Consider the following 144,179-nt stretch of genomic DNA (forward strand, 5'->3'; position numbering starts at 1 on the left):
AGATAACTTGATGCAGCTCTGGTTATCACAATAAATAGTAGTAGGTGGAAGTGGATTTCCAAATAATCCAAATAGAAGCTTTCTCAACCATACAACTTCTCTTGCTCCCATCAATGCAACTATGTACTCAGCTTCTCTGGAACTCTGTGCTATTGAAGACTTGACTAAACCAAGATATCATCACTAAACCCAAGGTAAAACAACATCCTAAAGTGGTCTTATGATTCTTTGAATTCCTTGTCGAGTCAGAATTTGTATATCAACTTAAATTTAGTTTAGTTTTTGTGTATTTGAGACCATATCTAATTGTATCAGTAAGATACCTGAGAATGTGTTTTGTTGCTACTAGATGAGTTTGTTTAAGTTCACACATTAACTAACTAAGAATATTTATAGCATAATAAATGTTAGGTCATGTGTTTACCAAATACATTAATGAACCAATTATCTATCAATATAGATTAGAATCAACATTTTCAAAATCTTCTATTGCTTCTTTTACTTTCTTGAGGATTATTTCCATAGGAGTCTTCATTGCCTTGCTATCCAACATGCCAAATATTTTTAGTAGATCTAGATTATACTTCCCTTGATTTAAAAAGATTCCAATTGAATGTTGCCATATTTCTAGTCCCAAGAAATAGTGCAATATTCCTAAGTCCTTCATTTTGAATTTGGATGTAAGACCTTGTTTTTTATAAGATAAATAGGTTTTGCAAGGACCCTGAAACCCAAAAGTAATTACATAAACATGGATGAAAATAAGCAAGAGAAGCCCAACCAGAATAAAACAAGTCTAATGGCTAATAATAAGCACGAGGGCCAGCCAACAATAGAGGCCAACAAAAAGGCTAGAAAAACTAACTATCTTTAATAGAACTTAGTAAAAGCTAGAACCAAAGTCAAAAATGAAACAACAAAAATATAGAAAGATAGAAGAAGAGGGCTACTCTTCATTCTTCTTCTCAAGATCCTACATGGTCTGGGAAACCTCATAGATCTTCTAGTGCTCCTCGGCCATCTACTCCTGGACTTTCTCTATTTCATGGTCCAAGCTGGCAAACCTAGATGTACGACCTTGTTTACATTTGTCAATAAGATGATCTTCTACTATAATCAAAAGGTCATCAACATATAAAACCATAATCAACATATCCCCCTGTGTTACCTTGTAATATAAATTAGGATCTGCAATGTTTTTAGAGAAGCCAAGTTTAGTTAGATGAAGATCTATCCATTCATACCAAGCTTGAGGATCTTGTTTTAATCTGTATAAAGCCTTTTTTAATTTGCATACATGAGTTTATTCATTGTTACTTCAAATCCTTCAGGTTGTTCAAGATAAACTTCCTCTTCTATAACACCATTTAAAAATGTAGTATTTACATGCATTTGGTGAATTGTCCATCCCTTGGATGTAGCAATGGCTGAAATAGTTCAGATAGAGGTATATCTAGCTACTAGAGAAGAAGTTTCCTCAAGGTCTATTCCTTCTTTTTTTTTAAATTCTCTTGCTACAAACCTTGCTTTGTATTTATCAATACTTCCATATGCAACATGTTTAATTTTAAATAACCATTTAGAGGAGACAACCGATTCACTTTTGGGTCTAGGAACAATATCCCAAACATCATTTTTAAGTATGGAATTATATTCTTTTGTCATGGCATCTTTCTAATTTTGATGTTTTATTGCTTCTTTTACATTAGATTGGTTCAAATTTGGAGATTTCATTCATTAATGCAATGTAACTAGAGTATATGTTAGGAAATTTTCTTTCCCTAATGAAATCTAAGGGAATGGAATTGTTCTCTTCAATTATCTTTCTGGCCCATAGTGGTCTTTTCTTTTCTTCAAAAATGTCAGTAATGTCCATAGGTTCAATTGAGTTATCTTCCTCCAGTAGAAACTCCCTCTCATTGTTAGAGTTTTGTTCTTCTAGAGTTTCTTCTGAATTTGACTCATTTTCATCTTTAGATCTTTTAAAAGTCAAATCATCATCAAAAATTACATCTCTACTTAGTTCAATATTTCGTTGTCCAAGAATATAGATATGATAAGCTTTGGAAGTTTGATTGTATCCTACAAAGATTTCCTTCTTTCCTGAGGGCTCTAGTTTTGTTCTCTTCTCCTTAGGGATGTGCAAATAGATAGGGCAACAAAAAATTCTTAGATATTTAAGATCAAGTTTCTTCCCACAAGATGCCTATTTAGGGGTCTTGTATTCAAGATTAGAGTATAGACATCTATTTTGAAGGAAAAAAATAGTATTTGAGGCTTCTCCCCAAAGAAAAGTTTCAAGATTTTGATCATGAAGCATTGCTTTAGCAGCTTCAACTATAGTTCTATTCTTTCTCTCAGCTATTCTATTTTGTTGAGGATTATAGGGAATCGAACACCCCCTCTTGATCCCAATAGTTTTAATAATTTATAAAGATGTTATAAATCTATTCTTTACCATTGTTTGTTCTAAAAAAATTTATTTTCTTTCCAGATTGATTTTCTACAAGGGCTTCAAACTCTTTTAATTTTGTTAGAATTTCTTCAGACTCTTTACTGCGAAGAAAATAGATCCAAATCCCCCTAGATAAATCATCCACAAATATGATATAGTATGGAAACATCCTAGTGAAGGAACTAACGTAGGAGCACACAAATATGAGTGAATAACTTTTGGAATTTCTCTAGATTTGCTTTGACTCTTTTGAGATGTAGTTTTAATATTCTTCCCCGGAGCACAAACTTTATAGTTTCCTACATGGTACATATGAAGATTAGGTAGACCCATTACCATTTTACCTAGAGAAGGTAATCCTTGGAAATGAAGATGACCTAATCTACTGTACTATATTTCATTTTCTTTGAAAGAATCATGAAGTAGAGCTGAATGATTTTGAGAGTTAATTTTTGATAAAGACATCAATGGCTAGAGCCAATCTTGTATGCATTTTTTATGATAGAATTCTTAGGCCAAGCTAAGAGCTTTCCTTCCATAAATGTAATTCAGAATCCTTCATTTGCAAGAGTAGAGATGGAAAGCAAGTTTCTTTCTATACCTGGTACATATAGTACCTTAGTAAGTTCAATTGTTTTCCTTGATTTTAGATGAATAGTACAAGTTCCTATTTACATTATGGGATAGCTTGTATCATTTCCAATGGTTACTTCATCAACATAGTCTTCCTTAATAGAGTCCAACTATTCTTTAGAACTTGTAATATGTCAAGAGGCTCCACTATCAATTACCCAAGTACTTGATTTGGTTGATGCTTCATTGGAGAGAGTTGAATAGAAAGCATTATGTTCAAAATTTCCATTTTAGTTTTGAGTGGTTGTAAATGAAGCTTGTCGCTTAATTCTATCAGGACATCTAGACGTCAGATGTCCAATTTTATCATATTTGAAACATTGGATTTCAAAGAAATTAGGTTTCTTTCTCTTTCCTTTGAATTTTTTTTTCTTCTTATTTACTTGAGTAGAGAGAACTTGTAAAACTCCTTTAGAGGAGGAGACATTTTGGCCCTGGGCTATTTGCATACACTCATCTTGTATACAATCAGCTTTAAGTCTTTCAAACTTGAGAAGTTTAGAATGAGAGCATACCCCCTGTCTGAAGGTATCCCATGATGATGGAAGACTTTTTAGAGCCATTATTGTTAACTCCTTTCCATCATAGATGTGTCCTATTGAAGATAGTTGATTTTGAAGTTCAGTTATTCTCATAAAGTATGAGGAAATTTTATCTCCCTTATTCATCTTAATATTTGACATTCTATCTTTTAATTTGATAATCTGAACAACATTATTTCTCTAAAATATATTTTCAAGAGCATTGTACATCTCATGAGCAGTGTCTTGTTATGAGATTACAGGGAGTAGATGGGTTTTAACACCATCCAAAATAAGCTTCATGGCTTTATTGTTGTCATTCTCCCATTTTTCTAGCACATCATTGCCTTTGGGTGGTGTGTCAAAATTTTCAATGAACTTGTTTAGGTCATGTTCTTTCAGTATGATTTTTAGTCTAGTTTCTAGCCTACAAAATCTAAATCACCTTCTAATCTATGTTCTAGCCTCATTCCGTTCACCATTTTAGAATAATATATGACTAGAGTCTAATATTTGTTCGCTCCTTCAAAACTACTTTGATACCTTGTTAGTGTATCAGAATGAATGAGTAATATCATTCTGATTATTTTTCAAGATAAGAAGTAATATAAGACTATGAGACGATCACAAAAAACTGAATAACAATATGTTATATGTGCTGATTTATATATGCTTGAAGACTGTATCAAATATGTGTTCTATACATAATATAATCAGCAAGGACAATGAATTTATATGTGGGTGGTTTGTCCATGGTTCACGACCGAGCCTACTTGAGTCATGTCTATCGAGCGTGACTCATTAGACAAACTACAAACATATTAACCTTTTCAAGGCCGATGAGAGTAATAAGATTAGTAAGACAAGTTATAAGTCAATTAGTTTATTCATATATGTATTTTAGTATATATATATATATATATATATATATATATATATATATATATATATATATATATATATATATATATATATATATATATATATATATATATATATATATATATAGATATATATATGAGTATATTTAAATATCTTAACCATATTAAATAACATAAAAATATTAATAATAGAATTATTCAACTAATCTATACAATAACAATAATAAATATGTTGACTGTTCATCCTATGGAATATTTTTTACATGAGAGAGGCAATCTTTTGCATCATTTAGACCCTCTTTTCTTTGTATAAGAATCATAATCTCATTGAATTCAGAATAACAACAAAGAAAGGGCTTTCACCATTTGCATATGTTGCATTTGGATAGACTTCTAAGTATGATCTATATATCAATCTCAATAACATAGTTTATCATAATTAAAACAAAAAAGTTCATAGCAAAGCTTCAAAAAATTTGTTTCTGGAATAGATCGAGTATGTTCTTAATATCTGCATTTTGAATCTGAAGGATTAGGAAGTGTGTAACATTTATGTTTGTCTCATTTTGATAATGGATCAAAGAATATGAAAGAATGTGAAATGTTGATGTTAAAAAAACATACAAAATAAGGCTCATAAATAAAGACATGTTTATTTTTCAAATGAAATGTAGAAAGCATTTAATTTTTCAACCTTTTAACCAGGCTATTGTAACTTTGAATTTTTGAATTGGTAATAAAATTTTGATTACAGAATTGAATTGATGAATTGGATTCATAACTTCATGCTAATTAAAAATTCAAACAACAAAATATTAATTTCTTCTTATTTTCTCCACAAATTCATGGAAACAACCAAGATATGGCTAATACATGCTTTAAATGAACTATAACATGCAATATGTGGGTTTGTTAATCAAGCACTTGATATTTTAAAACTTCTTAATTACTAATGTTTGTTGGTAGATACCACAATGGCTAACTTAAGACTTCCCTCCTCATCTGAAACAAAACCTCAGTCGGTTGTTAAAAAGTGTGTTGGAAATTAACGTCAACGTCTTTGGCTTGTCCTCGAGCCCCATGCCCATCTACCTTGTCAGGTCACCGCAGGCATTCATGGACGGTAGGCATTCATTTTGGTAGGTGAGAATTTGAAATTTGAATGTTAAGAGGGAAAGGAAGAATATGATAAAAGGATTTTTTTAACATTCATTCTATTAAGAGCAGATCAAGCAGATCAGATTAGAAGTTGCAGAGAACAGTAGTGAAGAAAAAGGAAAGAAGTTTGTGCCTGCTACTACACATGATTCTTCCTCTGTTCATACTGTAAGTTCATGGTTATTGGATTCGTCCTATTGATGCAGTGATTGCTCCAAGCATTATTGTATGCAGCCATTAGAGCTACAAGTTTAAAGTTTTAAAGTTATTAAAGTTGTTCTAGTTTTAGGGTAAATTTAGGGTTTTCTGGTTGAAGCCGAATGCTCCCAGATTTGTAATTTTTTTAATCTCAGTTGAATACAAGAAATCAGGCATACTCAAATCCATTCTTCTTCCTCTTCTATTCATTGCATTTGAATAATTTATTTGAAAGGTTAAAGCTATGGCTCTTTGGTTTTAATGGTGAAAGCATTCATGTTAAAATTGCATTAAGTTTTTTATTTTTTATGTTGGAGCCGAGCTTACTCAGCATCTATTGTTGCCAAGCAAGTGCCGAGAAAATTGGCACTCGGCACCATCAAGTGCCGAGAAATCTGTCACTCGGCACCATCAAGTGCTGAGTAAAACTAGCACTCGGTACCTTCACGTGTCGAGCAATTTTAGGGTGCCGAGTGAAATATTTCAAATATTTAAATTTAAATTTTAATATTTCTCACATGGTATGAGAGCTTTGAGGCCCCACATCCATAGTGAGTTAGGGCTTTTTGTTTTCTTCGGATATTTGACATGACAGGAGATGCAGGAAAGATATGGCAGCAGTCACCATTATTCAATGGACAGAATTATGATATATTTGCGAAGAAGATGAAGACTATAATGGTTGCAAATGATTTGTGGGAGTTTGTGGTTAATGGATTCAATGATGTGACTGATCCAACTCAGTATGCTGCCGTCACAAATGCACAAAAGACTCATTTGAAAGAGTCAAGGAGGAAGGATGCTAAGACATTGAGTTTGATTGAGGCAGCAATGACAAAGACAGTTTTCCCAAAGATTGCAGCAGAAAATTATGCAAAAGAAGCATGGGATATCCTTGAGATGAACTTCAAGGGGACTGATAAAGTTCAAACTGTAAAGCTATAGAATATAAGGAGGGAGTTTGAGAACCTTCAGATGAAGGAAAATGAATCAATTGTAGACTTCAATTCAAGGACCTCCAATGTGATTAACCAGCTGAAGTCAAATGGAGAAGACTATCAAGAGCAAAGGATAGTTGAAAAGATATTGAGGAGTTTACCTCATAAATATGACAACTTGGTCATGACCATAGAAGAGGCAAAAGACCTCACTATTTTGACAATGGATGAGTTGATGGGTACACTTCAAACCCATGAGCACATGATCAATAGATCTACTTCTTCATCTTCCCAAGAGCAAGCATTCAAGGCTCAGTCAAATCCAAGAGGAAGGGGGAGAGGAAGAAAAGGCTCAGGTAGGAACTCCAGAGGCAGAGGTCGAGGTAATGGAGGACAAAGAAATGTTGCAGCAGAAGGCTCGGATGGAGCAGATGGAGCAAGTAGCTCACAAAATACTTCAAGAGGAGGTAAGAAAAACTACAACTCAAATAAGAGTAATGTAGAATGCTACTACTATCATAAATATGGGCATTATGAAAATGAATGTTGGAAGAAGCAGAAAGACCAGTCAGGACAAGCAAATGTGTCTGATGTGAATATGGGAAGTGAAAACAATGCCTTCATCATGTGTAATGTTGGTGAAGAAGGAAGCCTTGAGGTTTGGTACCTCGAAAGTGGATGTAGCAACCACATGAGTGGTAATGAAACCTTATTTTCATTCATTGACAAGAGTTTCAAATCAGAAATTAAGATGGGTAACAATGGATCCCTACCAGTTGTGGGCAAAGGATCTATTAAGGTCCGCACCAAGAAAGGTTGAGAAAAGGAAAATACAAAATGTGTATTTTGCCCCTGGTATGAAGCACAATTTGATGAGCATTGGTTAACTCATTCAAAATGGATACAAAGTGCTGATGGAGAATGACATGTGTGTCATTCAAGAAAAGGATGGGAGCAAAAAATTACTTGCAGCAGTTCAAATGACAAAGAATAGAATGTTTCCCTTGAGGATAAAGACATGTTTCTCATCTCAAGTTTGTATTGCACCTCCCACACAATCAGCTCTAAGGAGTGTGATTGAAGACCCCTCACAGCTATGGCACCTCAGGTATGGTCATCTTGGCTATGCTGGTTTAAATTTATTGTCAAATAAAAGAATGGTAGAAGGTTTGCCACATGTAGTAAATTCTTGTGACAAGTGTGAGGCTTGTATTTTGGGTAAGAAACATAGGCTTCCCTTTAATTCTTGAAATTCTAGGAGGGCTAGATATCCATTAGAGTTAGTGCATACTGACCTAGTCGGTCCTATGCAAGTTACTTCCATTGGGGGGGACCACTTATTTCATGACATTCATTGATGATTTCAGTCATAGGACATGGGTGTATTTCTTAAAGAACAAATCTGAAGCATTTGATAAATTTGTAGAATTTAAAGCCCAAGCTGAAAGAGAATGTGGACACTATATCAAGGTCCTAAGATCAGATAGAGGAGGGGAGTATACCTCCAATTCTTTTGTAAACTTTTGCAGGAAACATGGCATTAAGAAAGAGCTCATAACCAGCTATACACCACAGCAGAATGGAGTGGCTAAAAGAAAGAACAGGACCATTGTTGAAATGGCAAGGAGCATGATGAAAGAGAAAGGTCTCCGAACTAAATTTTAGGGAGAGGCTATGGCAACACCAGTTTACCTAACTAATAGGTGTCCTACAAAGGTAGTCTATGACAGAATTCCAATGGAAGCTTGGTCACGAATAAGATGGATAGTTGAACACCTAAGGGTGTTTGGATGTGTTGCATATGCACATGTGCCTAAAGAGAAAAGGCATAAATTTGATGACAAAGGTGTGAAATGCATTTTCATAGGGCACAGCCCAGAATCAAAGGCATACAAATTGTATGACCCATTCAACAACAAGATGATGCTTTCAAGAGATGTGGAATTTCTTGAAAATAAATCTTGGTATGGACAAATTGATGAGTCACCAAGCACTTCAAGCAAAGTGCCATTTATGAATGAAGAGGATGCTGATGAACAGCAAGAAGGAGAAAATAGAAGAAAAGGCAAGCAGATTTAGACATTGTCGAGCTCCTCTAGGCATGACCGAGTGTTAGTGCCGAGTACTAGTGAAGACCGAGCTAGTCGGCAAAACAACAGTAGTGAAGATTCTAATCCCACACTCTCCTCCCTATTACGAAGAAAGACCAAGAGTCTTAGGGAGATATACCAAGATGAAAGGTATGAAGATTATGATGAGAGTGTTAATTTTGCATTATTTTCTCATAGTGATCCAATATATTTTGAGGAAGCTATCAAGGAGAAGAAATGGTGTAATGCCATGGATGAGGAAATAGATGCTATAGAAAGGAATGAGACATGGGAGCTAACAGATTTTCCTCCCAAGAAGCAAGTGATTGGATTGAAATGGGTCTATAAGACCAAATGCAATGCTGAAGGCAAGATTGATAGGGGTAAAAGCACAAACTTGTGTCACCTTTTTTGATATCTTGTACCGTTTCGGCCGGAACACTTTCGGCCGTAACGGTTTCGGTCGTAACGGATCCGGTCGTACACACATGCTAGTTTTTTGCACCTACGTGGCATGTACCGTTTTGGCCAAAACAGGTTCGGCCGAAAGGGTTACGGCCGAAACCCCGACACAGAATAAAACTCGGCACAAACCTCTAGTAGCTATCATTGTTACTGTTGCAGTTTCTGAATGTTTGGAGAGCGGGTTAAGGGTTTTGGCCGTAACTGGTTGGTGGTTTTTCCCTTCCTATTTTTTAATAGTTTTTAAACGTATTTTTTGATTAGTAGATGTTAATTGTACTTAAAATAGTTGTTTTTTACGTATTTTGTGAGTGGAATGCTTTAAATTATTTATTTTTTAATATGTTTAAATTATTTAAATTATTTTAGATTATTTAAGAATTGTATTTAAATTAATTTGTTAGCAAAAATGTAGTTAAACATGAGATAAAAACGTAGAAAAATATTAATTAAAAGTGTAGAAAAATATTAGGAAAAAGATTAGGGTAAAATATAGAAAAACATTAGTTAAAAGTGTAGAAAAACATTAGGTTAAAATATAAAAAAACATTAGGTTAAAATATACAAAAACATTAGGTTAAAATATACAAAACTATACCTTCTAACATAACCTTATATTAACTACAATCATAACCCATAGCACATTCTAACCATAACATAGGCCCTCTACTAACCGAATGAACCACACTTAGATATTGATGATGTTCATTTTAACAACTAGTTATTGTTAGGTAATAATGATTCTTACATTACCAAATGACACATAATGACCTCATGATACATTTCTAGGTATTTTTATCCATATATATGTTAAGGGGACCTAGGGACTCCTACTAGGTCGTTACGTCTGTTATAGGTTGTAATAGGTATTCATATGTTTACTAGCACATAATAGGTATTGTTAGGTAATAATGAGTCTTACATTACCAAACAACACATTACTTGATCACTTATGTCAACTGTGTTTTTCAATACGTTATCCATACATGTGCGTCTTAAGGGGACATAGGAGTCATAATAGGTCATACTATTTTTTATATGTTAGATAATAAATCTTAATATGTATTATTAGGATATAATAGGTCTTATTAGGTAATGATATTCTTACATTACCATATGACACATAACGACCTCATGATACATTTTTAGGTATTTTTATCCATATATATGTTAAGGGGACCTAGGGACTCCTACTAGGTCATTACGTCTGTTATAGGTTGTAATAGGTACATTCATATGTTTACTAGCACATAATAGGTATTGCCAGGTAATAATAAGTCTTACATTACCAAACAACACATTACTTGATCACTTATGTCAACTGGGCTTTTCAATACCTTATCCATACATGTGTGTCTTAAGGGGACATAGGAGTCATAATAGGTCATACTATTTTTTATAGGTTCTAACAAATCTTAATATGTATTATTAGGATATAATAGGTCTTATTAGGTAATGATGATTCTTACATTACCAAATGACACATAACGACCTCATGATACATTTTTAGGTATTTTTATCCATATATATGTTAAGGGGACCTAGGGACTCCTACTAGGTCATTACATCTGTTATAGGTTGTAATAGGTATTCATATTTTTACTAGCACAAAATAGGTATTGTCAAGTAATAATGACTCTTACATTACCAAACAACACATTACTTGATCACTTATGTCAACTGTGTTTTTCAATATGTTATCCATACATGTGTGTCTTAAGGGGACATAGGAGTCGTAATAGATCATACTATTTTTTATAGGTTCTAATAAATCTTAATATGTATTATTAGGATATAATAGGTCTTATTAGGTAATGATGATTCTTAGATTACCATATGACACATAATGACCTCATGATACATTTCTAGGTATTTTTATCCATATATATGTTAAGGGGACCTAGGGACTCCTACTAGGTCATTACATCTGTTATAGGTTGTAATAGGTATTCATATGTTTACTAGCACATAATAGGTATTGTCAGGTAATAATGAGTGTTACATTACCAAACAACACATTACTTGATCACTTATGTCAACTGCATTTTTCAATACGTTATCCATACATGTGTGTCTTAAGGGGACATAGGAGTCGTAATAGGTCATACTATTTTTTATAGGTTAGATAATAAATCTTAATATGTATTATTAGGATATAATAGGTCTTATTAGGTAATGATGATTCTTACATTACCATATGACACATAACGACCTCATGATACATTTTTATGTATTTTTATCCATATATGTTAAGGGGACCTAGGGACTCCTACTAGGTCATTACGTCTATTATAGGTTGTAATAGGTATTCATATGTTTACTAGCACATAATAGGTATTGTCAGGTAATAATGAGTCTTACATTACCAAACAACACATCACTTGATCACTTATGTCAACTACGTTTTTCAATATGTTATCCATACATGTGTGTCTTAAGGGGACATAGGAGTCGTAATAGGACCTCATGATACATTTCTAGGTATTTTTATCCATATATATGTTAAGGGGACCTAGGGACTCCTACTAGGTCATTACGTCTATTATAGGTTGTAATAGGTATTCATATGTTTAAACTAGCACATAATAGACTGACCTTACTATCAACCTTAATAAAACTATATCCCATTTACTTTATTAACATTCTTAACTCTAATTCAAACTAGTAAATTAAGTCATGAGTTCTAAATTGTAAATTAAAATTTGCTAACTAAACTCATTTACTTATCTAGTAACAAACTTTTCTATCCCTATGTCCTAACTCTCATCTACACTCCCCATAAGCATCAAAGATTTTACATCAAAATTTAGATTTTAGTCAAGAATTATATTTTTTTATTGCATGTATGTACATGTGTGGACTTAGTTATCATTTAATCAAGATATTTTATTTTATTTTTATTGTATATACATGTACATGTACGAATATTTATTTTTCACATTTGCATGAGCACGTTACAATGTACATTAGATATGGTCTCTAAGATAATTTGTTTTAGAATACATATGTATGTTACATGATTGTTCATTTAGCACCATACATTTAATGTTGTGTATTTATATGTACATGTGTTTCAAATTAAATTTAACTTTTAATTATTTTAATTTAAATAGACTTGTATGTTTATATTTGTATATATATGCATGTACAGATCTCTAGATATTTATCACTCAGATTGTAGCTTCACATTCATATTCTCATATTTATTTTCATATATACACTATAACATCTAGTTCTTGGGATCGTGCTCCTGCATCCTCAGCGGATGCCAGTGTTCGTGGTGGGGGTCAGAGTGTTGAGTCTGGTACAGCACGTAGAGCGACCTCCACCCATGATAGACAACAATTATTTAGAGATACAGTGGCGAGATTATCTCGTGCTATGCAGGTTTTGGATAGCTCGCTTTCCTCTTCTACCACCCTCCCTAATAGGGAGAAGGTTATAGCGATGCGAGAGGAGTTATTTCGTATGATTCAGACACTTGAATCATACAACCCATTTGATGATATGATCATTGAGACATTTTATTCTTCTTTATCTCACAGTGTCACTGGCACTGTGAAGTACACACAGATTGATACTGAGGTTTTCGCCAGCATGGTGAAAACCATGTTTCCATCTTATGCACATCATCACAGAGTCAGAGGCTACTCTGCGACGAAGTGTACTGATCCACTCGTTGCACCATTGATGTATCCTCGTTGGTTGGCTACTCATCATAGATGGCCACAGAAGGATGAGTTCCCCCTATATTTCTGCAAACAATTGTTTGCAGAATTTCATTTACACTATGATGTTGACTATACAGATTATCCACAGCATGTTGGGCAGGGTCAGGGGAGACTTTCTGATAGATTTAGACCCACAGACACTCCTGCACCCATTAACAAATGGGCAATGGTGGGTCTAAACCTTTTGGTTATGCCGAGAGGTCCACAAATGGCTACTGCAGGTGAGAGTGTTCCTGATGACACAATTAGGACACATATTTTTTCGAGCATCGCCACCATCGCCACACAATTACACGAGATTTCTTCTGATTGATGTAGTCGATATATGCTACGGTCTTGAGGTACCGCTCCCACAGCTGCATCATCTAGCACACTTGTTGATGATGATTATGGAGTTGTAGACATACCTTCTCCTGTAGACATTTCTGCAGTCTTAGAGGTGGATGCATTGCATCGTTTGGCATCATATTTAGCATCTAATCTTTTAGATGCATATCGAGCATTATCTACACTCTCAGGGATTCCACTTCATGACATGAGCTCTCAGATTAGACATATTTTGTCACGTACAGTAGTCCCAGAGGATTCACAGAGGCAGGAGGACATTCCTGCACCTTCTACTACTCCTACTGCTACACAGGCCCAGGCTACAGCATCAGCCCCAACTACTTAGGACCCTACAACACCCCCCCCTACTCAAGATCTCAGTGGCACCATACAGCCTGGTCTATTTACTTCCATGCTTTCAGATCAGGGCCACACTATTGACTTGGATGCTGATACTATTTTTTCATTACATGATTCAGATATTAGTCAGATTGGCAGAGCATTACATAATGCTATCGTAAATATCTCTATATGTTTGGATTTATTTTTATTATAGTAAATAATATGTCTATATGTTTAAATTAATGTATATCTATGTGTTTGTGTATGTGTTATAGGGTTTGACTGATAGTATGTTACATTTTGCTAATCTGCAGACAGTGCCGACAGATCCTACACATCGTGAGTCCCAGGTATGTTACAATATATATATATATATATATATATATATATATATATTTGATTTATATACATGTGGATCTTGATATAATTTGTCTCTACACATAATTAAATGGCTCACTTGTTATCATTTGACACAGGGTTCAGATGTAGCCGATAGACCCTTTTGGGGACAAGGCCCAGGATCAAGAGGGGGGATGTAGCTGATTAGATCATATGTGGCCTTTTATTTTACTATACACATGTTATGTCTAGATACATATTTATATGGACAGTTTGATGTTTTATATGTTATTTCCATATGCATACATTTTATATCCAGACACTTTGATGTCTTATATGTTATTTTAAGATACATGGTTTATATGGACACTTTGATGTTTTATATGTTATTTCTAGATACGTGTTTATATCATGGACACTAAATGATGTTTTATATGTTATTTCGAGATCCATGCTTATATGGAGATTTTGATGTTTTATATATGTTGTTTCGAGACATTTGATCTACATGATCTATTTTTATACATTTAATATGGGTACATTATATTCTCCAGATATATGCACATGTATGTTATTGATCTTTTAATGTAGACGTCTATTTTATTGATCTTTTGATGTCTTCATCTTTTATGTAACTTATGTATGTGTTATGCACATGTTTCTATATGTTATTCATATTTTCAATATTCAAGTTTACATTTATACATATGTATAGTTATTCATCTTAATGCCTTAATCTAAGTGTAATTAACTGTATAATTGTTGGTAAAAAGATTTGTCACAGAAGAATTTTCCCAATGGAGTGTATGTGGAAAATCGTTCACAACAGTTGGATAAGCCCTTGATATCCAGCCTTCCTCTGCGTTTGGAGGGGCAACTCCCTCGTAAGATATAATTTTTAAAAGGTTTTTCAAATAAAGAATCTAAAACTTCAAAATTCAAGAGAAAGTTGTGGAAGGTGAATGCACCACACGCCCTCACAACCTTCGGTGATTAACAAGATCGATAACAGAGGTACCCAAGAACTACGCTTGAAAGCAACCTGTATTATTAAGCACATTCATTATCATCCGTAAACATTTGCATAGCACCATGAGAATGTCCACTACAATGTATAACAATTTGGATTTTAAAATAAGAAACCCAAAGTAGATCTCATTTCATTTCCTTGCACCAAGAAAAACAATAGAGATTTTTCAATTCAGAGACAAAAAGTGTACATACTTTCCAAAATTTATCCCTAGATCAAAATTTCAGCATGGTGTTCCCTTATTTTTCCAACCAAAAAGTCCCCCCCATGACATCTATGATTGCCTGAACTGCCGTGAACTATAGCACTCTCACGTACGGCAGAAACCTAGTGTACTGAGCAATGCTGCTTCCGCCAATTAGAGGATGTAAATAACCTCATAAAACTGATCACAACTCTGACAGGATATCTCCATTCTTTATGTTTGACGGATGCTCATACCCTGTTCTATAGCTCTATTTGGCACAGGCAGTGAGGATGCCAATGTAATCTTTACCAACTGGTACATGGATTATAGAAAATACCAGTAATGTCTTTTGAAAACTGCAGACATCCTTTAGTAACTTAATTTTCTTTGCACACGGCTTCATTCTTCGAAATTTCACCTGGTACGACACCTTTCTCATTTTGCAAATCTCGTCCTCTGCAACTCCTTGCGTGTAAAGAAGCTTTTCTTCATCTTCTATCTAGCTACTGCATTATTAACCAATGTTGCATGTATCACCTTACCAGGTTAATAACTACCTTATAGAGGTTAATGAAAACGTATTCTTGGTAGCTCTCATTAACCTTTTGAGGGGTTAGGTTAGGAAAAATGTGTTTTCGAATGCTATCATTAACCTATAGGAGAGGTTAAGAAAAATGTAATTTTTTGGTGGCTAACATTAACCTTTTATTTGGAGGTTAAGAAAAACACGTTTTTGATGGTTAACATTAACCTTTTAAGAAGTTAAAGGTTAAGAAATACGTGTTTTTGGCGCCAATCATTAACCTTTTATATCTGGAGGCTCAGAAGTTGGATTTTAAAAATTTCAAATGCTGCACGGAGCTGGGAACGAGCCGGAGATGTGGAGGCTTAAAGACTCACAAATTTCACAGATAGAATGATCCATTTAAGGCTTAAAACCAGGCAAGTTTTAAATACGAACCATGGCTCGTAGAATTCGAACAAATTCTATAGTCGGGCAACAACTGGCTCTAACTGGGAACAAGGACTGACAAGGGACGAAGCTCGAATCCAGAATGAATAAAATAGTGCCTTATCCATTGGGCTATAGAGTCATCTAAGGGACCAATTTGCAAATGGGAGGAAACTAGCGCCAAAAACCAGACAACTGAAAGAAAACTAGGCACAACAAAACTCCTAATTAGACTATATACAAGGTAGGTTTCCCTACCTACAGTGACTCAAGGTATAATCATACAAATCCATTCATTGGCTGGGGAAAATAAATACCATGGTGTACCACCATATGACAATTCTTAAGCTTCCATGGGCTCAGATATAAGTCCGCTCCTTGAATTCTAATTATGAGATTCTTAGCCTGCTCAACATCTCTAGATAAAGGGACGCATCCAAATAACCAGGCTTCATCAAAAATCTTGGGCTTCAAAATCAACTTTGCTTCTTGTTTTATGTCACTAATGACTTCATTTTCAAAGAGTTGAAGTATAAGATTCTCAAGTTCCTGAATGCATATTTGATCTTCTCCTCTACTTGGCAAGCCCTCAACCTGAAATTGTAATGATTGGTCATCATAAAGTCCTGAACTCATTTCTGACAATAGACACTCTTTCTTTTCTATTGGCATGATCATGGTTGAATCTTCTATAAAATTATTCCAACTGGGATGCACATCGATGTTATATTGAATCTCCTCATGATCCATTTCTTCTTCCTTCTCTTCCAAAAGATCATCTTGAATTTTTAGTAACTTCTGAGTTACATGGGTACCATCTTCAACATTGTGGACCATAACTTCAATTTCCATCCCATTAATATCAACATTTTCCATCTGAAGGGCATTCTGATGGTTAAGATGAGAAGATATCAAACCTCGTATTGGATTGCCTTCATACAATCTGTGGAGTGAAGTAACCTGCGGGGTTATAATAACCATTAAACCTTGTCTTTGAATACCAACTCGAGAATCATCAGTAGAAATGTCTTCGTCTACAAACAAAGGATTAAAGTAAACACTTTCTCCATAGAGGAAATTATCATCCAAAGATTTTGAGCACAAACTCGGGATAAAAACATCATTAGAGTTTCCTTCCTCAGATTCCTCCATGAGATCACCTGCTGACTAATTACTTATTTTATCATGGTTATTCTCCTCATAGAATCCTTTTGACATAAGATCTCCTATTTGATGAGAAGGCTCAAAAAGAGGATTTCTTTGACCTTCGAATAATCCATAGGATTTGAAATCTACTTCCATTTGATCATAGGAACCTGTTGCCATATAGCTTTCATTTTCAATATGTTCTATGATATCTATCCCCTTTTGAATCATCATTTTTTCACCAAGACATTCTTCATGAAATGTGAAAGGTGGCATGCATGATAGAGAATGAAGGCTAAATAGTTTATCTTCTTCTCTCTGAAGCTTATTTTTAACGTTTCCATCAACCGATCGTTTAATCACAAGTTCATCAATATCATCAAATGTAAAGGTCTCCATTTCCTCAGGGAAACCAGATATTTGTAGAAGTTCATGGCTGCTTTTATCTCCATCAATGGTAGTGGTTTTTGATTCTTCCATGACATCTAAAGTATTGATATCATCAATAGATTCATCATCATGAATGGTCATTGAAGGATGATTTGGAAGATTTTCTCCACATAGGAAGTCATCATCTGAAGCATCCAGGCACCATGTTGGAATAAAAGCAATGTGAAATTCACTTTGATCCACATTTTCGTCATCTTCAATCATTTTTTGTCTAGTTTCTTGAGGTTTTGATATTTCTCTTTCCTTCTCATTAGGATTGAGATGATTGAATAAAAACTCCTGGATTTGGAAATCTTCACATTCATGCCTTGATACATTAATAGACCCTTTTTCTTCTATAGATTCTATTACTTGATCATCTCCTAGATTAGACATAGAACCTTTTTCTTCTTCCATGCATGAAGATTTAGATGAATCCTTTCTAACATTTGGATCAGAAGATGTTCTAATATCAAGAAAGTAATTCTTGCATGGGTCTTCTTTCTCAAGTTCTCGTAGTGTTTGAAGTAAAGAAGGATGTACGTTGTTAGGATCCAGGCGTGCATTTCCATAGAAGGTTTTTAAAAATTCAACCTGATTAGGATCAATGGAAGTATGACTTCTATGAGCAATAGGTGCAAGCATGGGAATACCTTTTTGACCACCACTATCCATCTTCACTTGACAAGAATCACTTTTATTATCAAGTTCTTCCTTATGCTCACATGTGGAACTTCCTTCTAAAAATGATTTGGGTCTGTGAGAGAAAAACTGATTATCTTTACCATCTTCTTCATTTATCTTTTGCAAAGTTCGGAGCAAAGATGGATGAATCCCTCCTGGGTCTAGTTTCCGTCCACCATAGAAACTTTTCAAGAAGCTTGCCTGCTTAGGATCAATCTGATTTTGTTGAGATATATGTGCATGAGAGACATTTTTAGTATTCTTCATTGTTGATTTAGATGAGGCACATTTTTCAGCAAAGCCTTCTTTATCTCTATGCACTGAATCATTTTCCGAAAAGGATTTTTGATCATGAAAAAGAAAACCATAATTATTTCCATCCTCTTCTTCAATCTTTTGAAAAACTTGAAGTAAGTGGGGATGAACCATTTTAGGGTCCAACCTCCTGCCACCATAGAAATTCTTCAAGAATTCAACTTGCAGAGGCTCATCAGGAATCTATTTCTTAGGATATGAAAAATATTCATCATCACTGTCATTATCACTATCGCTTTCAACTTTTCCCTTGTACCAAACCATGTTTTGAATTCAACCTCAGATAGAGTCGCCAAACTTCATTTCAGGTAATGTACCTTTATCAACCATGTTACTGGTTATTGTTCACTTGGTTTTGGATATGACCAAGATTTTTCCTATTTCTTCTTGGGATAACTACTACTCTTTCAACAATGTTGTGACCAATACGAGCTCTTCACAAGATTTTCCCAAATTTTTCTTCTTCTTCGAGAACTTGATTCACCAGATGGTATTGTTGACCACTTCATCTACACCTCTAGGCTATAGTGTTCAAGTCTGAGATGATATCCTCCTGGTTGTCTTGGAAGCCGAGGTTTGGTTGGAGAACTGGAAAAAATATTCTCACATCGTAGCACCATTGTGCTTCATTACAGGCAACTGTCAATCTTTCTCATTCAGTCTCCCCAGTAGAGTCACCAAAAATCTGTCAGTAAACAGATTTGTCATAGAAGAATTTTCCCAATGGAGTGTATGTGGAAAATCATTCACAACAGTTGGATAGGCCCTTGATATCCGGCCTTCCTCTGCGTTTGGAGGGGCAGCTCCCTCGTAAGATATAATTTTTAAAAGGTTTTTCAAATAAAGAATCTAAAACTTCAAAATTCAAGAGAAAGTTGTGGAAGGTGAATGCACCACACGCCCTCACAACCTTTAGTGATTAACAAGATCGATAATAGAGGTACCCAAGAACTACGCTTGAAAGCAACCTGTATTATTAAGCACATTCATTATCATCCTTAAACATTCGCATAGCACCATGAGAATGTCCACTACAATGTATAACAATTTGGATTTTAAAATAAGAAACCCAAAGTAGATCTCATTTCATTTCCTTGAACCAAGAAAAACAATAGAGATTTTTCAATTCAGAGACAAAAGGTGTACATACTTTCCAAAATTTATCCCTAGATCAAAATTTCAGCATGGTGTTCCCTTATTTTTCCAACCAAAATGTCCCCCCCATGACATCTATGATTGCCTGAACTGCCGTGAACTATAGCACTACGTACGGCAGAAACCTAGTGTAGTGAGCAACGTTGCTTCCGCCAATTAGAGGATGTAAATAACCTCATAAAATTGATCACAACTCTGACAGGATATCTCCATTCTTTATGTTTGACGGATGCTCATACCCTGTTCTATAGCTCTAATTGGGACAGGCAGTGAGGATGCCAATGTAATCTTTACCAACCGGTACATGGATTATAGAAAATACCGGTAATGTCTTTTGAAAACCGCAGACATCCTTTAGTAACTTAATTTTCTTTGCACATGGCTTCATTCTTCGAAATTTCACCTGGTACGACACCTTTCTCATTTTGCAAATCTCGTCCTCTGCAACTCCTTGGGTGTAAAGAAGCTTTTCTTCATCTTCTATCCAGCTACTACATTATTAACCAATGTTGCATGTATCACCTTACTAGGTTAATAACTACCTTATAGAGGTTAATGAAAACGTATTCTTGGTAGCTCTCATTAACCTTTTGAGGGGTTAGGTTAGGAAAAACGTGTTTTTGAATGCTATCATTAACCTATAGGAGAGGTTAAGAAAAATGTATTTTTTGGTGGCTAACATTAACCTTTTATTTGGAGGTTAAGAAAAACACATTTTTGATGGTTAACATTAACCTTTTAAGAAGTTAAAGGTTAAGAAATACGTGTTTTTGGTGGCAATCATTAACCTTTTATATCTGGAGGCTCAGAAGTTGGATTTTAAAAATTTCAAATGTTGTGCGGAGCTGGGAACGAGCCGGAGATGTGGAGGCTTAAAGACTCACAAATTTCACAGATAGAATGATCCATTTAAGGCTTAAAACCAGGCAAGTTTTAAATACGAACCATGGCTCATAGAATTGGAACAAATTCTATAGTCGGGCAACAATAATTAACTATATATTTAGTCTAATTATATTTAATGTAGATCATGTATTAACTATATTTAATGACATGCCTTAATTAACTATAATTGACTATATTAAATCTAATTATATTTAATGTCTTAATAATTAAGTCTATTTAATGACTTAATTAACTCTATTTAATGACATGCCTTAATTAACTATAATTAACTATATTTAACCTAATTAACTATAACTAACTATATTTAATCCTATTAACTATATTTAATCTAATTATATTTAATATCTTACTAATTAACTCTATTTAATGACTTAATTAGTTACTCTACTTAATGACATGTCTTAATTAACTATAATTAACTATATTTAACCTAATTAACTATAACTAACTATATTTAATCTAACTATATTTAATGTCTTAATAATTAACTATATTTAACGTTTAAATTAACTATATTTAATCTATTTATATTTAATGTCTTAATAATTAACTCTATTTAATAACTTAATTAACTATATTTAATGACATACATTCTTAATTAACTATAATTAACAGCATTTAATTAATAAAATATAATGTACATGTAATTATATGTAACATAGTTCATATAACATATGCATGTAATCTTAACATAACAATTATATACAAACATAAAGAATGTATCATATAAGAACATATAAAGATTATATGTACATACAAATACATACAAATACTAAAAAGGTTGTCTTAAGGGGAGGTCCTAAGAGACTTGGTCTTAAATGAGATATCCATGTCTAATTTAAATAAAAATAACAATACATGTCTAATTTTGCATATGCAAGATAAATGATCCAATGTACAAAAATTTATATAAAACAAATATCCTATCAATATTAAATATGAAAGTATAAGAGCTATACAGACATAACTCAACTAGAGCTCCACAATAAGTACATAGGTAAACTAGAGCTCCACAAACAATGTATTGTTAGGATCCTCTCTACTTTTTATTATCTCTAGAAGTTTTTCATGTTCTTCAATAGGAAATTTCCACTTTTGATTTCCACAACGTCCTTTTCTTTGTACTGCTTCAAATTGTAATTTGGTTGCTATAACATGGTTGCTATAGTGTAAAATCTTTTCTCCAAGCTTGTATTCAATAAATTCAATACCACTACCAATTACCCTTTTTTGTTGATAATATGTTCCTTCAATAACAACTGATCCAATTGGATATGATTGTTCATCAGCATCTATAGTTCCTTCTAGCAACTTGTGTTTTGCTTTTGTGCATCTTAAAAGATAATAGTCCACATTTTCTGCATTATCTGGTAAGGCTTGAACTACAAAAATACCTCCTGCATGTATATAAAAAGAGAAATATAAATTAATTTTAAAAAAAATATACATGTATATTAATTTATATATATGTATATATGCACACAAACCTGCCACAACTAAATCAGAAATGCGCTCATAATCAGCTGAATATACAGGATCATGAATGTCAATGTCAATGTCAACATCTTCAAAAGGAGGCTTTCTAACTATCTCCTTCAAATCCCAATGTGAAACATATCCATTCTCAATATTTTCACATGCACTCACTACATTGTCCTTAATGCAATCATCACAAAAACATGTTTTCTCTCTTACTTTAAGTACTGGAGGTTTATGGTTTCCTGTAGTCATCACTTGATGTAAACTTCTAATTCCAGGAATCATTTGACAATTGTAAGGATTAGATCGATCTATATTTTTTACAAATACAAAAACTAATTGTCATATTTCAAAATAAATATTTAATTAAAAACTCAACTTGATTTGAAAAAGACATTAAAAATAAATATAACTTAGTTCACCTTTCACCTCCCAAAAGTAACGCTTATTGTATTCAGTATCTCGAGTGGCAAAATGAACTTTGCACCATTCAACAATTTGATTTGGGCTCTCTATCCTATTCCCTGTATGTCCATAAAATATGCATGTATATATAAAATTTAAAATATATGCTATTAGAGTATTAAACATGTACATTTAAAAAATGCATATATTTACCTGCAAGTTCATGTTGTCGAAGTGCACGTTTTATACATGCTCCTTCTCCATCATGCTCCCCTTTTCCATGTCCACTTTCAAAGAAATTCCATAAAAACTTAACATTGGTTCTAGCATGTTGCATTGCTAACGAATTAAATGCTTTTGCAGATTTGAATTGTCCTGTGAATGTGAAACATGATAAGTATCTACAATTATCCAAGTACATATATTAAATAGAAATAGACATGTCCAAATAAATACAAGTTAAAATAAAGTTAAATAAATGTGTAATTATTTTGTGTATAGTAACCTGCACATCCATCAGACCAAATCTAGTGCTTTGAAACATTTATTCCACGATTTCTGAGATCTTCAGAGAACATTGCAAAACAATGAGCCACATAACTCCTGTCATGAACTTTATTATCGCTAATATAGAAATGAACCTCTTTGATGATGATGTGTTCATTTTCATCCAATCTTTCTATCTGATCCACCTCAAATTGTGCATGTCTATAGGTCACTTGCACAAATATTGCAACTTGTTCAGAATGATAATATTGGCTTTGGAGCTCTGTATGAGGTGCAAATGTATAATTCTCAAAAAAATTTACAATTGGAAGTATACAACCAAGTGAAAAATAATTTTTGGAATCACGAAACTGTTTAGCTTGCCATCGTGCACCATGACAATGTTGGATATGTGGATATATCAATGAACGGAACTTGGCCATGAACTCATCATAATGCAATTCGCTCTCTTTCAATACAATTTTTATGGATTCATCCCCTCTATTATTTTGGTATATCTCATATTCATATCTCATCCATGAAACTGGTGTGGATTCATTAATATTCTCAACTTGCATAATTTGAGAAAATTTGTGTAAATCTGCACAAAATTCACACTAATTTTTGATGCATTGTACTTTGAATTCATCTGAATCTTCTAATTTATCACATAATATGGACCTCACAAATTGTGTTGTACTGTTAGGGATGACCAAATTAGGATCAAGTATTGCCATGACTTTTTTAAATGATTGCAAGTGTAGACCAAATTCAACATGATTTCTACAACAACAAGTTTCTCGCATCTTATTTATGCGTACAAAAGAAGGACATAAACTCTCAAACATTCTTTGACATATTTTGACATTTGAAAATTCTTGTTTGAATGCTTCAAAAAGTTCACTTTGTGTTATATCTATGAAATGTTTTGGATATTCAATTTTGGCCCCTATTTCTTGATCTTTAATTTGTATAGTATCACGCCTGTTGGAAGAAACACGAGAATGTGTGGTCCAAAATTCAATAACTTGTCTTTTTACTTCTTCAAAAATCCTGTCTTTTTGAAGAACTCTACAAATAGTCACCCAGTTATTCTCAATGTTATCATCTAGCATATTTCTCCTCTTGATGTATCTCTGGACAGTTCTTCTAGATATATGTAGTACATCAGAAATTGCACATACATGTTTTCTATGTGTCAATTTTCTACTAGATATAGTAGTCATCAATGCTCTACGTGCATTACTCAAATCACCTCCTCGAGTTGTGTTGTCAATTTTGTTATAAGCATTTTGCAAATTTTCAACTATTGTTTTATTAATATTATGAGCATGGCTTTTCCTGTTATCAACACCCAACAACTCTAAGACAGGTCTCATATCTCTTCTCCTAAATAACTTGACAAATAATTGTGCTTGTCCAAATATACTTTTATCTTTGAAATATTCATCCCACATGTTCTGACAATGCATTTTGATAGTGTTATCATTTATCATATCTTTAGATGGAATTTGGTTAAAAAGTAGTTCTTCATCCAAATCCATCAATTTTTTTATGCTTTCTAATTTGTCTCTATCAATAGAACTGCCAATTTCTTCCTCTTCATTATTTTCATTTTCTTCATGAATCTCATCATGTTCAGGAATTTCAATAGGTTGGTTTTGAGCATGTTTTGTATGGCCTTTCATTTTGTCATCTCTTTTTCTATCATTTTTCCTTGATCTTTTCCTTTTACTACCCATTGAATAATTCAACCTATAGAAAAAAATAAATAAAATTATATTTCACAAAATATCAGCTAATGGTTCAATATATAATACATAAAAATAAAAATAATTAGAAGACAAAAAAAGCACCTTCAAATTATTCGATCCTTTGCAATATTGATTAAATCCGCAAAACAATTGTTGAAAATTGCTTCAAAATTAATTGTTTTTTGCAAATCTTCTTTCAATTTTGGCTATCCTTGTATATTTAATTATTTAAAAAATAGAAAACAATATTTTTTTATATCAAAAAGTCACACTAACCGCTAGCGATTTCTCAAGCCGACTAGGGGTTTTGGCTGTAACTGTCTATGTGGCAGCGTATGTGGCAGCCAAACAAGCAAAAATTAGAAATTCTGTAAACATCTCACTTTGAAGGCCAATTTGACCTACTAAATTGAAGTATTTTTTAAAACTAAAAATATACTTTAGTAGTTCTCAGAGTCATGATTATGATTGTATAATTTTTTTAAAGTTTTGATTATGAATAATATGTTATAATTTAAAAATATTACAAGTAGGTATCTTAAGATTCAGGAAGATGTCTATTCAAAAATAAGAAAAAAATAGTAAATCATGTTAATTTTTTTTTTTTAATGGTGCACTAGAGGAGAGAGTCTTCTTCAAGAATATGTAATTTTAAAAAAAATATATGTAGATTTGATGGAAAATGTTTGACGGGAGAAAAAAACTGTCTATTTCTGATAACTTTGACTTTGACCATTTATAACTTCAAAAATATTAGCCAAATTTCAATTTTTCTTTTTCGGTGCACCAGGTATACATGTTAACTCTAACATATTCCAAAATCAAACCAAAATATGAAGATTTGCATTTATTTGTTTGACGGGAAAAAAACTCTATATTTTTAGTATTTTAAAAAAATTAAAAAATACAATTTAAAAATTCAAAAATAAATAAAATTTTCACTCAATTTTTTTTAAAAAAATTATAGACATAAACTTCATCCAATTTTACACATTTCATTAGTTTACATCATCTTCAAATTCTAAGCACAAATGCCACTTTTATTTCGTTAAAGTTGAAGACTTTAAATTCTGATATCACTTCTCCTTTATAAAAGGTGACATAGGTTTGTGCTTTTACCCATAGGCATAAGGCAAGGCTAGTTGTCAAGGGCTACAAATAGTGGTATGGAAGAGATTATGATGAGACTTATGCCCCAGTTGCAAGAATGGAAACTGTGCGTGCTGTCATAGCAATTGCAGCTCAGCATAAGTGAAAGGTATTTCAAATGGATGTGAAGTCCGCCTTCCTAAATGGTGTATTGAAGGAAGAAGTGTATGTGGAGCAGCCACCTAGTTATGAAGTTGCAGGAGAAGAAAATAAAGTATATAGATTGAAGAGGGCTCTCTATGGGCTCAAGCAAGCTCCAAGAGCATGGTACAGTAGGATTGACTCATATTTGATGAGCAATGGCTTTAGCAAAAGTAATGGTGAGCCCACTCTTTACATCAAGGCAGAAAATTGTAATGTATTGATTGTTGTCTTGTATGTAGATGATTTGATTTTTGCTGAAAATGATAGGGCTCTAATTGGTGAGTTCAAAGAGGTCATGAAAAGTGAATTTGAAATGACAGACCTAGGTCTCTTGAAATACTTTCTAGGCATAGAAGTAAAACAAATGCATGATGGCATCTTCATCTTTCAAGAAAAGTATGCAGGGCAGATCTTGGAGAGATTTAAAATGCAGAATAGTAAGGCAGCCCCCACACTAACAGCAATAGGTCTAAAGTTGAGCAAGGAAGACTCTAGCAAGAGAGTGGATCCAACGCTATACAAGAGCACTTCCGGATACATGTTTCATATGAGATTGGGTGCAATTTCATGGGCATCCAAGAAAAAACCTATTGTTTCTCAATCTACAGTAGAGGCTGAATACATAGCAGCAAATGCAGTAGCATGTCAAGCAATTTGGCTAAGGAGGATCTTGACAGATTTGAATGAAAGGCAAGGAGATGGAACCAAAATTTATTGTGACAACATCTCATCTATTGCATTATACAAGAATCCAGTCTTCCATGGGAGAAGGAAACACATTGAAATCAGATATCACTTCATCAGAGAGTTGGTGGAGAATGGGGATATCAAAATAAATTTTTGCAAGTCAGAGCAGCAGCTAGTAGACATTTTTACCAAGCCATTAGGCATTGGAACTTTTGTGCACCTAAGATAGAGTCTTGGTGTAGTTGATTTGGATTAGTAGTGATCCTTGTTTGTGGGTCTCAGGACAAAGGGGGAGTGTTGGAAATTAATGTCAATGTTTGTGGCTTGTCCTCGAGCCCAATGCCCATCTACCCTGTCAGGTCACCGCAGGCATTCATGGACGGTAGGCATTCATTTTGGTTGGTGAGAATTTGAAATTTGAACGTTGAGAGGGAAAGGAAGAATATGATAAGAGGAATGTTTTAACATTCATTCTATTAAGAGCAGATCAAGCAGATCAGATTAGAAGTTGCAGAGAAGAGCAGTGAAGAAGAAGGAAAGAAGTTTGTGCCTACTGCTGCATGTGATTCTTCCTCTGTTCATATTGTAAGTTTGTGGTTATTGGATTCGTCCTATTGATGCAGTGATTTCTCGGGGCATTATTGTATGCAACCATTAGAGTTGCAAGTTTAAAGTTTTAAAGTTATTAAAGTTGTTCCAGTTTTAGGGTAAATTTAGGGTTTTCTGGTTGAAGCCGAATCCTCCCAGATTTGTAATGTTTTTAATCTCAGTTGAATACAAGAAATCAGGCATACTTGAATCCATTCTTCTTCCTCTTCTATTCATTGCATTTGAATAATTTATTTGAAAGTTTAAAGCTATGGCTCTTTGATTTTAATGGTGAAAGCATTCACGTTAAAATTGCATTAAGTTTTTTATTTTTTCTGTTGGAGCCGAGATTACTCGGCATCTATTGTTGCCGAGCAAGTGTCGAGCAAATTGGCACTCGGCACCATCAAGTGCTGAGCAATCTGTCACTCGGCACCATCAAGTGCCGAGTAAAATTGGCACTCGACACCTTCACGTGCCGAGCAATTTTAGGGTGCCGAGTGAAACATTTCAAAGGTTTAAATTTTAATTTTAATATTTCTCACAAAGTGAAGGGAAAGTTCAAGCACAGAAATGGTGAGATTTTAAAGCCAACGCACTTTAGCTTTTGAAATTATGACTCGAATCAATTCAAGCATGTCAATTAGTGTTAACCTTAAATTTGATGTCATCTATTCCCTCCACAAATGAATTCGTAATACAGAAGAAGCAAACTGTAGAAGGACTTTGCAATTTGTTAAAAAGAATACAGTTAAAGATGCCTCTAGTAAAACACTACTGACTGGATTTGCCATCGATGCAATCCAAAGCAAGGTATCCCATTAAACGCATGACAAGGTCCTGAATCTCGAATCCTGCTCACATAAGCGCACCAGGTATAGAAACATGTATTTCAGTAATGCCAAAGAATTTACCTTTGTTTACAAAGAGCACTTTGCTAACACAAAGTCCAATCTACAATCACTCACTCTCATTGTCAGGTGTTATCTCCTTTCAATGATAAGGCTTAGCTGTTACCCTTACTTTTTCTACAAACTAAGAGAAGATTAAATGAAGCCCTTCCTTTTCTGTAGACTGTTAGAAAATTAATGAAACCCTAACTCTAGACTGTTAGAAAATTAAATGAAGCCCTTCCAGAGTAGCCAAAAGCTATTCCATTAAGCTTCAATAGGCTATGTCCTAAACTATGCCAGAGTTATGAATGGATTTTCAGATTTGGGTCTGAAAACTAATTTGATATTTCAGTTGTGTTAGATTGTGGTGACTGATCAGGAAAGTACTGTACATACTTCATAAATAGTGGAAATTTTTTTTTTGGAAGTAGCCAACATCGACATGGTAGCCGACATATTATGGCCGACATGTTATAACCCTAAAGCGGTTTAATACTTGTATAAAAAGGGCTTAGGGTTGGGTATTTTTGAGATGTGGTGATACGAAATTGGTTCTTGTGGCGGTATTGAGCTATAAGGGATTACGGATTGTAATCAGGTTGTAATCACTGGATTGTAATAAGATCGGACTTGCTGTTTGGTGGACGTAGCCCAGGGATTGGGTGAACCACGTTAAATCTTGGTGCCTTGTGTTCATTTCTGTGTGTTCTATTATTTTCTGTTATTGGTTATATTTGCATGTAGTTTTTTATTTCTGTCCGTGGTTTATCCTAACAAGTGGTATCAGAGCCTAGTTGTTTCTCAGTTATCCTCTGCAGGAAAGTCTCACGGTTGAGTGGGAGCAATGGTAGATGATGGTAAGCTGAGGGTTGATAGGTTTAATGGGCAGAACTTCCAGTTATGGAAGATGCAAATGGAAGACTATTTATATCAGAAGGATTTGTGGAAGCCGTTGGAAGGAAAAGCCAAGAATCAGGGAACTATGTCAGAGGCTGAATGGGATCTTTTGGACAGAAAGGCACTTGGAAGCATTCGGTTATGCTTGGCACCATCTGTGGCATTTAATATTACAAAAGCAAAGACGACAGAAGATTTGATGAAAACCCTAGCGACACTGTATGAAAAGCCCTTCGCTTCAAATAAGGTATTTCTCATGAAGCGTTTATTTAATATGAAAATGGCAGAAGGTGGATCTGTTGCAGATCATTTAAATGAGTTTAATACTATTACTAGTCAATTATCTTCTGTGGGTATCAATTTTGATGAAGAAATTAGGGCTCTCTTGATTTTGTGTTCTTTGCCTGAAAGCTGGAATGGCTTGGTAATGGCGGTGAGTAATTCTGTTCCTGGATCTAGTACCCTAAAATATGATGATGTGATCGGTGTTATTTTAAGTGAGGAAACTCGTAGAAAATCCTCAGGTGGATCTACATTAGGAAGTGCTTTAAATGCACAAAGCAGGGGCAGAACGACTGAAAGAGGAAGTAACTCTGGAAATCGTGGGAAATCAAGAGGAAAGTCAAAGGGGAGAAGGTCTCAATCGAGAGGACCAAATGATTGCTGTTACTGTGGGAAACCAGGGCACAAAAAGAAAGATTGCTGGACTCGAAAGAAAAATGAAGGAGATAAATCAGATGGAGACAAAGAGGCAAATGTGGTAAGTAACAAATCCGAAGAGGATGCTTTGCTTCTGTCTTTAGAGAGTGTTGATGATTCATGGGTTTTAGATTCTGGTGCTTCTTTTCATGCTACACCTCATAGAGGTTATTTCATTGATTATGTCCAAGGGGATTTTGGGCTTGTTTATTTGGGGGATAATGAACCCTGTCAGATTGTTGGAAAGGGAAAAATTAAGATTAAGTTGCAGAATGGGAATCATTGGCTACTACATGAGGTAAGACATGTTCCAAAACTAAGTAGAAATTTAATTTCAGTAGGGCAACTCGGTGATGAGGGTTGTGTAGTTACTTTTAATGATAAAAATTGGAAGGTTTCAAAAGGTTCCCTTGTAGTAGCAAAAGGTGTGAAAGTAGGCACCTTATATCTTTGTACAGGTCATATTGTTCCTTCTACTTTGATTGTTTCAGAGAAAAATGAATATTCAGGAACAATTACTGCAGATGAGCAGGGAGAACAAATAGCTGCTGTGGATTCTGATACAGCGCTGTGGCACAATAGACTTGGGCACATGAGTGAGAAAGGTATGAAAGTACTTCATTCAAGGAAAGTTTTACCAGGTCTAAAATGTGTGAATATGGATTTCTGTGAAAGTTGTGTGTATGGAAAACAAAAGAGAGTGAGTTTTGTAAAGACAGGGAAGGAAAACAAAAAGGAGAAATTAGAACTTGTGCATACAGATGTATGGGGACCGGCTCAGGTATCTTCCCTTGGTGGCTCTCATTATTATGTTACATTTATTGATGACGCAACTAGAAAAGTATGGGTTTATTTCCTTAAACAGAAATCTGATGTATTTCAAACTTTTAAGAAATGGAAATGCTTGGTTGAAAATGAGACTGGTAAGAAATTAAAATGTCTCAGATCTGATAATGGTGGTGAGTATTGCAGTCATGAATTTGAAGATTATTGCTCCACTAATGGTATTCGTAGACAAAAAACTGTTCCAAGGACTCCACAGGAAAATGGAGTGGCTGAACGCATGAACAGGACTATAATGGAGCGCGCAAGGAGCATGAGGTTGCATGCTGGGTTGCCCTTACACATGTGGGCGGAGGCTGTCAATACTGCAGTATATTTGATTAATAGAGGTCCCTCTACTCCTTTGGGCTGTGGTATTCCAGAGGAAGCATGGACTAGTAAGAAGGTGAGTTATTTTTTTCTCAAGACCTTCGGTTGTGAAGCTTTTGCTCATATAGACTCTGAAAATAGAACCAAGCTAGAAGCTAAATCAAAGAAATGTGTCTTTGTTGGATATGGCATTAATGAATTTGGTTATAGGCTTTGGGATTTTGAAAATCATAAAATTATAAGAAGCCGGGATGTCATATTCAATGAAAAAGTGGTGTACAAAGATCTGTTGCAGCAACATGAGAAGAAAGACGATGATTATGTAGTGCTGGATGATACTCCAAAAGCTGATGTTCCAGCCATTCCTCATGATGTGCAACAACCGCAACAACAAATACCACATACACCAGTGAATGTTAGACGGTCAACAAGGCCAATTAGACCTCCACAAAGGTTTTCTCCCTCTTTGTATTCTATTTTACTTACTGATGCTGGTGAACCTGAAAGTTATGATGAAGCTGTGCAGGTCGATACTAAGATTCAGTGGGAGTCTGCAATGAAAGATGAAATGGACTCTTTGCTGAAAAATAAGACATGGGATTTGTGCAAGTTGCCTGCAGGTAAAAAGGTTTTACAGAATAAATGGGTTTACAGGTTGAAAGAAGAGGAAGGAGGTAAGAAAAGATTTAAGGCCAGGTTAGTTGTAAAGGGATTTGCACAGAAAAAAGGAATTGATTTTGATGAAATATTTTCTCCTGTTGTTAAAATGACTTCTATTCGTACTGTTTTAAGTCTTGTGGCTACTGAAGATTTGCATTTAGAGCAGATGGATGTTAAAACAGCCTTTCTTCATGGTGATTTGGATGAAGAAATATATATGGCTCAGCCACAGGGTTTTGAGGTCAAAGGTAAGGAGAACTTAGTGTGCAAATTGAAGAAAAGTTTATATGGCCTGAAGCAAGCACCTCGGCAATGGTATCTGAAATTTGACAGTTTTATGCATGAGCATGGATATAATAGGTGTCATTCAGATTACTGTGTTTATTTTAAGAGGTTGGATGATGATAGCTACATTATTTTATGTTTATATGTTGATGATATGCTTATAGCTGGGTCTAACATGGATCATATTAAGGGGCTGAAACGCCAATTAGCACATGCATTTGCTATGAAGGATTTGGGGGCAGCAAAACAAATCCTTGGTATGAAGATTTGCAGAGATAGGAAGAACAGAACATTGATGCTATCTCAAGCTGATTATGTTGAGAAGGTGTTGCAACGTTTCTCTATGGAGAATGCTAAAGCTGTCAGCACACCTTTACCTGGTCATTTGAAATTGACTAAGGAGATGTGTCCCAAGACACAGGAAGAGGAGGATAAGATGTCCAAGGTACCCTATGCTTCAGCTGTAGGAAGTTTGATGTATGCTATGGTATGCACTAGGCCAGATATTGCACATGCAGTGGGAGTCGTTAGCAGGTATATGAGTCATCCAGGTTTTGAGCATTGGAATGCTATCAAGTGGATTCTCAGATATTTGAGAGGAACATCCAATAAGTGTTTACACTTTGGGGGCTCTACTACTGATTTGGAGGGCTATGTTGACTCAGATTTGGTTGGGGATATTGATACCAGGCGGAGTACTACAGGTTATGTCTTTACTGTTGGTGGGGCAGCCGTGAGCTGGGTTTCTAGGCTACAGAAGATTAATGCTCTCTCCACTACAGAGGCAGAGTATGTTGCTGCTACAGAGGCCGCCAAAGAGATGATATGGCTTCAGTTCTTCTTGGAAGAATTGGGACATCCTCAGAAGGATAATTTTTTGTTCACAGATAGTCAGAGTGCCATTCATCTTGCTAAGAATTCAGCTCTGCATTCTAAGACCAAACACATACAGTTGCGGTACCATTTCATTCGGTCAGTTTTGGAGGATGGACAGTTAAAGCTGGAGAAGATACATACCAATGAAAATCCAGCAGATATGTTGACAAAGGTTGTCACAAGGGAGAAGCTGAACTCCTCTTCAGCTTCAGTTGGTCTTTTAGACTAAATGTGAATAAAAGAACAGCAGAGTCCAGGGTGGTTTGATCCAGTGGGAGCCCCATGCGGTAGTTGTATTGCTACAGGATCAGTCTCCAAGTGGGAGATTGTTGTTTAGTGTGGAGCCTGATCAGTCCCCAAGTGGGAGATTGTTAGATTGTGGTGACTGATCAGGAAAGTACTGTACATACTTCATAAATAGTGGAAAATTTTTTTTTGGAAGTAGCCGACATCGACATGGTAGCCGACATATTATGGCCGACATGTTATAACCCTAAAGCGGTTTAATACTTGTATAAAAAGGGCTTAGGGTTGGGTATTTTTGAGATGTGGTGATACGAAATTGGTTCTTGCGGCAGTATTGAGCTATAAGGGATTACGGATTGTAATCAGGTTGTAATCACTGGATTGTAATAAGATCGGACTTGCTGTTTGGTGGATGTAGCCCAGGGATTGGGTGAACCACGTTAAATCTTGGTGCCTTGTGTTCATTTCAGTGTGTTCTATTATTTTCTATTATTGGTTATATTTGCATGTAGTTTTTTATTTGCCTGGTTTTGGCCTGGTCATGGGTTCAAATCTCCCCGGTGCCTTCCCGACCCGCGTAAGCACTTGGTATGCGCGTCGAGGGGGAGATTGTTGGGTGATGCGACACGCTCCCCTACCCACAGGTGGTTAATTATGTGGTGTTCCATGTTCATTAATAGTCATGGCTTTTGGTGCAACGGTAAATGGCCCTACAAGTTGTTCATAATTAAATTGCTTTTGGACAATTTCCATTGGTGGAAAACATTTGGGATTGAGCCTAGCCCAAAATGCTCTTGCGGACGCTAGAGAAAGAACCCATTTTAGATACCATTCGCTGTATTTCACTTGACCCTAAAAGTCTTGAGAACCATAATAAAGGAGCGGACTGTTATTTCAAGGTTGAAGAGAACAAAGTTTATAATTACTAAATAAATTTCAAATTTTTAAAAGTCAATCCTTATACCTAGTATAGTATTAACTTGTAAAATGGGAAACTGAAAACAAAGCTTGCAGCAGACAAGTATAGAGGCAAATGGATTTCACTTGGCCCTAAAAGTCTTGAGAACCATAATAAAGGAGCAGACTGTTATTTCAAGGTTGAAGAGAACAAATTTTATAATTACTAAATAAATTTCAAATTTAAAAAATACAATCCTCATATCTAGTATAGTATTAACTTGTAAAATGGGAAACTGAAAATAAAGCTTGCAGCCGACAAGTATAGATTGAGTCGACCATACATGAGATAGTTTTTAAGGCTTCCAATCAACTCATGCCAAGAAAATAGGGTGAGCCACTTACTCGCATTTCAGAGAATGTGGGAACTGGCTCAACATTAATGCCCAGGCAAGTATGGCTTCAAATATTGGTATATTTTCTTATTAAAATCACTAGCAATACTAAAATAACCAATAAAAAATAAGTATCAAATAATAGAAAGTTCAATTTGAATAATAGACATAAAAGAGGTGGAAACATATGTCTAAGAATACACTAACTTATATATATATATATATATATATATATATATATATATATATATATATATATATATAGAGTTTCTTTCAGATCTTTCAGAAAACTTTTAGAAAGTTGTGTTTCTGGTAACTATGCTCACACCTGCATTTGAAGACAAGCATCTCACTGCCGCCATTAAAGCAGCCAGCTTATCATGTGAGAGCTTGGAGTTCCAAAAAGGTTTTCTTCTTCTAGAAGCCACCCACAACTTCAGCCATGGCAACATCATATGGAGTGATAGAACGGGAGTGTTTTACAAGGTTGAGCGTGAATAAGCTGAGGACATGCGGGCAGAGTGAAAAATAGTTCAAGTGGGAGATGCAGACATTGGGGCATCTCACGCTTTTACTTTGCAAAAACTATATTAAATGTTATAGTTTTGTTCATAACTATACTTCCTACATTAACTTATTAAAACATATTACAAAACATCTACATATAATAAACTTTTAAACTCCCATTATATTTAATGTTTAAACTAACTTACAATACATTACGCATAATGTAAAGGTCTCTTATGCCCTCTGTGGGGCTAATACCAATTACTCTGTACCAACCAAGGTCAATATAAAAACGGGATTTATTTCATTGATTTTAATAGAAGTGTCATTACATTAGCATCAGACGTATGCTTCCTCGCATCTCAATCAGATTGAACTGCACTGAAATTGTCAAGGGTTCAAGCTTCTCTTTGGACACTCCCTTTGCACAACAGGGCCACACAAATCTGGATTGCCTTCGAAACTGTGTTAACATGCACAAATGAAAAATCGAAGGTTATTGAGCACATACAAAAGGCCAGGCGATTCAGTCAACATAAATACCAACGATCAGAACTTCGATTACCTCGGATATCCAAATGAAGACAGCGATCCGTCTGTTGGAATACGACCTTCCAGTTTGTTGAATTGAAGATGTCTGAAGAAAGGAGAGGAAAGAACCCCATTATTTGAATTAGTGATAATAATAGTTTGAATTACTCTTCCTGCAAATCAGTGATAAGAATAGTTTGATGAAGTGACACTTACAGAAGGCTGAGAGATTTGATTTGACCGAGCGATGCGGGTATATGCCCACTAAATTCGTTGTGTGATAGGTCAAGCGCGCGCAGTCTTTTTGGGTTCCCCAGAGTTTTTGGTAAATACATAAAAAATGAATTGCGAGACAAAGGCCTGCGTTATACATCAATGTTAAATGTAAATGCAGCGAGAGTAAGAAGAAGCTAATTACAATGTGTCTAAGCTCTGAAGATCCGCGATCTTAGGAGAGAGAGCCCCATAAAGCTCCAGGCGTGCCAAGTCCCTGTAAAGATTTTTTCACAGCAGGCAAATGAAACGAGGAAGACAAATTGGAATTGGAATTATCTCAAATAAGGAAGAGAAAGAGGGTTGCTTACAGAGTGTGAACATGGTCCTCTGCATCGCAGGTGACATGAATCCAGTTGCATGGATTGCTTGAGAAGGGATCCCAGGATTGCAGAGTGTTTGAAGGGTCTCGCAGAATCATCTTCTTCACATCAATGAGCGCATCAACTTCAGGATTCGCATTGCATGGAGTGGAGAACAACAGGAAGCTGGTGAGAACATGAACAAGTGCGCATAACATGAATGGTGCAGTTGCTGATAGAAGAGCCATGATGATGATGATATCTTCTTCTCAAAGTCTTAATTTCCTTTACAACACTGCTCCCAGCATGCTCAATTTATAGGGGAACTTTTGATAAATAAAAATATGATTGGCACTGCATTAAATAAATAGATTTCACATTATCAATGTTTCATGCCTCGTCATTAATTAAGTGGATCCATATACATCGTATACTTTTAAATTTCTTCTTTGTAAAAATCAATTTAATAATTATAGATTCAACTCTAGGTTATTAAATGGTAGGCAAGGATAAAATTTAATTACTTTTTAAACAAATGCAAACTTGGAAACTTTTTAGATAGGCTAGTTCGCATTTCCCATTACTAATGTGGTGTACCTCATCATTAATTAAATGAATCTATGTATACTTACAAATATTTATTTTATTTATTTTTAAGAAAATATTTAATATTTTTAATTTTAAAAATGTATATTCAATTTCATTTAGTCTATTAGTTTAAGTTTCGTACAACTTCAGTTTAACTTAAGTTTCTTTGAAATTTTCTATTAAACTAAAATTTGATATTTTAATTTCTGTCTTTTGATAGGTTGGGCCCACTTTTGCCAATGATATTTTTATTTTTCACATTGAAATATTAATAAAAATCATTAACATGAAATGTGTAAAGTTATTTATATATTATTTTTCAAATAGATGATAGCTCTTATAGAATATAAGACCATTACCTGAGAACATCCAAACATGTGACCAAGCTCTGATACCAGTTGTTAGTTGTCATGTTTGCCATTACACTAAATGACTGACCTATTAAGATCTGATACAACCACATGACTTATTGAACACATAAGGCTAAGCATGTTACGAATCCTAAAGGGAAATGTTAAGCACATCCAAAACTTCTTTATGCATAACTTTTGCATAAAATCAGATACAAGAGAAATGCAAAAATATATACTATCTATTTTTCTCAACAAGTTTACCCTTGTAGATGATTTGGTCCCATTAAGAAAATTTCCAAAGAAAAATGCATAAAAGATTCGCCATCTAGTGGCATCTCACTTCTATGAACTTTTCTCTATATTTGTTGCTAAGCACTGACATTATCAAGGCAAATAATTTTACCTCTAGAAATTTTATTCTCCTCTTAATGCAGTGATAGACACAAATACCAACAAACAATCTTCCATTCTATTATGTGATCTTTTACTAGACATTATTTATTCTCCTTTAGGAAGCAACTTAACAAACACAACAATGCATTTCACCAATCATTTTGGCTTTTCAAACATCAAAAGATTTTTTTTGATGTTGCTCAATCATATTATAACCTACATCAAGATTATAACCGAGAGGAAGAAATAAAAAATTCACACCAAAAATACATATCACAACCCAAGAATTAGAGTATTCTTTGATACTGTAATGCTCTGCCAAGGGATCAAAAAGAATTAACGTAAAGTTTTACTAAGTTTTCCAAACATTTAAAAAAAAAAGAATAACATATGCATCAATCATAAAGTGGTGGAAGCAATAACATCCAATCATATATAAGAAAACATAATAGATTGCATTCCTTAAATATCCCAAGACATTGAGTCACATTTATATTTAAATAATACTAATTCTAATAAATAACACATCCACATGAAAGTACAACTACAAGTTCATTCCACTTAAATAATATACATTTGATCCGAATGCCACTTGGCAATAAAATTTGGAATGCTCAATCATCCACTATACATGTCACAGGGTATAAAAGGCTAAAAGAATATACATTTATAAAAATATATTACATCATCCCTTTTGCATCCATGAAACAAAGTACAATACATTAAGTGAAAACATCCAAAGATATAACCATCTGTCATAATACTCAAAGATAGAATGAAAGGAAATGCAGACAAGGAACTCCAACTATGGCATTAATGAATGGATCTCAAATGTAAGAGTAAAAAGCACTGCCACCGACTGCGTGGTAACCCAAAGAGGTCCACTCCCACTGTGCTACGGAGATAGTCTCAAGTCCCAAATAAGATATCAATCCCAAAATCAAAAGTAATATCTATGTCAAGGATACCCTAAAAGTAATCTAATTCAAAGGTTTCAAGATAAATTGACTTCTAGACCCAGAGGTAAACAGAGACATATAGGGAATCTACTATTCAGGCGGGCAAGTGTCATCACACAAATCAACTCTAGAGTTACCCTAGTAGTCTAACTTGACCTTAACTCCCTATCGACTCTGTGCGACACTAGTATCCTTTCGTACTAACAAGGCATACTAATGATGCATGGTCACAACCAATAATTCTCTCTACTCCCATCCTAGCACTCGAGGCATGGGTGAGAATATACAAAAGATCTTATTAGGTTCATTTTACTCTCATTTAGTATAGTGTTTTCATTTATTAAACAACTTACAATGCATTACATTAGCAGCCACTTTGGGCCTTGACCTCCATTGCAAGCCACTTCTCGACATTATATATAGATAACGTACCTTAAGGTCATAAAAAATATAAATAAATAAATCACAAATTTCACCTAAGTCCTATACAAGTGATTGGAAAGCATCAAAATATAATTCACAAAAACCCATCAGTTCTTTAAAAGAAACTTGAAAGCATCCCAACAATAATTGATAGATGACTTACAACGGTTAAGTCAAATATGTCATACCATTCACCTCAGATTCAGACAAGAACAATGGAAAACCATATCAAAAAATTAATCAAATCTCATCATAGAGCATACTAGACATGTTACCATGGTTGAGTTTTAAATGATTAAAATCAAGTCATTATAATATCACAAACAAAGAACTCCCATGCCTTTGGTAAAACAACCTAAATGGTCAAAACTCTAGTCCACCCAAAACCCAACATAGAATAATCATACAATAGATAGTGTAGTTTTGTAGTTCTATTAGATTTTGAAAACACATAGTTTGATTTAATAGTAATGTTTAAGTTTCGAATCCATTGTACATTTTTAGTCAGATAACGTTTACTATATTTCTCGATAAGCTTATCCCATTTTTTTAACATTTAAGTATGAACGCATCTTTACCATAAACTCACAAAACCAAGATCTTCATAAAGTTTATTGATTTAAAATAATAGTTAATAAATAATTAACTAGTAACTAATTAACATTTTCAAGAGATAAAAATCAATCTCCTAAATAAATGATTTTCTTCTATCCTCCTATTGACAAATTATTTAATTAATAACTAAATTAATTAACTTAAAATTCTTATTAACATATTACATATTTTATTTTTATTTTTTATTTTTTAAAAATATTTAAAAAATATTAAAAAACTAATTATAAAAATATATTATTATTAAAATAAATTTAAATTAAATTAAATTTTAAATATCTTAAATTTTTTAATAACATAAAATAAAAATTTTATAAAACTTTTTCATAAAAAAAATTCAATATAAAATCCATATTTTTAAAGGCTGCTAGCCTGTAAAAGCCGTGTAGCCTTAATGGTTGCCAACAACAATACCAAGCATTACTAGTACTATCATAGTCTATATTGTGGTTAGGTCAACACTAATAAGTGCCACCGAGAGGTAAGAAGAAGGGGGGAGGTGGGGTAAAATGTACCTCTCCTCCTTTGTTATTAAATATTTTTTTCTTTTTTTATATAAAAATCACTTTATATTAAATGAAACAAATCCCTTCCCCAAATCATATATATATGTATGTAGGTATGTATGTATGTATATTTTTACAAGATTTCTATCAAACACTCTGATAGGAAAATTATGACAATCTAATCAAATTTTCAATAAAAATTTTCAATTTCTTTCAAAACCCCTTCTTGATTTAATTTTCAAAATTTTAAATCTACTGTACAAGGATTCTAATGATATTTTAATCTTCCCATATATAGATGAAATCTACCTGCATACAAGTAATATTAGAATGAAATATGAAAGATTCATCACAATGAAATTTAGATAAGCAATTCACAGTCACAAAGAATATAGGACTATTAAATAACATAATTATCTGGGTGATCAAAACACAAGAATCTACTTGGTTTTGATACTAAATTCACAAACACCCAAAAGATTTTTAGAGAAATCTTTTCTCTAAAAACCTTCTCTCTGAAAATTCCTTCTCCAAAAGTCTTAGTCATTTTTTTGTGAAAGTGAACCCTCTGTTGCTGATAAGGAGTTCTCTCCTAAATTTGGGGCACTAATAGTGCGATCACCAGAGGGAACTCCTTGATCACAACCCTTTAACTCTTTATTATCTGTTCTTTTATGTTTTCATTCAAGCTTTTTGCAATATAAAATATCTTTATTAAATTTATTTGTTTTCTCTTTGTAATTAATTTATTATATTTAATCTCATGCATAAACTTTATGCAATTTAATTAAAATAAACTTTATTAAATAATTTCTTACTCTTTCTTATTAATTTTTGAAACATTTTTAATATAATATCTATTAACTCAAATAATAATATTTAGCATTTATTTAAAAATGATCATTTTAATAATAGTATTTTTGAAACATTTATTTAATGTAATATTTAGAAGACTCAAACTTCTGACCAAGTTCTGATACCAGTTGTTAGCTGTCATGTTTGCTATTACACTAAATGACTGACCTATTAACATCTAATACAACCACATGACTTATTGAACACATGAGGCTAGGCATGTTATGAATCCTAAAGGGAAATGTTAAGCACATCCAAAAATTCTTTATCCATAAGTTTTGCATAAAATCAAATATAAGAGAAATGTAAAATTATAGACTATCTATTTTTTTCACCAAGTTTACCCTTGTAGATGATTTGGTCCCATTAAGAAAATTTCCAAAGAAAAATACATAAAAGATTCGCCATCTAGTGGCATTGCACTTCTATGAACTTTTCTCTATATTTGTTGCTAAGCACTGACATTATCAAGGCAAATAATTTTACCTTTAGAAATTTTATTCTCCTCTTAATGCAGTGATAGACACACATACCAACAACCAATCTTCCATTCTATTATGTGATCTTTTACTAGACATTATTTATTCTCCTTTAGGAAGCAACTTAACAAACACAACAATGCATTCCACCAACCATTTTGGCTTTTCAAACATCCAAAGATTTTTTTTGATGTTCCTCAATCATATTATAACCTACATCAAGATTATAACCGAGAGGAAGAAATAAAAAATTCACACCAAAAATACATATCACAACCCAAGAATTAGAGTATTCTTTGATACTATAATTCTCTGCCAAGGGATCCAAAAGAATTAACCTAAAGTTTTACTAAGTTTGCCAAACATTTAAAAAATAAATATAACATATGCATCAATCATAAAGTGGCGGAAGCAATAACATTCAATCATACATAAGCAAACATAATAGATTGCATTCCTTAAATATCCCAAGACATTGAGTCACATATTTATATTTAAATAATACTAAGTCTAATAAATAACACATCCACATGAAAGTACAACTACAAGTTCATTCCTCTTAAATAATATACATTTGATCCGAATGCCACTTGGCAATAAAATTTGGAATGCTCAATTATCCACTGTACATGTCACAGGGTATAAAAGTCTAAAAGAATATACATTTATAAAAATATATTACATCATCCCTTTCGAATCCATGAAACAAAGTACAATACAATAAGTGAAAACATCTATCATAAAGATATAACCATTTGTCATAATATTCAAAGATAGAATGAAAAGAAATGCGGACAAGGAACTCTAGCCATGGCATTAACTAATGGATCTCAAAGGTAAGAGTAAAAAGCACTACCACTGACTACGTGGTAACCCAAAAAGGTCCACTCCCACTATGCTAAGGAGATAGTCTCAAGTCCCAAATAGGATATCAATCCCAAAATCAAAAGTAATATCTATGTCAAGAATACCCTAAAAGTAATCTAACTCAAAGGTTTCAAGACCAACCAGAAAAGTGCCAACTAAAACTAGTCTATACTCTATGGACCCCTGTTTGGTGATGTTGAAGACTCATGGGCATGTATCACATTTCACATTTTTGCTTTTGTTAAAAAAATTGTACCTTCCTCTAGTGATGATGTGAAGATCATTGATTTGTCTTGATCCAACAATTTCTATATTTGAGTAGAGCTTTGAAAATCTTGGACACGTGTCAACTTGTCACTTTGGTTTTTTTGATAAAATTCTTGCATCTTAACATATCAACAAAGTGATGACCATTGATCTCTCTTAATCTGACGGTTAGGGTGTGCACATATTTCAACATGTTTTCATATTAGACATGGCTCCACTAGGACACATATCAGTTAGTTGCTTTCTTGCATCCGTTAAAGCTCTTGCATGTTCATTATGTGAACAAGAAACTATCATAGACCTTGCAAGATCTAACGGTCAGAAATGAAGTGGCCTTTACCCTGTATTAGGCCCACCACAGATACAAGTTATTTCATCGCTTTCTCTCTTTTGATAAAAACTTCACATTTTGTGATGCGAACAAGTGGTAGCCATCGATTTTATGTGATGCATTGTTGTTTGTACAGCTATGATTGGCCACCAATAGGACATGTGGCATTATGTCACATTATCCCATTTGCTAAAGTCTGCGCACCTCTTCATTGAAAAAAATGCAATCACCGTAGATTTTCCTTGATCCAACGATCACCAAGAAAAAGGTCAAAAATGGGCACTTTGAGACATGTGGCACACTATCTCATTTTTGCTTTTATTAACAAGCACGCACCTTCAGTATGTGATAAAGCAATATCTGTTGACCACTGTACATCTAATGGCTACGAAGTCAGGTGTATATGTAGTCACTTTATGCTTTGGCTGGCTCACTAGACACACATTGATCCGTCACTTTTTTTCTAAAGGTAGAAACCTCACATATTCATTATGCGAATAAGAGAGTGTCGTATATATTGTGAGATCAGGTGAGCATTTTATCTCCTTCTATTCCATTAAGCATGTCTTCAGGCAATAGGAACACAGCGCACAGCTATGAGTCAATGCATTGAAAGAAAACTTCGTTGGGCCCACACTTTTTATCATATTTCTAGAGAAAATCCCACAAATGCAACTTTGTTAAAGAAATTTAATTAAGAGGAGATGCCAGCTTGGATAAAAAATAAAGGACTTCAAAGAGGTTTAAATTTTACCTAGGGTTTCCTGCTGAAAAATTTGGAAGACATTACAAGGGCTAACTATAAACACCAATTTTATCTGAGGATAATGATGAAATCTCAAACAAAACTTAGTCCTAAAAATATGGCTAATAGATAGGATAACAACATTTGAATTGATTAACTTTGAAAATAGGAAACCTACTAATGAAATTGTATTTCGAGCTATAGCTACTATTGGATCATATAGGAAAGGAATCAGTATTATTTATGATTATGATGAACTCAAAAGACTTGCAACCGAGGAGAAATAATTGAAGGAACTTGAAGCATTAATTTTGAAGAGACTTTCAAACATTAGGAACATACAAAGGGAAGATAAATATTTGGTCTCGTGTGAATTGTAATAGTGATTGGATTACTAATATCAACCATACAAACCATATGATTGGGGACAATGATAAATTCATAACTATGGATCACTATGATGAAGGTCCAGTTAAATTTGAAAATATTTCTCCTTGCACAATTAGAGGTAAAGATATAATTGCTTTAACTGATGATATTACCTATGAAATATTTATAGGGCTGATGGATTAAAGTATAAGTTGCCAAGAGTATCTCCATTGAGTAATAAAGGATTCAAATTTGAGTCTAGTAACAAAAAATACAAAATATATAGAAAGACTAGTAAATTGATTGTTTCTAATGAATAAACAAAAAATAAAAATAAAAAAAATTTCAAGCTAAATACTATAATTGGTCATTGTTTGATTGAAAAAGTACAAGAAATATGGTTATGGAATAGGAACCACTGTTAAGTGAAATTTTATAATCTGGTAAAAGTTAGTAAAAAGAAAAGTGTTAAACTGCTTTCTAGCCAACTCACTTTGTCAAGAGTGACTTATACCTTATTATAAGTATCTCAAGTTCTATTATAGAAAACCTTAAATAAGAGGATTTTAATCATACTTATGAAGTGTCCACATTGTTAAGTGATATACAATGAAGTCTTACTATAAACTACTTGATAGAGGGATTTTAAATCTTGTTGAAACTATTATGAATACAAGAAGAGAAAATAGACCTATAGTATGTACTCCTCAATGCTAATCGAAACCTTGATACTCAATAATTGACTTGAATTAAATCATGCAACCTCTCTACAAATAGCTCTATTATAGCAGCTCAACTACGTCAAAATTTTTTTCACAACTGCTACTACAACTCTCCTCTTACACTCCTTCTCATAGTAATTGTCTTCTCTCCTTATAAGATATCTTTACCTTTGAGATGAGAACCTAATTAGGGTATCTATTTCCCCTCCAATTAAATTTTCAATCTTAACTAATTTGTATAAAATGGAACTCCTTACCATGTTAGCCAAATTAAAATGAAAGTTGACATTTCCAATGTGAAATATTTTTTCAATTTATATTTCCCAAAATATTTCTTGAATCCATACATAGATCTATACCTATATGATTTGAATGAATGGAAGAAGGAGCTTTATTAACATCCACAAAACCAATGATCTAAAAGACCAAGAAAAATAAAATTATTCTTCCATATAAAATCTTTTCTATGTTCTAGGTAAGAAAGTTATTATTATTATTATTATTATGTAATAATGCCTCTTTATTCAGATGTCTTTAAATTATCTTCAAACATCCTTCTACCAATTTCATATTTGTTTGAAAGCTAGTCCTCCTTAACAATTAGAAAAATTAGAAATTTCAGCCAAATTAGATGTAACTTTTTTCTATATTTTATTTTAAATTAAAATTTTTCTAAACTCACAAAAAATATTTTAATTTGGGTCTTATAAGAAGGGTGCTAAAAATATCAAACAAAAATGCACATGTATAGAAATTATTTAATTTGGGTTTGATATTTTAATGAGGGTCTAGCCTAGAAATAGAGCTCAGTAGGGCCACCAAAAAATATTTCATGTACACATATCTTGACAACATCATAGGCCTATAGGTAACATAACCTATCTATATGTGGCTTTGCAATACTAAAAAAAATTATACACATTTTCTTACTTTTCCACTTTTTCTCTTCTTCTCCAGAGAGAAGGACTAAAGTTCTATAGAGCTCTTGTCTACCTTGTTAGAACCCTCCAAATTAGTTCACTTTTACTAGGGAATAAAACTCTCAATATAGAAAGAGGTTTTTTTAATGCTGAAACATATATTCTTCAATCACATGGGTATTTGTGTCCACTAAATCCCTTGATTTGTCTCTAATATTGGTTATGTATATTCATAGGCATAAGAACATTGGAATTTAGTTACAAAAAGCATGATTTCTCACATTAGCAAGACTCTTTATACTTATCACATATATGCTCTTATGTCTCAAAGTTTTTTCTTCAAATTATTAAGCTCGATAGCACACATTTTTCTACCATTTTACAAAGAGGATCCCAACACACAATGAGATAATAATAATTCAAATATTGACCTTGTTGACGGAGAAAAGATGGGGAACAATTATTGAACATCAGCAGCATCATATAAATGACAAGAAAATAGAATTTGTTGAATGGGCTGCACTTTTCTAGCATTTCGCAAAAGGGATCCAAAATACAATGAAATAATAATAATTTAAATATTGAACTTGTGCGAGTTGAGGGAGAGATGCAGGGGAACAATTATTTTAAACATGATCATCATTAGATAAATGATAGGAAGAAAATAGAATTTGTTCAATGGGTTGGTTATGGTGAGAAAAAATAAAAGCTAACTATTACAAGAATGAACCTGATAGTTTAAGTTAAAGGCTATGAAACAATGGTAAATTATGAGCATCTCAGCTTCCATGTCTTGGATTTGGTCATAAAACATAATAATTAATCTCAACAAGCAGTAATAATGATTAAATATTCTAATCTTAGACTCATTACCTATCAAAAAATACAGAATGGATCTGAGAGTTAGGTTCTATGCTTATTCAATGGTTATTTATAGCACAAATCATATTTTATTGGATCAGTTATATCCTTTTTGGAAAATTTAAAGTTTTATTTGATAAATTTCTAAAGAAATATAAATTCAATTTGTCAAATTATTATAATTAATTATTTTAATTAGCCAAGAGGCTATTTTAGTCTCATAAGAGACACCTTGAAATCATGCAACACTCTAATATCTGTGTACTTTATTATTTTTGCAAATTACTTTCTTCTTTAATATTATTTTAAAGTAAAAATTTCCATAACAAGCCATTCTTAATATTTGGGTGCAGTTTCATAAGTGACCTTAATTTGAAATGATTTTCCTATTTCGTATCCTATAGTCATCCCCTATAATTTGAAATAGTTTTCCTATTTTTCATCCTAGAACCATCCTCTATTCATTAAAAATTAGATGTTATGCTTTCTATTAGTGAATGGGTTTTCCTCCCCATTACTTATGCTTTATTTGCAAGAAAAATACAAATTCACAACAATTGAGTCTTTATAATTGCAAAGACTCTTTGTATTTCAAAGGTACAACTTCCTTCTAAAATGATTTGCAATATAACTCTTTATAAAAATGAATCATTATTGTCATTCTTTTAACCAAAAAGAACTTAAGGAAATATGTAAATATCCTTTCATAACCATAAAAGAACTTTGCAGATATGAAAACTGTAATCAAACATTTTCCACATGACACACTATTTGGAATCTCAAATTTGATCAAGCTCACTAGAATGAATCGAAGGGAAAAATGAAAACAAAAAAATCAATGAAATAACATCTATATGGCATAACCTCATACAAACTCCATAAACCAATAATATAACCACATGATTATCAAATAGACACCACAGAAATAACCAAACAATTAGTATCTAAATCATTAACTTTCTATTTATAAAACATAAAAGTATCTAACTATATTTACTTAACCAAGAACTTTATCTAAAAATCTAGAGAGCTAACCCTTAAGATAGATTAAAATATTACATATATAGCCACTTCAGGCTTTCTGAATTCTGACCAAAAATAACTCCATACAAAGTGTTCAAACATTTCTTGCAGAACACTAGTAGAGTTTATATTGTATTAACTAAAAATAAAAGAAAGAGATCTTTGATCTTTTGGTCTTTCTTGAGCTCCAGTTGTGCCAGTAATGACTTGTGATGTATGGTCATCAGAACCACTATTGTCGATTGCTTTCCATGCTCTATGGGCAATGAGGAAATTGGAAAGTTCTTGCTACTGTGGAATGCCTAACTATTCTAGCTTGAGTTTCCACATCTTCATGATTTGGCCAATGTGATCCAACTTTTTGTTTTGAATCTCTAGGTGGTCAATTCAAATGATCATCATAGAATCTGTCATGGCAACTATGGTTTGATCATGAACTGATACCTCACTTGTTTCTTTCAATAGCTTGATTCTTGTGAAGAAGGTCACCTTCGGTTCTTTAGAAATTTTTTCAATGTTATCTTCATTCCCCATGATTTTGACATCAATGCATTTTAATTCAGCCACTAAGATTTCTTTCAGGCAGCCCACTTCTTTTAGTAGCTCAGAACATCCATCCAATGCTTGCTGCATTACTATCTTTCTCCATTCCAAGTTAGCATGGGAAATGAATGAGAATTCAACATCCACGTTAGCCTCTAGATTCTCCTTCATGAACTTATTGATGTCAAACTCTTGAACTTCCATGATATTAATGATATACTCATCCCATTTGATCTTCTCAGACTCCCAAGCATTCGTTTCTAAATCTAAGGTTGTGGTTAACCTATCTACCCTCTCGCTAATATTAGTGAAATGAGAAAAGTAATGGGTTTCTTGAGTGTGTAAAATACTTAGCCATTCTCTATATGCTTGGGAAATTGAACTATCTCTCTTGACTTGTTCAAGGAAGCTTTTGTTCAAAGGAGACTCTACATCAATGACTATAATAGCATTAGAAAATTCTTCAGCATGAGAGTCTTGCAGTTCATGTATGTAATTAGCCATTTTCTGTTGGGATTGTTTTAATTCTTTATTTTCCTTCTCATCTTTCCATGTTCTATGAGAGATCCAAGTGTCCCCTACACTCAAAATTTTCATATCAGTAGCCCTTGCAGTAGGACCAAGGATGGTCTGTTTTACTACATAGTCTTTGGGCTATATTTCCTATATGCTTTTCCTAGTTGTAGGCTTCATGACCTCTACTACCCACTTCCCTATTTCATCATCAATGTTTAGTATAGTTTCTATCTTGGTCCTCTTGGTTTTAGGGGTCTTCCCTAAACATTTTCTAACCAAGTCTTCAACTGGGAGGGTTACCAGTTCTAAACTTCTCTTCTTGATTACAGACAACTCAAACCAATTAGATACTAGATGATTATTCTTAGAAGGAGGAGTCTACAACATGAGTGTATGACTCAAAGACATAGCACCTGATGTGATAGTACCCACTATGATTTGTTGATAGCCTTGTTCCACTACACCGATGAGAGATTCCCCTATTTCCTCTTGCTCTTCTACTACATCTATCTCTATAGCTGTAGGTTTGTCATGGGACACATTCAATTTCTTTGAGTATTCTTGCTTCTTTTGGCTACGAGAATGCATCCAATTGATAGACATGGGGAGATGAACTAAACCTTGAACAAGATGTTTAGGTTCAACGTTAAGCTTTGACTTACCTACAGTAGGTGAAGTAACAATTTTATTAGAACTAGAAAAAATCAAAGGTGAACCTAAAGAAGCTTGAATGTTTTGAACATTACTAGCTCCTATTCTCGAATGCCTTTTGTTGGTGAGCCAACTTGTAAAAATTGGAACTCCTTACCATGTTGGCCAAATTACAATGAAAGTTGACATTTTCAATGTCAATTTTTTTTTCATTTATATTTTCTTGAATTCATAAATAGATCTATACCCATATTTCCTTTAATTCCTTGAATCATTAACCTACATGACTAATATAGCTAATTATTAAAATCTAATTAATAACCTTTGGCTTTTTCCTGCTTATTGTGATGGACTATTAAATGTGTGTTCATCTTTTCTTGTATTGGTAGTCTTTCCTCTCATAGATAACAAAACATTTTTTCTTTTACAAATCAAATATTAACCTATCATTTTGTTCACTAATTTCATTATTCACTTACCTTCTCTTTACTGATTGGTTATGAAAACAAAGGCTACACAATAAGGCCACCACTCCATTGTTCTCACGAGCTACACAGAAGCATGAAAAACATCAACCTCTCAGCCCGACAAAATTGTGAAGTCGTCCTCTAGAAAATAAGATAAAACATCAACTTGAACAAAAACAAAACTTATTGGTCCAATTCAATTTATAAATCCAATAGATTTAAAATAAAATCCACAGTAAATGTTATCCCATCCAATCTCCCATACATCTAAGGTATCCAACACTACAAAACTCATGCCAACAACACAACCAACCCATAAAATGTGGCCTCAAGCTCTATGTGCAAACTAGTCAATGAAAGAAAACACATACAAGAACTCCCACTACATGGGTAATGTCAAATCTAAAAAAAAGAGGCATACTAAGTCTCTCGATAACACCACAAAGAAAGTGTAACCATGTAGTACTAAGGATCATCCACAAAGATATGTAAACCTATAGTAAAAATACTACATGACACACCTTTCTCATCTAGTCTCCACAAATATCACATGTTCTCCACTTCCAAAAAAGAAAAGAGATAAAGGAACCATCTTGTCATCACAAGAAAAAATGAAGTACAAGTAATAAAAATGACTGCAATAAATTGACCACCTTAGGTCCAATAAATCTAAAAAAACTATTATGTGAATCCAAACATCCAAGAAGATAACAAAGACCAAAGAAAGGACCTACAAATCATAAGCATGTAACATGTCCTCCTACAAAGACTTCTAAATTTTAGATGTGTAAAATATGATATCCTTCACAAACCCAAGAGAAAATCAACAATAACATCCAAAAATGGTCAACCTCAACAGATCAAATTAACATGATATCATGAATCTATATAGATGTAACCCTCTCAAAGAAGTTCAAACAACTCCATTTACCATTTCAATAAATCAGCTCACTACCATCTCCTATTGTCATCACAAATGGAAAGACACTTTGAGGAGATAATCATGCTGCCCATCTCTCATAATGAATCCTCTAGAACCATCTAACTACAACTCAAGATCCATGAATATGAAAGAAAACAAAAAGCATCTAAAATTAACATTGGGCAATACCTCTCAAGAGATAAAATTCTGAGTAGACCAAGAGTGGGGAATGAGAATTCTCCTCCAAGATATGGAAGTCACCCTATGACTTATCCAAGAACAATGTCCTCATAGGTCTCTATTGAAATCACATCCAATAAAGGTGTAGGATCCTTAGACTTTCTATTGAAACATCATCAGGACTACACATCTCAACAGCATGTCTCTCATATAAAGAGAACTCTACTCTCACTTAAATCTCCAAGTGTTCACAAGCACCTATAATCAATTGATCCATGCAAATCTCTACTGTAACATAACAAAGTCATGAAGTATCAAGAAAATAAACCAAGATCAATTTCAAAGCTCCAAACATGGAATTGAGAACATAAACATGAAATCATGATCTAAATCATCTCCTCCAAAGAGATAATAGGCTCCAAGTGATGATATTGAATAATTGTATCATTTCACAACTCTAAACTATTAATCAAAGAGAAAACCATTACATAAAATCCACCATGATAGCATATCAAATAACAGCATAAAGAACATCTCTACCAAGGACCCCTTGAATCCTAAAGATGTTAACATCTCCAATCACATGAAGTTGCCATCTCTAGATCTAATGAACCAACAAATGTCAAAGACCATTCTACAACAATAGGATCTAAGGCATCCTCCAATGTTTGCAACACTAAAGAAGATCATCCAGCACTATGTGATGAAAAAATGTAGCTAGTGCTAAAGCTCCCATTGAAACATGATACTAAGCTATCTAATCATATGAAACACCATCCACAAAATCTGAAATTCAGCCAAGCCTACACATCGCACTGAGTGAAACCAAGATCTCCACACTAAGGAAATTCACCATGCTATAGGACTCCATAACTGACTATCCAAGTACTCAAATATTAGACATCCTCTCATCTCAAAGAAACCACACAAATGCACAAATGACACAAACAAGGCCAGCTAACAAGGATGCACCAACACTAAATCAAATCTAATGGATATAGATAATCCACACCCAAGTTATCCCACTACAATTAAATGGGTGTTCTACCCACCTTACAACTTAACTTTTAGATCCAATCATTGCAACATGTAAACCCACTATCACATTAGTGTTAAGTAAAAATAAGATCAAAGAGAATAATCATGTAGACAACATGACTCAAACACCATATCAAACATAAATTTGATTTGCCAATTATGTCCACATCAAGCACCATAGTTTGGGAATCCAACGATACATTATTATTGGAATCCTCTCACCATGCAAAAAGCATGCAACATGTATGTAGAACTAAAACTATCTCATCCAACAACACCTTGAAGGAACTAAAGTCTAGAAAATAGCTCTTCAATAGATCCACAAAAAACCACAAGTTTTTGCTTTAACATGCAAAACCTACAAAAAATAGTGTGTTTAAGAACACCCATGCACATCCATGCCCACTTGCCATTTGTAAGACTCAAAAGTCTATAAAAAAAAACCAAATAGTTAAATCCAAATTAATGGATTTTCACAGATGAGTGTCATCATAGATTTTTAAGAAAAACCTTCAAACCCCTCAAATCCAACAAACAAGAATCCAAGCCATGCATGTATAAGAATCCAAGATGAAAACATAGTGCAGGAGCTCCATACCCACTTGTAGACCAATTCCACAACCACTATTATACATGCATCTAAGAGGGATATGTTATCGAGAATCTTCTAGATCATCCAAAGATCAACTCTATAGCCTAATACACATTCCAGGTAACAAAAGAGACATATTTGAGTACCAATGCATCAGGAATTATTCAATTGTCAACTAAGAGCTCTAGGTCAATGTCAGTTCAACATGACCAACTTTATTTTCTCTATCTTCACCATCCTTCAAAAAATGTCAGCTGTCTCTTGAAAAACTAAATAAACTATAAGAATTTTTACTCAACAATGGATTAATTATCAATCAATTTCTTCGAAAAAAACTTCTTTAAGCTCTTCAAGCTAAGAAATCTTTATATAAGAAATACGTAGAACTAGAAGCTATGTGAATCCTTATATGTAAGCAACATGCAATTAAAAAATTGAGCTCTGCTATGAGTTGAAGGGAAATGAGAGCACTGAGATCAATATGCACATCCTATATCCAATAGTTCCTTGAATAGATTCAAATAAGAAAATACAAGTGCATATGACTATGCCATAAAAGTGGAAACATACATAGTTGATTTACCAGAAATAAAACCTTAAAGGAAAGTGATTGTAGTTTATCGATTTATATAAATTTTGGCAACATTACGACATACAAATTATTATTCTACAAGAATGGGATAGAATAGAGAAAACAAACATGCCTAGGGAAAACCTTTCCATGTAAAATTCCCACCCTCCAAATAGTCAAGCTAATGTATTATTGAATAACAAGTTACAATACATTTTCAACCTTCACATGGAGATTTACATCTTGATACATTCTAAAGAAACTCTACTAGCATAACCTTGTGCAAATAAATTTTCATCTTTATCTCTCATTTAATTTTTTACAACAATGCCTTGTACTTATAGAGTTTTCATATGAGAGGAAAATATTGCTAAAGTGTCTACATTTAATGCATCTACCAATTATTTTAGAAACTTCCTTTTGCATAAACCTTGCATAAAAAAATCACAAGAGAATAAATAACTAAAAAATATAAGTTTTATGTTTTTCTACTCCAAGTATTTTCTTGTCCAAGAATCCAACTTTATTTAGGGTCTATTTGGCTGTGAGAATATAAATATGGGAATAGGAATACTTATTCTCAAATAAAAAATGGGGGTATGTATTCCTATTCTTGTTTGGTTCAACTAGAATTAGATGGGGACTTCACAAACCCAAAAAATTATGCTTTCTAAAAATAAAAAAAATACGAATAGGAATATGTACTTCAATTCCACCTATTTAGTGGACTAGCAAATGCTCATTTTTGGGCCAAAATTGGAATATGTATTCCTATTCCGATTCCAATTTGGTGCATCAAAACATATAATTCAAAATTTTAAGAATTTATATATGCCTATTCCACTTGTGTTCTCATTGCCAAATGGGCCCTTAGCATCTTCCCAAGAAAGTACAAATAAAATAATAAATCGTGGTAAGGCTAAGTCACCTTATCACAAAAAAAATGAAAGATGAATTTATAGCTTCAATGATGGATGAATTTGAGATAAAAGGTCATGGTCTCATGAAATATTTTCTTAAAATGGAGTTTTATCAAGGTAAAGATGGAATTTTCATTTGCCAAACAAAATATGTAGGGGATATGTTGAGGAAATTTGATATGGTTGACTGTAAACCTCTTTCAACTTTATTTTCTCATAGAGTTTCATTGTGTAGAGAAGATGGTGTTAAATTAGTTGATGAGATAGATTAAAGAATAACTTCCAAAGGAGTAATAGTGTACCTATACTTTACTAAAAAATGAGAAGGTAATGATATTTTGATTGCAAGTTTGTATGTTGATGATTTATTATATATGGTTAGTTGTTCTTAAATGAAATATAAATTCAAAGCTTCTATGATGGATGAATTTGATATGAAAGATCAATGGTCTAGTGAAGTATTTTCTTAAAGTGGAGGTTTATCAAGGCAAAAATGAAATTTTTATTTCTCAAACAAAGTATGCAAATTATGTAGGAGCATCTTGCATGAGAAAAAATATTTTTAAAAAATAAAATAAAATCGGAGGAGAGAGAAAGTGAGAAAAATAGAAAAAAAAATGAAAATAGAAAAAAAGGAGAAAAGAGGAATTTCTATTTTCAAAGGGCACAGGCAGCATAAATAGGAAAATAGTTGTCACTCCATTTATCAAAGTGTGGAGGTGGCATCTTAGAAGTTTGTGGAAAGTTCCTTAAATCATGCATTTAATATTTATTGTGATCCACAAAAGAAATGTGATTTTGTAATTGGGCCACATGGTGGTGCTTAGTTGTATTTGGGTGGGAATTTAATATTTTCTTTAAGGTAGTTGTATTTACATTTTATCCCACATTGGTTGTGTTTGTAATGTCTTGGGTTGGAAGTGTCTATTTAAGAAAGGCTTCTGATCATTTGTAATCAAGTTTGGGTAGTGGAAGTCTTCAAGTGTAATTTATTGTAGAAGCTCTTGGTGTACAAACTAGTTGGAAGATCTCTCATATTGTAAGAATTTGGAGTTCTCTCATTTGGAAAATATTGTAAGGATTTTCAAGTCTAATAAAATTTCTTGGGAAGCATTTTATCTCTCTTCGTCTCCATACTATTGCATTCATGGTTATGACATTTTAGGGTGGTGTGGCCCTTCATCAAGTGGTATCAGAGTGGGAGTTCCTAAGAGTGTGTATAGATTACTGAAGTTGTGGCAGTTTGCACTAGGACCTTGGGAGGACATGTAGATTGTTTGATGGATGCGAAAATGGAATTTGATCTTGTTGAAGCATGATCATAGAGAGTTTTTGGATTACAGATCCGTGGTCCTAGACTTGTGATGTTGTTCTTGATTTTTCATGCAAGGTGACAAGTTGTGATTTGACTTGCAAACAATTCAAGATTGTCACAAGATTGCATTTATGAAGAGTGACATGATTGCTAAAATTATAAGTGCTTTGGGTGGTGTACCTAGGTATGTGGGTACTGAAGGCAGTTATGACAAAGTTGCTAAAGACTTTGAAGTTGATAGTGAGGACAAAACTAATCATGAGGAGAGACCTATTGGAACTAGGGCTAGTCAATTTGCTTGACCTAGATCTCAGTTGAAGATAAAGCATAAGATGAAGGTTTCTAATTTTTTAGGTACTTTCAATCCTAAAGACCTGATTGATTATACTGGTGAATTAGAGGACTACTTTGAGCTTGAGGGTATTGAGTATTGAATTAGAGTAAGGTTGGCACAAACTAAGTTGAAGGAACATGCTGCTCTTTTTTGGAAGGAACTACAAAGAGACAAAGAAGAGGAAGCTGAAATGAAGATCACTAGATAGAAATTGATGGTGACTAAGTTGAAGGCTAAGTTCATTCCTATTGATTATGAACTTGATTTTTTTAACAGTCTAAAGTAGAAGGATATGACTATGAAGGATTACACTGAGGAGTTCTACAAGTTGACTATTCTATCTAAGCATAGAGAATTGTCAAAGGAGAAGGTAGCATGGTACATTAATAGTTTGAGATTCAATATTCAAGATGAGGTTGGTATGTTGAATATTTCTTTGGTTGAGGATGCTTATCAGAATGCTTTGAGAGAAGAAGAGAAGCTAAAGAGGAAGAAACAAGGTAGTTCCTGAGGGAAGGAAAAGTAGGATAGTTCAGTACAAGCTAAAGAAAAAGCAGAAGGTGAACCAAAACCTATTGAACAAAGAAGAAGGACAGGTGGAGGTGTATTCAAAGGTAATTATTTCAAGTGTGGTCAAGAAGGGCATAGATATTTTGAATGTCCTATTGGTAGGATAACTACTATTGTGAATGAGGTTGGAAGTGCTTATTTAAGCAAGGCTTATGATCATTTGTAATCAAGTTTGGGAAGTGGAAGTTTTCAAGTGTAATTTATTTTAGAAACTCTTGGTGTACAAGCTAGTTAGAAGCTTTTGGTTTGAAAGCTCTCTCATATTGTAAGAATTTGGAGTTCTCTCATTTGGAGAATATTGTAAGGATTTTCAAGTTTAATAAAATTTATTGGGAAGCATTTTATCTCTCTTTGTCTCCATACTATTGCATTCTTAGTTATGAGTTGGTAGGGTGGTGTGGCCCTTCATCAATTGGTATCACAATGGGAATTCGTGAGTGTGTGGATAGATTGTCAAAGTTGTGGTAGTTTACACCAAGATCTTGGGAGGACATGCAGATTGATAATGGATGCAAAGATGGAAGGTTGATCTTGTTGAGGCATGATCATAGAGAGTTTTTGGATTACAGATCTATGGTCCTAGACTTGTGATGTGGTTCTTGATTGTTCATGTGAGGTGGTAGGTTGCAATTAAACTTGCAAAAAATTCAAGGTTGTCACAAGGAGCATGGGAAGGATTTTTTGCAGAGAGTTTATGAAGATATTAGTAGATGGCTCCAAGAGGATTGGACCCTAACATGATTGTGAATCCTAGTGATGTAGTGGAGAGGAGGTTTTCTGAGTTGACTACTCTGCTTGAAGCTAGCTTGGCTGATCGAGTTAGGGATGGGGTGAGGAAGAAATTTTGTGCATGTTTGTGGAGCTAGAGTCTACCAATCGAGAAGAGAGTTTTTTTTCCAGTTAAGAGATTTGTTTGAGAGAGAAGATGGCATCGCAAGGTTGAGGTGGCAGAAGTTGGTTTTGTTGATCAGATTATGGAGTCTGATACAGAACTTGTAGAGCAGCTAGAGGTTGTTTTTGAAGCTTTTCCTAACCTTGTTGATGTTGGGATGGAGATTGGTTTACATGATCAGTTGGTTGAGTCTGACATGGAGATTGTAAAGCACTTATTCGCGGATGATTTAGTTGTTGTTCATGATGTTTTGTATGTTGCAGAGCATCTTGTTGTGACCAATGAGACTGATGGTGTTGTGATTTTGGCATATGTTGTTGAGAAGTTACATATTGTTGTTGATATGGAGTTTTTTGTTGCTGGTGCAGATTCACTAGTTGCTGATGTGGATGAGGATTTTCTGTGATGCATATGTGGATGATGTGTAGATTAGTTTTCTTGTTCCTATTGAGGTGGAAACCTTTGGTGAAGATGAAGATGGTTGTAGATCTTTCTTTTGGCATCAAAGTGTGGGGCACACTTTTTTATATCTACCCAAGGAGTCTGATGCAGGAGCATCTTGCATGGGAAAATTTATTTTAAAAATAAAATAAAATTGGAAGAGAGAGAAAGTGACAAAAATAGAAAGAAATTTTGAAAAAAAAATGAAAATAGAAAAAAAGGAGAAAAGAGGAATTTCTATTTTCAAAGCGCAAAGGTGGAATAAATAGAAAAATAGTGGTCATTCCATTTATTGAAGTGTGGAGGTGGCATCTTAGAAGCTTGTGGAAAGTTCCTTAAATCATGCATTTAATATTTGTTGTGATTCACAAAAGAAATGGAATTTTTTAATTGGCCCACATGGTGGTGCTTATTTGTATTTGGGTAGGACTTTAATATTTTCTTTAAGGTAGTTGTATTTAGCTTTTATCCCACATTGGTTGTGTTTGTAATGTCTTGGGTTGGAAGTGCCTACTTAAGCAAGGCTTATGATCATTTGTAATCAATTTTGGGAAGTGGAAGTCTACAAGTGTAATTTATTATAGAAGCCCTTGGTGTACAAGCTATTTGGAAGCTCTTGGTTTGAAAACTCTCTCATATTGTAAGAATTTGGAGTTCTCTCATTTGGAGAATATTGTAAGGATTTTCAAGTATAATGAGATTGCTTGTGAAGAATTTTATCTCTCTTTGTATCCATATTGTTGCATTCTTGGTTATGAGTTGGTAGGGTGGTGTGGCCCTTGATCAAGTTGTATCAACGCAAAAGTTCCTGAGTGTGTGAATAGATAACTGAAGTTGTGGCAATTTGCACTAGGACCTTAGGAAGACATGTAGATTGATCAATGGATGCAAAGATGGAAGGTTGATCTTGTTGAGGCATGATCATAGAGAGTTTTTGGATTATAGATCTGTGGTCCTAAACTTTTGATGTGGTTCCTGATTGTTCATGCAAGGTGGTAGGTTGCGATCTAACTTACAAATAATTCAAGGTTGTCACAAGATTGCATTGATGAAGAGTGACATGATTGCTTAAATTATAAGTTCTTTGGGTGGTGTACATAGGCATGTGTGTATTGAAGGCAGTTATGACAAAGTTTTCAAAGACTTTGAAGTTGCTAGTGAGGACATAACTGATTGTAAGGAGAGACCTATTGGAATTAGGGCTAGTCAGTTTGCTCAACCTAGATCTCAGTTGAAGTTGAAGCATAAGATGTGATAGATTAAAGAATGGCTTCCAAAAAAGTAAGAGTGAATGTATTCTTTTTTACAAACATGAATGTAATGATATATCATTGTAATTTTGTATGTTGATGATTTATTATATATGGTCAGTTGTTCTAAAATAATAGATAAATTCAAAGCTTCTATTATGGATGAATTTGAGTTGGAAGATCTTGCCTCATGGAATATTTTCTTAAAGTGGAGGTTTATCAAGGTAAAGATGAAATATTTATTTATCAAACAAAGTATGCAAAAGATATGTTGAAGAAATTTCATATGACCGATTGTAAACATCTTTTAACTGCATTTTTTCATGGAGTTCTTTTGTGATGGGATAGATTACAGAAGTATTTATTAGGGGTGTTTTTTAACCCACACAAGACCTACTATTTCTTATTCAATTTCTCTTATTTAAAGGTACATGAAAAGTCCATGAGAGACACATATGAAAGTAGCCAAAAGGATTTCGAAGTTTGTGAAAGGAATTATAAATTTTGGTATTCATTACTACTTTTCTAAAACATTCAATCTTGTTGGATTTAGTGATTTAGATTGGGGAGGTAGTGTGCATGACTGTAAGTCTACATATGTAAGTTGTTTCTCTTTTGGTTCTGGTTTTATTACATGGAGTTCAAAGAAACAAAGCATTGTTTCTCTCCCATCCACAAAAGTAGAGTATTTGTAGTTACCTCTACTGGTACATAAGCTCTTTCTCTTAGAAAGGTTATTAGTGAAATCAAAGCGAAGAAAATTCAGCATACAATAATTTATTGTGACAATGTAAGAGCATTATGAAACGAGGAAGAAAAACTGGAATTGGAATTATCTCAAATAAGGAAGAGGAAGAGGGTTGCTTATAGATTGTGAACATGGTGCTTAGTATCATAGGTGACATGCATCTAGTTGCATGGATTGGTTGACAAGAGATCCCAAGATTGCAAAGTGTTTGATAAAATAAAATATGATTGGCGCTACATTAAATAAATAGATTTCACATTGTCAATTTTTCCTGCCTCATCATTAATTAAGTGGATCCATATACATAATATACTTTGAAATGTCTTGTTTATTTATTTGTTAGAATCCATTTAATAATCATAGATTCAACTCTAGGTTATTAAATGAGAGGCAAGGACAAAATTTAATTACTTTTTAAACAAATGCAAACTTAGAAACTTTTTTGGTAGGCGAGTTCCATAAAATAAAATATTTAATTGGCATTGTATTAAATAAATAGATTTCCCATTACTAATGTGGAGTACCTCATCATTAATTAAATAAATCTATCTATACTAATAAATATTTTGTTTATTTGTAAGAAAATATCTAATATTTTTAATTTTAAAATTGTATATATGCTAGCTTTTATTAAGCTATTTTTTGAGTCCTTATGTCTAAATAATATTAGACTAATTTTAAGTCATCCATTTGATGCATAGGGTCAACTAATCTAATTAATTAATTTTAAGAATAATTTATCTATTTTCTATTGGTTCTTGAGGGAAAATTGTAAAATTAATTAGGTTTATCAGTAAAATATAGTAAAAATAATCTAGGAAGCATTCCAAAGCTTTCTTGGCATCATGTTTTATATGTTGGTTGAAAATAAGTCAAGTCACTAAAAGGCTTCCAAATGTTAAATCGAATAGGAAAGTACATAAAAATTTCTTACAGTCTAAGTGTCATGCATTAGATACACATAAGTTGGATCTAAAAAAAAAAGAAATATCCTCTCAAAGCCAAATCCAATTATATTATCAACATCAAATCAATTACAATATAATTTGAAGAGCCAAGGCTGATTTTTTGTGCTATCTAAATCCAAAATAATTTCCAAATTTTTGTTGACATAACCATAACTGATGGGGAGATTGTAGGCATCACTAATCTAGTTGATTAAGTTGATGAAGAAGTGAAGTTGCTAATGATGAAGAAAGGTTAGACAATGATTGATACCATGATAATTAGCTATATTGTTTGTCATTGATGTCAAACTATTTGACATTTTTTTTTGACTTGTTACCATATCTTTTAGAAAGAAAATGTTATTAGTATATGAAGAAGTTAAGTAATGCAACATGGCATGTCAATAAGGATCTTATCGAGTAACAATTGGAATAACCTATGGTAGATAGTTAAATGGTTTGATTTCTTGTCAAGAATATAGTAATCGATACTACTTCATATATGACTAAAGGAAAAGGTGAAGTAATTAAGTAGAAGGCAGATTATAATAGACAATACTTATCAAAGAGACTATGTCTTATCGATAAATTGGAAACAGATGCTATCAAAACAAGGGTGAATTATCAAAATATTCAAAGCTTGTAGGTAAGAAAGGAGAAGATGTTGAATTATAAAAAAGGAATTTGGAAAACTCAAAAATAATTTAAGGACCTTGGTGATAACTATTAGAAATAAGGAATACTTGGGGCGGGGGAGCAGGGTGGTTAATCAACATTCTACAAACTTTCATCACCAACTAGATATTATTAATTACTTTGAACCGTACATAAGAAAGTAAACAAGTAATATTGAACATTAATAATAACCATGCATAAAGAGAACTCAAAACACCATATTCTATTAACTAGGGAGACACTTGCCTAGGGAAAACCTTGGTGGATGGACACTATAAGGAGCTAATGAGAAAATTTAGGATAGAAAGTCCTTTTAAGGAGACTTTGAATCCCTATTAGGAGATTCCAACCCTGTTAGGAGTTGTAGTATAGTTGATGCAAGAAGAGCTCACTACCCAAACATGCACTTCCAATTAGAAGAAGAGCTCACTACCCAAAAGGGTAATTAATCCTTAGGTATATAGATGTTGTATCTTCTTTCTTGGCTAATCTTTAACCTTAGCTCATTCTCGGATCATGAAATTGGGTTCTCAAAACTTTGCATATATATCTTCACAAAAAGTTTGCATATCACTCTCCATATTACAATTGCACACTTCTTCTCGCAAGATATCCTTTGTATAAATATCATGCTTTTTCAGAAATTGCTACTAGGTTCACTAAGACCATAATATAATTTTCCAACTTACAGAAAATATCTAGGATGTCAGCCCTAATTGGTCAAGTAATTATATTATAAACAAAATAATCTCTTTCCCTTTAATTCTACAGTTCTGTTTCACTTAGTAAATCATGAAGATCTCTTTTTTGTACTATTTATATTAATGTCTAAGGTTATACACATCATCATCAACATGTATATTGTCTCCATCTATCTTCATTAGTCATAATATGACATTAGAAACATTTTACATATAAAACAATGTAATGTTGTAAACCAATTTCATACTTAGACATTTTTCTAAGTACCAAAAGCTAAGTAAGTTTATTACCAATGTTTTCTTCAAGTAATTACATCATGTTTTGCTATTAATGACAACAATTACATCACTACATATATAGCCAATTATCAACAATCTCCCCCTCTAGCATTGATGCCAACAAAGTAAGGAAAATTGGTTAAGTGACAAACACTTAAGACAAACTTACAATACTTATACTATCACCAATGCTCAATTGCTAAATTTCTCCCCCTTTGGATATGATTTCTACATAAATAAATTACTACATAATTTTCTTCTAGAACGTCTCCCCCTTTGACATCAATGACAAAGCTCAAAAAATCCAAAAATTGTCAAAAAGTTGTATGTCTGCTGTCAAAAAACTATCTTGCTACCTTAAGCTATTAAAATCTTTATATAATAACCAAAATTTTCCTTCAAATTGTTCATACCTTTCTCCCATGTGTCCTTTTCTGATTCAACAGTAGTGAGCATTGCACATAAGGCATATGATGCAGTCTCAATTACATTAAGCTTAGAGTAGGTGAAATTTGCATAAGTGTCTTTTGCTTTCACATGTTCTTCCAATTGTCTTTCCATGACTGATATCCTTAGAGGCAACTGACTCTTTGAATTTAGATAGACTTCTCAAAATTAGTTCCTTTTCAAGTTCTAGTTTCCTAATGTTTGTATGAACACTAACAACTTGACCTTCCAATTATCAACTCTGCAAGAGGGTTGTTGTACATAACCAATTAGAGCTTCTAGCTCACTCAGCTTCCCATGAATCTTTCTATCCAAATATTTTGTTAACTTATGAGATAAAGTAAAATTGATGTATACTACCTTGCCAACTTAATGACATCTTCAAACTTCCTCGATAAAAGCATTAAGACTCAACAAATTGTTCTGAATATTCTAACAAATGGTGCTAAAAAATTAGTATCAAGTGAAATTTGAGCCTTAGACTCAACAACATTTAACAATTTTTAAATTCATCATCAAATAATTTTACAACTACTTGTGCTCTCTGATCGGGGTCTACTTTAGTGTATTTGATAGTGAGGGTGTTGTGTAATCTGTTAGTCACCTCCATTAATGCTCTTTGTAGACTTTTGACCTTTTTGTTCCTCCCAAATAATTTTGTTAGGAATGAGATCAAGTTAGATTGATTGTAATCCTCACCTATAAGGTTAGGAAGACTTATAGGAGAGGATGAACTAGATGCTTTCACCTCATCTTCCTTTAGTTTCTTCTCTGTTACCCTCTTGGATTTTCTCTCCTTCTTCCTTCTCTTCTCTTTCTTTCCTTTCTCTTTCTTACATTTCCTTTTTTTTTTTCCTTTCCTCTTTTTATCTTCTTTTTTCTTCTTTTCCTCTTCAATCAGTTTCAGCTTGGCTTCATCAATCTTCTTCTTTTCTTGTTCTAGTTGTATTTTCTCTTCTTTAATCAGTCTCAACTAATCCTGAATATCTTCAAAAGGGGGCTCAGGTTGATTTAACAAGTCTTCATCAATGTTAACAGTAACATTTATTTGATCAATCTATATAGTATAACCACTTACTGATACTTCCAATGTTTTCTCTATAGTTGAAGGTTTTGCCTTTAACTCACTCATCATTTGATTGATGTCTCCTATAGTTTTATTCTAATAACATTATTTTCTCATCTCATGAATAAAAATGGCCTCAACTTACTTTGCCAGTAAGGTGCTAGTTTCTTCATCAATTTCTTGATTTCATCTTCAACATCTATCTTGCACATAGTTTTTAGCATTGACTTTTAAAGTTCCATGTCTTCTTCATGAATTGGTTCCTTCTTAGCTACAAGTCTGTCATAGACCTTTTGATTCATCATGCCTTTAATTCTATCAAGTTTCAAGTTATTGAGAATCATATATCTCACAATAGATATATCAATCTATTTTTTCTCCATATCATTATACAAACAAAAAACTTATTCATCACTATAAAGTTCCCTTCATTAATAATGGCTTTGTTAATCTTCTCTATCTTAGGTTTCTAGGGTTTCCTTGTTTTACCTATTGGCTTCTTGGAGATAGTGAATTTATCTAGCTATTTTTCTTTTTATTCCTCTTCTTCTTCTTCTTTACTAGAGTCTTCAATTGTCAAAAATTTCTTCCTTCTTTTCTTTGGTCTAGTAGCTTGCTACTTGACTCTTTTCAACTTGTGAGTCTCTACTAACCTTTCAAACTACCTCTTAGGTTCACTTGTTTTCTTGGCTGATACAATAGCATGTGGAATGCTCTATTCTGTAGGACTTTCTGCAATAGATCCACCAGATGCTTCGCCAACTGACAGAGGTGTCACATATGTTATAAATTGTTCACTAGTTTGTTTCAGTCTGGAGATAGTTTGTCTAATTGCTTTACATTGTTCTTCTGACATATTGGCCTTGAATAATGCTTTCCTCATTTCAAACACAATCTTCTTATGAGATGCCTTTTCTAGTGATGTCTAGTAGGTTGTGTTAGAATATGATAAGATTAATAACCTAGAAAACTAGTGCAAAGAATAAATATCTAAACTATGAATGCAAATGATACAAAATCAAAATAGCATCATAGAGTTAGTCTCCAAGAGAGTAATGCTAATGCTGGAAGCAAAATAGCATTAAGAGGATGCAAAAAAAAAGAGATACAAATACAAGCCAGGTAGCATGCTTATATAGGCTAGGAAGAGGGAGGAGGTGGCAACACCAACCAATGAGGAGCAACCATCTATCAGACTAAAGATAGCAAAGTATCTTCCTAAGATAGCTAATGGATACTCACATGTAGGAAGGTGACACCTCACAACCATTCACCTAATAAGACATGCTTTATTAACCTAAGAGAGATTATTAAAAGTGTAGGAAAAACTTAGCAAAATAGGAAAAATAAAAAATTACACTAACACCCCCCCCATAAGCGAAGCTTGGGAGGAAGCTAACCTAGGAAAGTTATGAAAGTAGGAAAATGGGTCCCGACAACAAGGCTTGATCAGGTACCCAATACAAGAAAAAGAACTAGATGAAGGAAACTAAGCCTCTAATCTAAGAAATGTCCCAAAGAGAGGAGCAAAAAAGAGCATGAAGCATCTCCTAAGCATGAAGCTGCAAACACTGTCAAAATAAACTACTGGAACCCCCACCGAAATAGTGCATGACCAGGTAGAGAAGACAAAGTCTGAAGAGCTGATCAATCAAAGAGGTGACCTCCAAAGGTAGGAATGAATGAGTTTCTATATAGTAGATGAACCATCTCACCTAAATGCATAGGTGCCTAGCCACTGCATCCACCTAGTACATAGGAACAAAAACTGAATATGTAGATCACTCAACCAAACCAAGGAAGCAATAGAGCCAATAGGTGAACCCTCCCATAATGTTGAACAAGGAGAGGGGTGACAGGAAAACTGAAATGCAATGCCAAAAACATTTGCAAGAAGAAGAATCAGGAACACCAACAGTGCAATAGAAGTACAAGCATAGGATAAAGGGTAGTGTCACCGACACACTGCATGGGCTAATGTTGTGGAAGAAAAATTCACTTGACAAAGGTGGATGAGCACAAAATGGAAAAACATCATGACCCCCAATGGCACTTTATAACTGAGTGCAAGTCCAAAAAAACACAAGGTGTACAAGATCCTAGATATGCAAAAGTAGGCACTTTATCTCAGTGCATTTACAGAAAAGGAATGCAATAGAATAGAAGCATAAATTTCTTAGAAGTTAGAAAGAAGAGTGAGCCAAAAGAATAGAAGCAAAAATTTCAGGACCTATAGAATCCAAGTAATCTGCCAGAGTGCGAAAGTGCAAAACTTGAAGGAGAAAGAACTTGGAGCAGAATCTAGATAAAAGACCTCTACAACTGAATAACTCACAGAACCAGCTTTCCAACGATATCTGGCGAGCCCAGAAAAGAATTTGAATTAGCAAGATATGGCTCCCGGAAGGAAAAATAGAACATTTGACTTTAACTACCAAAACAGGCAACCAGATTGTAGCAAAAATCAAAAACACCTATACCATCATCTCTGTCTCAGAACTTGCTTTTTGACGCATTTTTCAGATAAAAAAAATACATTTGTATGCTCAAGTTATGGAAGAAAAATTGACAGGGCCTCCTCATGAAGAGCATATTCTAAAAGTGAAACTTGGGCACAATAATCAAGGAAACAAATAGCACCACTACGATCTACTCAAAAAATCATGCACTTTTAAAAAAAGAATTCCCTCGATACGAGGTTGTATGAGAAAGTTATGTTCCTCCGAAGTTCCAAAATGAGAATTGTGCATAGTCATGGCTGAGAATCTGCAATTTCTAAAGAATTCATGCATGAAAATAAAAAAACAACTCCACTAGTGGATAGAGCACAAAAAAATAGCCAAGTTGATAACAAGAATCATCAAAATCAGAGTCCGTATGAGCAAGAACGAGACATTTGAAAACTGCATTCAAATCTGCAACTACTAATGGAGAGGGGTATGGTTGTAGCTTTGCATACTCGATTCTACAAAATATACAGCTTGCATGCAAAATCTAAAAGATACCCAGATGGTTTTTCGGGGTTGCGAACAAAACCTAGAAAGCATTTTTCTTTATGATGTACAGAAGATGTTGTTGTAGTGTAAATTAGACACCTTTAATACTAAAAAATGGCTCCAAAAATAAAAAACCAACCCCAAAAACTAAAATATGACATGCAAATGTTGGATCAGCTTCCTAAGTCCATCAATGGCATGCTGGAACCTGCAATTATGATTGAAAACTCCAAATATGCAAGTTGGTTGTCAGATTTGAGATTGAAACCCTAGAGAAAAATCGTTTTTGTCAAAACTTTTCTGATTCTCAAGATCATCCAAAGATGCAAGAGAAGAGCATACTTCATTTTTCAAAAAGCTACAATAAATTTTATTAGCCCCCCCCGAATCTCTCAAATAAGGAAACTAAAATATACTCTTGTACATAGAAAAGCTCTGATACCATGTTAGAATCTGATAAGATTAATAACCCAGAAAACTAGTGCAAAGAATAAATATCTAAACTATGAATGCAAATGATACAAAATCAAAATAGCATCATAGAGTTAGTCTCCAAGAGAGTAATGCAAATGCTGGAAGCAATATAGCATTAAGATGATGCAAAAAATGAGAGATACAAATACAAGCCAGGTAGCATGCTTATATAGGCTAGGAAGAGGGAGGAGGTGGCAACACCAACCAATGAGGAGCAACCATCTATCAGACTAAAGATAGCAAAGTATCTTCCCAAGATAGCTAATGGATGCTCACATGTAGGAAGGTGACACCTCACAACCATTCACCTAATAAGACATGCTTTATTAACCTAAGAGAGATTATTGAAAGTGTAGGAAAAACTTATCAAAATAGGAAAAATAAAAAATTACACTAACAGGTTGATTTGATTATCTCCGCATATATTCTTAATCTATATGATGCTTGATCTATATAAGATTTCAACCTTAAATCAATATAATTAATATCTATATCATTGCTCGATTCATAACCTAAGGGCTCAAGAAATGTCTCCCAAGGTTCTACTACTTCAATGTAGGTTAAGTTAGTATCCACCATAAAATATATATCATTCTTCAATCAATTAATGATTTTTGAGGCAATTCTAAATCTCTATTTCATCTCATTCTAAAATGTTCTCATAATTAAATTTCCATTGTCTAAGATTTTCTTTGTTGGATGCCTTCGACACACATTTGTTATCTTGTCCATAGTGCTTCTTTCACTACTCATAATAATAGTAACTAATAAAAATGGAAATATTTTAAGTTCATGAAAGAAAACATGATTAACCAATGACTGGAATTTGAATACACTATTCTTAGTTCTCTTGTCCTTCTCCAACTTCTCAAAAATTTGTACTCTCAGAATCTTACTTAGATTCACTTATTCTTTCTTAACACATATCTTATAAGTTGCATTGATAAAACCTACTGACAACTCATCACTATTAGAACTTGCACAAATAAAATATCCTATGATGTTTCTTAAGAATCTTAGATCATATTTGTAGATGGTGCTGATAAGCATTGCTTACCATTGTAAACTACTTTAGCATAACTTTCAACCTTTTTCTTAATTAGTTTCTCACCAATCGATACAGTACATTGTTTGCTAAGACCAATGACTTCATGAATAAGGTTTGTAGAGATGTCGACTATATTGTCTCCCATCCAAATCCTTCCATTATGAATTTTTCTCAATATGATATGAGTCCATTCTTTTGTATCAAGTTTGTGATAAAAATTATATCTGACTAAGTCTAAGTTTTTCATACATGCTCATATCCCAGCTGAATATTTATATCATGATTGAAAACAATTTCCATATCTTTGTTCATTAACTCACTTCCAATAGTTTCAAACTTACTAAACAGATAGGTTCCTATATCTTTCAATAAAACTACATTTTTTGGAGAATTTGATAAGGCAAAATTATGGTTTTCCTCTAGGAGAGTCACAAGAACAACCTTTGATTTGGATCTCTTGATATTTTCAGTATTCAAAACAACTGACATATCCATGCTTACAACTAATAAAAATTTATCGAAGAATTTTTATGTAGAGTGATAATATACCTTTTTCAAAGTAGGATTTTGCTCAAAATCACTTTTTCCAAATTTATTTTGGGTACTTTAAGCTTCTAATATGATTGCAATGTAGAAATAATCAAGTTCATAATCTATTTATTCATCTAGATCTACATTAATTACATACTTCACTCAGTTGCAAAAGGTGTTTATTTCACTTTGAAATCAAATATCTACTCAAGATCAACTATATGATCTTCGAATTCTATCTAACATTCAACATAGTTTCCTTTCGCCATGACAATACTCCAAAAAACTTCACTTTACAAAATTTTGAAATGATTTCTGGGGAAGATTGTGTGAGAGTTTTTTCATCAATGTTTCGGATCATACTGTATGATCCATCATCAGGATGCCACTGAGTCACTGAGAGCAAAAAAATGGAGTGCAGATCTAGGAGAGGTGATAAAAAGAGGATGGAGAGGAGGGAAGGGGCATGGAAACCGAGGAGGCACGGATGACGGAGTGGGAGAGAAGACAAAAGAAGAAAATGTAAGGAAGAAAGGATGAGAAATGAAAATGATGAGGAAACAAGAAGAAAATAAAAACGAGAATAAGTGAATGAATATGTGTAAACAAAAATTCAAAAACAGAAACCAAGGACAAGCAATCAATAAATTAAAGTAATAAATATCAAAAAATAATTAAAAACCTGAGCCAGTAACCACGTAAAAACCAAGAAACAAAAAATTATATAAATATCAACGGGGATAAATGAGCAACTATACGAAAAAATCTATGAGAATATATGTAAAACAATAAATAAATATGAAAGAAAGTCTAAAAGAATGAATAAATCAAGGAGAATAAATTCGTATAGATATATATACGAATATATATCTATATGAATGAAAATGTCAATAAGAATATATATATATATATATATATATATATATATATATATATATGTATATATATATAAAAGCCAAAAATACCAAAAAATAAAATAAAGGAAATAAAAATAAAAATAAAATAAAGAAAATAAAAATAAAAATAAAGATGAGAGATTAAGAAGAAACAAGAAAAAAGGAAAGAGAAAAGAATCCAAAAACTAAAAAATAATAAACGTGAAGGAATACACACATCAATAACTAGAAAGAAAAGTACAGATCGCAGCAAGACCGAGGGTGACGAAGATGGAGTGAGAGGGAGGAGGGGGGGGGGGGAGAGAGCGCAAGAGTGGAGGAGACGAGGACAAGCATCAGAGCTGGAAAGCGAGGGGGAAGGGGGAGAGACAGAGGGGAGCAACGGAGAGCCAGGAAAGAGAAAAGAGGATGAAAAAGTGGGAGGGGGGAAGCCCGAGCTAGGAGGGAAGAACGCGAGGCGAAAGAGGGGGGAGGGAGGACAACAGAGGATGCCAAGCGGTGCTCAGGTTCCAGCCGTCATCGCGGTTGAGGTTGGCCGGGTCAACCTCAACCGCGATGACGGCTGGAACCTGAGCACCGCTTGGCATCCTCTGTTGTCCTCCCTCCCCCCTCTTTCGCCTCGCGTTCTTCCCTCCTAGCTCGGGCTTCCCCCCTCCCACTTTTTCATCCTCTTTTCTCTTTCCTGGCTCTCCGTTGCTCCCCTCTGTCTCTCCCCCTTCCCCCTCGCTTTCCAGCTCTGATGCTTGTCCTCGTCTCCTCCACTCTTGCGCTCTCTCCCCCCCCCCCTCCTCCCTCTCACTCCATCTTCGTCACCCTCGGTCTTGCTGCGATCTGTACTTTTCTTTCTAGTTATTGATGTGTGTATTCCTTCACGTTTATTATTTTTTAGTTTTTGGATTCTTTTCTCTTTCCTTTTTTCTTTTTTCTTCTTAATCTCTCATCTTTATTTTTATTTTTATTTTCTTTATTTTATTTTTATTTTTACTTCCTTTATTTTATTTTTTGGTATTTTTGGCTTTTATATATATATACATATATATATATATATATATATTCTTATTGACATTTTCATTCATATAGATATATATTCGTATATATATCTATACGAATTTATTCTCCTTGATTTATTCATTCTTTTAGACTTTCTTTCATATTTATTTATTGTTTTACATATATTCTCATAGATTTTTTCGTATAGTTGCTCATTTATCCCCGTTGATATTTATATAATTTTTTGTTTCTTGGTTTTTGCGTGGTTACTGGCTCAGGTTTTTAATTATTTTTTGATATTTATTACTTTAATTTATTGATTGCTTGTCCTTGGTTTCTGTTTTTGAATTTTTGTTTACACATATTCATTCACTTATTCTCGTTTTTATTTTCTTCTTGTTTCCTCATCATTTTCATTTCTCATCCTTTCTTCCTTACATTTTCTTCTTTTGTCTTCTCTCCCACTCCGTCATCCGTGCCTCCTCGGTTTCCATGCCCCTTCCCTCCTCTCCATCCTCTTTTTATCACCTCTCCTAGATCTGCACTCCATTTTTTTGCTCTCAGTGACTCAGTGGCATCCTGATGATGGATCATACAGTATGATCCGAAACGTTGATGAAAAAACTCTCACACAATCTTCCCCAGAAATCATTTCAATATTCATGGATTGTGGAAATCTGTTTGCTTTGATTTACAAAATTTGTTGTAGAAACATAGATTTCATCTTCTATCACATAGTAAACTTTCTCTATTGTAATAGTAACATTTATTCCTTCATAATTTGTTTTAATAAGCTAAAAATTCCACGAAAACTTAACTGTAGTTCAAACTCATTAAGATACATCTTCTCTCAACCTCACTACTCATAGAGAAATCTATAAATGAAGTTTCTAATTCTAGTGATGTGAACAAGCTTAATTCAACTTGGTTGGATCAAAATCGATTACTAATTTTGATTTTTCTATCTTAGAATTATCTAACTTTTCTTCTAAAATATATAATCCATTTACAAATGCCTCACTAAGTTCTTCTCAAAGTTTACTAACTACATTTATTTGTTCTTCATTCTCTTTCTTAGTTTTGAAGCTACTTTCATGATTCCTCTTGTCATTTCTAAATGTCTTCCCATTGTTGCTTCTATTTCTAAAGTTTCTTCTATGATTCCTTCTATCATTTCTTATGTTTCTTCCATGATTGCTTCTATCCATTTTGTAGTACTTTTTTGTATATCTAAAGTTATTCCATAACTGACATATTGGGGTTCTACTTCTAGGATTTTATTTATCAATAGGTGCTTGACAATTCTAGGCTATGTGTCCAAAGTTGTTACACTTATAACACACAATCTGCTTCCTTTCTTCATAAGGTCTACCTTTTTTTAATGTTCTTTCATTAGATCTTCTTCTATCTATAGGGTTAGTGTTTTCAAACATTCTACTATTTCTTCTAACATTATCATATTTAAGTTTCCTACAATCTATTGCATTATGACCAATCCCATGACAATTATGATAGTAAAATTTAGCAACATGATTAAACGATTTATTTTTACAATTTCTTTTCATATGACCTATTTCATTACATAAAAAACATCTATCTCTAAATTCCTACCTAGTTTTCTTAAGAGATTCGACTTGCTTAGGTTCATCCAATTTTTCAGTTTCTTTCTCTTTTCCAACTTCTTTGGATTTATTAGCAGATTGATTGGATTCAATCTTATCATCGAACTTATCTTTTTCTTTCAAATGTCATTTATTTTTAGGTTTCTTTGTAGATATGTTAAATAGATAACCAAGACCTATCTTATCATAAATAGGTCTTTGTATTGACATAGATTCATCAAGCTTTTCTTTGCTAGTGTAAAGCATTTCAAGATGTTGCTTGCACTCAGTTAGTTCACCTTTCATAATAGTGTTGTACAAGTATGAATTTCTTCATAATTCTCTTTCAATGTTTCAAATTTAGATGTCTTCTTCGCTAGACTCGCTCTAGCATCTAAATTTTTAGTCCTCAAATTAGACTCAATTTTTCTAAGATCATTCCTCAAACTCAACTTTAAATTGGTAATCTTCAATTCATGCTTCAAGATCTTGTACTCTATTTTCAGTTTTGAATATTCATCATCACAAGTAAATTTTGTAGATTTCATCTTGGATTTGAAATGTTCAATCTTGTCCTTCAGTTGTCCAATGTATACTTTGGATTCTTCATATCTATCCTTCAGCTTATCTCTTTCTTCAGTAAGGAGATCAATTTTTTTAGGTGCCTCTTCAAGGTTCTTCATCAACTCTTCCATATCCATAGGGATCTTACTCAAGGTGTTAAGCCTCTTTTGAGTAACTATGCTCTGATATCAATTGTTATAAATAGGGAATATTGAGAGGGGGGTGAATCAATATTCTACAAACTTTCATCACCAACTAGATATTATTAATTAATTTGAACCATGAGTAAGAAAGTAAACAAATAATGCTAAACAATAATAATAACCATGCATAAAGAGAACTCATAACACCATATTTTGTTAACTAGGGAATCCTTGGCCAAGGGAAAACCTTAGTGGGGATGATACCCACTAGATAATATATTGGTATATATGTTCCCTATTAAGGGATGGATCCTATTAGGAATAATGATAAAATTTAGTATAGAGAGTCCTTGTTAGGAGACTTTAAATACTAGTTAGGAGATTCTAACCCTATTAGGAGTTGTAATACAATTGATGCAAGAAGAGCTCACTGCCCAAACATGCACTTCCAATTACAAGAAGTGTTCACTATCCAAACAAGTAATTAATCCTTAGGTATATACATGATGAATCTTCTTTCTTGACTGATCTCTAACCTTACCTCAATCTAAGATCATGAAGTCAGGTTCTCAAAACTTTTCATATATATCGCTTCACAAAAGGTTTGCATATCACTTTTCGTCAGGTTCTACTTGTGCTCTCTAATCGGGGTCTACTTAAGTGTATTTGATAGTGAGGGTGTTTTGTAATCTGTTAGTCACCTCCATTAATTCTCTTTGTATACTTTTTACCTTTTTGTTCTTCTCAAATAATTTTGTTAGAAATGAAATCAAGTTAGATTGATTGTAATCCTCACCTATAAGGTTAGGAAGAGATATAGGAGAGGATGAAGTAGATGCTTTCACCTCATCTTCCTTTAGTTTCTTCTCTGCTGCCCTCTTTGATTTTCTCTCTTCTTCTTCCTTCTCTTCTCTTTCTTTCTTTTCTCTTTCTTCCTTTTCCTTTTTTTCTTCTTTCCTCTTTTTATCTTCTTTTTGCTTCTTTTCCTCTTCAATTAGTTTCAGCTTGGCTTCTTCAATCTTCTTTTCTTGTTCTAGTTGTCTTTTCTCTTCTTTAATCAGTCTCAACTAATCTTGTATATCTTCCAAAGGGGGCTCGGGTTGATTTAACAAGTCTTCATCATTGTTAATAGTAACATTTATCTGATCAATCTATATAGTATCACCACTTACTAATGCTTCCAATATTTTCTCTATAGTTGAAGGTTCTACCTTTAACTCACTCATTGTTTGATTGATGGCTATTGTAGTTTTACTTCTAATAACATTATTTTCTCCTCTCATGAATAAAAATGGCCACAACTTACTTTAAAGTAAGGTGCTAGTTTCTTCACCAATTTCTTGATTTCATCTTCATCATCTATCTTGCACATAGTTCTTAGCATTGACTTTTGAAGTTTCATGTCTTCTTCATGGATTGGTTTCTTCTTAGCTACAAGTTTTCAATAGACCTTTTGATTCATCATGCCTTTAATTCTATCAAGTTTCAAGTTATTGAGAATCATATATCTCACAATAGAGATGTATCTCTATTCTTTCTCCATATCATTATACAAACATAAAAATTATTCATCAGTATAAAGTTCCCTTCATTAATAATGACTTTGGTAATCTTCTCTATCTTTGGTTTCTAGAGTTGCCTTGTTTTACCTATTGGTTGCTTGGAAATAATGACTTTATCTGGCTATTTTTCTTCTTATTCCTCTTCTTCTTCTTCTTTACTAGAGTCTTCAATTCTCAACAATTTTTTCCTTCTTTTATTTGGTCTAGTAGCTTGCTACTTGACTCTTTTAGACTTTTGAGTCTCTACTAACCTTTTAGACTACCTCTTAGGTTCACTTTGTTTCTTGGTTGATACAATAGCATATGGAATGCTCTATTCTATAGGACTTTCTGCAATAGATCCACTAGATGCTTGGCCAACTGACAGAGGTCTCACATACATTATAAATTGTTCACTAGTTTGTTTCAGTCTGAAGATAGTTTGTCTAACTTCTTTACATTCTTCTTCTGACATATTAGCCTTGAATAATGCTTTCCTTATTTCAGACACAATCTTCTTATGAGATTCCTTTTCTAATGATGTCTAGTAGGTTGATTGGATTATCTCCTCATATATTCTGAATCTATATGATGCTTGATCTATATCAAATTTCAAAATTAAATCAATATAATTAATATCTATATCACTACTCAATTCATAACCTAAGGGCTCAAGAAATGTTTCCCAAGGTTATACTACTTCAATATAGGTTAAGTCAGTGGCCATAAAATATATATCATTCTTGAATCAATTAATGATTGCCAAGGCAATCTTGAATCTCTAATTCATCTCATTCTAAAATGTTCTCATAATTAAATTTCCATTGTCCAAGATTTTCTTTATTGGATCTACACTCATTTGTTATCTTGTCCATAGTGCTTCTATCACGACACATAATACTAGTAATTGATAAAAAAGGAAATCTTTTAAGTTAATGAAAGAAAACATGATTCACCAATGACTGGAATCTGAATACACTATTCTTAGTTCTCTTATTCTTCTCCAACTTCTCAAGAATTTGTACTCTTAGAATCTCACTTAGATTCACTTGTTCTTTCCTAACACGTATCTTATAAGTTGCATTGATAAAACCTACTAACAACTCATCAATCTTAGAACTTGCACAGATAAAATATGCTATGATTTTTCTTAAGAATCTTACACCATATTTATTGATGGTGCTGATAACCATTGCTTACCATTGTAAACTGCTTTAGTATAACTTTCAACCTTTTTCTTAACTAGGGTAAGTGCATAAAGTTGTGGTGCCAAAAGGGGGATATAAGTGGACACCTTTTTCTTGAAATCTATAAATTTTGAACTTCAACATGAATTTGAAGATAGTTACGCTCAAAATTTTAAGATATGAAAAAAACAAAAGTCGTAGTCCTTTGAATCTAGGTTCTAAACTACTAATTTTTTTTCAAAATGGTTTAGTTTTAGGTCCTCAAAAAAAGGGGCCACAAAAGGTGGTACTGTTTATTCCAAAAAAACATAACATAGTACAAAGTGTGGCCCCCCTAAAATTTTTACTTTTTTTTTGAAATTCTTTAATTGCTCTAGTCAAAAGTTACTTAACACTATGTAGTTTATCCTAGATTTTTTGAGTAATTTTATAATGTGTATTTTTTTTTTAATGAATTTTTGAACTAGACACATCCCAAAAATGTGAAATATCTATGTGCTCCCTCGAGAAATAATTGAAAACTAATCTAAAATCAAAACCTTTTTTTTCAAAGTGTGTAGAATGGAGTCTAGTTTCTAAAAAACTAAGTTGTTGTAAAATTCGACGAACGAGCTAAAATCTATAGCCCAATTAGTACATGATAGTTTTTGACAAAAAATGAACATACATTCAAAAGAAATTATATATGAAAGGTTTGAAATAGTTCAAATTAAAAATAAATTATATGGTTAGATAGCTAACACAGAGACCTATAATGCTATGTAACCTTATCTTATCGATACCCAACCACGAGGAATCTTGAAGGGGTGCACACAAGAAAAAAAAATCATTTTTGGTATGTTGTTGGAAAACACATCTCAGACCTATTCATAAACTCCAAACCTCTGGGTTGGATCTCCAAGGAAAAACCAAGCCTTAGGCTTGGGTTTAAATAAGCTTTCAATAGTGCATACGCCCTATAGCACGCACAAGCTATAGTGCACACGTGCTATCTAAAACATAATTTCTCAGTAGTGCATGCATGCTATAGTGTGCATGCACTATTAAGACCTAAATTGCATAGGAGAAATAGGTTGGGGGGAGGATAAGGAAATGGCCATGTGTGTATGTGAGAGAGATAGAGAGAAATTAAGGGATGGGGGAGGGGAGAGAGAAAGTGAGAAAGAGTAAGGGTGGAAAAGAGAGTATAGGATGGGAGAGAGAGAGAGGAAGTGTGAGAGAGAGTAGGGGTGTCAGAGACAGAGGAAGTGTGAGAGAGAGTAGGGGTGGAAAAGAGAGAGTGCGGGATGGGGGAAAGAAAAGTAGGGGATGGGAGAGAGAGGAAGTGTGAGAGAATATAGGTTGGGAGAGAGAGATTAAGAGTAGGGGATGGGGGAGAGAGAGAGTGGGTGATGGGAGATAGAGTGGGAGAGGAAGAGTGAGAGAGAGGAGGATGGGAGTGCATGTGTGTGAAAGAGAGAGAGTATGGAATGGGAGATGGGGAAGACAAAGCAGCTTGAGAGAGAGTAGGGAATGGAAGAGAGAGTAGGAAATAGGAGAGGGAGTGGAAGAGGGAGAGAAAGGGGGGATAGAAATGTGTGTAAGAGAGAAAGAGAGAGAGAGTAGGGGACAGGAGAGAGTGTGAAAATGTAAGAGAGAGTAGAGAGGGGGAGAGAGAGAGAGAGAGAGAGAGAGAGAGAGAGAGAGAGAGAGAGAGAGAGAGAGAGTAGGCAGTGGGAGAGGGAGTGGGAGAGGGAAAGCGAGTGAGAGAAAAAGTAGGGGATGGAAGGGGAGAGAGGGGGGATGGGTGTGTGTGTTTGTGAAAAAGAGAGAGATTAGAGAATGAGAGAAGGGAGAGAGAGATAGAGAGAGTAGGCAATGGCAAAGGGATGGGAGAGGGAGGGAGAGAGAGAGAGAGAGAGAGAGAGAGAGAGAGAGAGTAGGTAGTGGGAGAGGGAGTGGGAGGGGGAGAGAGGTGGAATGGAAGTGTGTAAGAGAGATAGAGTAGGGGACGGGAGAGAGTAGGTAGTGGGACAAGGACTGCGAGAGAGAGAGGGGGGAACGGGAATGTGTATTTATTTATAAGAGAGATAGAGTAAGGGATGGGAGAGAGTGTGAGAGTTTGAGAGAAATTAGGAGGTGGTAGAGAGAGCTCATACGGGATGGGGGCAAGAGAGAGAGAGTAGGGGATGGGAGAGAGTGTGAGAGAGAGTAGGGGATGGAAGAGAGAGAGTGAGAGTAGGGGATTGGAGAGATAAAGTAGAGAGGGAGAGAGATAGTAAGTAGTGCAAGAGGGAGTGGGAGAGGGAGAGAGAGGGGGGATGGGAGTGTGTGAAAAATCTAGAGAGTAGGGAATGGGAGAGGAGAGAGGGAGGGAGGATGGGAGTGTGCATGTAAGAGAGATAGAGTAGGGGATGGGAGAGAGTGTGAGAGTGTGAGAGAGAGTAGGTGGTGGCAAAGAGAGCTCATACCGGATGGGAGAGAGAGAGAGAGAGAGAGAGATTACAGGATGGGAGAGTGTGAGAGAGAGTAGGGTATGGGAGAGAGAGAGTGATAGTAAGGGATGGGAGAGAGAGAGAGAGAGAGAGAGAGAGAGAGAGAGAGAGAGAGAGAGAGAGAGAGATAGTAGGTGGTAGGAGAGGGAGTGGGAGAGGGAGAGGGAGAGAGATAGGGGGGATGGGAGTGTGTGTGAAAAATGTAGAGAGTAGGGGATGGGAGAGAAGAAGAGTGGAGGGATACAAGTGTGTGCATCTCTAAAAGAGAGAGGGTAGGGGATGGGAGAGAGTGTGAGAGTTTGAGAGTAGGGGGTGGTAGAGAGAAAGTATGACGATGGGGGAGAGAAATTAGGTGATGGGAGAGGAAAATAGAGAGGGGGGATGGGAGTGTGTGTGTGTGAGAGAGAGAGAGAGATTAGGGGATGGGAGAGAGTGTGAGTGTGAGAGAGTAGGGGATGGGCGAGGAGAGAGAGAGAGTAGGGGATGGGGGTGAGAATGTAGGTGGTGGGAGAGGGAGAGAGAGAGAGGGTGGATGAGAGTGTGTGTGTTAGAGAGACGGAGTAGGGGATGGAAGAGAGTGTAAGTGTGAGAGAGTAGGGGATGGGAGAGAAGAGAGGGAGAGTAGGGGATGGGGGAGAGAAAGTAGGCAGTGGGAGAGGGAGAGAGAGGGGGAATGGGAGTGTGTGTGTAAGAGAGATAGAGTAGGGAATGAGAGAGAGTGTGAGAGTGAGTAGGTGGTGGTAGAGAGAACTCGTACGTACAAGATGGGAGAGAGAGAGAGTAAAGAGGGAGAGAGAGAGATAGTAGGTAGTAGGAGAGGGAGAGGAAGAGGGAGAGAGATAGGGGGAATGGGAATGTGTGTAAGAGAGACAAAGTAGGGGATGGGAGAGGAGAGAGAGAGTAGGCAGTACTGGAGGGAGAGGGAGAGAGATAGGGGGATTAAGAGTGTGTGTGAGAGATCTAAAGAGTCGGGGATGGGAGAGGAGAGAGGGTGAGAGAGGTAGAGAGAGAGTAGATGGTGGGATAGGGAGAGTGAGGGAGAGTAAAGGATGGGAGAGGGGAGAGAGAGTAGGGAGGATGGGGGGTAGGGAGGATGCAGAGTGATGTGATTTCACATAGTGTGTATGCACTATCTCAAATCACCTAAAAATGGTAAAAAACCAACCTTGGGGCCCATTTCATCCATTTCTTGCTTTTGGTCTGTTATGCACTCTGTTATTCCGATAGAAATCATGGGTTTCAATATAGAAAACACCATTTCAATACTTTTGGAAGTTAGCAAACACCAAATTCAATTATTGGATACATGATTTGAAGACTTTTTGAATATTCCTTGTATAGAAAAGGTTAGTGCAATCCATTTTAAATATTTTTTGTCAATATATAGTTACAAATTTGAATATAATTTGACAGGTTATTTAATATATAATGAATTCATTGAAAATTGTATGTTTCAATGAAATGTGATTTCAGAATGGTTAAAAATTTGACAAGTCATTTGATATATATTGTGTATTCATTCAAATAATTATAATTTTTATATGTAATTGAATAATTTGTAATTTAAACATTTTAAGTAATTCAAATGTTTGAATAATTTGACATGTAGAAATCATCATCATGCCAAGGAAGAAACCAAAGATTAAAACAAATGAAGATAGGGAGAGAGATTTGGCAATTAAAAGAGATAAAATGAAATTACTACGTGAACAAAGAAAATTACAAAGCAATAATGAAGAATTGACTTTCGCAGAGGATCAAGAACCACTAGTACAAAGAAACAAAGAGGAAGAATTAGAAAGACAAAGAGAACGAATGAGATTGTTATGCTCAAGAAGACAATTGAATTGTGAAGCTACACCATCCTCCAATGTTGGAGTCATATCGTTCGCTACACCATCTTCTAATGTTGAAAGCATATCATCCTCTCATGTAGAAGAGACTCTAATTTGTAGATCCGACGATACACACACTCCATCATGTCATGTTGAAAGCACAACATCAACACATCAAGTAGGTGATATTTCATCTTTTACATCTTATTGCCAAGGCACATCATCTTTGGTTCAAGGTACGCAATACACTCAACCTTATATTGATGTTCAAAATGTTGAGAGAATTGAAGAGATTAGAATGCCTTGTAGAATTCATTTTAGAAGACCAAAATATTTGATTGATATTGATACTAACATTTTGAAATCAATGTCTGACAAGATTAGCAAGCGTACTTGTCAAAGAAAAGTTAATAGTATGTGGAGATTATTTTTTGAAGAATTAAATATTATAGGTCAATGCCAATTATTTGTTGAAATGATGAGAAATTTAGGCCTATCATGAAGATTCTTGGGCTAAGAACGATGGATGATTCAAATGAAAAAAATATTGTAAAGAATCTAATGAGTGCTTATGACAAAGTGAGTTCTAAATTACGCACCAAAGATAGTAATATCACAAGACGAGTACTCACATCGACAATAGTAAGTAGCCAAATGAAGAAAGCTTGGCTCATGAGAAAGAGGAGCAAAACATTAAAAATTGGTAGAGGTACCCTAAGGAGAGCTATGCTAAGGCGTGAGAGATTAGAAGATCCAACAAAAAATGAGTTATGGACATTTAGCAGTAGACTACCATGAAAGGATAAAGAAATTAGTGAAGCCTTGAAATCATTGATCGAAGATTTTTGAAAACATAATACACGTGTTTCTCCTAATCAAAGAGATGTTGTAGGAAGGAGGATTGGTAGCTAAAATCGCGAGCCACATGCGAAACATTTTTTGGACTCAACTCAGACACAATTTTTTGCAAAATTTATTGGTATGTATCTTCAAATTCGAATAAGTCAAAGATTTTTTGAGATGGGTAAACCTTTTTATGTGAAGATAAATCACACACGCACAACTTGTTGTAGGATACATATTGAATTTTCTAACCATTTTGATGTTTTTAGGCATATATGCATAGTTTTACATTCTTAGTTTGTTTTGCAAGATTGTGACATAAAAGAGCCACCAAGATCTTCAAGGGAATTCATATCCAAAATTTTATGTGAAATAGGAGACAACCAACAATTTTACAAGATATTATGCTTGGATGGTACGTGCTTATTTTGTGGTTCTTTGCAACTTTTATCAACTTGTCAACATATGGATAGTATGGATGCAATTGGAAATGAAATAGTAGATTATGAAAAATTCAAGACAATGACATATGTTTTAAAAGATGGGAAACATGGTAAAAGATGTGATCTAGTTATTGAAAAGATTTCAGTGTATGAGTTCATGAAGATTTTTTGTGAAAAAATTATTTATGAGTATGCAAGGCATACCCATAGAGCTCGATGGTTGGATTTACAATTCAAGTTGTGCAAAGATACATTTTCATTGGATACCATTGTTTTGGTTGTAGATTTTGCAGAGAACTACACACTACAACCACAAAATGAGGTGCAAGAAAAGTATTATACATCTCAATAGGTTTTCATTTTGTTCACATAACATTCATGCATTCACCTACAAGTACAAAGGATGATAGGAAGATTTTGAGGGAGTACCATTTTTACATCAGCAATGATCGATCACATTTTATGGAGTTTGTACAGGGTTGTTTTCAACTATTTTATGGAGTTTTCACTAATAGGGGCATATCATATTGTTAGCACATTATTTGGTTAGACAATTGTGCATCTCAATTCAAGAATGCACGGATGTTCTATTGGTTGAGCAGGATGCATAGGTTGTGTAGAATTCAATATATGTAGAATTTCATAGAGGTTGATCATGGTAAGGGAGAGCATGATGGTGCAAGAACATGCATTAAAAGAGCCTTGGCTCATGAAAAACTGAAGTACAAATATGAAGCAAAATTAATAGATGCAAAATCCATCATCCAATGGTGTAACACTACAATGGGTCCAGGTAAGGAAGGTGAGTCTACAGTTTGTAGATTTTTTTGGTTGATAGATAATACTAACATTGCACTATATCAGGATTGTTGCACACTAATAGGATCTAGTGAGTTACACTCTTTTAGAAGCTTTGATGTAGGTTCATGGAGTATCCACACATGAAAAATGGCATGCTATTGTCCATCATGTGCAGAGGAAAATTGGGATGACTGTGAGTCAACTTAATGGGTGGACAAATGGGATATATGGGTGTTGGATCTAATTGACACCTATCATCCCCCACAAGCACTGGAAATGGTAGAGATGGATTCATCTATTGAATTTGATCACTTGTCAGATCTAATACAACCCGGTAATATATATATATATATATATATATATATATATATATATATATATATATATCTTTGTAATTTCAATATGTAACTTTATAACTTTTACCTAAGTATTTTCTGAATTAATAACCACATTTTGTACATTTTCCAATGTAGGCCATGTTTTTGCTGTTATTGCAAGATAGTGAAGGTTTAGAGTACCATGTTGGTGCGATGGTTGTAATAGGAACATGGCTTAGATGATATCCTATGAAGAATCCTAACTTGTGGTTATTCGAGGATTGGCAAACAGAGAGGAAGATTCTTCATTATTCAAACCTTTTTGTCACATCAAATGTCCACTTGATAAAATATGGTGAAAAATCACACAATAAGATTCTTTGGAAAGTTCGCAAGTCAGACCATGAGGCAATACTTCAGACATTAAAATGTCGAGTAGATCCAATTGGCTCATTAGATTGAATAGGGAGAGAGGGAGAGAGATAAAAAGTGATCAATTGGATCAAAATACAATGTTACAACCTCTTCCCCAAGACTATCACATGACTAAGGTGGACCATATTGTTATGATGTGTAAGTGATGAGATTTAGTTTTTTTTTTTTTAGAATCTAGATACATTATTTGAATTTATATTAGATTCTTTAATAGGACCTATTTTTTTAATCTTATCTTAGATTTTTTTATTGTGATAATTCTTCATTTGTATGTCACCAAAGAAGAGGGCTAATAAAGTTGATGCACAAGTGATAAAAGGTGAGATGCCAAAATCATCTATGAAATGGTATTATCAATTCACATCCTCAATATTTATTAGTGTTCTTTGTTCAAGTACCATTGTATGCTAATGATCTTATGCTTGGAATTGCAAAGAATCGCAATCATCAAAAAGTAAGAAGGAAAATAGGTCTCGATCTGATGATAATGGGATAGTGACAGATATAGTTCTCTCTAAGGATTCCAATTTGTTGGACTTTGAGTCATTATTGTCATAAAGTTGGAATGTTGAAAAGGGTTAATAGTTGATTATGAATATTCATCCCATTTGTGTTAATCTTAGTGGATTAATCTTATCTTAGATTTTTTATTGTGCTAATTCTTCATTTGCAGGTCACCAAAGAAGAGGGCTAATAAAGTTGATGCACAAGTGATAAAGGGTGAGATGCCAAAATCATCTACGAAATGGTATTATCAATTCACATCCTCAATATTTATTAGTGTGCTTTCTTCAATTACCATTGTACGCTAATCATCTTATGCCTGGAATTGTAGAGGATCACAATCATCAAAAAGTAAGAAGGAAAATAGGTTGTTCAAGTGACATATTCAATGAGGCTCTTTGTACAATGTAATGATTGAGTTGAAGTGATTTATGAAGTAATGGTTGTTTGTACACCATAGTTTTTAGCATAGACTTCCTAGAATAAATTTTTTACTATGCTTTGAATGACAAATAGAAATTTCAATCTACATATAATATGATCCTCTAGTTTTGTTATAGCATGTGCATACATTATCCCTCAATATCAAACATGGAAGGCTATTATCTACTATATTTAGAATTGCTCTGGCAATTCATACATATGTTAATAATAACTTATTTCCAAACCCAATTGAATTCAACCCACAATATGGTTAAATTATGTCAATACTAAGGTTTGTAGCATTAATTGGTCACATTCCTTATATTGACACACAGCTGAATTGGGACCAACAATTCCTCATAGGTTTACACCAACAAACATATTTTAATGGAGATGTATATTAGAAGATTCAACACAATGGTGATCATTTGGGTCATAGCTTTCATGAAGAGTTATACATAGTTTAAAATAGTTATAAGTACATACTTCTGCGAAGTCACATTCTAATGACTTGAAATAGATTTACAATGCTCATAACTTCCATTTGTTTAAAGTAGAGCACAATCACATAGAACTAGATTCCAATCAATTCCTATAGATGTCATTCAATTCAGGATAGTCACCTCATAGTCATCTATCTTTTAAGAAAATCATCACTACTTACATGTGATGCTCTACTCTGTAGACACCTAAATTTGATTACACCGCTTTGGTAATCCTATTTAGTTATCTCTAAAGGCATCATTAATTAAATTTCTATTTAATTAATCTTTTGCCATCCCCTAGCTGATTAATTTAATTAATCATCTATAGTCCTAATTGATAAATCAAATAACCTATTATTTATCAATTAAATCCTATTCTTCTATCTATTTTCAAAATCCCCATTTATTAAATAAATCTATTTGATAAATAAATCTCTCAAATTTAAAAGCCCCTAACTTATCCTAAATCCCATTTTTAGTCTAATCCACCCCATCCACCCATACTAACCAAGCTTAGCCACTAACTCACCCACCCTCATGAATGCCATCCACTTGCAAATCTCTAACATCCTTAATCTAATCCTAAACCCAAGCCTAATTCACCCCCTAATGTTGTCACATTCCCTAAGCAAGCTTAAAACTTTCCTAAGCCAAGGAAAGTCAACAATCTCAACTGCCTCCAAAATATTCCAACCACCCAACAATAAATGCTCTTACAAAGGCCATAAAGACTCTTAAAAGCTCTTACAAGCCATAATGAAGGGTCTTTATGAAAATATTATCCCTTGAGCCTCCTTTGTTGACTCATCCTTTCCCTTTCCCGCACCCACTCACCATGTGACATGTGTCACTCCCTAATTGGCTATAAGGAATCACAATCCATGTGCTCTCCTCTAATGCAATCTAAGCCCTCCATAAGTTTTTTCATTTCCTTCCATCTTAACCCTCCATCCCTCAAGCCTTTAGCCTATAAAGTGAATCCCCTCCCAAGCCATTTTATCACAACCTTTGAGTTAAAGTTATAATGCTAGTTTGAGAAATAAAGCCTTTAAACCATACGCTTATAATGCCAAATTGAGAGCTCTCAAGCTACCAATTTGCCATTTCTATCTCCATTGAAGCTATTTTGAGAACCTTGAGCATACATCCTACATCCACATAGTAGACTCATCCCTAAATCAAGTGACCATCCTCATTGGGAGAGCCATTCCATGGTTCATATTCTCATTTGAGGGTTTCACTTTGTCTCTCATATATGTTATGATTTTTATGCTAGTTAAAGCTTTGTTCTCTTGATAGATTAGTATTTCTTGCTAACATATTCCTCATATACATTTTGGCACGCCTAGTGGGACCCCACTATGGGTCATTTAATCATCTATTTCTATCTATATATTGTTTTTTGCTAATAAAATAATGTTTTTTGTTGTTTGAGTGAGTTGTAGGGTTTAATCTTGTTCTTGCAGGTTAAAGGAAGCATTAGGGAGAAAAAAAAAACTTCAAAAATCAAATTCCAAAATTTTTTTGAAGAAAATTTGCGTGTTTTAAACCCAGTTCCACGCAGTGTTGTCTCTACAGATCGGTGTCTTTGACTAGACGATTGTCATCTTCGAATCCTAAACTCTCATCTCCGAAGTGTATCCTATCATCTGTGTAGATCAACGTCTCCGAGTTTCAACATCTTCACCTAGCTTTTGCGTCGTCTCTGCCTTCAACCATCATCTCCACCTGGCCAATTTTCTTATTCAAACCACACTCTATCATCTCCACTGCTGCCAGCAATCAAACTATCGTCTCTGCTATCGCCAGCAGTCAAACTATCATCTTTGCTACCGCAATCCGTCAACTATCATCTCCAACGCCACTAGCTACCTTCTTCATCAGATTATCATTTGTGAGTTTTGATGTCTGTGAGTTTTGACGTCTCCACAGATTGGTGTCTCTGTAGATCAACATCTCTGAATTTTGGCATCTCTGCCTGATGAAATGTCATCTCTGCCTATTTATGTTGCATTTCTATTTTAGCATATCAGTTCCTGCACTTTTTATATCAGTTCTTGTACTTTTTATTAAAAAAAAAAAAAGAGTATAAATCAAAATTTGACTTTCAGTGGTTTCGTAGGATTTAGACCATTCTAAGAATTTCTACACCTAGAAAAAAGAGCAAAAAAAGTTAAAATTTTTTTTTCCATAGTTAAGCTTTTATTTTGGAAGATTTTGGGTGACTAATCAATTTTCTTTTTTGTCTTATTGCAGGTTGGGAATAGATTTAATCATGTTTTTTAGGTTTTTCGTGGAATGAACTTGAATGGTGAAACGCATTTTTCATTGAATGTATGTTGTTCAAAACACACTCTTGAATGCCATGGATTAAAATCAATTTTCTTTGGAATGCATGCTTAAAACAAACAACTCAATCTTGAATGCAAAAGATCAATTAACCATTGCAATATCCAACACTTCATTTGGAGCTTTTCAAATTGAACAAAAAAAATCTCTTTTTCAGATGCAATTTAGGCAAAGTTTGATCTTTGGAAATTTAAGAAACTTCGTTAAGTTAAATGCAAATTTGCAAAAATCAATTTGAGTAGTTCCTTGGACTCACCTCTTTTCTAATCACCCATCAATTTAACCATTGGTTGCAATCTCAACGCCATTTATGGGGATGGGTCTACTTGAAAAAGGTGTTAAATGTTCCACAATCTAACTCGCTCACTTGGTCTTTGAACGTTTGCTTTAACTTCATCAAAATTCTTAAGTGACCAAAACTCTAGATTAAATCGATCACACTTCAAGCTTGGGAACTAAAATTGAACAACCAATTGATGTGGAGGGCCTTTGGGCATGCGCTTGAAATCGAATCTCACACACTTTTGTTTTAGGCTTAAAACAAACTCACACTCAATCTTGTATGCCTTAAAGAAAAATCAATCGATAATTGACGTGGAGGGCCTCCAGGCACGCGAGTTTAATTTTTTTTGACCCTAACTCTTCTTCTTTTATTCATTCTTCGATCGATTTTACTTTTTTTAATGCTTCAAGTTAGAATTGAACATTGTCTCTTAAACATGAGTGCTTGCAAAGTCTAGATCAACACACATAAGAGTCAGTTGGTAAAAGAACAAGTGTGTTTTTTAGCCCAAATTCATTCAAGTCTTCTCTCCCCTTGTCATCTTTCGAAGCCATCTTGGGTGCATAAGATTAGGATCCAAAACCTTGTTTCTCTTTTTAGGAGGCCTGCTTGGGGATTTCATCACCCCTTGGGATGACCTCAACTCTAGCATTCCAACAGAGTATAAAGATCGGGAGGTGAACCCGAAGACACCTCTCTTAGAATCAAGATTTTGTCACTCGGGCTAAGCCTCAAGGAACTTTATACCCTTCAGAAGTGAAAGAGGAGAAGTGGGTTACCACTCCTCTCGACTATGTGACATCTTTTTGGTTTCATCTATAGACTTGGGCCTCACGTACCTTGGGTATATCGAGGACTCCTTAGCTAAAACAACTGTCAGGCTTTTAGACAACCATCTAGGATGTTAATATGTTTGAAGTGACTGATCGAAACATTTGTAAAACATACACACTCCTTGGCACAAGTATCACATTCTGAGAATTAAAAACTTCTATCTGGTTGTTCCTATCTATTGCTTGATTTTTTATTTGTTGAATGAATGTTTGCCAAACTTGGTCAATCCTAGCTTAGGGCATACTTAGCGTAGTCACTGCCTATTCCAAAAGTTGAACAAGTTGAAGCAAAACAACTGAGATCTCTCAAAGCCAAGCAGATTAAAGAATTCATGTCAGAACAACCCAAACCCAAACAAAAGTTCCAAAAAGTTAAACTCAAGCCATCTCAGGCATACCAAGAACTTTCAGCCAAGAGAAAGGAACTAACACCAAGTCCTTGAATTGCCAAACTCCACAAAGTAGAGGAAAAAGTTGTTGACAAAGCCCTTCAAGACGCTTGGTTAGATTGCACCATCCAATTTAACCAACATCCAGGAGTTAACAATGCTTATGCCTTACCAACTAGGCATGATTTCTATGATTAGACCCCCTTGTTTCTTCACATCTTCTTGCATAAGCTTCACTTTTGCATTAGATTCATCTTTGTAAGAAAGCCAACCATCTTTAGTCTTCCCCTTAAGCATTTTAGCTCATCAATCTCATTTAGAACCAAACCATCTAGCCAGAAATCCAAAATCTTCACATCCAAGCCTTCAAAATTGTTGTCACCTTGCCAAAAGTTTGCCATTCCTAAAATCTTCCAAATCCATCAATCTCACCAAGGTTATCCCTTTGACAGAGCTTTGTCTAGGGTAATCTAGCTTTGTCACTTGTCATCCCTCATCACCTTGAGCTAAAGGTTGGGATCCACAAGTGGTCAATCTCGTGTTCTTCCTAAAGGATCATCAGTCTATCCTTAAGTTGACATAATCACCACCAAGCTTGCACATAGGAAAGCAGACCTTTCGTGCTTTGGCAACATATCTTTGAAGTTAACATCCCCAACCCAATCCTCCTTAGGTTTTTTCATATAGCATTTCCTCAACCTAGGTGATCATTTGCATAGAAAAGCCTTCCCCTTTTGCATCCATTAGCATTGTTGCATCTCATCCCCAGGAAACATTCTGCATTTTGCATGCCACCCGTCACTCGCTTAGGCAAGAAGAAGAAGGAAACAATGGAGACCTATCATTTGGATCCCACAGCATTGCTCCCCTTGAGCACTCAACCATCCTCCAGTCCAGAGAATGCTATACCATCACCTACTAACATTGAAGCCTTCATGAACTAACCAAGAAATGCAGTATTGGTGAACGCCATTATAGACAAAAACAAGGAAACAATCATGGCTAACTTTTGAAGGGACAACATTGAAGCCTTCGACTTTGGAAGACCTCCCCCCTTATCAAATCCATCTCACCCATTGTTTGGACAACTCCCACCACCCATAGGCTCTTATGATTTGAATTATCCTCAATATGTGCCAAAAGAAGAGCCTCAAACTGGTCCATATGATCCAACAGACCAAAACATACCATCCTCCACTCAATTTGAAATCTCCCTTCCGCAAGCCAATCCAGCCACCACCACTCCACCATTGGTCCATACCACTCCATCCCAAACCCCCTTTGCCCAAAACACCTCACCATTCACTCCCTTCACTATTGTTGTTGCTGCTCTCCAACCCAGCCTTCCAAATCCACCCATCTTCCAAATTAGTGCTAGCATCTTTGGCCAACCTCAAAATTATACAACAGGGATGCCACCCATGGGGCCAAGTAATAAACCCTTCATCACCCCTAGCTTGTTTACCTTAGCTCAAAACACCATTCCATCATTTCCACTAGGTCCTTGGAGCTCAGTGCCATCAGCCACAAATCCACAAGCTACTACCCTCACTCCACAAAGCTATCAAACCCCACAAGCTACTAGCAATGTTCTGCCTAGCTCTCAAGTGACCCAAGACCCTACCACCACTCTACCAAGCTTTCAAATCCAGCCACCAAGATATCAAACTGCATCAATTCCATTTCCAAGCTTTCAATTCTCACCACCTCCACCACCAACTAATCCATTACCTCCTATCACCAACTATTTTTCTATGCCACTTCTAGGAGGAAATCCACCACCACCAACCATGAATTACTTGGCCTCCTTTTCCATGTAGATACCTTCCCAAATGGGGGCACAACCCACCTATATTGGTTGAACTCCTCAAATCCAAAGTCAAGTTCCACAAGCTCCCCGATCCTTCCCCCAAGCTTCACAACCATCTTATACCTTACCTCCACAAAGAAATCCATTTATCCCACAGCCAGCCTATGTTCCTCAATCCCAACCTCAAATCCAATATCAGCAACAAGCCTCACAACACATGTAGCAATATGTGTCACCTCCACCTCAACAACCCATCATCCACCATTTAGTTGCACAAGCCTTGTACAATCCCTACCATCCCATACCTCAAAGCCATCCATATTCCATTGCCCCATCTAGCACATACCTACCTCAAGGCACTCCTACATTGGGGGCACCCCAACCATCATCAATTAATTCAAAATCGGAAGCCATGAAAACAAATTTGAAGAACATCCAAGAGGGAAATGATCCAAAAACCTTCAAGTTTGAGAATGTGTGTCCTTACCCATTTGACAGAGCCATTACCATGACACCATTTCCCAAGCATTTTGAGACAACCAAATTTGACAAATTTAGAGGAAAAGGAGACCCTATCACACATATCAAAGAATTTTACATGCACTACCAAGAAGTGGCGTACTATGACATCTTTCTCTTGCATCTCTTTACCAAAAGCTTGGCTGGACCAGCTCTAGAATGGTTTTATAGAATCCCCTATGGCACAATTAAAAATTTTGCTGAATTATCTGAGGCATTTGTAGTCCAATATGCCCATCTTGTTGAAACAAAGCTATCAGTAGTTGATCTTGTCCACACTAATAAAAAAGGTGGAGAAAGCGTTCTCTAATATCTGCAAAGATGGCATACCCTTACCACTCGCATATCTTGCATCTTGCCAGAGCACCATTTGGTAAAAATGTTTATTGATAATGCCCATCCTAGCTTGGCTCACCACATGATCATGAACTGTTTGCAAACCTACAAAGATATCAAAGAAAAAGGAATGATCCTTGAGCAAGGACTCATTAAAGATGGTGTGGTCAAGATTTACAAGGAAGCCAACCAAAATCAATCACATTCCAATGACAAGTCTAGGTATTGGAACAAAAACAAGCATGTTGCAACAGATGGCATCACTGACACCAGACATGTGAATATTGTTGGTCCTTCTCAAAACCAGTCCAACCCACCATATCAACCAAACAATCAACAAGCTATCAACTACCAACAGAAAAATCACCAAAGCTATCAAAACCACAATCCAAAACCCAACTTTCAAGGGTCTAGCAATCAAGCTAATGCCATCAATGTAGCTGTAGGACAAAAGCCCATATTCCAACCTGCACTTAGAAACTATACACCCCTTGGTGAACCTTTGGATGTCATTTTTGAGAAATTAGTCAAGGAAAACCTCATCAAATTTCCTCCTACTCATAAAATCAACCCAAGCCAATCCAAAGCTGCATGGTACAAAGATAATGAGTACTGCAAATTTCATAAGGTAAAAGGTCACACTACCCTTAGATGCATGAAACTAAAGGATTATGTGCAGGACCTCATTGATCGATAAGAAATCACAGTTGGCACCCAAACCTCTCCTAATGCAGGCTTATTGATCTATCAAAATAATTTTCCTCCACACAACAACCAAAATCCTAGAAAAACACCTATCCAAACCAACAACAACAACACCAACAACCGTCAGCCAAACCAACAGCATGGGAAGAACAATGACCACACTTCATCCTATATAGACTATGGTAGCCTCATAGGTTGTATATCCGAGAAAGAGCCTTATGTCAATGTTATCAATATATAAGGACCAAACAATGAGTGTGTAGTCAGCACTCGAAGAGCATGATTTAACATCGCAGGCCCACCCATTTCACCAACACCATCAGCTCCATCAAAAAGCCAGTACAATATCTTGGAACACCTTGGGAACATGCCAGCCCAAATCTCCATTTTAGACCTTCTTCGCACTAGTCCGGTGTACAAGAACACCCTTGACAGTGCCCTCATAGAATCTTGTGTCCCTTCAGATATCAATGCTACTAATTTTCATAATCTTGTTGGACACCTATCCTCCTCATGTGCCCTATCTTTCAAACCCACTAACATACCCGTGGTCAAGCCAGATCACACCCTTCCGCTTCGCATAGCCATCATGGTATCAAATTTTGACATGAAAAGAGTAATGATAGATAATGGATTAGCCTTGAATATTTGCACCCTAAATTTTATAAAACAAGCTAGGTATACTAAGGCAGATATCATCAGTGAGGTTATCACCATCAAAGATTATGACAACTTGGAAAGAACCACAGAAGGAACTATTTTGCTGCCAATCAAGGTTGGGCCAGTCATCCAAGAGACACTCTACTATGTTATTGATCTAAACCTACCATTTAACATCCTCCTCAGTCATCCATGGATTCATTCCATGAAGGCTGTTCCATCCACTTACCATCAGTGCATCAAATTTTTGCATCAAGGCACTAAGGTAACCATCCATGCCGATCCAGAACCCTTTGCTTATTGCAATGCAGTTGAAGGCTCATATACAAACCATTTCCCTTGAATTGATATCGGCACAGCCATTGCCAGCTCATCCCACACTTGTAATGACCCAGAAACCATCCTCACCTCCACCCTATCTATCGTAAACATCAATAACAAAGGCTATGGAGAGTATAGTCTATCAAATGCATTTGCTGTCAGGGCACTCCCACTTGATCCACACACCCATGGATGACCGACATATCACAAAGCTAAGGAGATTCCACCTCCTTGATACAAACAGTTTGGCCCAACAACCTTTGTATCCTCAACAATCCCCCTTCATGAGGAGCTCACTCTAGATATCAACAATTGGTTACATAAGGATGCACCTCCAAGAAATCAAGCATGCGTTGATCACTTTAACCAAAAGTATCCCCAAGAACATAAGCTCATTACTGACAAATGGAATTATCAAGGTGGTGGTCTAGGACCAGAAGAAAGAGGCATGCAGTGCCCCATCGATGCACATAAGTGGGAATTGAAGTCAAGTCTTGGCTTTGGCATACCCACAACTGGGGGCACCAATGAGAATGGTCATGATTTTTCGAACATTCACTGTGACCTTGTCAAAATTGAAGACATTCCTGAGGAAGTTGAAAAGAGAGCCTACGATGATATCCTAGACCAAATCTCCCTCGAAGACTCTATCCTCCAAGAACTATCCATCCACCTCATTGACCTACCACTCGCCCATCCACAACTCATAGATTAGGACCAACCAAGTGTCATACACATTGATGAGTTCACATCAGAGGAAGCACTTCTAAGATTCATGGGAGCTAAAACTCCTCACAAGAAAACAAAGCTACATTCTACCTATATCTATAAGCTAGATCCTTAGGGGTATTTTGGAGAAAATCTCCAACCTAGTTCCGATACACCCAAAACTAGAACTAAGGTGAATCCAAGATTAGCTATGGTAGTGAAGAGAACCCCTTAGCAAGAACATCCAAAGACACAAGCAGAACATGAGGATTTGGCATTGCCTCCTCAAGATAATTGACCAAAGGTGTCTTCTATTCTAATTGAGGATACTAGAGAAGTCAACATCGGTTCTTCAAAGATCCCCAGGCTTGTTCATATTGCTACATCCCTATCACAAGACCAAGCTGATCTCCTCTTTGAGGTCTTAAGAGAGAACATTGGACGATTTGCATGGTCCTATCAGGACATTCCAGGACTTGATCCGAAGCTTGTAGTTCATCATCTTGTAGTCGATCCAAAGATCAAGCCTGTCAAACAAAAGCTTTGAGAAATGGCATTACTGGTCAAAGTTGAATTAGAAAGAATGTTAGCTGCTAAGGTTATCCGACCTATCAACTACTCAGAGTGGATCTCCAAGATGGTCCCCATCACCAAACCTTTCAGTGACATCAGAATCTGCACTGATTTCAGAGATCTTAACAAAACTTGTCCAAAAGATGATTTTCCCTTGCCCAACATAGATATGATTGTAGATCTTACAGCTGGACATGAAATTTTGTCCCTCATGGATGGATTTTCTGGGTATAATCAAATCAAGATTGCAGAAGAGGATTAGCATAAGACAACATTCACTACCCCTTGGGGAACTTTTAGCTACAACATGATGCCTTTTGGCCTAAAGAATGCTGGGGCTACCTATCAAAGAGCTATGATAGCCATTTTTCATGATTTCATCCATAGCATTTTGGAGGATTATGTGGATGATATATTGGTCAAATCTCATACCTTCATGGATCATCTTGCTAACCTGGAGAAAGTCTTTGATAGGTTAGCCAAATATCATCTCATGTTGAATCCCAAGAAGTGTGTCTGTGGGGTCACATCTGGCAAGCTTCTAGGCTTTATAGTTTCTAAACAAGGTATAGAAATTGACCCCAAGAAGGTCAAGGCTATCTTAGACATGCCTCCTCCCCAGACACTATGACAGCTTTGCTCTCTTCAAGGAAAACTCCAATTTGTTTGGCGCTTCATCTCCTAGCTTGCAGATAAGTGTACGCCATTTTTACATTTACTAAAGAAGGATGAGAACTTCAAGTAGGATCCTTTATGTCAGCGTAGCTTCAATCAGCTCAAGTAGTATCTCACCAATCCCCCTATCTTGGTTCCACCAGTTCCTAATCATCCCCTAATTTTGTACATATCAGCAATGCCTACTGCTCTAGGGGCACTTCTAGCATAGCTTGATGACTACGACAGAGAAAGAGCCATCTACTACATCAGTAGAACCCTAGTTGGTTATGAACTCAATTACATTCGTATGGAAAAAGCTTGTTTGGCAATTGTTTTCTCAACTCAAAAGCTTCACCACTACATGCTAAGTCATACCATCCAACTAGTCTCCAAGATCAACCCTCTCAAGTATATGCTCTCCAGAACATTAGTTACAGGCCGTTTGGCCAAATGGGTTATGCTCCTTAGTGAATTTGACATCCAGTATGTGGATAGAAAGGCAATCAAAGGGCAAGCTATAACAGATCACCTAGCTGATGTGCCTTTAATAGATGCTTATCCTTTGATCACAGAATTTCCAAATGAGCATATCTGCCTAATTGAAGAACAACCCCCATGGAAGCTTTATTTTGATGGTTCATACACATCTCATGGATCAGGGGTAGGAATATTGTTGGTCATACCTCAAGGAGATTACATTCCAAAAGCCTTCAAGCTAAAATTCCCTAGCACCAACAATATAGCTAAATATGAGGCTCTCATAGTAGGATTAAAGATAGCTGCAGAATGGAACATTGTTGAGTTACAAATCTTTGGTGATTCTTAGCTCATTATCAAGCAAGCACTAAATTAATATCAAACCAAAGATGAAAAGCTATTACCCTACAAAGAGCTAGCTAATCAGCTAACCTAGCATTTTACAAGGCTTCAATTTACACAAGTGCCTCGAATACATAACAAAGTAGTAGATGCTATGGCTACTATCGGCTCACTCTTGGAAATTCCCCAAGAAGGTATACAGTATGAGTTTTTAGTCGAGCAGCTCCTCACACCCGCCTATGCGAATGAGGATTCAAATCGTGTTTGTATCTTGGTTGGTCCCCAATCCCCTTGGTACCATGAGATTCACACTTACCTTAATGATGGTATCATATCCCCTAACCTCACACATATCCAATGCCAGAACCTCATCTAAAAATCATCTCGCTATGTTATCATAGCCAACACCCTATATTGTCAGGGTTATCATGATACTTTCTCTCGATGTTTAGATGAAAACGAGGTTGCGATGGTGTTAAAAGAAGTACACTCCAAACTTTGCGGTGCCCACATGAGTGGTATTGTCTTAGCGTGACAAATCCTTAGAGCAGGCTACTATTGGCCTACCATTTAAGAAGACTCTTGTGACTTTGTCAGAAAGTGTCTCCCATGTCAGCAGCATGCAAATCTTGTGCATGCTCCAGCACATAATCTACAACCTATTGCACCACCTTGGCCTTTCACTTGCTGGGACCTTGATCTAGTTGGAACTATCACACCCCTCTCATTTGATGGACATAAATGGATAATAACAGCTACAAACTATTTCACTAAGTGGGTAGAAGCAGTCCCCCTAGTCTTAGCTATAGGAGTTCAAGTCTCCAAGTTCATCTTGTACCACATTGTTTGCCGCTTCGGCATCCCATCCACCATCTTCATCAACCACAAAGGTAACTTTGAAAATCTCAACATGGAAGAATTATGCACTTCCCTCCACATCCATCACCACTTTTCTAGCCCATATTTCCCACAAGGCAATGGCTAGGCAGAGGCAACTAATAAAACCCTCCTCAAAATCCTAAAGAAAGTTGTCAATGATTCCGGTCATGATTGGCACCTAAAAATAAATCGAGCCCTATGGGCCTATCGAGCTTCCTTTCATACATCCACAGGCACAAATCCATACTCATTAGTCTATGGCGCTGAAGTGGTACTACCTATAGAGGTTGAACTTCCCTCCTTGCGCATATCTTTGCAAGGGCAAATATCAAATGAAGAATATAGAATAGCCAGACTCACCCAACTAGATCTCTTAGATGAGAAGTGACAACAAGCCTATGATCATCTCACAGTCTATCAAACTTGTCTCAAAAGAAATTTCAACAAGAAGGTGCTTCCATGACACTTTCAGCTAGGCGACATGGTCCTCAAAGAAAATATGAAAATCCAAATAGATTGTGAAAAGAAAGGTAAGTTTGAACCTATCTGGCTTGGTCCTTATGTTGTCACTGCATCCTTTGACTCTGGATCCTATCAACTATCTACACTAGAAGGAGAACTCTTGAATGATCCTACTAACATCATTCATCTCAAGAAGTTCTATGCTTGAAGATCCTTGGTATACCCAGCTTTTGAAAAATACAAAAAAAAAAATAGTAAACAGAAATAAGCATCCAATGGTGAAAACTTGGCAATTCAAGCGCCCTAGATAGGTACCTTGGTGAAAACCTGGTAATTCAAGCGCCTTGTGTACTAAGACTAATCCATTATCTATCACTATCCTATCCTTCATCCATCCACCCACCATCCCATAGCACACTTGCTTGTTCCTTTGGTGTTCCAACCAAATATTCAAAATTTGATGAAGCTTGTAAATACCTCCTGTACAGCGTGTAAATCTTGTACCTCAGCTTGTAAATCTTGCATCATCCCTTGTATCATACCTTGTATATCTAAATCTTGTCCAAAGCTTGTACCATATTCCAGCTTGTAAATAATCTTGTATCCTAGCTTGTATCCTATCACATGCACACAAAGAATCCCATTTTCACTTAAGCATTTTGCAAACCATCTACCTATCCACCTATCAACTATTGTAGACATCCCACCCTTCACAAACATTTCCATCTCACAAAACCCAAACATGAACAAACTTGTACATTTGTAACATATCTTGGTCCGTCAGCTCGTACATCCTCTTTAGCTTAGTACCATTGTATCTATCTAGCTTTTTTTTCAGTTTCTCCTTGGTCAACATCTTGCACACATCGCACAACCCTTGGTTAGCTATTCCAATGCATCTTTTAGCTAGATCTCCTGTCACCAAAGTGTTATCCTTCTTAGTTCAACTTTCCAGATGCATCACTCATCCAGATCCATCAGCATAGGTGCTCTCTGATAGATCCTTGCAGGATATAGCTTTCCTCATGTCTTATCTCTACTTGTTAGTACCTCGTCCTACCCATCTCGTTGGGAAATGGTTCTCTTTTGGATTTTGACTTTCTTTTGATTTGGAATCTTCCCTTTTGGGTCTTGAAGTATCTTTTCCAAGAAATCTTTTGTTCCCTCCTTAAGGTTGCCACGATCTTCCATATCATGGTATACTGCAAATGGGGCAATCTGAGTGTAAGGTCTTGATCAGGTCTTTTTGTTTATTTTTCTTTTCTGCTTGTGGGTTACCCAATGTCGTTTCCATGCTGCTTCTTTTGGGATTCATGTGTGATGCTGGGGAAATCCTTGTGTGTTTGTTTTGAGTCAGTTCATTAGTCCTCTGGATGGTTGGTGAAAAGGCCTTGATGTTCTTGGTAACCTTGGAAATTAACCAATAGTCCTACAGAAAATCTAGTGCTCAACTACATGGTGGTACTTCTCTTTGAAGTATCCCCCCGCTCAAAAAGCTTCAATGGATTCCCTTCATCTCCATTATCACCCATCCATATCCAACACCTATCCTAGCTTATGCATCAGTATCTCTTGGAATCAATCTTCACTTTTAGATTTAGGGATCCACAATCCTAGTCTTAGGGATCCACCAATCCAATCAATCCACCAAGCCTCATCTTTTGAGATCCACAATCCTAGTCCTAGGGATCTCCAAAAACCATCTTTTGCCAATCAGACTCTTTGAAATGTTGTTGCATCAGCTTTTTAATCCCCTCATCCATCTCCCTATCCTGGATTCCTTTTATAGCGCTCCACTCCTCTCCCCCCCAATCCTGGAACGTCTTAAGCTTGTGCATCTAATTTCCCTTTATCATTCTCCCTTAGTGAGAGTTTGAGCTAATTTAACCTCTTCTCTTAAGCCAATTTGAGTCTCCTTGCTCATCTCGGATTCTTGTGCCTTTCAAGAAGCCGTCAAGCCTAGCTTTCTCTTCTCGGCCGCCTTCTTGAGGGGGCATCATCTAAGTCTAGTCTCTCCTCTTCTTATCCAAGACTGGGGCAACCTTGTTGCTAAAACATCTTCCTTGTGTCTTCTTCATTCGAACTTATTTGAAATAGTGTTTTTTAAACACTATGTCAAAGAGGGGAAAAATGTAGACACCTAAATTTGATTACACCACTTTGGTAATCCTATTTAGTTGTCTCTAAAGGCATCATTAATTAAATTTCTATTTAATTAATCCTTTGCCATCCCCTAGTTGATTAATTTAATTAATCATCTATAGTCCTAATTGATAAATCAAATAACCTATTATTTATCAATTAAATCCTATTCTTCTATCTATTTCCAAAATCCCCATTTATTAAATAAATCTATTTGATAAATAAATCCCTCAAATCTAAAAGCCCCTAACTTATCCTAAACCCCCTTTTTAGCCTAATCCACCCCATCCACCCATACTAACCAAGTTTAGCCACTAACTCACCCACCCTCATGAATGACATCCACTTGCAAATCACTAACATCCCTAATCTAATCCTAAACCCAAGCCTAATCCACCCCCTAATGTTGTCACATTCCCTAAGCAAGCTTAAGAATTTCCTAAGCCAAGGAAAGACAACAATCTCAACTCCCTCCAAAATATCCCAACCACCCAACAATGAATGCTCTTACAAAGGCCATAAAGACTCTTACAAGCTCTTACAAGGCATAATGAAGGGTCTTTATGAAGATATTATCCCTTGAGCCTCCTTTTTTGACTCATCCTTGCCCTTTCCTCCACCCACTCACCTTGTGACATGTGTCACTCCCTGATTGGCTATAAGGAAGCACAATCCATGTGTTCTCCTCTCATGCAATCTAAGCCCTCCATAAGCTTTTTCATTTCCTTCCATCTTAACGCTCCATCCCTCAAGCCCTTAGCCTATAAATTGAATCCCCTCCCAAGCCATTTTATCACAACCTTTGAGCTAAAGGTATAATGCTAGTTTGAGAAACAAAGCCTTTAAACCATACGCTTATAATGCCAAATTGAGAGCTCTCAAGCTACCAATTTGCCATTTCCATCTCCATTGAAGCTATTTTGAGAACCTTGAGCATACATCCTACATCCACATAGTAGACTAATCCCTAAATCAAGTGACCATCCTCATTGGGAGAGCCATTCCATGGTTCATATTCTCATTTGAGGGTTTTTCTTTGTCTCTCATATATGTTATGATTTTTATGCTAGTTAATGCTTTGTTCTCTTGATAGATTAGTGTTTCTTGCTAACATATTCCTCATATAGATTTTGGCACACCCAGTGGGACCCCACTATGGGTCATTTAATCATCTATTTCTATCTATATATTGTTTTTTGCTAATAAAATAATGTTTATTGTTGTTTGAGTGAGTTGTAGGGTTTAATCTTGTTCTTGCAGGTTAAAGGAAGCATTAGGGAGAAAAAAAAAACTTAAAAAATCAAATTCTAAAATTTTTCTAAAGAAAATTTGCGTGTTTTAAACCCAGTTCCACACAGTGTCATCTCTGCAGATCGGTGTCTTTGACTAGATGACTGTCATCTCCGAATCCTAAACTCTCATCTTCGAAGTGAATCCTATCGTCTCTGTAGATCAGCGTCTCCGAGTTTCAACGTCTTCACCTGGCTTTTGCGTTGTCTCTGCCTCCAACCATCATCTCCACCTAGCCAATTTTCTTATTCAAACCACACTCTATCATCTCCATTGTCGCCAGCAATCAAACTATCATCTCCACTGTCGCCAGCAGTCAAACTGTCATCTTCGCTGCCGCAATCTGTCAACTATCATCTCCGATGCCACTAGCTTCCTTCTTCATCAGATTATCATTTGTGAGTTTTGATGTTTGCGAGTTTTGACGTCTCCACAGATTGGTGTCTCTGTAGATCAACATCTCTAAATTTTGGCATCTCTGCCTGATGAAATGTCCTCTCTACCTGTTTACGTTGCATTTCTATTTTAGCATATCAGTTCTTGCACTTTTTATATCAGTTCTTGCACTTTTTATTAAAAAAAAAAAAAATTGTATAAATCAAAATTTGACTTTCAGTGGTTTCGTAGGATTTAGACCATTCTAAGAATTTCTACACCTAGAAAAAAGAGCAAAAAAAGTTAAATTTTTTTTTCCCATAGTTAAGCTTTTATTTTGGAAGATTTTGGGTGACTAATCAATTTTCTTTTTTGCCATAGTTAATGCTTTGTTCTCTTGATAGATTAGTTTTTCTTGCTAACATATTCCTCATATAAAATTATTTGCTAATATTAGTGTTTCTTGCTAATATTGACACACAACTAAATTGGGACCAACAGTTCCTCACAATTTTACACCAGCAAACATATTTTAATGGAGATGAATATTAGAAGATTCCACACAATGGTGATGCATTTGGGTCATAGTTTTCATGAAGAGTTTGACATAGTTTAAAATAGTTATAAGTACATACTTCTGGAAAGTCACATTCTAATGACTTGAAATAGATTTACAATGCTCATAACTTCCATTTGTTTAAAGTAGAGCATAGTCACATAGAACTAGATTCCAATCAATTCAAGATAGTCACCTCATGGTCATGTATCTTTTAAGAAAATCATCACTACTTACATGTGATGCTCTATACGGCCTATTGTGTGGTGACCATTCCAAATACAAATTGTTCACCATTTCATATGAAACTAAACTATCATTGGAACCTAGACGAATTCTTGTCATTCACAACTTATCTTGACTCTTATATTATGCTCTAAAAATTAATAGCTTTGGTTTCACTTTTTTTTACCCCGTTATAAAAATCAACATTTATCCTTTAGTCTCTAAAATTAGTTAAACATAAGGATCTGAACCTCTATGTGCTCTAACTTCTTGACCCTCTTCTTAATCTTCCTTTCACCTTGATCATTTAATTGACATTTAATTGATGTGTTCCCTACCCTTCCTGTAAACATCGATGTTCCTCTACCTAAACAAAATCTTCCTCCAACTCTATAGCCTCTTCTTTGATAAGAAAAAAAGGTTCATTACCCTTGTCATTTCTTCCTTGTCCTATTCCTATATTATTGGTTTTTCTTCCCCTTCCTCTGTTTGCATTTCCTCTACCACCTTCTTCTCTCTCTTTCTTCCTATTGACCATATCTTATGCACTTATAGCCAATTGGAAACTATCTCTAAGCATCTTAGGAAAAATCAAGGTAATCCCATTTTGCAAGTTTTATATGAGGCCATTAAGATACCTTGCAACATTTTCATCTTTATGCTCTAATCCACCTCTTATGCTCAACTTGTGAAATTCCTCTATGTAGGTCATCAAACCCATCTCCTTTTCTTTCAAGTTATTCCTTATCCTCTATTGTTGGATTGTATTATTTGATGGAAGAGGCACATCTTCACCATTTGGTCATGTTTGTTCCACCCTTACAAAACCTCTTTTCCATTACACTACTCCACCATGTCAATGTTTTCCCTCTTAGCTATATTTTGTATAGCTTTACCTTATTTTACTTCACTTATATCTCTATAATTATAATAGTTCTCTTGGGAATCTATCAACCCCAAAACCTCTTCACTATCTATCTTGTCATGATAGATATGGAAATCAATTATTGTCTTTCTTCTACCACATTGAAATATCTTCAAAAAATTATCATCCATCTTTCTTCAAGATCTAAGTCCCCTCCATCCTCTCCATGAGGATTCTCAAGTGCTTAAGCATCACTTTCTTGTTCTTCATGCACATCCCTCATAGGAATCCTTTCCAAAGCTTCCAAGATTTCCAAGATGGTTGCATTTTACTTGCTTACTTGTCTCAATTCTCTTTACCTTATTGCATCTTAGTCTCTTTGTTTCCTCAACTCTCTATCCATTATTTTAGTAGCTTATACCAGCTCTCGTATCTCCTTCTATATATTTTTTTTGGAGGCATCTTCTCAATATAACAATCTACAACACAAGTAACTAATTTTGCACCCCTCAATAGATCTACTAGATTTGATACCAATGATTTGAGGAGTTAAACTAGATGATGTAGAGGGAAGTATGATGAGCCCTTTAAACAACCCAAAATGAGTAAATTAGAAATAATGTGCCAAGTGACCCTTCTAGGTCCTAATGGTCAAATCCCACAAATGGTCAACTCCAGGGGGTTTTAAGGCTTCAATAGGATTTTTTTGGCCAATATATCATGTTCCAACCAATACCTTTCAGTTTCAATACCTTTTAAGAAAAAATGCACAATGTATCCCAATGTTGTCAATGCAATTTTTCAATTCTGTGACAGCAGCAAGACAAATGTGGACTTAACTTTTGATTTTCTCAAAAGAATCTTTGAAAAAATGACCTTTTTAGATACCCTTTATCCTCATACAAAACATATATAAAACTAATATGCGACTCCTTTGGAAAATATCAAAGATTCTTCACAATGACCCTATCTTTAACAATGAAGCAATGATGCATTTACAAAGCAACTGATAGAAATACTTAATATATAGACTCTAAAACTTTCATAGGCTCCTAAAATTCCTTAAATCAGAACATTCCACAATCAATTTCAGTCTAAGGGCTCCCTAACCCCAAAAGCCCCAAATTTGCCCTCTTGAAACCCTTGTTTCTAGGGCTTTCTAGATCTCACACGTGCCATAACTTCCAAATCCAATTGGAAGTACAAAAATCCTTATTTCAACATTCCAAACATGTTTCAAAAATTTAACCATGCCCTCCTTAAGGCCAAACTCCCGCTGTTTGAGTCTAGCAAGCCCTTTTCCACCAATTTTCACCCATGTTAGTGGATAGCTATCCTTCAAACCTTGTTAACTGAAAATTTTAGTGCATATCTATAATGTACATGTTATATTTGAGCCATCCCATGAAAAACAGCAGAAATATCTCACATAATGACAATGATTATTAGTAAAAACCCTCAAAATTGCTTGAAAATGTGAGTTTCCAGCCAATCAGTGAATAATAGGTTAACAAAATGCAATGAAAAGTTAATAGTTCTTCATGAAACAGTGCTAAATATCAATGGAAATGATCATACCACTTACTCCTATCATATTGGAACTCAAAACACCAAGAAATCTTCAAAATGCACTCAAAACAAGGCTTTTTTATTCCATTTGTGGAGCAGTCCGTACAACCTCTGTACTTGTCTATACAATGAAAGTTCCTAACCTTATATAGATGCTATAGGGACCCCTAAACCATTTACAAGTGGTTACACATGATTATCCTTAACCAAATTCAAATTATTGCATTTCCCTCCAAACCAGCAACTAACCATTGAGTTTGAAAATTTGAATTTGCACAACTCTAAAACAAGCATTAAATGATTTTTTGGAACCCTATAACCTATGAAATGACATGATGTGAATATGAAAAACCATATGACCCTATAAAACACCCTTCTTAACCTATGCACTCCCTATTTCTCTTACAATGCAAGAATTTCACAATTTTTTCCTTTTAGGACTTATTACAAATATATGCTTTTTAAGCATTTAAGTTTTATTTCATGAAAGACCATATCATATCTTCATCCTCCTAGTGATATAGTCTTCAAAAGGGTCCCAAGGAGATGCTCCTACATCACTAGATCCCTAAGAAGTAATAAACATTTAGCAAATGACTTGTTTCAAGAATAGATTCAAACCATTAAACTAAATACCTATCCTTCTCCACAAGGGTCCCTCCAAATGTTCAAATTGGGTTACCGAATTTATTGGCTTGTCCCAACTCTTTCTAAGGTCTTCAAATATCTCAATTAGGTTGTTCCAATAGTATAAATGCATATATTTAATAGGTTTATTCAAAACCCCTTACTTGGACATTATCTAGGCTTGATCTTAGTATCACTATGAATCAGGTAATTCCTTATTTTCACCAATTTCTCCCAAACCCCATACAAGTAAATTATAGTTACAAATACTACTATTGGAGTATGACAACATATAGAAATCTCATTTTTAGTTCCTTTGGACCAACTATTTGATCCAATACTATGGATTCAACAAAATAGGCCTAATTACCCTTCACTTACAAAGAAACTCTCAATATTTCTAACCCAAGGCCCTATACAGGCTATGGTAATATTCCATCATGATCTAAAACAACATATTTTCACACCCATATACCTAGCCATGGGCATTCAATAGTGCAAAAATTGTACTTGGCAACTTTGCAAGTTTGCAAAGTTGCTTGACAACATTAACAAAAAGTGCTAAATCTTTATAAAGGCTTCAAGAATCAGTAGGAAACCTATGAGATCTGTTGATTCACGTGGGTAAGAGGTATTTAAGACCAATCCAAGTCAGTTTGAGGTTTGGTACATTCTTTTGTATGAATTTTGGCATTGGAATGAAGAGCAAACTAAGCATTTTGATGACAGTTTTCTGATTTCACCCTTCATCCACACCTTTAATGGATTGATAGGGTTGTTGTTTTCATGTGGTTTGATAGTGTATGGAATTTAGATGCTTTGGTAAATATTAGGAGTTTTTTTGAAAGGGTCTCTAGCATGAAATTGCTAAGGGGTGACCTATTTGACAAGTTGGAAGTGTAAAAAGGTATGTAAGCAAGAAAAATTGCAAAAGTTGCTCTATTGCAATTTTACAATTTTCGAAAAAAATGTTGTCCTTTGCTAGAAATTGGAGTTTTTTTCTTTAAAACATAAAGAGGCTGATGAAAAAAATTAGGAGGGGAGAAAAAGACCTAGGAGGAAGTATAAATGACTTCCCAAACCCTAAAGTGAGGAAGAAGTTGTCATTTTGAAAGAAACAAGTGCTGTAGCATGCATTTTGAGAGAAAAAGGACTGGTTTTTTTCAATTTTGAGATTTTCCTTCATTTCTTTTGCATGCTGTACTGATATAATGTTAGATGGCATGATTTAGAACAATTTTTATTTAGAAAGTTTGGCTTGAAAGCATTGCGTTTGGTAGTTATAAAAATCTTTTGTTTTTAGGTAGTTTGTTGTCCAGTTTACAACACTTTGTAAAGAAAATGAGATAACTCACTATCCCACTATAGGAATTATACAGCCTTTTGGGGATAGTGAGTACACTCAATGTAATACATGCAAGAAAAAGTAGGGCCCTTCAAAATGCTGGCAAGCATTTTTAATCTCTTGCCCTAGGCAAGCCAAAGCAAGCTCAATTAGGGAAGAGTTGCATAAATAAGCATTTTACATTGCAAGATTGTGGATTTTGTTGTAGGTTGCCAAAGGAGGTTGGAACAAGAGTGAAAGGAGATTCTTTAGGTGAAAAAAAAATGCTCCACCAATCCATTCGGCCAACAAACAAGATAGGACAGCAGGTTGTCCTTTGATTCCTTGTAGCTCTATTTTGGAGCAATTTGGTGAAATCGATAAAGAAGAAGGCTTCAGAAACCTATTTTGACATGATAAAGGAGTACATTGCAAGGGTGTGAGACTTCTTCCATGATAATAAAAGTGGTTGGTAAGATTGGTCAAGAAGACCTAGTTTGATTGAAGGTTTTGAATGATCTTCATTGAGAATGGCAGCCTGGCACGTAGCAAGAAGTGAAAACCTCTCAAGATAGTGGAGAAGGGTTTAGGATTGGGGGATATTTTCTTGAAAAGGATCCTATAAATCCATGTGGTGATCTTGGAGGACACCCTAAGTCTCAGAGGTAGACTAGAAACATGAATCAGTGATTGATTCAGCCCTTCTCTCCCTATCAGTTGGGTGCAATACAAAATCATGGAAGGCAAGAGTGGTGAGTGAAGGAAATTAATTCTAAAAGATTAGTCATTTAGAGTCCATTTGAGTGGTGAAAGAAAAAACCCTCTATATTTGTGTTCATACAAACAAGAAACCCTTGTACATAGGCATATTTTTGGGAATCCCTTGTACAGATGACTTGGGTGTTGAAGACATGAAAAATCTTCAAAGGGAGCTAAAAGGGTACCCAAATCATAAATTTGTTTGAGTTCTTCTTAAGGGTTTGAGGAGATATAAGCCAAAAATCAGTTTTGGAGGCCTAATTTTTTATTAGTCCTAGTAGCCCTCTTAACTATGCAATCTGAAAATTGATTGGAAACACAATACTCTAATCCACTTAGTCATCCTAAAAAATATTGAATGAGACCTAATACAAGCCTTGGAATTGAATATAGCCAATAATGCACTCTTGGAAGCTAGTTGTGAAGAACGATGCAATGAGAGCACTAGGGAGACCCCATGGTGAAATAGATTTTTGAGTTGATTGGTGAGGATTAGTGTAATAAGGGAATAGAGAGAAGATTCCCTTGGAATAGGGTATAGGAGAAATACCCTAAGAGGCTAGGAGAAAGCTTGGAGTGAGTTCTAGTAGTTGAGGCTAGAACCTTGTTCAAGATCATTTGTTCTCCAACTCCAAACTATTTCCAATACCCTCCTTTCTAGCCCCTTTACACTAGGGCTTTCTAGAAATCTTACTTTGCAACATCTCTAGAATCCCAAAATGGTTCAAACACCTTCACTTTGGTTATATTAGACGACTTCCAATGTAAAATGAAACTCTTGTTTAGAGAAAACACTAAATCCACCTTAGGAGCAATCAATTTTGACTACCCAAACTTGTCTCCCACACATGGGAATGAGGTTTTAAAATCATTTAGACACTCAAAACCAAATGAAACCTCCCTTTGGACCCTCTACTTGACTTGATTAAGCCCATTTTCACTAATATTGCCAATGGTTGCAATTTTACAAATATTGCACTTTTAGTGCCTTTTACATCTTTTAGAGGCTTCAATAGACTTATTACATTATTTAATACCTTTATAGGTCTTTTCTATCCACCCCTAACCTAGGATCAATCCTGATGCAGAGGATAGGGTGATGGACCCAAGTAACAACCCAAAATGAGCAAATTTGTAACAATGTGCCAAGTGACCCTTCTAGGTCCTAATGGGAAAATTCACAAATACTCAACTCTAAGATGTTTTTAGGATTTAATAGGTTTTTTCTACCCTATCTAACATGTTCCCATCAACACCTTTTAGTTTCCATACCCTCCAAGCCAAAATGCACAATTCACGCAAATGTTGTCAATGCAAAAATTGCAAACTTGCATTAGCAACTTTTGCAACAATTTAGCAACTTTTAGGAAATAACCATAAAACTATCTATATTCCTATATTTCTTTGAGGTTTTACTATTTTTGAACCTTTTCTAAGTCATAGAATTGGAATCAAGTGACAAATGTAAAAATTGCACTTTTTGTGCAAAGTTGCATTGTTGAAAGTTGTAAAAGTTGCTCAAATTTGCAACTTAGTGGAAAAAAGGTCGTGGTATCAAACTGTCTACTCCATTAGCTCTAGGTGGCTGGGTAAACCCTATCCTCAACCTTGTCCTATCCACTTCAGTGCTCAAATGTTCTCGGGCACACCGAACCGGAATGTCCCCAAGGGTCACCAAATGCCATAGGGTTGTGATCTTTGACAAGGCATATCTCAGAGCTCATGCGAGGTATGGATATGATTCTAGTTCCTATAGGACCATGTTGTAGAGACCTACAATAACCACTCTCACTTTTTGGATATCACATTTTTTTTTCATTTTACAATGCCATCTCAAGTGATGTTGAAACTTGTAGTGTTGGCTAATACAAAGTTGCAAACTACCAAATCTCTCTCACCTTTTGTCGTGGGATCAAATTGTCTACTCTATTAGCTCTGGGTGGCTAGGTAAACCCTAACCTCAACCTTGTCCTATCCACTTCAGCGCTTGAACGTTCTCAGGCACGCAGAACCGGAAAGTCCCCAAGGGTCACTAAATCCGATAGGGTTGCGATCTTTGATGGGGTATATCTCAAAGCTCATGCAAGGTATGGATGCAATTCTAGTTCCTATAGGACCATGTTGTAGAGGCATACAATAATCTCTCTCACTTTTTGGAGATCACATTCCATTTTTATTTTACAATGCCATCTCGGGTGATGCTGAAACTTGCAGCATTGGCTAGTACAAAGTTGCAAACTGCCAAATCTCTCTTACCTTTCATCATGGGATTAAACTATCTTCTCTATTAGCTTTGGGTGGCTAGGTAAATCCTCAACCTCTTCTAGTCCCCTTTAGTGCTCGAATGTTCTCGGGCACGCCGAACTGGAAAGTCCCCAAGGGTCACTAAATCCCATAGGGCTGTGATCTTTGACGGGGCATATCTTAGAGCTCGTGCATGGTATGGAAGTAATTCCAATTCCTACAGGACTATGTTGTAGAGGTCTACAATAACCTCTCTCATTTTTTGGAGATCACATTCCATTTTCATTTTACAATGCAATCTCGAGTGACGCTGAAACTTGTAGTGTTGGCTAGTACAAAGTTGCAAACTACCAAATCTCTCTCACCTTTCACTGTGGGATCAAACTATGTGCTCCATTAGCTCCAGGTGGCTAGGTAAACCCTACCCTCAACCTTTTCCTATCTCCTTCAGTGCTCGAACATTATCGGGCATGCCGAACCAAAATGTCCCTAAGGGTCACTAAATCCCATAGGGCTGGGATCTTTGATGGGGCATATCTCAGAGCTCGCGTAAGGTCCAGATGCAATTCTAGTTCCTACAAGACCATGTTGTAGAGGCCTACAATAGCCTCTCTCACTTTTTGGAGATCGCATTCTATTTTCATTTTACAATGCCATCTCGAGTGATGCTAAAACTTGTAGTGTTGGCTAGTACAAAGTTGCAAACTGCCAAATCTCTCTCACCTTTCATCGTGGGATTGAACTATCTACTCTATTAGCTTTGAGTGGCAAGGTAAACCCTATCCTCAACCTCATCCTATCCCCTTTAGTGCTCAAACGTTCTTGGGCATGCCGAACCAGAATGTCCCCAAGGGTCACTAAATCCCATAGGGTTGCGATCTTTGACGGGGCATATCTTGCAGCTCATGCGAGTTATGGATGTGATTCTAGTTCCTACAAAACCATGTTGCAGAGGCCTATAATAACCTCTCTTAATTTTTGGAGATCACATTCTATTTTCATTTTACAATGCCATCTCGAGTGATGCTAAAACTTGCAGTGTTGGCTAGTACAAAGTTGCAAACTGCCAAATCTCTCTCACCTTTCATCGTGGGATCAAACTATCTACTGTGTTATCTTTTGGTCGAGTAAAGCCTATCCTCAACCTCATCTTGTCCCCTTTAGCGCTTGAACATTCTCGGGCATGCCGAACCAGAATGTCCCTCACTAAATCCCATAGGGCTGCGATCTTTGATGGGGCATATCTTAGAGCTCGTGTGAGGTATGGATGCGATTCCAATTCCTACAGGACCATGTTGCAGAGGTCTACAATAAGATCTCTCACTTTTTTGAGATCACATTCCATTTTCATTTTACAACACCATCTTGGGTGATGCTGAATCTTGTAGTGTTGGCTAGTACAAAGTTGCAAACTGCCAAATCTCTCTCACCTTTCATCATGGGATTGAACTATCTACTCTATTAGCTCTAGGTGGCCAAGTAAACCCTATCCTCAACCTCATCCTATCCTCTTTAGTGCTCAAACATTCTCAAGCATGCCGAACCAAAATGTCCCCAAGGGTCATTAAATCCCATAGGGCTACGATCTTTGGTGGGGCATATCTCAGAGCTGGTGCAAGGTATGGATGTGATTCTAGTTCCTATAGGATGATGTTATAGAGGCCTACAATAACCTCTCTTGCTTTTTGGAGATCACATTCTTTTTTCATTTTACAATGCCATCTCGGGTGATGCTGAAACTTGCAGTGTTGGCTAGTACAAAGTTGCAAACTGCCAAATCTCTCTCACCTTTCATCATGGGATTGAACTATCTACTCTGTTAGCTCCAAGTGGCCAAGAAAACCCTATCCTCAACCTCATCCTATCCCCTTCAGTGCTTGAACATTCTCGGGCATGCCGAATTGGAATGTCCCCAAGGGTCACTAAATCCCATTGGGCTACAATCTTTGATGGGGAATATCTTGGAGCTCGTGTGAGGTATGGATGTGATTCTAGTTCTTATAGGACCATGTTGTAGAGACCTACAATAACCTCTATCTCTTTTTGGAGATCACATTCTGTTTTCATTTTACAATGCCATCTCGGGTGATACTGAAACTTGCAGTGTTGGCAAGTACAAAGTTACCAATTACCAAATCTCTCTCACCTTTTGTCGTGGGATCAAATTTTCTACTTTGTTAGCTTTGAGTGGCTGGGTAAACCCTATCCCCAACCTCATCCTATTCCTATGTGACAATGGATAATCAATATTGACTAACTTTAAAGATTTTAAGAAAAGGGGAAATTTAGTTAACAACATTGGAAATTTAGTTTAAAACATTGATAAATTGTTAATGAAGATAAAATATTGAATAGACTTATATCAAAAGTAGTGATGTAAAAATAGAAGATATGAGTCAAAGGGGGATAAATGAACTATTGGAAAATGCTACTCAGGGAGAGAAGTGTTATAGTTAAGATATGAGTCAAGCAAAGACATGAAGTAGAGAAGTGTTGCAAGGAGGAGATGAATGGTTTATTAGTTCTATGAGTATTTTCATAAGGGGGAATATATAATAGAAAAAAAGGGGAAACATTATTGTGTCTAAAGGGGGTCTAAATCTATGCATAGAATAGTTAGATTTCAACCTAAGAGGAATTTAAGTCCAGAAAATTAGATTAGGAGACCTACAAGGAATTCTATGATAGTCAACATTTTGTACTATATGACAATTGGAGGGTTAAACCAAGAGTTGATTCTCAATCAGTTCAACATAAGGTAGGTGTCCCAATAGAAACTTGGGGTTGGTGAAGCCATTGGTGAAGAGTTACAGCTATTAGCTTGGAATAAGGCTAGTGTCCCTAAAACAAAAAGGTGCAAGATCTTGATTGGAGAAATAATCACCTTGGAGGAGTTCACAAATGACCCTATCACTTTAGATTGGCCACAAAAAATGATATCCTAAAGGAGTGAGATATTAGGAAGGCCACAAGTTTATTTTGATAGATTAGGAACAAGAAAGTGCTTAAACCCCACTTCTTGCTCAACATCTCTGCATTAGTGAGGGGGAAATGAAGAGGATAGATGGCTACATAGATATGGAAAAAATAGAAATACGAAGAGGGGGGAGGGGAGGGTGGGAATAAGAGAGAGTAAGATACAAGATAGAGTGAGATACAAGGATAACATGAGCCAAAACTACCAAATTGTAGTGCTTGAATCCTTCACTAGAAAATCAACACCCAAATTTGAATATGAGTCTACAAAACAACATGTTCCTTCCACTTGTCATACTCTTTTATTTCGTTTTAAAGATGCTCTATGATTTTCCATAACATGCATTGTAAATTCGTTAACAAGTATAGCTCCCTCTTACAAGTATCTTATGTGTCATCTTAGATTCATCCCCCTCTCACGTGAGATATCTCTCTTTCTTATAGATCACAACTATTTATTAAACTTTTATTTTAACCTTAATCTAGTTACTATAGAATAATAACAACACATTCCAATCAACTGGTGATTATGTTACAATCATTAATGTATGAAAACACATAAAACTATCAGTGATTATGTTACATTTATGATTTTTTAAATGACTTTTTTTTGCAAATAATCCATCTTTTCTCTACTATTGTATCAAAAATTCAAACTAATTTGGTATTGAATTAAACTTGATAAACAAATGATAGAGAAGGAAAACTTTAAACATGAACAAGATCCTAAATCATATGACAATGACATATTGCAAATGATTAACTTATGCTTAAACAATGATAAAGTTTATTGTTAATCAATATTCTATCAAAGTTTTGAATAGATTAGGTATTGAATTTAATTTCATACATGTACATATCTAATTTAATGTCATACATGAACATATCTAATTTAATTTTATACATGAACAAACATGAACAAACATATCATATCATATGTCGTATATGAACAAACATAGCATATATATTAACCAATAATATCATAAGTTGAATAATGTCATACATCAAATATAGAATGTCATATACATCAAATGTGTATCGAATATGTCCATTGATGCCTATATATATACATGTCTAGATCAACTACATCTTTTCCTTCCCACAAGGGGAAGGAAACAAATCTCTTGACATCCTCTTCCATTATGTGGAGGGAGACAATGGAGATGATGGGGCCCTCTCGATACACTCACTCGACCTCTTGTTGAGGCTCTTCTCTAGCTCCAACTGATACAAAGAAAGTAGATATGAATCAATATTTATTATACATTGAAATCAAATAATGTACAACAAAATCAATTATTTTCTTACTGCCAACAAATAGTCCCTCTGTACGTTCACCTCAAATTCTTGTGGACGATCAGGTGTGACGAGATCCTACAACAATTCAATAAATATAATCACTTATAAATGCACATATCACCAACAAAAATATTGTACCCAAGTAAATATCACCAAAGTCGTCGTATACCCACCAATTCTAACCCAAGTTTTGATTGTGGCTCCAAGATATTTAGAGCATGTGAAATTTGATCTAACAACTTATTTTTGGGTTTAGAGAGAAAATACATGTCATAAATGGTAAGATAATGTCCAATAAATGAAAGGAATTATTTGATTAAAGTTTTAATAGAGAAGCGGACTTATAGATAAGGGTAACCTTGAGTTTTTAAAGAAAATGAATCAATATAGGACTTAAATAATAATTTGAAGGTCCAATGAGTGTTAGGAGAGTGTGAAATCAATGTAGGAACCCATAATGTATATTAAAATGGGGCTAAAATTAATACCAACTAAGTGTTCTTACTTTTTCAAATGATACATGTAGTCCCCACTTTATTGGAAGCATGTGTTCACCTCATGCACACAATAAAGTACAAGAAAAAAGAGAAAGAGGTAAAGATTTTGGGAAAACTACAAGGAGATTAAATATCACCAAGTTGAAGGACAAAAGCTCCCAAACCAAGAATATTAACTATTACATTCATTTGCAAGGATACATAAAAGAACAACAAAATCCTAAAGCTTACTAAGATTCCAAGTCAACTAGTTGAAGAGACCTCACTCAAGAAAATGTCTCAATCTCAAGCATCGTGTTGAAAAAGCTATAGCAAAAGCTCAAGTGGTCACTTGAGAAAAGAAAGAGCAAAAATAAAAAAATAAGAAAATGCTCAATGATTTATCCCACTAGCATAGCTATAAGAGTATGAAAAGAAGAGAGAAGGGCCATGAATCCAAAAGTCTAGTAAGTTATCTTATCCAAGTTTATTTTGTATGAGAGAAGGAGGAGGATGAGAATGAAAGAATGTAGAATTTTTTTATGCTATTTCCATTCATCCCAAAGAAATAGTGAAGGAGAGTTGATGGTGTTGATTCAGAAAACTATAGTCTCTTTGAATCCTAAGGATATGCCTAGTTCTATCATCAAGTTCAACATTTGACTTTGGCCTATGAATAATATTAATTTAAAACACAAATTCTTCTGCACTTATGACTCTACTAGACCAAGATGAGTATATCTAATCACCAATTATATCTTTAAACTTGACTATTATTTATAGAAAACATATAACTTTCATCTTGTAGGTCCTACTCCTAGTTGCAATCAACTTGGAATACAACTAATCTTCTATTCCTATCTTTACTTTTAATTTCATTATCTCCTACTCTTAGCCCTCATACCTTTATTTGATTTTCCTACTTCTTCTCTACTTCTAACTTCAATATGTGCTCCTAGTTCTTCTTTATCTAATTCTTTCACTACCACTTCTACCTTCACTCCTAGTTTTTGAATTAAAAGTAGCCAAAACTAGGGGGCTGACCCTTTAACAACAAACTGACCTACTATCAATAGATAACCATTAAACAAAACTACCCGTTACCACTTAGTAAAACAAAAACAAGGTTTCGATCCATAATTGAAAGAGTATCAGTAGGCCTAACATACATACTGCTTGTGTAAAAACCATAAAAGCTATAGTAATATATAAACAAAGGTTAACATTAGAAATTTTGAGATTAACTATTATAAACAACAACTAAAATGAAGAAAATTCTTTCATACCTCCATCAGTGGCTGTGAGCTAGCCACAACTGCAACCACTCCACTATCAACAGACTATCGCAGATGAGGAGGTGTGTCCGACATCATGAGCTGCATGTCATACAATACAAGTTACATCTAACATGAAATATAAAATAAATATAATCAAATGAATTAAATTAACATGAAACAACTATACCTGTGTGAAGCTCGTATGATGTCTATGCTCTGAGTCTGTGGTAAAGGTTGAGGGTCCTGTAGAGAATTGATGCACATGCATAATTTTTTTTGTCAATTCTTAATATGATTACATAATAAATATATATATTAATTAAAATGATTAAATCGATACATACCTCAGGACTCGTGGAAGGGACAAAAAATGGGCCTGGAGGATCGCTGCTGGGCCCATCAACACTCTAACCTTGAATTTTGAACAATGTCAATAGATGCTAATTAATTAATCATTCACTATACATATTAAATGTATCAAATTAGTAAATTATAATTGTAATTTACCTGTGTGTCAATGCCAAATGTCTCATTTAGGAACTGATCGGTGACAAGCCCATCATCTGCACCATCTCCAACATGAGTGCCAAATATGCATAGGAATCCACATCAAGTGCACATGTGATCATGATGCACAGAAGGCTCCCCCTCAACTAATGGGCTCATGGAATGGATGAGGGTCTGCGTCAAAGCATTAATGGTCCCTAGAGTGTTGGCCTCTACATGTTCCTTCACAACTGAAGGAATAGTCACATGCTCGTGTTGTGGCTTGACCACAGGTGCCCTTACTACATTAGGGTCACAACATGCTCCTGGCCTCCCAAATGATGACCCCCCACCTCTACCCTGGGAGTCTAATATATCAAAATAATTGGAGATATCCCCAAGGACAAACTCACAATATAATTTCTTCAAAAAATACATGGGGACCTCATGATTTTTGCAAGGAGGGACATCAAAAACCATCCACCATCTATCCCAAAAATTGTTTCTAATAGCATCGTGTATGCACCAATGGATGGGGAATCATTTAGTACCCTCTCTAATAGTATTTTTCTCACCGGGTTTTCTAAATAATGCACATATACTACCTTTTTCTATTTCTTTTTTTTTAACATCTTCATATGACAATTTATTTGCATAAAATATTTTTTGTTCATCCCTCTTAACCTGCCAAATATCTAATTGACGGCTAATTGAGGCTATCTGGGTGTTAATGGATTCGAGGGATGATGCCAATTGAGCCCTCATTGGATTGGTTTGTTCAAATTTTTTCAACCGAGAAATGAGTCTTTCTAATTCAATTTTTCCTCTCTCTATTTCATTTATTATATTTCTTGTGTGCCTGGCGAAGGTCTTGCAATTGGTTCGAGTTGTGGAATTTGTTGTTCTTCTTGAGGATGGTTTTGGTTTTGAGGATTTTGAGGCTCTTGTGGATTTTCCGGTTGATTATGGACATTTCCTGATAAAAAATCAATTGAAATCCAAATAAATAAACAAATCTAAATGAAATTTGTAAAAACCCTACAAACCAATATAAAAAACCTACAAAACAATATGAAAAACATATTAAACAATGCAAAGTTAAGTTAATATCACTTACGGCATCATTGTGGGTGTGCTTGTTGTCTTTGATTTTGTTGGCGAGGAGGCATATTTGCAAATGAAGGTGAAAACTTGGGTTTTTTACCCACGTACACGCTGTGGTCTATGGGAATAGCAAAAAATGAAGATAAAAATGATGGGCTGCGGGTCTGTAGCCCATCATATATAACTTTTTGGTAACACAAATAGCGCGTGCATTCTATAGCACACATGCACTATAGCAATCATGCACTATAGCATGCACACAATATTGAAATTAAGAAAAAAAAATCATGTCACCTTTTTGGCACCACAACTTGGTGCATATGGCCACTAGTTTCTCACTAATCGATACACTGCCTTGTTTACTAAGATCGATGACTTCATGAATAAGGTTGGCAGAGATGTTGACTACATTGTCTCCCATCCAAATCTTTCCATTATGAACTTTGCTCAATATGATATGAGTCCATTCTTCTATATACAGTTTTCTGTAAAAATTATGTCTAAGTCTAAGTTTTTCAGATGCTCATATCCCAGCTTAATATTTATATCATGATTGAAAACAATTTCCATATCTTTGTTCATTAACTCACTTCCAATAGTTTCAAACTTACTATACAGATAGGTTCCTATATCTTTCAATAAAACTACATTTTTTGGAGTATTTGATAAGGCAAAATTAGGGTTTTCCTCTAGGAGAGTCACAAGAACAACCTTTGATTTGGATCTCTTGATATTTTTAGCATTCAAAACAACTGACATATCCATTCTTACAACGAATAAAAACTTATCGAAGAATTTTCATGCAAAGTGATAATATACCTTTTTCAAAGTAGGATTCTGCTCGGAATCACTTTTTCCAAATTTATTTTGGGTGCTCTAAGCTTCTAAGATGATTTCAATGTAGAAATAATCAAGTTCATAATGTATTTATTCATCTAGATGAAAATTAATTACATACTTCACTCAATTGCAAAAGGTATTTATTTCACTTTGAAATCAAATATCTACTCAAGATCAACTATATGATCTTTGAATGTTGTCTAACATTCAACATAGTTTCCTTTCGCCACGAAAATAATCCAAAAAACTTCACTTCACAAAATTTATTGTAGAAACATAGATTTCATCTTCTATCACATAGTAAAATTTCTCTATTATAATAATAACATTTATTCCTTCATAACTTGTTTTAATAAGCTCAAAATTGCAAGAAAACTTAACTGTAGTTCAAACTCATTAAGATACATCTTCTCTCAACCTCACTACTCATAGCTCGATCTCTAAATGAAGTTTCTAATTTTGGTGATGTGAACAAGCTTAATTTAACTTGGTTGAATCAAACTCAATTACTAACTTCGATTTTTCTATTTTAGAATTATCTAGCTTTTCTTCTAAAATATATAATCCATTTACAAATGCCTCATTAAGTTCTTCTCAAAGTTTACTCACTACATTTTTTTTTTCTTCGTTCTCTTTCTTAGTTCTGAAGATACTTTCATGATTCCTTTTGCATTTCCAAATTTCCTCCCATTGTTACTTCTATTTCTAAATTTTCTTCTATGAATCCTTCTATCATTTCTTAAGTTTCTTTCATTATTTCTTATATCCATTCTTCAATACTTTTTTGTATATCTAAAGTTATTCCATAACTAACATATTGGGGTTCTGCTTCTAGGATTTTATTTATCAATAGGTGCTTGACAATTCCAGGCTATGTGTCCAAAGTTGTTACACTTATAACACACAATCTGATTCCTTTCTTCATAAGGTCTACCTTCTCTTAATTTTCTTTCATTAGATCTTCTTCTATCTATAAGGTTCGTGTTTCCAGACATTCTACTATTTCTTCTAACATTATCATATTTAGGTTTCCTATAATCAATTGCATTATGATCAATACCATGACAATTAGGATAGTAAAAATTAGCAACATGATTAAATGATTTATTTGTACAATTTCTTTTCATATGACCTATTTCATTACATAAAAAACATTTACCTCTAAATTCCTACCTAGTTTTCTTAAGATATTCCACTTGCTTAGGTTCATCCAATTTTTTAGTTTCTTTCTCTTTTCCAACTTCTTTGGATTTATTAAGAGATTGATTGGATTCAATCTTATCATCAAACCTATCTTTTTCTTTCAAATATGATTTATTTTTAGGTTTCTTTATAGACATGTTAGATAGATAACCAAGACTTTTCTTATCATGGATAGTTCTTTGTATTGACATAGATTCATCAAGCTTTTCTTTGCTAGTGTAAAGCTTTTCAGGATGTTTCCTACACCCAATTAGTTCAACTTTCATAATAGTGTTGTACAAGTATGAATTTCTTTATAATCTTCTTTCAATGTTTCAAATTCAGATATCTTCTTCGCTAGACTCGCTCTAGCATCTAAATTTTTAGTCTTCAAATTAGACTCAATTTTTCTAGGATCATTCTTCAAACTCAACTTTAAATTGGTAATCTTCAATTCATGCTTCAAGATCTTGTACTCTATTTTCAGTTTTGAATATTCATCATCACTAGTAAATTTTGTAGATTTCATCTTGGATTTGAAATTTTTAATCTTGTCCTTCAGTTTTCCAGTGTATACTTTGGATTCTTCATATCTATCCTTCAGCTTATCTATTTCTTTAGTAAGGAGATCAATTTTTTTAGGTGCGTCTTCAAGGTTTTTCATCCATTCTTCCATATCCATAGGGATCTTACTCAAGGTGTTAAGCCTCTCTTGAGTAACTATGCTCTAATATCAATTGTTAGAAATAGGGAATACTGAGTGGGGGGTGAATCGATATTCTACAAACTTTCATCACCAACTAGATATTATTAATTAATCTAAACCATGAATAAGAAAGTAAACAAATAATGCTAAACAATAATAATAACCATGCATAAAGAGAACTCGTAACATCATATTTTTTTAACTAGGGAATCCCTTGCCAAGGGAAAACCTTAGTGGGGATGATACCCACTAGATAATGTATTGGTATATATGTTCCTTGTTAAAGCATGGATCCTATTAGGAATCAATAAAATTGAGTATAGAGAGTCCCTATTAGGAGACTTTAAATCCTAGTTAGGAGATTCCAACCCTATAAGGAGTTGTAATAAAATTGATGCAAGAAGAGCTCACTACCCAAACATGCACTTCCAATTACAAGAAATATTCACTGCCCAAACAAGTAATTAATCCTTAGGTATATACATGATGCATCTTCTTTCTTGACTGATCTCTAACCTTAGCTCAATCTCAGCTCATGAAATTAGGTTCTCAAAACTTTGCATATATATCGCTTCACAAAAAGTTTGCATATCACTTTTCATATTACAATTGCACACTTCTTCTCCCAAGATATCCTTGGTATAAATATCACACCTTTTTACAAATTTTTGCTAGGTCAGTTAAGACCACAATATACTTTTCCAACTTAGAGTAAACATCTAGGATGTTGGCCCTAATTGGTCAAGTAATTTTTTTTTAACAAAATAATTCCTTTCTTTTTAATTTTGGTATTTTGTTTCACTTGCTAATTCATAAATGTCTCTTTTCTGTATTGTTCATAGTGATCTCTAAGGTTATACACATCATCATCAACATGTACATTGTATCCATATATCTTCACTTGTCATAATATGATGTCAAAAACATTTTATATATAAAATAATATACTGTTGTAAACCAATTTCATACTTAGTCAATTTTCTGAGTACCAAAATCTAAGCATCTTTATTACCGAGGTTTTTTGCAAGTAAGTACATCATGTGTTTCCATTAATGACAATAGTTAAATCACTACATATATATCCAATTATAAAAAATAACACAAAGATCGAAGTAATAAGAAATATTAAAAGACTGCTCAAGAAATTTCTACATTGTAAAAATTGGTTCATGGAAATGATAAAATCATAAGAACCATTGATGACAAGATTATGATGGTTGGATCTAGATTTAAGGAATGTAGCCAAGATATTTCTATGTAAGGGAAAAAAGAAGAAGTGAAGGATCATATGGGATCACATTTGTACTATAGAATCATGAAGAAGTGAAGAGGAATATTATAGTGAAGAACAAACTATTGGTTAAGAAAAGGAATTATTCAATGAAGGAAAATTTTGATCATAGGAGTGGATAGATATCTAAGTATAGAGGATTGAAATCATATGTTATTGTGTTAAGGATCTTTCATGGATCTAATATAGAAAAGTTAGTGTGATCTATAGATCATTGTTAACTATTACTTTCTAGCTATTCAGCTTGTAAAATCTCTAATCACATGACCCCAATATGTCTAGTGTAAATCCTTTATTAATAAGGTGGCATTCTTATACTAGATGTCTAATTCGTGTAATCAAGTTACTCCTAATTGGGTAAATAATTTAATAGGTCTCTAGATAAATTCCTTAACTTGGTATCATTTAACAATTCTTTTGTGACCTTTAACTAGATAAGATCCTAACATAGTGTATTCAAGAAGAGTACAATATTTATGGGGAGTAATCTCACATAGTAGTTTTCACCATAATCAAGTTTCCATGAGATAAAAAACTATTAGTATTAAATTTTTGTTTTTTTAAAATTATGTTGAATGAGTGTTTACTGTTTTAGTCACTAATAATAATATTATAGGTAAACTAAAGTTTTTGACAACAAAAAAGAAGGATAAGGGTTGTAGAACCAAGAAACAATATTACCATACACCCTATACTGCTTTGGGCCATTACAACCACACAAAAATATGGGTCACTAAGATCAAAAACAACTTGAGTCCTACTAGATAAAAAATTAATCAAAATCTATCTAGTATGAAGAGTATTACTAGTATCTAGTCTAACTATAGTATTAAGACATTTTCTTAAACTATAGTATCTACTAAAGTTTGAAAAACAATTTCCACACCTATAGGAGTGGGCATTAACCATAAAAATATAAGTTTTAAAACTGTGTCTTGAAATTACAAGTGAGAGAACAACCACAAAGTTTAAGCTAAAGGAACACATAACTACTTAGCTAAAACAAGAACCAAAAAAATAAAGCATAGAAAAGAACTAATCCTTCTTAAATTTTTCCCAATATTCCACTAGGAACTTAAGGACCTTCATCCAATTGGTGTTATCCTTCAAGCTCTTCACCTCCTTGCACTTTTCATCCTTGAGAAAACCATTCTTTTTTAGTTTGTTTTTTCTAGTAAATCTACCAAATACTGCCTTCCTCATCATTTCATTTTGGAGTTTGTAGATATAAGAAACTACCTCCCCAAGCTCCATACTAGTAATAGCCCCAACATAGTGTTTGTTATGGATATCAACCTTATCCTAAAGGTCTATATTCATAGAACTAAGGTCCTTTTCCATAGTATCTATCATATTTATTATTGTCCCAAGGTTATCTTTTTCTTTAATGGCCTCTTCATCCAAGAAATTGGGTAGTTGAACCTCCTCTGAAATTCCTAGGTCAACCTCAATATGACCCTCCTAGGATTATTTTTCCTCATTTTTAGTCCCTTCAACATTTTCCACTTCATAGTCCTCAGCTTCTATAGAGTTTTTGTACCCATCTTTTTTAGAGCTTTGTCTATTTAAGTATTGTAATAAACATCTTCATTTGAGTATCCAAGGTTTCCTCCTTCCTCTCCCTTATATTTTTTGACTTTATTGTTTCTAAACCTAGAAGACCTTGTCTTCCCTTAGCTCAACTCATCTTTAGTTTTTTTTTTTAAATTTCCTTCATTACCATGTGAGTTCCCATTTGATTCCTTATCCACCTCTATAATGTCTCCCTTAATTCTACTCTATTTGTAGGTTCCTATAGGGATAGTCTTAGCAGACACATTCTTGCACTTAGCAAGGGTTTCCAACAAAAGTGATTCCTGCATAGTTTTCCTTTCAGCCTTAGGAACCCTAGACATTTTATGAACACGATCCACTTTTTTATTAATAAAGAGGCTTTATGGGCTCTCTTCAATAACTAGAAAGAACTTAGGGTTATTAGGAGGACTAGCATTCCTAGGAAAACACCTACCCAACATAGATTTTTTGGAATAAATATAGTGATACATGAAACAAATCATACCTTGATGTATGGGTGGATTATCCCCATTGTCAATGTTGTTAACTATTGAAGAGTAAAGAAAAATGGGAACCTTAATCATCTTTGAATGCCTTAACATATTCAATAGAGGGAAATGGTACCCATAGTAGGTTACTAAATGACCCTCTAGGGTAAAACATTTCACGATTGACATACAAATAATAAAAAAAGAGATAGGGAGAGAGAGAGAGAGACTCATACACATTATTTTATTTTTACCCTTATTGGAAATAATTTGTACCTTCAAAAAAAGTATGCTTGAACTTGTTGTAGTCAACCAAGCACTTCCTTTCCTCTTTGCATCCTTCACAAGATATACTAATAGCTTCACCAATAAGTTTTGGACTAACCACAAACTTCACACTATCATTAGTGACCTGGCCTTTTTGCAAATAATTAGCAATTTTTTACGATAATAGAGTGTTATGGTCACACATTGCAAGGATATAATTGTTAAGCCTAACTTTTTTGAAATACGTATAGATTTCTTTGTTCTGCACTAAGTCTTTGCAACTTCTCAACTCTACCCATTTCAGAGGGCCACCCAAAATTTATCTACATGATAAACTTCACTATTGAGCCAAGACACTTAACATAGTTTCTATAACTTTTTTGCATAGACCCAAGAATCACCAACAAAAGATATGAAGTGAATGATAATAATTAAAATGACACTTATTAATAACCCATCCCCACTAGATGTTGTCTCCTTGTTTCTTGTAGTACTTCTATCAAAAAATTTAGTAACTTTCCATCTGATGACAAGAAATTTATAATTAAAATATGAGCTTGGTTCATACTTCATTATTTTTAAAAGGTACTTGACATTCATCTTGTAGAATTTCTAGACTTCATCATTATTACTAACTTTAATAGTCATCATTACTTGATATGGCTATTATCTACAATAAAATTAATCATATCCTAAAAGAAAGTGGTCTTTCCTTTTAGTAGAGCACTTCTCAAATACAAATAAGAAAGGTAATAAACAATATTTTTGCTAAATTTCCCACCTTATTTTTTCCTAGTACCTCACCACTTTGCTCTCTTTTCTTGGTGCATATTTGACATAACCTTTTTACAAGGGACCTTTAGAGTATCATCACAACATCTATTTCCTTTGGGAATACCCCCTTCAATTATCTTACCAAATTTATTGGTTTTACATTCATTCATTATTAACAATATCTTTCAATTCTCTTGTGTAGTTCAATGCAGTAACATGATGCCAATGTTTTTAAGCTAGACCTTGGGTAGCTAAGAAATATGCAACACAATTTATCTTAAGGGTGTGTTGAATTGTCAACTTACTAAATGAGAGCATTTTATTCTATGGTCTGAAATCAAATTTTGTTGGTTCCATGGGCATTTGGTTTTGCTCTGTGGTATGTCTATGATTAATTTAGAGTCTCCCTCCACCACTATATTTTCCACAACAAAACTTTGTAATATTTTGATACCATAACCCATAGCTATTTTCTCTACAAAGTTATTAGAGATTATTTGTAACTTCTTAGAAAATCCTAGGACTATATTCTCTCTATAGTCTTTGATTAGACCCCCAACACTTGCTATCCCTTGGTTTCTCTTTGAAAACCCATCCACATTACACTTGAACCAACCTACTTTTGGAGTTTTCCATCTACATTGTTTCCTCTTCCATAGGCCTTGCTAGTTTATGTTGATAAGGCTTTGGTTAATATTCCAATTATATTTGATTATCAAGTTAAGGAGACCAGGGAAAGTTAAAAGTTTAGGAAAGGTCACATTATTTATATCTTATCTTATTATTCTTTTGATAATATAAGATATAGTTCTAAGTGAAATCATTTCTTTCTTCTTAGAAAATTCTCTTATTTCTTTATTTCCAAATACACCAGGCCACCGTAGGAAGGACTGGTCTCCGTGGGTTATTAGAGACCAAATGATGAAAATGAGAAAAGCTCTATAGCGAGATAGTCTATTTGATGGACCCTGACATTACTAGATTAAATAATAGTTCTTATAGAATTAGTCTCCATAAATCACCAGTGTAAGAACAATATATGGAGAAATGCAAAATCAACTTGCCACCTTTTTCAAACAAATTGGAATCCTCTTTTTGAAAAATGATCTAAAGTAATAATTTTTTTGTGAGCAATTGCCTACCGAAAGAAATTGATCTTTTGTGGGAGAATTGGGGACCAAAATTCATTCCAAAACTTATCTTTACATTCTAAGATAACCAAAGTAGTATAGGCTGAGCTGACAGGAAGAGACCATTGTTGTTGTTCAAATTTACATATAAGAAATCTAAAGGAGCCAGGATTATAATCTAAAAGAAAAATATGAGCTACATGACAAAATTGAAGAAAGGACTCAAATATGGTCTCAAATATGGAATATATTCATCAAGAGAAAAACCTACATGATAATGTTAAAATGAGAGATTAAGTCATGTTCTTATTACATGTGAGCTAGCATGTTTATATAGGAAAGAGTTGAGAGGATACTTGGACAAGAGTGGGACAAGTGTCTCAACTTGGAGGAAGTAGAGTCCTACTAGAATCAACTACCTACCATCCACCTACCCTCTAGAAGGATGGCGCCCAAATTGGAACTAACCACATGTGATATCTTAGGAGTAGTTGGAGTCAAAAGGATGACTCACAATATCCTCCTACAAATAATATTCAAGAATATATAATTCCTCCTAATTTATGAGCTCACCTAAGTAAACTTAATATAAGAGGTAATTGGAAAAGAACCATTTACTCTAACAGTTGTTATGCATCCAAATCCATTTGTCCTCCATTAAGTTAAACATACTTGGATAAGGTAGCATGACTCTTAGGGAATTGACATCTTCCCTTCTAATATGATCTATTCTATGTGCATCCCTATGCATTTTCCAAATTTGAACCAAGTCTACCAATTTAGCTTTACCATTAAAAAATTCTATGTAATTCTCTACCTTGTCTCATAGAGTATCTAAAAGCTATTCAACTAAGCCTTGGTTAGAATGGGTCTCCTTTTAATTGGATTTCCTCTTTCAAAATGTCTTCCTAGAAGAGGGTTTTCCAATCTACCATTTTCTACCTTTTCTAACAACACCTTTAATTTTTAAGACATTCTTTCATAGATTTTAGTTGTCTATAATATTGTTCTTACTCAAGAGGATGCTAGGAGAACAATATGAAAAATATTTGTCTCTTGGAATTTTATTCCATTCATTACTCCTTTTTAAAATTGACCACCAAACCTTGGAAAGAAAAGGTTTATTCATCAAAAGATTTAGATACCAATACACTCTAAATATTTTCATATTTTTATATTTTTCATAAAGCTTTTCTTTCAAAGTTTGGGTGACCAAAGGATATTTCTTTCGATACCCTCAAGTACATCAAAATATTTAGCTAGCATGAGGGAGAAGCACATAAAGTTGTAAGAATTTTCCTTTGGGGAAAAATTCGCCCAAGAACTAAGAACTCAAACACAAGCACAACTGTAGACTAGAAAGAGTATGATCAAAATATCGATGTATTCAATTCAATATGCATAAAAGTACACCAGAAGTGCCTATATATAAAGTCCTTTGAGATGCATCTAGAATGCCTAGGAATCAACAACATGATAAGTCATACAACAAGGAACATGTCCACCAGATATGGTTTATCCTTCATTAAGCATGGAAGTAAGTGTAATAATGAGAGGATAAGCCTACAACGGTGTAGCACTCAAATCAATGTTGTAGACAACATGTGCTAAAAAGGGAGTGCGAATAACTATGTTTTCTACATGACAACTCAGTGAATGATGCAAACTCTAGTGTTGTAGACACCATGTTGTGAATTAGAGTTGTGTACTTTTGTGTTGTTAACATGACAACTCATAAAGGTGTGCACACTCCTAAGTGTCTCACAAAATAAATAATAAAATTATGAAAAATAGTAAAATAATACATTAACCTAAGTAAACTTAAGTAAGTGTAAATAGTAAATATATATTTACACCAACACCCCCCTTAAGTGCAACTTAGAGGAATATCGTTAAGCTTATGAAAACTAAGATGAAATGCCCTGGGTCCCAACTACTAGGCCATGTTAGGTACCCATGTACATAATGAAAATGAAATCTCTTATAAAGAAAAGAAAGAGGGAAAACCTCATGGGAAAAACCCTCCCCCAAAAAGAGAGATGAATAGCAAGATGCATGGATGGATGGAGTAATATAAAAACCCCCATTATGACATACATCAAGTATATACAATAGTGGAGAATGAGAAGAACAAAACCTCATAAGAGGAAAAAGTCCCCCCAATAAGAAAGAAAAGGAAGAGAGGCAAGGTAGTCCCCCCCCCCCCCCCCCCAAATGTTGAATGTTGACCAATGATTGCTACTCCAAGGAAGAAGTTGGTCTATGACTGTAGAATGATGTTCCTTCCCTTTGGAAGAAATAATGGCCAAGGTACAATCCCAAAGATGTATGGTGGCCCGAAAACCTGCTCAGGTATCCTTGTGCCGATGTTGATGGTTGCCCCTTCCAATTGTGCTAAAAAGAATGAATGCAGATCTAGCAAGGATGTCTATTGAACCTATCCTAAGTAACCAACTATCTTCTCAACTCATAAAAAGACCTCCAACAACTGTTGTTCATAAGGATCCACAATCATGCAAATTTGTGAAGATTGATCTTGTAGAGAATGGACATGAGGGTTAGAGTGAGCCCTCAACACAACTGTAGAAGGATCATTGTCATCAAAGAGAATATGTAAATCCTTAAGGTTATCTCCCAAATCTCCAGTGTGTGACTCCATGAAAAAACCTACAATGCTTGCCAAAAAATCATCAATTGAAGCTAGATCTAGAAGACAATATGTACCCTTCTATGTTGGACCTTTCACTATGGCAATATAAGCATGTGGACTATACTGATGTTGTGACCTTTTTCTACAACTATCAAAAGAACCCCATGTGTTTGAATTTGTTGAAGCACTATCACTGGTGCCACTATCAGTTTCTATAGTGTATGAAGTGCAAAGAGGATTAGAGGATAATCTAGGTGAACTTTCCTCAAAGTGAACATCCTTCTCCACAAAAATCCCATTAGTCTCTAGATGCATAAGTCTATATACCTTAGCACCATCTTCATATTTAATGAAAGTAAAAGGCCTTGGTGTAGGTTCCTTCCATCCCCTAGAAGATAGGGTTGCCCATGTTGGACAATCGAAGACTCTAAAGTGACTCACAACTAGTTTTCTGTTGCACCATGCCTCAAAAGGAGTCTTACCATCTAAGGCATTATGAGGAGTGTTGTTAAGTATGTGACTAGAACTACTAATGGCATCAACTTCAAGTGTAGGATCAAGAGACTTGGCTTTTATCATCCAAGTTGCCATGGTCTGAAGAGTCCTAGTCCTTAGTGCTACAACATTTATCTTGTGTAGACTGAATGCTGGTGAATTCTGAAGATCAATCCCCTCAAGCATGCAAAAGTTTTTAAGTCTTCTGTCTACATATCTGCTTTCATTATCCATCTGTAGAACTTTGATGACTTTCCTTGATTTCTATTCAAGAAGACTCTTAAAGGCTTGAAACTTATCAACCTCTTCATTCTTGTGATGAAGGAAGTGGACCCATGTGAATCATGAAAAGTCATCAACACAAGTAAGGATGTAGCAGCCTTGGCTAATTGAAGTCACTGCAAAAGGACCTACTAAAACCATGTGAACCAATTGAAGAACAACTGGAGCTCTTGAAGACTTCCCTTTATCATACTTCTCCTCAAGATGCATATCCACTAAACATGATGAACGCTCACCCTTAGAAAATTTGATGTTAGGTAGACCTTTGACCATGTGTTTAGAGAAAAGTTGTTGAAGATAGCTGATGGAAAGATGACCAAATACTCATGCCACAGTTTGATTTGTGAATTAGAGTGAGTCAACAAGGCTTGAGAAGGGGACTTAGGAACAAAGTGGGAGAAGGAATAAATCCTCTTGTCATGATTGACTTTCCCCACTACAACCAATGAACCATCTCTTAAACTTTGCACCATTATTGAATCTAGAAGGAACTCAACTTTGTGACCATCTCCAAGGTGAGTTATTTGGTAAACTAAGAGGAGATTGGACCTAAGGTTTGGAATGTAGAGAACATCTTTGAATTCCCCATTTCCCATTTCCACATTTCCTTTCCCTTCAATTTCCATTTTAGTATCATGTCTGACAAAGATGTGTGGTACCTATGATTACTTCAATGAAGAAAAGTCTCCCTTTGAAGAACGCATATGATAGGAGGCACCTAAGTCAATAATCCATTCTATTGAAGAACTTGTGTTATCTATAAGTGCTTTCCATTTTCCTTTTGAAGAGGTTTAAATTTAATCCTTGGAAGTACCTGGCACTTGAATTTTTTTCTTCTTGAGTAGGTTTTCCCATTCATAAATTCTTTTAGTCTTGCAATGGTGCTCATATCATGATTCAACTTTTTGCAGTATGAACAAAAAATTTGTCCTTCTTGTCATTAATTCCTTTCTTATTGGAAGAAGAATTGCCTTGCTATTGTGATTTCTACTTCCACTACTTCTTCTTGCTATTGCTAGAATTTTTTTCTCCTTGACTTGATTGGTCCTCATCACTAGCCACCAATGATTTCATTTTTGATGTCATGAGAAGTCCCAAATCTATCAAGTGAGATTGTTCAACAATCAATAGGTCTACAAATGCATCAAATGTAGGCTTTTGGAAAGCACTTCCCATGGTCAACCTATGAGTATTGTAACTCAAAACAAAGGAGGTAGCCTCTTCAAGATATGATGAATCAACTTGTCATCCTTCATGGGATTTCCACAATCTTTAAGTAGTGCCCTATACTAATTGGCTTTTTTGATGTAATCTTGAATTGTGTCAAAGTATTTTGGATCCAAGAAAAGTAGATCATCCTCAATCTAAAAACTCTTTTCCTCATCCACCTTACCATACAATGATTCAAGTTTGTCCCATGTAGGTTTGGATTTCATGAAACTGGCAACATGGAAGAAGAAATCTCTATGTACACAACTCCTGATAATTCCTAAAGCCTGATTGCTTATAATTTTCCAATCAATGAGTTCTTTAGCATCAATAGGTTTTGGAATTGTACCATCAACATAAATATTTAGACCTTTTTCCATTAAATTACTCCATATAATATATTTCCATGTACAATAATTGCATAAAGTTAGAAGTGGACATTTAGGTGAACCCATGATGCAAAAATAAAAGGAGCATATAAGAGAGACATAAAATATAGTACACACACCCCCTTTTCACTAAATCAAAAGACCCCCCCAAAAAATATGCTTTTGGCACTTTATATGTAGTGCCTATACAATAGGCCACTTATCAAAATGGACAAAGTGGACTTTTGATTTCACTTTTTACAATAGTTCTAAAAGTGAAATATTTATCCATACAACCCTAGAATATGACTACAAATCTAGAAAGTAGACAAAAACTAACACACTTTCAAAAAAATAGAACTTATTTTCATGTCCAAATGAGCATGTACAGAGCATTTGAAGTTTTAAAATACAGGATTGAATCAATATAGTCACCAGAAAATACAATTTATAAAAAATCCTTGCACGAAAACTAGAAAAGAACACTACCACTAAAAAGTTTAGGAAATTCTACAAAAAAAATAAAAAATTACAACTAAATTGGAGTCCATATGATCGAGTTAAGGCCTCATAAAGTCAGGCTACCAAATCAAAAATGCATCTAAAGAGGGGTCTATTGAGGAAAACATGATGTTAAATTTCATGGTCAAATGACTATCATAGCATTTCAAAACTTCCCTAGAATGATAGTCAAATAGCCATCAATTTTAGCCTAGTATTTTGTTGACATTAGCAAAGATATAGGCCCTACTAACGTGGTAATGATGTCACCTCTATGGATGATGATTTCACTTGTATGACTGATGACATCACCTATACAGCTAATGACATCACCTATATAGTTGATGACATTAGCACATATTGTACTATATAGATAGGTTTGACATGTGTAGCCTATTGGGTAGTATGAAACACTATCGTGGTGAATAGTTGGTGCTAAGTGTATTTATGATGTGTTACTATTGGGTGATGTGTGGTTAGCCTGACATGGTAGGTGAGAGCCTCTCTATCATTACCACATGGCTCAATGTTATTTGGCTACAGGGCATAGTGTTTGGAGGGTCACAGGTTGCATGGGCAGCTGTGATACATTCATGTGTCATAATGTGCACGGAATGCCAAAAAAGATTTCCATTTATGGAGATGCTAGAGAACTTAGTCCATAGTGCTAGGTTTCTCAAATGCTACATCGAGATCCTATTTTATAGGTGCCATGTGTTGCCAGATTTCTTGTGAGGTTAGTCCCACATGTTGTGTGTGGAGTCTTTATACATTGTTCAAAATAATGCCCAAAAAATGTGAAAACAAAGCTGTCAGTGAAGAATGTTGGCCACTCACTAGTTTGTTCGCCGGATTTTTCAGTGTAGTCATGTGCTTGGCAATTGGAATGACATTGCTAGATTTGCTTAGTTGTTAAAAAATGAATTAAAATCACTGAATTAATTAGAATATTTTGCCAAACATTCTGTACAAGACTGAGGTGTGACTGCCCAATTCTGTAAAAAAAATTCTTAGCAATCTCAACTAGGCTAAAATATATTCCAATTTTTTTTTTTGAAAAATGTAGAGAAATAATAAAATTACAGATACAAAAAAAAAAAAAAGATATGCAAAATGACCATACCTGAATTACAAATCAGTGCCTCTGGGTGTCGATTTGTGAAAAAAATTTGCCTCACGATCGACTTTTGCCTAGGGAAGGCAAATTTATAGTTGATTTTCATTGAATCATCATTCTAGATGCAATGGCAAGGTCCACTTCAGGTCTAGATGCTCCCAATTGTTGTAGTTACTCCGGATCTAAATTGGGTCCCTTCGAGAGATGAAGCAACAACATCTCGAATGGCTATGTGAAGAGGATGTCCTCTAGCTTTGATACCATGTAAGAATTTTCCTTCGGGAAAAATTCACCCAAGAACTAAGAACTCAAACACAAGAACAATTGTAGACCAAAAAGAGTATGATCAGAATATTGATGTATTCAATTTAATATTCATAAAAATACACTAGAAGTGCCTTTTATATAAAAGCCTATAAGATGCATATAGAATGCCTGGGAATTAGCTACATGATAAGTCATACAACTAGGCACATGTCCACTAGATATGGGTTATCCTCCATTAAGCACAGAAGTAAGTGTGATGATGAGAGGATAAACCTACAATGGTGTAGCACTCAAATTAGTGTTCTAGACAACATGTGCTAAAAAGGGAGTGTGAATAACTATGTTATCTATATGAAAACTCAGTGAATGATGCAAACTCCATTGTTGTAGACACCATGTGTTGAATTAGAGTTGTCTACTTCTATGTTGTCAACATCACAACTCATAAAGGTGTGAAAACTCCTAAGTGTCTCACAAAATAAATAATAAAATAATGAAAAATAATAAAATAATGTATTAACCTAAGTAAACATAAGTGTAAATAGTAAATACGTATCTACACCAACAAAAGCAAACCAGAATACCTTGTCGGAAATCTTTGAGTAGATGAAGCTTACCTCCTTAACTAAGAACCTTTCCTTCCAACCAATCAAACTTATTAGGAATTTATCTAAATTATCATTTTAGAATTGAGGTGGAAATTTAAGTGGAGAGAACGAGAGACCAATATAAACATCAAACATATTAGCCATGTTACATTCTAGCACTATCAATATTCTAACCTAAACTTTAGGTTTAGTATTGAAAAGGAAAATCAAGGTCTTCTTAAAATTTATGTGTTATTGGGATAATGAGGTGTAAATAAGAGAAGGTATTTCTAGGCTGTTACCTCTTTCACTAAAGCATCACCAAAGAGGACATTATCATCCAAAAATTATTGGTGGGTGGAAGGAAGAAGTCTCATTAATACCTTAAATCTATTTATAATGTTAGCTAGACATAACTTATTTAATTTTCTTTCTAGAACTTCTGCCACCAATATGGAAAGATATGAAAACAAGAGGTTCCCTTCTCTTCTTCTAGTACCAATAGAGAAGAAGCATGATGGAACTCTATTAATTATAATTACATTTTTAGTTCTACTCAAATAGTTCATAATCCTTTTAAGAAAACTTCCTTTAAATCCAAATATAGTGAGAACTTGTTATAGGCATTCCCATTCCACCCTATCACATGCTTTGGATGCATCCAACATTAGGGCAATAGTATCTTTGTTTTTGGAATTCATAGATTGGAACAATTCATAAGTAATTTTAACTGCATCCATAATATTTCTTCCTTCTGCAAAGCCCTTTTGATTTTTTGAGATAATCTTATCCAAGATAAGTTTCATTCTATTAACCATAACTTTAGCAATGATCTTGTAAACAATATTACAAAGACTTATTGGCCTAAAGTCATTCGTAAAGGACAGGCCTCCCTTTTTAAGCACTATAGAAATAAAATTTAGGTTGGTCTTTTCTAGGATAGTTCTAGTCATAAAGAAATAATGGACTACCTTAAACATACCCTCCTCTACAATCTCCCAATATTCATGAAAGAATTTCATGGGGAATCCATCAAGACCATGATATTTTAACCCTTGAAAGGAGAAGATATCTCTTTTTCACTTCTTCTCTATTCACCCATTTAATGAGAGCCTTATTGTCCTCCTTAAACACAAATAAACAGATCTAACCTAAGAGATCATGTGGGTCATTAGCACTTAAATCCTGAGTTCCTCTCTCAATGAAGTAATCAATAGCTTCTAGGTTGATATCTTTACCTTTAGTAACTATAACCCCATTAGCTAAGGTAAGAGATTTGATTCTATTTATATTTCTATGTTTTAGAGTAGTTTGATGGAAGAACCTAATATTTTTGTGACCTTCTTTTAGCCACCAAACCACAAATTTTTGTTTCCAAAAATTTTCTTCTTGTGATGATTGAGAAATCCAATGGTAACATTCACAAAAGCTCAAATTTCTATCCCTGTGATTTTTTTTCAAGTTCTTTTGGGTAATATCCAGCTTTCTTTCAAGATCTTTCGTTCTTTTAAAAATAATACCAAAGGAGACTTCCCATTTTAAACTTTTTCTTTAATTACCCCTAGTTTTTGACTTATTTTAATTGAGGGGAAAGTAGTGGATGACATATTCCACCAAACATCTATCAAATCTCAAAGATTATGACTTAATATCCACATGTTTTCAAACTTGAAGGGACTAGTAATATTTTTGCATGCTCTAAGAGAATAACATTATGATCTGATTCAATATGAGGTTTAGCTTCCAACTTGAAGATGTCTAAATGGGTCCAATTATAGGAGAGAGTGAATCTATCAATCATCACCTATGTGAGGCCCTTACATTATCTCCAATTATTCCAATTATAATTTTCCCCTCTTGGCTCTAGATCCATGAGACCTATATACCAAAAAAACTCTCCCTGGTCTGTCATACTATCTGAGAAGACTTCAATACCATCAAGTCTATTTGAGGGGTATGAGAGGTATTCAATTATCCCACCATCATCTATTTTATGTTTATACCATTATCCATAGTATTAGCTAATTCTTCGTAGAGTTATATCCTTTGACCTCTATTATTAGGAGCATACTGATTTACCACAATCCAAGACCATCCCATAGCCACATCATGAAAAGACAAAGAAGAAAAATTTAACATGGGAGGGTAAAAGAGTACCTAACATCTTACTAGCATTCTAGATTATAGCTATACCTCCTAAAGAACCTTGGGGATCACTTTAAACCTTAGAGGCTCATGGCCAAATATGTTTCACAACCTTCTCCATTCCTTCACCACTAATTTTCTAAATAAGCAAGATGTTGACCTTTATTCTTGTAACATACACTTAATCATGTGTTTCTCTAAGTGGTTTTTTAGAGCCCTTAGATTCAAAGATAGGATTCTAACCATTGAAATATATAGAAGAAATTGCTCTAACTTTTTAGTAACAAAATAAATCCTCTGCATCAACATGTTCTCAAATTGTATTCACACTAATAGCTACTAAAATCCTTGGACTTAATTTACTAGTAGTTATTTTCTTAATCCCTACACTTTTTCCTACATTATTTACCACTTTAATATCCTTTCCCACATTGAGTTTACTTTTATTTTTCTTTGTGACTACCATCTAATAGAACTCCTGGAAAGGGAAATTTTTTGAAACCATCTAGGGACCCCAAAAATCTTCAACATAGTCCATATTCCTATGAAGGAGGGTACCCTTTTTATTCTTAGATTGAGCCCTACAACAAGGGAAGAGGTTCTAGGTAACACCACAAGAATGCATGAGCTCACCTTGGGAGGTATAATTTGGGTGCAACTAACTACACCATCTTTCAAAGTAGGTTGGAGAGAGGTCATTATTTCATCTAAAATATTCTTCTAGGATAGGGTTAGTAGTGGCCATCAACAATCTTAAGAGAGGTTTGATCACCCTAAAACTTGCTAATAATCAATACAAAATTTGGGGCATCAACTAGGGAAATCTTTGACAGAAGTAGAGGGGTGATTACTTTCAAGGCAAGTTTCTTAGAACCAAAAGAGTGGACAACCTTCTTGTAAGGGGAAAAGGGGCATGACATATCAAAATGTCCATATCTCTTACATCCAACACAGAAAAAAGTCTATTTTTTCATAAACTAGGGGTTGGACATATGATCCAAGTTTCAAGTAAATAGTAGCATGCAAAGGAAGAACCTTGGTCACAATCACACTAACACAAATCCTAGAAAATAAAATGTGCAATTTAGACTAGGTGACTTTATCCACCAATAGTAGTAAGCCAAAAGATTCAGTAATTCATCTAAAACCCTTGTTATTCTAGAACTCTAGGGAAGACCCAAAAGCCTAACTTATGTGGCATCTACTACACCTAAATCCATAATTAGGTCCAACTTTGGTTTCCACTTACAAATATTAATATATTTTTAGAGATAGACCACATAGGCCATGGATCATCAATAAGAACCATAATAAGATCCTCCTTGATCACAAAGGAGAAAATAAATAGTCTATTAACAACAACACTTATTTTCACACTACCTTTTAAGGACCAAGTAGAGGAGGCCTACTTCCTGAGTTGTTCATTAGAAGGTCTAGAAAGAAGAAACCTACCTACCAGAGCAAGCTTCAAATTTTTAACTAACTCATCAATGATATCATCTAAAATATAAATGGAACCTCCTTCCACAATAAATAACCCTTTCAGCTTTGGAGTGGGAGAGATTAGAGACCTTGTTTACAATGGAAATAATAATAGACTTACCAACTTCATAGACCTCTTTAACATAGCCAACCAATTTACTAGAGGGAGCAGAGACCTTGATGGCTAGGTCGATGGAAACCAAAGGGAATCCTAGGTAACCCCCATGACCCACCAAAAGAGATGTATAAACTATAAGCTAAGGAAGAGAAAAAATAACAAAGGCCAAAAGGTGATAGGACTAGGGAATAGAGGCTAAAGTTGTAAATGATAAATTTATAAAGAAAAAATTGGGATAATGATTTATTGTTTAAGTTGGTGACCACTGATTCATCACCCCATTAATCTTTCATATACCTAGAATTGGTATTAGATATCAAGTTTCTCTAATTTGGACACTTCATCATTTAGGGTGAAAGATCTCAAGATGTATAGGAAGTATGCACCTAAGTTTAATAAAAATGTGGATGTTTTTAACATGTGTTCTAGCATGATAAAATTACATTTAGAAGGTGTCTTAGATAATGCAATGGACTATCTGATCAATAATTATTCACAACTTTCTAATGCATAGAATAAATAAAATGTGCTTCATAACTCTGTGACGATTGAATTGGCAAGTCACTTACAAAAAATTGAGCTTGTGGACACAATCTAGTAGAAGTGCATGGTGGAGCCAAACCTATCATGTAGGAAAGGGTTGAAAAATTAAAAGGAGAATATGATGCAAGAAAATAAAATTGTTGCACAATATAGAACTAAGATCTAAAGGATATTTTTGTAGCTTTCAAAGAAAGCAATCGAAGGTATGAAGAAAGCTATGTTGTAAGTAAAATATTGAGAACTCTATCTTCTAAGTATGCTATTAGAGTTTTTTCTATACAAGAACTAACTAGAATTGATAAGAATAAGATCACAATTGGTTCACTTATCGATAAGATAACAACATTTGAATTGAGTAACTTTGATAATAGGAAACCTAGTAGTGAAGTTGTATTTTAAACTATAGCTAATGTTGGATTATCCAAAAAAGGAATTACTATTGTTTATGATTGTGATGAATACAAAGGAATCACAATAACTAAGGAGAAATAATTGGAGGAACTTGAATCCTTAATAGTGACAAACTCATAACTGCGGAGCACTAGGATGGAGGTCAAGTTAAATTTGAAAATGGTTCTCCTTGTATAATTAGAGGTAAAGGTACAATTTCTTTAACTAGTTATATTACTTATGACAATATTTATAGGGATACTGGATTAAAGTATACATTTCCAAGAGTATCTCACTTGAGTAATAAAGGATTCAAATATGAGTTTAGCAATAAAAAATGCAAAATACATGGAATTACTGGTAAACTAATTGCCACTAGTGAACAAACAAAAGATAAAAATTTCAAGATAAATATTATAATTTCTCATTATTTAATTCAAAAAGAAGAATACATATAGTTATCGAATAGGAGCCCTTGTCAAAATTTGATAATTTACTAAAAGTTAGTAAAAAGAATAGTGTTAGATCACATTCTAGTTAACTCACTATATCAAGAGTGACCTATACCTTGTTATAAGTATCTTAGGTCCTCTTATAGTACACCTTACATTAGAGAATTTTAATCTCACTTATAAAATGTTCACCTTGTTAAGTGATATACAATAAAGTCCTACTAATGACTATCTGATAAAGGGATTTTAAATCTTGTTGAAATAATTAGGAATACAACACTAAGGAAAAACTAACCTATAGTGTGCACTATACTTAATTAATGCAAGGAAGAGTAGGGAAAACTAGGGCCAAAGACACACCCAACTATTCGAACCACCTTGCAAGAGTTAACACAATGAAAACACAAGACAATGAACAACCTCCAAATGAGGAAGAAGAGAGAAACACTTATTGATTCATCAAGTAATTAACATACATGCTTAGTTGTAAGGCCTTCTGGGTTATGGCTAGATACAAATACATTCAAATCCAAGAATCAGCAACAAATTTTTACTTTCTAGTTCTACTCCTCAATCATCTCCTCTCAAAAAATAGCCTAACTCTAATCCTAAACACCCTATTTATACTTGACAAAATCGCTTATTGATCATTCTAAAACATAGGAAATCCACAAGTCGGCTCACAAGAAATATTAACTACCTATACTAAATTAAGTACAAGAAAAGTTAGTCCAATTTGGAATGACACATAATTACTTGATAAATGAAAGCTTTTCAAAACTAGCACATGACATCCATACGAATTAGCACCCAAAGGAATCACTCAGCAACATCTTTGAACTTGACATCCAAAGAAATTACTCAACAACCAAAGGAGCTTGGCAACCAAAGAAATTACTCGGCACCCAAAGGATCAATTGGCACCCAAAGAAGCTTGGCAACCAAAGGAATCACTCGACAACCAAAGGAATCACTTAGCACCCAAAGGATCACCTAGAAACCAAAGACTTGGCATCAGCTTAAGAAATTGACAACAAGTGAAAAAATGAACAAAAGTATAGGATTACAAGGAAACCTAGGATGCTCTTGCGTCATACAACCAGGGTTGGAGAAATGATTCTCTTGAATCATGCAATTGTCACAACCTAAGATGCATCCAACTTAGATTGAGAAATCCATGTAGCATCTTCAACTCTATTCTTTCACTTCACCAAATATTCATAGTAATCTCTTCCTCTTGTTCTCTTGCCAATTCATTGATTCAATATATATTCAACTTCTTCAATTTTCTTCTTAGGATAATCATTAGGTACAAAAACTTCATCATCTGACTCATGATACATATATAGATTATAAACATTGAATATGGAAGATATATCCATGTCATCAGGTAAGTCAACTTCATAAGCATTACCACTATCAAACTTCTCCAAGATTTTACAAGGTCCAAACTTCTTTATCTTTATCTTACTGTATATACTAGCAAGAAATATTCCTTTCTTTAAATGAACTATCACCTCATCACCAATTTCAAAATCACGATGTCTTCTAGACTTATCAGTATTCTCCTTATACTTTTGATTACTTTGTTCCAACATCAACTTCACTTATGCAAAGACTCCATGAAATCAAAAAATGCTTTCCTTACAACACTTCTTTTGTCTTCACCAATAACATCTCTTAAATCTAATACTCCTCTAGGCTGAATTCTAGTAACAATCTCAAAAGGTTTCTTCATTGTACTCCTATTCACATAATTATTATATAGAAACTTAGCTTGTGCCAATACCATTTCCCAATTAATTGGCTTGTTTCCTACTAAACATCTCAGCAAATTGCTCAAGCTTCTATTCACAACTTCTGTCTATCCATCTGTATGTTGATGGAATGTAGAACTAAACTTCAACTAAGTACCCATCTTCTTCCAGAAAGTCTTTCAAAAATAACCAAAAAACTTACTATCTCTATCAAAAATAATAATTCTTGGTAATCCATGCAATCTCACAATCTTTTTAAAGAAAAGTTTAGCAACATACTCAGCATCTAATGTCTTATTACATGGCATGAAATGAGCCATCCTAGAAAATCTATCCACAACAATAAATATAGAATCATACCTCTTCAATATTTTAGGGAATCCAAGAACAAAATCCATACTGATGTCACTCCAAGGTTTCTTAGGAACAATAATAGGTGTATACAAACTAGTATTTTGACTCACTCCTTTTGCAACTTGGAAAACTCTAGAACTCTTTACAAGTTTCTTAATATCCTTATACATTTCTGGCCAATAATACTTCTCTTTCAGCAAACTTAATGTCTTAGAAATTCGAAAATGTCCAGCCAATCCACTGCTTTGTTTTTTCTTTAATCAAATTCAACCTCATAGAACTTCTAGGAATACACAACTAAATGCCTTTAAATAATATACATTCTTGAATGAAATATTCATCATACTTACTTATGTGATTTTTTAGGTTTGGTGCTTTACACTCTCTCCATACCTTAGAAAATTTAGAATCAGCATCATAAAACTCTCTGATTTCATCAAAACCAAGAATTTTCATTTTCATTTCAATCAATAAAGAACATCTTTTACTCAATGCATTAGCAACTATGTCAGTGATTCCAATCTTATGCTTAATCACAAATGTAAAATTCTACAAATACTCAACACACTTCATATATCTCTAATTCAATTTATGTTGAATTCCCAAGTATTGTAAAGCTTTATGATCAGTATACAACACAAAATCCTTAGGAATCAAAAAATGTCTCCACTTCTTCAAAGCTTGAACAATAGCATAAAACTCTTGATCATACACAAAATATTTTCTTTTAGCATCATTCAACTTCTCACTAAAGAAATCAATAGGTTTACCTTCTTGACTTAATACAACTCCTATTGCATTACTACTTGCATCACACTCAACTTGAAATAGTTTGTTGAAATTAAGTAAAGCAATATAGGTAATTCAACAACCTTTTGTTTCAAAGTCTCAAAACTCTTATCAGCTACATGTATCCACTTGAATTCTATTTTATATCCTCTCATTGCCTCAGTCATAGCATTACAAATAGAATTGAAATTTTTAATGAATTTTCTGTAGAAACTAGCCAAACCATGAAATGATCTTACCTCACCCACATTCTTAGGTGTAGGCCATTCCAAAATTTCTTTAACCCTCTTTGGATCTATTCTCAAACTATTGGCTAAAATCACAACTCCAAAATATACAATCTCCTCTTGCATAAAAGAACACTTTTTTGGATTAATCAATAACTTTTCCTCTTTCAACCTCTGCAATACTTATTTGATATGCTCAAGATGTTCTTCCTTAGTCTTACTGAATATCAAAATATCATCTAAATAAACAATCACAAACTTACCCAAAAATCTTTTCAGAACTTCATTCATCAACCTCATGAAAGTTCTATGTGCATTAGTCAAATCAAAAGGCAAAACCAACCATTCATACAAACCATCTTTTGTCTTGAAAGGAGTCTTCCATTCATCACCTTCTCTAATTCTAATCTAATTATATCCAATCTTCAAATCAATCTTGGTAAAATACTTTGCTCCACTCAAACAATCCATTATGTCATCCAGCCTTGGTAAAGGAAACCTATATTTCACTATAATTTTATTAATAGCTCTAGAACCAGTACACATTATCCATTCTCCATTCTTTTTAGATGTTAATAAAATAGGTACAACACATGGGCTCAAGCTTTCTCTGATCAAATAGTTCTTCATTCTTTGTAGGTGTTAGTCTATATGGTGCTTTGTTTGGCAAACTAGCTTCAGGAATCAGATCCATATAGTGACTTATACTTCTCATTGGAGGTAAACTATCAAGTATATCCTCTACAACAATCTCTTTATACTCATTCAATAATTCAATAATTTCTTCTAGTACTCAATCAATACTACCATCTATCACTCAATCACCACTGATATGCACTTGGTTAGCACTATTTTCTGGCACTCAACTACTATTGTGTAATATCCTCCCCTGATTTGAACTTTGACTTGCAGAAATTTAACTTAAGGAATATTGTCAAACACTTTTTATGCAAACTCATAAAGCTGATTTCCTCAATAAATTGCTTTCCAATGAGTAGATTTACGAACAACTATGAAGTGACATTAAAATACATAATACACATCATAAATTTTTCATAAACACTTGGCACACATTCAATAGTATATGAAAAATCTGGAAACTCTTTCAATCTGCTAATAAAGGGTGATTTTTAAATGTAGATGTGCACTTACAGCTGCCTTAAAGGCTGCAACAACTATTCAGACTTGTATTCAACAATTATTATGCAAAATATCAAAATTTGACAGAAGAAACCTGGAATTAGTGGCCGTAGTATTTTGCAGATGTAGTCAATCAGCCCTCCAAACTTCTAATCAGCTGAAAAAACAAGTAAACTTGATAACAACACTATTCATGCCATACTATAGCAAAATACTGTTCATGCCGACTGTAGCAAAATACTGTTCATGCGGCACTATAGCAATAACTAACTTTAGATCTGCACCTCAAACCCTTGTAAATTTCTTTATGCAAACGCCCCAAATGAAACCCAGTGTATTTCCTGAAGTGAAAACACCCTTGATCCTCCTGACTGTGTCTTCCAACAGCGAAGAGAATGCTAGCAAAGAGGGATTCCGTCCTCCAAGCCTGATAATCAGATATCCAACAACATAACATTAATCTTCATCCAAGCATACAAAAAAAAAGCTCTTCCATTTCTTTTATAGTGTTCTCACAAGAGCTCAATCCTTCGTTTTCTCAATGTGGGATAAAACATAACTCCCTTTATGTACCTTATGTCTCCAATGTGTTATAAAAATAAAGGGAACTCTTTTAATTTAAATATTTTCCACAAACTATAGTCTATGCATTAATAAAGTTAAATATTTAAATTTAACTTTATAAAATGGCTTTATCAATGCATAACAAATCTTATCAATGATAAATAAGTCTTCCTGTCAATTTTAAACAATTACCATCGACATACCACTGTGACTGAATGTCTGACCATGTCCAAGATGACTTACTATAAATAGTAAGTATGCCCAAAGTTGCTCAGAAAGACCTGCAACTGAAACTGTCTAGGCCAAATGGCCTCTAAGCCCCTTTAATTGCCTAGTTAGCCTACGGGTCAATGGGGAAATAGGCTAATGACAACATCATGCTATGAATGCTGGAAAGGGGACATTACAGTCTGCCCTTCCCAAAATTGCTTGTCCTCAAGCAATTTCAGCTCTGGATGCTGCAATATCTACTCATTTCCCCAATTAGCATCCTCGACAGGTAGGTTCCTCCACTTCACTAGATACTCCCTGATAGTCCTCCTACGAAGCACCCTCTCCCTGGAGTCAAGTATGGCCTCAGGAACCAAGATAAGCTTTCCCTCATCATCAAGAGGTGGCAATACTACTGAAGGCACCACATTGTGACCCAATGCCTTCTTAAGGCGTGACACATGGAACAGTTTATGCACTTTACTGTCTGCAGGCAACTCCAACTCATAAGCTACTTCGCCCACTCTCTTGATTACTCTGAATGGTCCATAGTAGCATGGTTTCAATTTCTCTACTACACTCTTCTTGAGAGAGGACTGTCTATATGGCTATAACATGAGGTACACCATATCTCCCACCTCAAAAGACCTCTCAACCATGTGCTGATCAACATATTGCTTCTGCTGATTTTGTGCCTTTTGCAAATTTTCCTTCAAGGATCACATAATGTCCTGACACTCCTGCAAAGAATCCTTGGCCTTAGGCACCCTGCTATCCCCAAATAAAAAATCCAAAAAATTAGGAGCATCATACCCGTACAGTGCCATAAAAGGGGACATTTGAATAGACATATGGAAAGAGTTATTATAGCAGTACTCCCCTAGATGTAGCCACTTCACACAAGCCTTCTTCTCTCCTGCAATGTAGTTTTTAAGGTACCCCTCAACCCATTTGTTCACTATCTCTATCTGCCCATCAGTTTGGGGGTGGTAGCTGGTACTCAGAGTGAGCTCTGTTCCACATAACCTGAACAACTCCTGCCAAAACTGGCTCATAAATCTGATGTCTCTGTCACTGACTATGCTCCATGGTATCCCATGTAGTCTAAATACCTCTCAAAAAAATAGTTCTACTATTTGTGCTGCTGAATATGTAGACGAAATTGCAAAGAAATGTGCAAATTTCGTCAATCTATCTACCACAACAAAGATACAATCCTAACCCTGTGCCTTGGGGAGGCCTATGATAAAATCCATGGAAATGCTATCCCACTTCTTCTCTGGTATGGGTAGGGGTTGTAGTAAACCACCCGAAAAAGAATGTTCCTGTTTGTTCTGCTGACACACAGGGCATTCCCTAACAAACTGAAGCACCTCTGATTTGAGTCCTTTCCAAGTGAAGCGCTCTCTCACCTGCCGATATCTCTTAAAGAATCCGAGATGTTCTGCCATTGGTGAATCATGAAATGCCCTCAAAATCTTCTGCTTCATAGCAGACCCAGTACTAAATAAATCCTTTCCTTATAGATGATCAGATCATTTACAACAGTGTATCAACTATCCTGAATAGCTCCCTCAATAATGCTAGATGCCCAACTATCCTTAGCATATTTTGCCAAGATCATCTCTCTCCAATCATCCATGACTATCCCAACAGCAAGCAAATGAGGCCTTCTAGATAAAGCATCTGCAACAATATTTTTCTTCCCTTTGACATAGGTTATGTCAAAATCATAGGCCTGTAATTTACTCACCCATTTCTGTTGCCTGTCATTAAGGTCCTTCTGTCCAAGGAAATGTTTCAAGCTATTATGATCTATTTTTACTGTGAATCGGCTTCCCACTAAGTACTGCCTGAACTTAGCTAGCGTGTGCATGATTGCTAGCATCTCTTTGTCGTAGATGATGTAGGTTCTCTCCACACCTCATAATTTTCTACTCTCATATGTGATGGGATGTTTGTCTTGCATGAGAAAAGCTCCTATGCCCTCTCCCGAGGCATCACACTGCAGCTCAAAAGGCCTAGTGAAATTTAGAATGGCTAAAATAGGACATGTACTCATCAGCTCCTTAAACCTGTCAAAACAATCCTGAGCCCTCTCTAACCACTTGAAACTATCTTTTCGTGTCAAATCTATAAGTGGTGCTGCTATCTGTGAAAATCCCTTCACAAATCTGCAGTAGAACCCACAAAGCTCGAGAAATCCCTTGAGTTTTGAAGTGTTCCTCGGTGGTGGCCAATCCAGAATGGCCCTGATCTTGTCTGGGTCAACCCGAACACTTCCTGCACTAATAATATGCCCTAGATAGAGAAACTCTGTCATCCCAAACTCACATTTACTCATCTTGGC

The sequence above is a fragment of the Cupressus sempervirens genome, chromosome 11, assembly GCF_028749045.1.
Source record: "Cupressus sempervirens isolate cs-2001-9-10 chromosome 11, ASM2874904v1, whole genome shotgun sequence".
NCBI lineage: Eukaryota > Viridiplantae > Streptophyta > Pinopsida > Cupressales > Cupressaceae > Cupressus > Cupressus sempervirens.